The sequence below is a fragment of the Notamacropus eugenii genome, chromosome 6, assembly GCF_028372415.1.
Source record: "Notamacropus eugenii isolate mMacEug1 chromosome 6, mMacEug1.pri_v2, whole genome shotgun sequence".
Lineage (NCBI taxonomy): Eukaryota > Metazoa > Chordata > Mammalia > Diprotodontia > Macropodidae > Notamacropus > Notamacropus eugenii.
This window is the reverse complement of record NC_092877.1, coordinates 321,762,642-321,906,820: the sequence shown is the minus strand read 5'-3', so window position 1 is coordinate 321,906,820 and position 144,179 is coordinate 321,762,642. Positions and strand designations below refer to the sequence as shown.

General features: G+C 37.5%; 1 protein-coding gene across 8 annotated transcripts; it reads right to left on the bottom strand.

The window, feature by feature from the left end:
• Positions 1 to 44,038: 44,038 nt before the first annotated feature.
• Positions 44,039 to 131,730, bottom strand: ACSL3 (acyl-CoA synthetase long chain family member 3). 8 transcript variants are annotated; one of them, XM_072617952.1, is made up of 15 exons: positions 95,911 to 96,401; positions 93,068 to 93,484; positions 77,650 to 77,827; positions 73,316 to 73,425; positions 70,518 to 70,656; positions 67,421 to 67,571; positions 66,787 to 66,910; positions 66,506 to 66,577; positions 62,734 to 62,873; positions 61,523 to 61,695; positions 59,451 to 59,525; positions 54,120 to 54,311; positions 52,047 to 52,161; positions 49,939 to 50,096; positions 44,039 to 47,554 (listed from the first exon to the last, which is right to left on the bottom strand). In XM_072617952.1, the coding sequence occupies exons 2-15, from the start codon at positions 93,443 to 93,445 to the stop codon at positions 47,400 to 47,402; spliced, it is 2,160 nt and encodes a 719-aa protein (XP_072474053.1). In that variant the 5' UTR covers positions 93,446 to 93,484; positions 95,911 to 96,401; the 3' UTR covers positions 44,039 to 47,399. The 8 variants fall into 8 exon arrangements, with proteins under 8 accessions (XP_072474053.1, XP_072474048.1, XP_072474051.1 ...); XM_072617947.1 differs by lacking the exon at positions 95,911 to 96,401 and adding an exon at positions 131,614 to 131,730 and having other exon boundaries at positions 47,225 to 47,557; XM_072617950.1 differs by having other exon boundaries at positions 47,225 to 47,557; positions 96,161 to 96,427.
• Positions 131,731 to 144,179: the final 12,449 nt, after the last annotated feature.

Here is a 144,179-nt window from a genome sequence, read left to right as displayed (position 1 = left end):
AGAGCGTAAATGCCTGGCTAAGATGGTATTTCTCACGGCCTAGACTTCAAATTGCCTGAGGCATTTCTTTCTTTTGAACCAGAATCCTAGTTTCCAGTAGTCTAAAAAGGAAAATCTTCTAAGAGGAGCTGAGTGGATGATGAATAAGTTATAATAAGAAATCTATAATAATAACTGACATTTGTAAAGTGTTTTAAGATGCACAAAGTGACCACATTTGCAAATGAGACCACCTCCATGATCTCCTTTGAGCCTCATGATTAGCCTGGGAGGTAAGTACTGTCATTATCATCATGACTCTTTTGCAGATGTTTAAACTAAGACTCAGGCAGGTTAAATGACTTGCCTATGGCCACTCAACTAGAAAGGAACAAAAGGAGAATTTGATTCCAGTTTTTACTGACCCCAAATCTAGCATGCTTTAGATTACCCTATGATGCTTCTCAGGTGATTTAAATTGTTAAAAGTAGAATTTTGTCAAGCCAATAAAGTCTGGTTCTTTTTAAGAGCCTCAGTGTGATCCATCAGTTAAGAATGCTGTTGATCATGTATGAAGGTCCACTGTATTCTTATTCCTTTTTTAAATCAGAGGTAGCCTTCCTATACCCTCATTATCAATCCTGGCAACCACTTAGGGATAACTCCTCTCCAGATTAGGGTAGGCAACTACTAGCACCAGCTAAAAATGCTAATTATTATTGTTGTGGCTGCTATTATTTCTAAAATAAAACTTAATTAACATCAACATGCTAACTGAAACTGACCTTCTTCTTCTGTAGCTCCCTTGGGCTACTTTCACCATTTCCCCTTACCAACAACTATTTCTGATGTTTGTGCTCTAGGTTACATTCATCAAAGCTTCTCTAGATTTTCATCTCAACTAGAATTCACACAGGAAAAAAAATACTAGACCAGTGGAGAGTGATCATACCACAATCATCCCTCCCTCACTCTCCCAAGGATACTCTGTCTATGCCTAGAAAAAAAGAGGCAGCAATTACTGAACTCCTGACTTTCCCGTCACTAATAATAATAAAATAGGAGTTATGTCACTTTTCACTTTAAGGTTTATAAAAGGTTCTACATATGGTACCCTATTTTATCTATACCCCTACCCTGCCAGTTTAGGTATAATTCAAAGCTGGTCAAGTAGCCTATATTTGCCATAAGAAGTCAACCAACTACTCATCCAACAAAGGCAGAATGCTCATAGATGTGCTGCCCAGCACCATATCTCTTGGTCATGCACCAAGAATGCCTTCTTAATCAACCAGTCCTGTGTCAGGAACACTCACTCCAAGAGAGTTACCAAATCTCGCTCTTTCTAACTTCCCAACATCTCTAGCATCTGATCCCTTCTGCCCATTCACAGCAATGCCACTTTAGTTCAGGTGATAAGACTTCCCTCCTCTAGTATTGCAACTGTCTCCTAATTGTCTTTCCTGGCCTCAAGTCTCTCCCCAATCCAATTCATCCTACACCCCACTGCCACCAAAAAGATTTCTCTATATATGCACATCTGACCTTGTGGCTCTCCTAGTCAATCAATTCTAGTGGCTTCCTGTCAACTCCAGGATAAAATAGAAACTCTTTTGTTCCAGTTTTAAAACCTTGAACAGCCTGGCCCCAATTTATCTTTCCAGCCTCATGGATATTACTCCCTCCCCTTTACTCTGTCTTTCAGCCAAAATGACCTTGTCACTCATAACAGCCCATCTGACTTTGTACCTAAGCCACCCCTTCAAACTTTTGGTGTGATCCTTCCCTACCTCCATTTCATAGAATCCCTCTCTTCTTTTAACATGCAGTTTAGACACCATCTGGGAAAGATGTGAAGCCTTTCCTAATCCCCACAATATTTATGCCTTCCCTTCCAAATGACTTTATATTTAACCTCTTTGTATATTTTTTATGTGTTCATTTTATATTGATCCTCTATATATTTTCACATGTACTGCTGATTCGCTCATCTAAATGTAAATTTCTTAAGAGGAAAAATTGTTTCATTCTTTTGCACTAGTATTCCCAACACTGCACAGTGTACTTTATACATATTCAATACATACTTTTCAAATGAATGATTATGAGAAGGCAGGAAAAGACACATTTGGTGCCATCTCCAGTGCCTGGTTCTCCATACTCCAGGAGATCAAGACAGACATACAGGTAATCTTCCATTCTGCCTGCAGTAGACAGGAAGAGACAATATCATCCCTCTGGTGACCAAGTCTAAGTGCCAGGAATGCCATTAGAAACCAAGCTCTGAATCAAAATGTGCCTTCTATTTAAAAAGTTATAAAGTCTGGCCCTAGGAGCCTGGAGCAGGAGAAAGTCTGTGGGTAGCCCCAGGGTCCTTGTGGTGGGCTTTGGTTCAATCTGGTTCTATATTCCTGCAAACTCTAGTTGGACAGACTTCCAGGGAGGTTCCAATAACTAGGGAGAGAGGGAGAGTGGAAAGGAAAAATAAACAGAGGGAAAAGCCAGCTGCAATGGAGAGGTTGATGCTTTGTCTGAACTTTGTACATGGAGACAGTGCTCTGGCCCTCCTCCTCCTTCTGAGCCCAGGAGGCAGCCCTGTGGTCAATCAAAAATCCAACTCTTTTTTTAATGTGCAGTGGGGATTTTCTGCTGCCTCCTCAACCTGAAAGACTGACAGAAGAAAAATCAATTCTGTTCTCACTTCTTCTCCTGCCTGTTAGCTTCTCCCTTCGTTGACTACTTTGTCTGTCCCACATGTTCACACACTCCTAAAACTTCCTACTTTCTCCTTGGTAACCGCTTGGTGAAATAAAGATTATTGACAGTCCCTGACTTCAAGATAGAGTTACGTTCTTAGCCAGTATGGAAGCAGACAAAGAAACAAGAAACAAAATTAAAACATTGAAATTGGGCAACAAGATGGACCCCTGAACGGTGAACTTGGAATGGGAGGACCCGGGTTTGACTGCTAGTACCCATACAACCTTGGTCTAGTCACTCACAAAATGGTCTCTCCACGTTTTTCATGCCAACCCAATTAGAGAGTAGAAGAGTTGGAAATGGGGTTTTGGGGGGTTGAGGGAACTTCAGTTAAGTGACTTTAACATTGATTAAAACTATATTGTATATTAAAATGCTAATTTTATTAATTAATTAAAATATGCTATATTAAAGCTATAAGATCATAGAATTCACAGCCAGAAGGAATCTTAGAGATTATCTAGTCCATCTATTTCATTGTACACATAAGGAACTCCATGAAGTCCAGTGGGGAACTATCTTGCCTGAGATCCATATGTAGGGAGTAAAAAAACCAGGAGTCCCCCAACTCCAAATCTCTCTACAGGAGTTTCCTTTGTCTCTTGGCTTCTATAGCATCATTTTTTATGTCTGTCTGTCTCAATGTTGTTAGGCTGCCTGAGAATATAAGCTTTTCATTGAAGTCAGAAACTGAGACATTCATTGCTTAGCCTTAATTGGTTGTTGTAGGGTCGTTTCAGCCATGTCTAGTTCTTCATGATCCCATTTGGGGTTTTCTTGGCAGAGATACTGGAGTGGTTTACCATTTCTTTTTCCAGTTCATTTGACAGTGGGGAAACTGAGGCAAACAGGGTGAAGTGACTTGACCAGGGTCACATAGCTAGTTAGTGTCTGAAGCCCAGGTCCTCCTGACTTCACGTCCAGTGTTTTCTATCCACTGTGCCACCTAGCTGCCCTATTATTTTTCCCTTACAATTATTATTTCAGACTTTTGAGTCTGCAAGTTTGGGGTTCTGTTTTGTTTTTTGTTTTCAAAAGGTTCAAAGTGGCTCCCACTGAAAGTGACTAGCCAAAGGTTCACCCAGCTAAGGCAAGGTCAAACTTAGCTTTTCAGAACTCCCAAGCTCCGTACTCTATCCACTATTCCTCCACTAAGTCATAACTGACTGGTGGTGGCCTTAGTGTTCCTCAAGGTTTAGTTTGGTTTCATTTTCTCTTGTTTTCATATTTTTGATAGTTTCCAACAGGGTCAAGAATGGCCATTACTGCATGTCCCTAGGGGGTCCATATCTTATCCCTTATAAATAACAGTTACACACAGAGTCCTTCTACTCTCACACTAGATATTTCAGCCCTCTCTTTGACTCTGCCTAAATTGGTCAGAATGTCAAAGAATAAAGTAGAATATATCAACTAAGATAATGCTGCCACTGAGAAAAACATCATGACAACAGAAAGAACAAGGGCTTTGGACCTGAGTCAAACCTCACCTCTGGTCATTTACTCCTTCGTGATCTTGGGGCAAGTCACCCAACCTCGGCATAAGTCTCCTTCTCTGTAAAATGAGAGTGTTGGGCTAGGTGACTCCATTGTCCCTTCTAGCTCTAAACTATGTACTACCCCAACGACAGAACTTGTAGGAAATGAGGAGAGTGAGATTTATTATTATATCTTGTTGTTAGTTATCTCTATTATATAGATGGAGAAACTGAGACATGGAGAAAGTAAGTGATCTTACCATGGTCAGATGAGGACTCGGAGAAACAATTGAGGCCAGAGTTTGTGTGTCCTGATTTCTAACCTAGTGCTAACCTAGAATGGTTCATGACTGGGCACAGTCATTTAATGACTGGCTGTAATTCTCTTTTGTAGGTTCTGGAAGTTTATAGACCTACTTATAAGTGGAGCTAGAGGCCTTGAGTTCTCCTTTTTATTACTCTGCCTTGAAGGCTCTGATGGTTGCCAGGATGTCTCCTTTTCTATTCAACACATGGTCTGGTTCACATAATCATCTCCTTGAAGCGAATGGCCAGACAGGATCTGTAAGCAACTATGGGGGCTGCTGACAGGGTACAAGGAGAGCAGTGGCAAAGAACTTGCATGAGGGAAGTCTGATCTTCTGCTGAACTGAGATTGTTCCAGGTGTAGAGCATGATGCAAGTGACTGGAGAACTTGGGAGGAAAAATACTATTTCAAGCACTTTGCTGAGAGAGGAGATTAAAGCTGATGTCCTCCTTAAGTGGACCATTCAGATCAATTGGAAACAGGAAAGAAATGTTCCTGAATCTGAAGGATTGTGGGGTTTGTTTTTTTTCATCAGGAGGGAGTTGAGTAGAGTTAAGCCTTGTAGTCCCTAGAAAGAAACAGCGCAATGGGAAAGGACGAGGAGCAAAAGGAGGAAGGTTGTGAATCATACATAAAAGATAAAGGAGTCTAAAGACTGGAACCAAGGGACAGCAGTTCAGAGGAAGTGGTTTTCTTTCATTGAAGGCATTGATTCATAGTGAGGAAGATTCCCATGATACAGAAAAAAGCAATGGGAAGGTGAGGAAACCAGTGCTTGCTTGGGGTTTGGAGGTAGAAGGAAAGGTAGAGAATGAATCTGTAATTCCACTGGTACAGGGAAAGTCTTCTATCCATGAAGATCAGCACCTACCTGTAACTTAGGGTCTTGGTTTCTCCCCCTCCCTCCCCTCTTCCTTCCCATGACAGCATGCAAACTTATATGGGTTCTACACATACATTCTTATTAAACACATTTTCACATTAGTCATGTTGCATTGAAAAATTTAAAAGAATGGGAGAAACCATGAGAAAAACCAAACCAAAACAAAACATAACAAAATGGAAAATAGTCTGCTTCATTCTGAGTTCCAGCTCTGTAGTTCATGGTAGTACTCTCTAAGACTCACATGGATCTAATTTCATTGATCCGGGAGTTCCTTCCAACCAAACAGAATTTGAATCATCCATGACTGCCTATTCTTTGGGATTCTTGTTCATGTTCTCCCAAAGGAAAGGAAAGGAAGGTGGGAAAGAAAAAGTGAAGGAATGAAGGAGTAAAAGAAGGTGAAGGAAGCATTTGCTAAGCTCCTACTATGTGCCCAGCATTCTACTAATTAGAAATATTTTTTCATTTGATGCAATAATCCTGGGAAATAGATGTTGCTATGGTTGAGGAAACTGAGGCAGAGAGTGGTTAAGTGACTTGCCCATGGTTACAACATTAGTAAGTGCCTAAAGCTAAATTTGAACTCCAGTCTTCCTGACTCTAGGCCCAACACTCTAGTCACTGCACTACCTAGCTGCCTGGGTATTCACACATGGAGGATGAGTTCCATTTTGAGCATATCGAGTTTGAGGAATCCAGGTATCTTGGTGGAAATGTGCAGCAGGCAGGTAGAAATTCCAGACTTCGAGCACTAGAGAGAAGTAGAGGATAGAGGTATAACTTTGGAATCAATTACATAGAGATGGTAATACCTCAAATGAGATAACATATGCACATCCCTTTGCAAACCTTAAAGTGTCATATAGATATTAATTAAGATTTAAGGAGGATGATCACTGAAGTCATGGTAGTAGAAGAGATAGCTATGGAAGAGATCATAGAAAGAGAAGATGGATGGCAAAGTCTTGGGTGGTACCCACCTTTAGAGGTCAAGAAAGAAACATGAACCAAGAGATCAAGAGTGATCAGAAAGTCAGGAAAAGTCCAAAGAAAAGTCAAGGAAGGTGAGGACTGGGTCAAGACCATTGGACTGGATATTTAAAGGCTCACAAATGACCTAGGAGAGAATAGTTTCAGTAGAGTCAACCTAAGGAAGTCAAACTGCAGGGGGCTGAGATGGGGGTGGATGGGGGGAGGAAATGGAGGCAGGAAAGAATAGAAAACTTTTTTAGAAGTTTAGCAGAGAAAAAGATGAGATAAATTCGATAATACTTTAGAGAGTAGTAGGGTCAAAGGAAGTTTTGCTGCTGTTTGTTTTTTGAAGATAAGAAAGTTCTGAGTATGTCTGTAGGCAAAGGGAGAAATTGAAGATGAGAGAAAAAGAGGAAATGACCAGTGGAACAAAATCCTGGAGGAAACCAAGGGGCTAAGATTAAGGACACAGTTAGAAGAATGAGCCACAGCAAAAGATAGGATTGCCTCATCTTCCAGGAGCAGAGAAGAGGAAGTAAGCCTAGCCCTCCTGACCTTTCCAGTCTTCTCACACCATAGTCCACAACACCTACTCTTATCCAGGCCTCTTGGTTGTCCCAGGAACAAGACACTCCATCTTTCAGCACCAGCCATCTTCCCTGGCTGTCCACCATGCCTGGAACACTCTCTCTTATCCTTTCCAACCTGACTTCCTTGGCTTCTTTTAAGTCCCAACTAGAATCCCACCTTCTACAGGCAGCCTTCCTCAACCACTCTTAATTCTGGTGCTTTCTCTCTAACTTCATTATTTCCTATTTATCCTATGTGTGACTTACTTTGTATAGACTTGTTTAATGTCTCTCACAATATACTGTGAGCTCCTGAAGGACAGGGATTATCTTTTGCCTCTTTTTGTATCCCCAGAGCTTAGCATGGCGCCTGGCACATAGTAGGCACTTAATAAATATTTATTGATTGATTATAGTTAGATGTTAGGTCATCTCCTAAGAGAAGAGGTTGGAATTAAAATTTTTATATTTGCATATAGACCAATCAATTATTGAACAAGCATTTATTAAGTAGTTATTATTGCATATTGTTAGGAGCTAGGAATGGAAACAGAAAAATGAAATAGTCTTTGCCTTCCAGGAACTTACAATTTACAGACTAGAAGCTCAATTCCATGACATGCCATATGTGTTGTTTCCCCCTTCTTTTCATTATAAGCTTCTTAAGGGGCAGAATGAGGGATGTGCCGGCAAACAATTAACAACTGGCTCCCCCCAAAGTGTATGCATGACACACTTTAAGTTTAATATGCCTTACTAACATTTTCTCCATCACTTCTTTAAATCTAGACAATTAAGAAACCAATGAAACAACAAAGAAAAAGAAAGAAATAGAGTAGTAAGAAAAGGAGGAAGAGAAAGAGGATGGGAATTGGACCTAAGTTTTCATGGATATAGGTAACATCTACATGAGTACATGCCTATGGATGCTGATCATCACCTTCTGTGCAACTTATAGTCAGGTTAAATGACTTGCCTAGGGTCACACAGTCAGTATGACAATATGTCAGAGGTGAGACAAACCCAGGTCTTCCCGGAAAGAATCTGAAAATGGAAAAAAAACTGAATGGGAATAAGAGGGGCTGAGTTAGCTGTCCAGTGCCCGGCACATGGTAGGTGCTTAATAAATGTTTGTTGTTTGATTGTTTCATTGATGGGAATTATGAAGTTATTTTAATAACTGTAAGCTTCTCCCTGAAACAAAAGACCAACCAACTTTTATTAACACTAAATATTCTTCTGGCAGTAGATATGGTCCTGAGTCTTGGAACATGATATTCTCTAAAGAATTGGACTACAGAATCACCCAAAGGGCAATAGAGAGGCAGAGAGTAGGCTTAAGCTATAACACATTACAAACAATGAATTACAAAAGAGAAGAAGGATTAATGATGTCTCAATTAGAGAGGAATCTCAGAGAAAGGGAAGAGAGTGAAAGTGGTTCCTAGTGAAAGAAAACTTAGAAACCTTCTCTTTCAGCTATGTTCAAGAAGAATAAGACCAAGATGTTTTGCCCTCTGGCCTCATTAGCAGAAATAACAAACCTAGGAAAGTCACATCTTTTCAAGACCTGGGGAAGTTACCTAGGTGATGATAGAATAGTCTACTGGTGGCTGCATCCATTTTTCAAAATGCACAGAATGAGAAGTTTTTTCTTAAGAACAACTCAACAGCAAATAGAGGAAATCAAAATCTTCCTTTCTTCCTGGGCTCAGAGACCCCAGCTGTTAACTCAGAAATCAATGACGAGTCAGAGACTTGATAAAGTCTAATGAGTTAAAGGCTTAATGGGGATGGTTAATAGTATTGATACATTCACAGTATGATTTTTAATTTAATTTATGGTAGTGATCGGCTAAGTGACAAACCCAATAAGCTGAGTCTTTGAGTGGATATCTTCATGTGGATCTTTGTGTAATATAGTTTAGCAAAAAAGAAGTAAGGTTTTTTTTTAACCTTTGAGCATCTTCCTGCTAAGATGTGGTATGGTCAACAACCTTCAGACACTGATGAAAGGCCCTGACAAGACCAACCAACCTTCTAGATGAATCCATATTGACATGCTTTCACACAGGATGAATAATAATCATCACTGGGGGACAGGGATCAGGTTTGTGATTTTATTAGTACATGGAATACCCAGGTGAGGAAACTCCCTCCACCAATGCGGATCAGCACCTCCTCTGCAACTGTCATTAGAAAGCTACTCAGAGCACCAAGAAGTGTCACAAGCCAGGAGGTGTCAGAGGAAGGTCTCAGACCCAGGTCTTCTGGATCAAACACTAGTTTTCTACCTATTACACCACACCGATGCTTTATCTTACGTTGTGACTTTCATCTTGGCTTCACGGCAAGCACTCTCTCCCTATCAAAGGCAACTACATGGTACATTGGAGGGAGCGTGCTGGACATGGCATCAGAAAGAACTGGCTCACATTCTGCCACAGACACTTACTGTGTGTCAAACGTATGTCAAATCTGGACAAATCACTTAATAATAAGAGTAAAGGAAGGGGAAAGGAGCTGTCAACTTCCTCATCTTTAAAATATCACCTTTTCCCACAAATCTAAATTATTAGAAAAATATCACTTGCTCATGGGTAGGCCAAGTTAATATAATAAAAATGTCAGTTCTACCTAAATTAATTTACTTATGCAGTGCCATACCAATCAAACTACCAAAAAAATATTTTCTAAAGCTAGGAAAAATAATAACAAAATTCATCTGAAAGAACACAAGGTTCAGAATATCAAGGGAATTAATGAAAAGAAATGCTAGGGAAGGTGGTCTAGCCCTACCAGATCTTAAATTGTATTATAAAGCTGCAATCATCAAAACTATTTGGTAGCGGCTAAGAAATAGAGGGGTAGATCAGTGGAATAGGTTTAGGTACACAAGACACAGCAGTCAACTGACTATAGTAATCTACTATTTGATAAACCCAAACAGCCTAGCTTCTGGAATAAGAACTCACTATTTGACAAAAACTTCTGGGAAAACTGGAAAATAGTACAGCAGAAAATGGATGTGGACCAAAGTCTGACACTGTATCCAAAATAAAGTCCAAATGGGTAGACAATTTAGATAGAAAGGCTGACACTATAAGTAAATTAGGAGAGCAAGGAAAAGTTTATCTGTCAGATTTGTGGAGAATGGAGGAATTTATGACCAAACAAGAGATAGAGAACATCATAAAATGCAAAATAGGTATTATACTCTGAAGGTATTCTTATTCTCTCTATTCTCATGGCTTCTAGAGGAGAAAAAGAGGGGAAGTATCAGTGATACAGCACTAACCATCAACTGGCATAATCCTACGCATACCTTGCGTGTGAATTTTTCTTGATTTTAGTAATAACTGCCATTTATATAGCACCCTAAAGCTTAAAAGCTGTTTTGCTCACAAAAACTCTTTGTGGTGGTCAGAGCATGTTTTATGGTCTCCATTTGGCAAATAAGGAAACAGAGCTCAGAAGAGTTGAATGAGTTGACTATGATCAGAGAAATATGTGGCAGGAATGGGATTTGAATTCAGATCTTCTGCCTCCAAATCCATCATCCCCTATCATACATAACACACTGTCCCTTATCAAGAAGTAATTCTTTGATATTAAATATGCCCAGGAACCTCACTTAAAGATTAAGTGTCTTTGGAACAGAAGACCATAAGCTCATGTTTTCTAGGCAGCATTTTCTCAAAGGATGGATGGTCAGAGGATGAGTAAGGGTCCTTTAGGAGCCAGGATTGGGGAAAGAGGAGAGAAGGTCTAGGGTTGAAGATTATGAAATAATTCAATTCAACAAATATTTGTTAAGCATCTGTTTCATAAAAAGATCTATACTGGGCCCTGGAGTTTTGGGTTTGGTTTTTTTTAATGAGAATTCTTGCCCTCAAGGCACTTATAATCTAGTAGGCAGGGATGAGAAATATGCACAGATAAATAAAAACCAAATTAGAAGATAATAAGCATAAAAGGAGCATAAAGTGTTCTGAGAAAAGACAGAGAAAAATCATTTTCAACACAGGAAACCAATGTTTATTAAGTCATTATTATGGATGTGTTATGTATGTGTTTGAGTCTTGATGACTTCACCAAATGACTGAAGTCTGTATTGATGACCTCTGCTTGAGAAGGTGGACCTAAGGAAATGGGTCTGATTCACTCATTTGTGTATAAAGTCTGCACCATGGTCACATAGGCATTAACTAAACTTAGCTAGATTATAATACAATTTCAAAGACACAAACAGAAGGGACAGAAGGAAGGAAAACTTAGCTAGTCAAATGAGTTCATTACACAGATATCCATAAGAACCCATTACTCTTTAAAAATGGGGGTAGGGAACCCATTACTCTCCGCCTCATTTCTGACTGATACTTATATGTACTTATATCTATTATTTCATTGATAATGGATATTCTTCCCAATAGTGCAGATACACTGGGGCAAGCTTCGCCCATGTTCTCCCATAGGGCATCCACTTTAAAAACAAAATCCAAATACCATTTTTTGGATTCTGTGAATTAGACTTTTCTATTTTCAAATACCAGAGCCTCTTCTTTATCCGACACCCTGGAAAGCCATCATCTCAAGAGTAACCATTGTATATTCTTGCTTCTCACAAGCTATGTTTAATTATTGAATTCCCTTCAGTTGTCAGATCAGAGGATCACTATCTTAAAAGCTGCCTGAAATTCTCAAAAGAAGAAACACAAACTATCAACAATCTCTTGAGAAAGTGTTAAATAGATCACTAATAAACAGAGAAATATAAATTAAAACCACAAACTGATGATTACAAAATTCCATGTCAGCAGTTATGTGAATCATAGATTTAGAGCTAGTAGAGACCTTGGAGACCTCTGAGTCCACCTCTCTCATTTTTCAGATGAAACACCAAAAATCAACTAATTCATTGTTGGCAGAGTTACACGTTGATTCCACTGTTTTAGAAAATAATATGGAATTAGGGTTTATAGGGCTACCCTTGGTCATTGCTCCCCCTGTAAAATTAAGATTCTGCAGGGAAACCAGAAAGCCTAACATGAATGCGCTCCTTAACAGTCTGTGCTTTAAGACTTCAGAAGGAGAAATAGTAGGTCCAGCAACAGTGCCTCCCAAACAGCCTTTGGTTCATCCATCAAAATTTAATTCCAACAAATATTTTGACTGTGACAAAGATTTGTTAAGGATCTACTCTTGTTGTTCTATTGTTTCAGTTGTGTCTGACTCTTTGTGACCCCTTTTGAGGTCTCCCTGGCAAAGATCCTGGAGTGGTTTGCCATTTCCTTCTCCAGCTCATTTTAGAATTAAGGAAATTGAGGCAAACAGGGTTAAGTGACTTGCCCAGGGTTACACAGCTAATATGTGTCTGAAGTCTGATTTGAACTCATCAGAATAAGTCTTCCTAACTCCAGGTTGAACATTCTATCCATCATGGCACCAACTAGCTGTCCCAAAATCTACTAAATGCATCTTATTTCAAGAAAAGGCAAAATGCTACAGTAGAAAATTGACTGGGATCGACACAAAGGACCTGGGTTGGAATCCTAGTTCTCCTGCTTACTACCAGTGTGACCTTGGACAAGTCATTTAGTTTCATTGGGCCTCAGTTTCCTCATCTGTAGAAATGACTGGAATTATCTATGAGGTCCTTCTTATTCCAAATTTTGTTAGGTACTAAAAATATGGTAAAAGAAGAACCAAAAAATGCTCAAGTGCTAACTTTGTCTATGTAGGTTAGTCCTTCAATTGGAACATAAACTTTTATTTGTGCCTGGGAATGAAGGTAAAAATAACCATCTCTGCTTTTATCACTTTAGAAGTGGGTGGATTTGTGTTTTTATCTAATTTTTTAATGTACAAAATGCACTGGAAGACCTAAACTTTTCTAAATCACATTAGAAGGAGTATATCATTTTTGATTGGACCTTTCCCAGTGGGGTGATGTGAGGTCAGGAATATAACTGTCTTGGAAACAGTTCCTGTTTGTAATCAAAATAATATACTTGCCTATGATGCAATTAAGAGAAACGATTGTGTTCTTTACAAAAAGGTACTAGAAAGTTTCTCCTTGAAAATGCTGGTGTGTACTGAGTAATGTTAAACACACATTTCAAGCTCCTGTCAGAGATTAGGTCCATTTAGTGTTTGAGACATTTTCAAGATGGTAAAGATTGTCGATTGTCCCTTCCATTTGTATGTATATCAACTGTCCCAGGTTTACATGGAGTCCGCCAGCATCTCATAACCAGTCCCTAGCTTTACTTTTTGCTTGAGGGACATCTGTAAACAGAGTTAGTCCTCCACCTCGTGGCCAACCTGCACACTGCATCTTTTCCAAAGAGGTAAATAGGAATTTTAGGATATTTAGGATATACCAACCTCCCACCCCTGAAAAAAGCAGCTTTGCCATCTCTCCTCTACTTATCAAATACACCAGATTGTGAACTGAAGTCATGTCCACATTTAGACCATTAAAAGGGTATTATGGGCAAGTCACTTCACTTGTTGAGGCTTGAATTTTTTCTTCAAGTGTGTGGCTCTGCTATGCAAGATCTCCCTTAGCTTGATCATCCTCCATTCTATTAGCATTCTCATCTTGACCATCACAGGAGCTTCTCCTTTCCTAGAAGAAGTGTGCTGAGAAATGTCTAATAACTGCCTCTTGAAAAAAACACAAATGACACCTTTCAAATTTCAGTAGCATATTGAACAAATTCTCCTCTCCATGGGGTCTGGCTGAGAGATTAAGTGTAAGCTGCATTATTAGCATTTTCTCCATCACTTTATAAAGTCTAGGCAATCAACAAAATAATAAATCAAGACCTGGCTGATATCATTGCTGATTTCTGAATATTCACACTGGAAATTTTATAATCAGCCCTCTAGAGCTGATATGGGCAGTCTCCAGCACACCCCTGCTTCTCATTCCCATAATTCAACTGCCCTGACTTCTTACCTTGCCAAAATAGCACTTTGAAGAATTTTCATGATGTTCATTTCAAAATTTTGCAAAATTTACTTAACAGCTGCAGTTAAGAGTTAAGTCTGGACCGTGTAAACAGAATCCAAGAGCATTGGGCATTTGGCTAATCAATCACCCAAAGTCTGTTCCGATTATTCATAACCATTATATCAGAATCAACATCTAAGAATATCACTCATTCTACCCTTGCTTTGACTCCCACTAACTTGGTTAGCCAAGTACCTTTCTTTGCCTTCCCTTCATGTTGCTTCATTTATTTACCTTCCTCTAAGTCATGATTTACATACATAATTGAATTAGAAGAGTACATGCATAGAAAAAAACCGAAGTCTTATTAATCAAGGAATGTGAATCCAGTTCTTTCCAAGGCAGAGACCATTTTTAGGATGAGGGCATTTCTTTCATTAATCTCTTAGTCACATCACACAGACCAGAGAGAGAGCTCCTTCAATATGTAGTGCCTTATAATAGACCACTCGCTTCATGAAACAAAAACTAGACTGTCCATTAATCCATGGCTGGTTTAGAGAGAATTGTAGAACATTAACTGATTCTTAAAAAGTCACATGAGTGTAGAAATATAAAATTGCTTCTCTAGGGTCTCAACAATTCTACTTTTCCAGAGTCCCGGGTCCTGCCCATGACTCTACATATGCGTCCTTACAGTTCCAGAAATGAAACAGTGTGTTGCTCAAATGCCTAAGAGTCTAATACCACAGGATACAGCCAGTCACTGTCCATCCCTCCATTTGCCATCGTTGTCTATCCGTGAGACCAAAGGGGGCAGACGAAACTACAGTATGTCAGAATGACAGGGTTCTAATAAAGAGTTACTACTGATATATGTGCATATATAAGAATAAATTTTTTATTTCTCATTTTTGTTGACTAAAGAAGATTCTTACATCATATAAAAGGAAGGATGTATATATCATGGGAAGAGAATAAAGCTAGTTCACCAAAAATGCAACCTAAGATTGTTCTTTTAGGTCATGTCCCAGATGGCATCAGGCAATTACATTTGCTTTTAATAAAGAAAAATGTCAATGGTGTGCATGTCCATGCATGTATCTACAAGTTTATATACCTATGCATGTGGAAATGCTAAGGGAAAATAGAAGCATCAAAGGATAGAGATGTAAGGAACCTTAGAAATCAGATCGTTCAGCCTCCTTATTTTACAGATAAAGAAACCCACAGAAGTTAAGGGACTTGGCCAAAGTCACACAGTTAGTAAGTGGAAAAGGTACAAATTGGATTGATCCCAGTCTTTTGACTCCTAGTGCCATTCTCTGTCTACCTCCCCATCCTCCAAACTCTCTGAAGAGACTTGCTCAAAGGCACACAGCTTCCCTTTCAATATCTTTTGTGAGTTCAGATCTCCTCACATTCAATCTAAGGCTCTTTTCTAAATCATGCTCCTTTTTCTCTGCTTCTGGAAGCTAAGCCAAGGTCCTTTCTAAAACAGTCATGGTGCGAGGGCTTCTGGAAATTAAATGAGCTTGAGTCAAACCTAAAAGGACATCTGTTTGTCCTTAGCAAATCTTATGAAAACTAGAAAGGACACTGAATATGTTTTCCCCAACACATTTTTAGACAGAAGAGAATGATCATCACTTATGGAATCTCTGTCTCTTAAATGCAGCTGGGAATTGGATACTTGGAAGAGTAAGGAGACACAGGTGGGACTCAAGGCTGGAAGTATAGGAGTCATGTAGTAAAATGGAGATTATAGATAGCTTCACCATGAGCTGAGATTGCTCTTGGTGGGTGAGGAAGCAGAGGAGAGTAAATGACAGGGATAGGGTCTGAAGGTTCTTAGGATTGAAAGATTAGGAGCTGAAGCATCCTTAGACATCTAACCCCCTCACTTGACAGATGGCACCATCACAGACTGTCAGAACTGGAAGAAATACCCTCGGAGGCTATTTAAACCAACCTGGAATTGAAAGAGAACATCTCTCTACCAGTTAGACAGCCAACAAGCAAACATCCTACTTTTGCTTAAAGCCCTCCAGGCAGGGAGACAGTCTATTCTACATTTGGACAGCTTTGAGTGAAGGTTTTCCTTAGATCCATACAAAACTTGCCTCTTTGTAATTGCACCCAATGTTCTTATTTCTTTCCCCAGGGACCAAACAGAACAAGTCTGTTCTTTTTTCCCTGTGACAGCCATTCAGATTCTTGAAAACATCTATCCTCTCTTGGTTTCTTCTTCTCTGGCTTAAAGGTCCCTAGAAACATCTGAGCAAACTGAGGAACAAACAACCTGTAACAATCAACAAATATATAGTTATTGAGGACTGGCTTTGCTTTAGGTACTGTGACTGTGCAAATCCATTCACCAAATATTTAATAAACGCTTATTATGTGCAGTATGTCAAGTAAGACATTTTTCCTACTCTCAGGACATGTATAATCCAACTAGGAGTGCCAGTGTCCAAGGAATAAGGCACAGAATAAATGCCCTAGATGCTCAAGGGAGGCAGAATGCCCTTAGGTTAATGTCATCATGGAAAGCTTTTACTGGGGAGGTGGGATCCGATAGGGCCACGAAGGATGGGAAGTGTTCAGATAAGGGGAGGAGGGAAAGTCAGGGCTTTGCCAGTGGGAAAGGAAAGTCTTAAACCTAGATCTGGACATAAGAATGAGCATAGTGGATTCAGGATTCAATGTCAGGTCATTTGAGATGGAGCTAAAGGTTTCCTATATAGGAGATTAGAAAGGCCAGTGAAGGACTTCAACAATCAAGCTAAGAAACTTGGGTTTTAGTCTTATGGCATCAGGCAAGTAACCCAGCACTAGAAAGCAATATGTTATTTGCTCCAAAAAACATCTCAGTGCCACTTTTGGGGTTCTCAAATGGCACAGGGGGGGAAGTACTGAATTTAGAGTCAAAGAGGTTCAGCTCAAATCCTGACTGCAACTTGTGATCTGTTTGGCTCATCTCTGGGCTTAGGGTTAGGGTTAGGGTAAATGCCTATAAAATGAGGGAATTGAACTCTGAGGTCAGTTTCAGCTCTGAATTTGTAATCCTCTGATCCTAAGCATTGGAAAGATTAATTACTAAGGGATGGACTGGATGTGGGAGAAAGTGAAGTCAGGGAGAGCAATTAAGAAGCTGTTAACAAGAATTCACAGATGAGGTGAGTAAAGGTAGAGGCAATATTGATGAACAGGAGCAAAGAGGCCTTCTGGTGCAAAAAGAAAATTCGAAAAGACTCAGGAATGGGGCCATTTGGAAGTCTTCCTTTTTTTTCTTTTTAACTTTTAAACAAAAACCAAAGCAAAAGAGAGAAAAGCTACGCAAGTACTTCATAAGAGGAGGAAGGAGTAGAGAGGAGGGGCCTGAATCAAGTGGCCAGATCCCCACATGCTCCACTGGGTAGCTGCTCCTTGGAGACCACAAGCCCATGTGCAGCCGTGCTTAGACAGGATATACAGTGAACCCTGCCTCACCAGAACACAGATGAGACTGAAGATCGGACATCGCTCCCAGCACTCCCTGAAATGTTTTTTCTGGCCAAATGGAATCTTAGGGAAAGCCCTCCCACAATATGATTCCCCAAGGGGCCCTGGGAGGGTTGGTCACTGTTGTTCTCAATTCTATCTACCTTAAAGAGATTGATTTTTTTTTTTAAGAAAATTTTGAAAAGTTCAGAAAACTCAACAGCAAAAGTTCAGCCAGCTTCTAGACCCACAGTCTCAAGGTAGTCTTATTTCCACCCCATGCCCTTCAACTTCCTTTCCCCTCCCCCAAAATGCACTTGACAGAGGGGAAGGGAGCCTGGAGAGAACACATGTTCTTTTTTTTTTTTTCCTAAATCCTCTTGTTTCAGGGCCTGGAAAAAAAAAAAAAAAGGTTCAGCTTACATTCTGACCTAATTAAACTAGGTCCCTCTGAGACAGTCGCATGCATCAAGACAGGAAGTCAGTGGAGGTGACATGTCTCAAAGCCATCAAGATTTGTGCTTATTATCCTGGGAAATATACATCAAGTTAATCATCTTAACCCCAGAATGATTTCTTTAAGTGGTTAGTCCTGAGATTCTTCCCCCTCCTTGAGGAGGGGGTGATGGAAGAACCCACAGTTCTCATCTCTGTGGAGCTGATTTTTAGAACGAATCATGTCATCTCCTTTTTTCAGCTGGACCTGATCCTAAGGAACATCCCCCTCCCCCATCCTCACCCCACCCAGTCTGATCCTATCCAACTCCTGGTATGGCCATTGGGAAGATCCTGCCCTTTAATTTTTCAGGATTGTGCTCTATTTTTAGCAGCAACTTCAACAATCAGTGGGATGAGATGGAGCATGGTTCCCTGATGTAGCCCTGAGAAAACGCCATTGCAAAACTGGACTTTTGTTTTAGGGCATATATTTGGTAAGGACAAGTGGGGTGATGAGGGGAAACCTAGATATATTCCAAAAGAGATGAGTAATCACAGTAGGAAAGGATAGGGATAGGCCTGGGCCTATGATTTGATTGGTATAGGGAACTCCCTGGTGAGGAAACTGGAGAGCAATAAGTTGAGTGACTTGCCCAGGGTCCTACAGGCAGTATGTATCAGAGGCAAGATTCAAATCCAGGACTTCCTAATTTCAAGACCAGCTCTCATTACTACTATTTTTATTACTATTAGACATTCTTAGAGTATATTGTGTTATATTCTTTGATAAACCTCAGAGTTCAGTTCCAAAACCTACAAAAATTCTTTTGGAACAAGTAGACATTGCTTCCCCACATGGTAATAAAAGCTAACAAATGTACACCATTGGATTTTTAAGAATGTAGCTGAAAGTAATTTACCACCACATAGTGTTTATGAGGCCCCTAAAATCCAAGAGCAAATTCATCCAGTGAACTCGGAAAACAACTGTCAACAAAGCATCCAATGAGTAACTGAGTCTTGTGGATTTGTTTATACAAGGCAGGGAGTGAGGGAGGAGGGAAGTTGAGGCTGGTAATTCAGGACAAAGTCATTGCCACAAGAATTACAGAAGGGTTATACTTAAGGAGCCCAGACAGACTGACCAGTGCAAGTTATGTAAGGAAAAGGTAGAAATTTAATGCCCCACATTGCTGGAGATTGCTAAAATCTAGCACCTGGCCAAAATCCAGCAAAACCTAGTGGCTATAATTATGTACCAGAAGCTCTTATAGACTGACAAACAACAAAATCCAGTATGACAAACACAAAATTCAAAATATCTTTGGGAACTCAAAATAATAAATTGCACAAGGATGAAGCCTTGTGACAGACTGGACTGTTGCCAATAACCACCTAGATGTGGACTGTGCCCCTCATCCTGGGGTTGTACTGAGAATGCTTTAAGTGAGCTTTCAAAGGATGGGCTCACTACATTATTGAGGCTGTTCTGGCATTTCAGTCTTGTCTGACTCTTTTAGGATTTTCTTGGCAAAGATACTAGACTGGTTTGCCACTTCCTTCTCCATCTCATTTTACAGATGAAGAAACTGAGGCAAACAGAGTTAAGTATCTGCCCTAGGGTCACACAGTTAATAAGTGTCTGAGGAAAGATTTGAACTAAGGTTCTCCTTACTCTAGGCCCTGCTCCACCTAGCTCCCCACACTACACTATGCTTGTATTCAACTATAAAAAGCAGTCATTTGATTCATCTATGCAATAGCCCGCAGAATATTAAGTATAATAGAAAAATAGCAGGACAGAGACTCGTCCCAGAACCATTCCAATCTGAACTCCATCAAAATAGATGAGAACAAAAAGATTTATGACAATAATGGACCAAAAAAAGCATGCCTTCAGGACCATGATATGCACCATAACAAAAATGGACGGGCGTCCTCACCAAATGTCATGAACGTAACATAACATAAGATTCCTCACCCAAAAGCAGTTATGGAAAGGCTCACACATATTCTCACATATTCACTGAGGAGAAAGATGATAGATAGATATTCTTAGAGTGCATGATACAGAGAGTAAAATTTTTAGAACTACAGAAATACTTCTGGAATAAATAGGCATCATTTCACTGAACAAAAGTTGGTAACAAGGACACACCATCCCGTTTGTCAAATGTGAACAAAAATGGTTTCCATCCAGATGGATTTTATGAAATAGCAAAGATCCCAGAAGGGATCCACCTTCATCCACAAGAACTCAGCCATTAATACGTCAAATAAGTTTCAAATGGGCAGCCAGGTGATGCAGTGGATAGATAGAGGGTCAGGCCTAGAGGCAGGAAGACCTATCCTCATAGTTCAAATCCAGCTTCAGACATTCACTAGCTGTGTGACCCTGGGCAAGTCACCTAACCCTGTTTGCCTCCATTTCTTTATCTGTAAAATGAGCTAGAGAAGGAAATGACAAACCACTCCAGTGTCTTTGCCAAGAAAACCCTAAATGGAGTCAGACACAACTGAAATGACTCAACAACAACAAAGTATTAAACAGCTGCATTGTGCAGATTTGTTTGTGGAAAAGGTGGACTTTGCAATAGCAATTCAGTACCAGGTCATCACTACTGGACTCTATGGAATGGTCATCCTTAAGAAGCTCAGACTTAGTGAACTATGGAGATGATGTAAGGGAATGACATAAGCTCTGTAATCAGACTAAAAGAAATTGAGTGCCTACTGAATACATAGAAGACTTTATTTGGCGGCTGGAATATACAACAGAAACTAGTTACCTCTTATGGACTAACAGACAAAAAATCCCCATACCTTGGAGAAAGTCAATAAACTGTACTGGAAATAAATCATTATCACAGATCAAACTGTTGTCTGCATTACCCAGTCATGGCATTGTTCCATAAAAACATGAGAATAATATTGTCAAAACATTTTGCCATATCAAATACTCACAATGCCCAAGTTGGAAGAGTTCACCCTTTCAAAATATAGAGGCCAAGAAGAGGAGACAAAAATCATATATAATACTTTTCTTCAACTACAAAAATTAGCTTTTTACACTCAGCTGTGAAAAGGTTAACAATACATTCAGCTATAAAAAAAAAATAATAGCAGAAAAGCAACTTAACCCAGGATCGTTTCTATCTTAACCCCATGAAAAAAGATGAGAATGAAACTATTTTAGTTATGGTGATGATGGTGGTAATGGTTGTTGTTGTTTTAAGGGGAAGAAAATGTTAGAGCAATTAACACCTACATAATAGCAGTGCTATTATGGAACAGTCAAATGGATTTAGACGAACCAAATACACAGCCCATCCCTCTGAGTCCTTAATCCAAGGAGTTCTGTTTGTCCTCTGTTTCCCAGGTTATGGGAAAGCACCACTTTCAGGGGTAACTGGACTGAGACGCTAATCATTCAAGAATCATGGTAAAAGACAATAGAAACCTACTAGAAGACATTGAGATAGGCCTACAAAACTGGACTAAGCCAACAGGAGAGGGCACCGTCATCTGCTAGAAACTTAGGAGAACTGCAAACTGAAGTACATGGTGAACTCAATGTAGCCATGATCCTATAATGCCATGTGAGCTCTATCCATTTGGGGCTACTAGAGAGAGACATTATACTGGACACCATAAACAAGATTATTGATTGACTTTTGATGTGACCCTAGGGATTACCTTGACTTAAAATGCAGCATTCATTTTTTTTAAAAACAAGTTTTTGTTTCTATTTTCTGGGTTTTTTATATCACCATAGTTATCCCAAGTATCCCTTCTCCTCCCCCTTCCAAAGAGTCATCCCATATAACAAAGAGTATTTTTCAGAGAGGAAAAAAATCAGCATAACAGATCTATACATTGAAAAAGTCTGAAAACATGTGCAATGTGAAACACCTGTGAACTTCTGCTTCCATAAGCGATGTCTTCTCATATCATTTTATTCAAGCCCTGCTTGATCTTTATAATTTAATTACATTTCATTTTGGTTTTTTGCTGCATATTTGTACTTTCTATTTACATTGTTATAATTACTGTGTATATTGTTTCTTTGACTTTACTTACTTCACTCTGTATCAGTTCATATAGTTCCATGCTTACAGTTCATTCTTTACACCTTGTGAATATGTGTTCTTATAAGGGCAGCTGGTGACCACACTCTAGAGTGTCAAATACTAAAGTTTCCAGATGATTTGAGTGAGAGAAAAATGAGCCAGAGATCTGAGTAGAATGTCTCAAAAATATACTCAGCTCCCTCATGTCAGAAAAATTTAACATAAGGGCTACAGGAAGATGAAACCAGTATACAGGAGAAAAAATTATCTTGTCATCAAAAGGGTATATAATTTGCTTTGATATTTTGATATACGTATAGTTTCATTGGTATAGATTTCTCCCTGCTGGAGCAGATCACAAACCTCTCCATACCTTCTCATTGTTCATGATTCTTATCTCTTAGTCTTGCTACATGATCGTCAACCTTCTTTTCTAGCCATACAAGTCCTTAATAATTTTATTTACAGTATTTCATATGCATAGGTCAACATGATAATGTATTATAGTCGGCCTTATTTATAAGTCCACCAAGCATTTTTGCGTTGCTTTTTGAATTATAATTTTGTTTCCTTCCAAAGTACACCATTCCCTTATTTACCCTTTTATAGGACCACTAGGGAAATATTGGTGTTGAAGAAATGGACTTCTGCAAGAGAATCAAATTTGAGAGAATTAAAACCACTGCAAAAATGAATCCAATCAACAATGAGAATAAAAGTAGAAATTTGTTTTCAGATTGTAATTGATCATTATTAGTTTATAGATGTGATGGATAACTACTAATTCTATTGAGAGGGGGAAAAGTATTTAATTGTAGATGGCAATCTGCCTTAGTCCTGCCTGCCTATGCAAACAGCACTTTATTATATCAATTACATCATTCAGAATGAGCAGTGCTCTGTGTACACCATTTTGGGGAAGATTAAAAGGCAGCCCCACCTCTTCCCAACATTTAATGATCTTGTATACATCAGTGAGGGTTGGCAGAATCTAGGACCTAGTGATTCATAGGATGAGATATGTAGCTGCCTCACATTCAGATAGGTTCACATCTATTATATCCACAAAAACAAACCCTTTGCTTCCTGTAAATTTTACAGAAGAGGCAAGACAAGAAACGATTTCAGCTTCTACGTCAATCTCCCACACAAGTTAGTCTTTCTTTGCTTTAGAATTTCTCCTGGTTTTACTCATCATACACTTTATCATAAATACCCTGGCAATTCCTTGAACACAAATCAATCCCTCAAATAATTCAAAATCCACTTAAACATAATGCTTGCCACCCACTTAGAAAACTAAAAGGAAAAACAACAAAAAACCAAAAGTAAATTTTTTTTTTTTAAATTCTAAATGAAGGATCTTCCTGAGCTTCAAAGGGTGTGGAGTATAACTGAGATATACTAATGCTCACATTATCTGTCTTGATGATTTCTTTGTACATTTTAGACTTAATTATATTTAGGCTCCTCCTCATAATCATTCTTGTCACCATCATTTATTGAGAGCCACTATGTGAAGCATTGAGGATATGGAGAAGTGTAAAACATATTCCCTGCTACCAAGAGACTCACAATGTAGTTGAAGAGGCAAGACCTATACACAAACAACAATAACATAAATGAGCTAAGTGCCTAATGAGAGGGTCAAATATTGCCATACCCTAAAGATATGCACATCACATTTATTTGTCCCCCTTTATGTGTTGTCTTCTCCTATTAGAATCCAAGCTCCTTGAGGGTAGGAGCTTTTTTGTCATTGTCTTTGTATCCAATAAGCATTATTAAGCTCCTTCTGTGAACAAGGAATCATTCTTAGTACTTGGGATACCATAACAACACAGAAATATGAGTCACAAACACCTGCCTCCAATAACTGGGTGACTCAGGGTCCTTGAAGGCTATACCAAGGAAGTACATGTTCTGATAAGTACTACCAAGTGGAAAAGCTTCAAGATCTTGCAACAGATAGACAATTGGAGTCTGCCCTCTGGAGGCCAGCCTAGCTAAATTCAGGGAGCCCCATCACCAAAATGGTGGCCACCATGAAATGAACTATTTTGAATATGGCAACTCAGAGAGACTGCCTAATAAGGCATCTTAGCATTGGGATCTCTGAAGGTGGAGGCAGTATCTGCACTATTAAAATCAAGGATCCTAGAAATACTAAAAAAAATACATACTAGTCAAAACCACATTCAATGAATTTTGAACAGTTTAGACTTGGGTTAAATCCAAAAACTTAACATGAAAAAATGTCTTAGTTTATACCTCCTCTATCTCTTCTGTACCTTTTCAATGACTGAACTAAAGAGTAGGTGAAACAGGCTTCTCACCCTCAATAGACTTCTACTCTGCATCCCTCTCTTCTTAATTGTGAGTCTTTGGCCTTCATGACCATTTCATAAGATGTATGGTTAATGTTCATGTCACGCCCAACTCTACTCCTCACTCTCTAGACTTCTCTACCTTCTCCACAGCAGCCTAGCTTGAAATTCATCCCTTATGTCTTGCCCACTCCCCTTTTCAGTTCCTGTTTATGTGTTGTCTTTTCCTATTAGAATATAAGTTTTTTTGTTATTGTCTTTGTATCCAATAAGCATTTATTAAGCTCCTTCTGTGAACAAGGAATCATTCCAACCACCTGGGATACCATAACAACACAGAAAACAATCCTTGACAAACAAGTGAAAGACAGCTTTTTCTATTTGGAGCCTGCAACCCAGTGATCCAAACTTTGAAATTACATAAATCCAGTTAAATCTTAAGGGTGCCCCTCTCTTTGTCCCCACATAGAGCTGCCACTGAGAAATCTGTGAAGCTCAAATGTAGTCACAGGACCTGAGTTCAGATCCCAGCCCTGCTGCTTTCTTGCAACCTAGCCTTAGCAAATTGTTTAACTCTGCTAGGACCTCACTTTGCTCATCTGTAAAATAATTCAGTTAGACTAAATGACCACTAAGATCCTTTCCAGTTCTAAATCTATGATCCTATAGATCATGTTTAGCTTTGAGTTAAAGGGGTCCCCCTGGTGCTATATAAGTAAGTTAGAAATGTGTCCATCAGGCATAGGACAGCCTTTATTCCACCCCACAGAAAAGGCAGAAAACTGAAAAACAATTCATAGTAAGCTAAGTATAGTTGGCATACATCTGTAATATCTGGAACTGGGGTGAAACTGGATTACTTGAGTTTGGGGATTCTGACCTGCATAGGGCTCTAGCTGATTGAGTGGCTGCACCAAGTCCATAGATGGTCACCAAATTACCTAAGGAAGGATTGAAATATGAAGCAGGTTATAGCTTCTGTGCCAAACAGCCTTGGGATCTGGCCCATTAGTGGCCCCTGATATCTGGCACCAACAAGGTAGGAAAATCCTTCCCCAAAAAAAGAACCTCATGCTGCCATTTAAATAATCAATACAATTCTCCTCTCTCTTCAGCAAATCCCATCTTTCCCTAGGGTGCTACAGTTCTCTAGGCTCAAAGTACTCCCTTGTGGTTTAAATTCCTCTCAAAAGAGAAATAAACTTGGGGGATGCTAGTAAGACAACCTTCCCTCAATATTCTGGGGAATCCCTGTTATATACCAAAATTACATACAGACAACAAGCCTTCTTATACTCCTCCAGAGGAAATACACACCTAAAGCTGTTAGGCAACTTGACCTCTATCACTTAAGGGCTTCTCGAAACTCCTACCCTCCATTTAATCAAAAGTCCCAAACAATGGTTTATCACTCTGCTAAATGAGCAAACCAACCCTTTCTCTGGCCAAGTAATATTTGCAGTCATTGCAAATGAAACCAGCCTTAGAAGTACATTGAAGCCTTAGAGTACATTGGTCTCTATATTCAATCATATAGCTATCTAGGGACCTGGGGAGATTGCAGTAACAGGAAATTCCTTCCATGAAGCAGCTACCCTCTTTTCCAGAATGCTTCCTCTCAGACTACTCCGGGGTCTGTAAGGCACACAGTTTCTAAACTCTCCACCAATTAATAATTTTATACAAGGCACAGTCCATCTACAGCTGAGTAGGCTTGAACATTCACTTCTAATATGTCATTATATAATTGTGCAAAGTTTCTCCAGGATCATGTCTGCCTTGGTGCTTGAGCATGTACACACGCACAAAAAAGTAAAGATGGAATATTAACAAAAATAAGAGAAAGCAAAAGAAAAGAGGAGGAAAAACTAAGTTTCTATTCCACAGAAAGGAAAGTCCCCTGGGCTTCTAGGCAGTCAAAAAATCTATTTCCTAATTACCTGTAAGTCCACAGAGACAGCCCAGAAAATGTAACCTGCGGCATAGTATCCCAAACTCCAGGCAAATGCGGATTAGGTCCACATTTAGGGGCTGCCCCCACAAAAACAATATTGACTCCTACTATCCATTCTCAATATTACTTCTGGGAAATCTCTGAATATGGAGGATTAGACATTGATGCTTTATGGATTGGATACTGTTCTATCACATTCACATTTCTGTCCAACTATCACTAGTATGTGGGAGAATCTTCAAAATACCAAAAGTTCAGTTATTTTGCATCCAATTGTCTGCCCCTCACCACCCCACCAACCTGTTTGTTGTAGCTAGGGTATTGCTAATCCCATTTTGCCCCAGATAATGACACAGCCTCAGAATCAGAAGACTGGGGTTCTTGTCTTCCCTCTACCACTTATCACCTATAGGGCTTTGGAGAAATCCTTTGCAGGTCAGCAGAAAATCTTGGGTAAAATGTGTTGAGCCAGATGACTTCTAAAGTCTCTTCTAGTCCTAGTTCTCTATGAACAACTACCCTAGTAACCATCTGAAAACCTGAATACCATGGAAGTCAATTGTCCTTTCAAAGACTTTTTGTTAATTATGTGCCCACTGTAACATGGAACCAGGACAGATGATAAATGGATCCTATATTTAGGGAAATTTGTCCTTGTGTTGTTTCAGGTCCCCTGCACTCCAAACAACCATAGTCTTTTACAAACACTGGGCCTAAACTTGTTGGTGCATTTTATTCATGGATAAAACATGACCATTGACCTTGGTCAAATTTGCCAGTCTGCCCATGGTGGCATTTCACAAGTAGCCATGCCAAGGTGTTTGCATATATCTCTATACACAGACAAAATACTCAGAGTACTGGGGAACATCAGGAGAGAGGGGAGAAGGACTGATAGAGCCTTTCACTCCAAGTCAAAATTGTTAATCCCACCATCTCTATCCACTAGACCAGCAGGGTCATAAATTATAAAAAGAAAATGCTAACTTTCAGACTTTATGTTCTTTGTATGAGAGAACACTGATTCAAGGTAGGTCATCTCACCACTCTTGCCCTCAGTTCTGTGGAATGAGAAAACTGGACTTTATGTAATTTAAGATTTACTCTAACTAAAAAAAAAATAGTATGATTCTAACTTCATTCAAAGTTGAGAGTGAAATTCCCCAATCCCTTGGGTAAAGGAGACATGAAGTCATGCCCCCAGTAACAATGTAGGAGATATTTCTGTAGCACTGTTTTTCATCAGTGAGGGAGCCTAAATGTTCCCAAAGGAGGAAATAGAATTGTGAGTCAATATGAAAGAAAACTCTCCCTATGACAGAGAATGGATAGGAAAATGATAGATCTGTGCAGGGGCAGATAGGTATGAGGCTCCCTTTTCCTTCTGGTGGCCTTAAGACTTCCTAGTTTCTACATTAAGCACTAGAAGGTGAGAAGCTGCTATAAATGGGCTGAGTTTGAGAGTTAGGACCACTACCCTCCAAGAAGGAAACAGCTCTAGAGTTGCTGATCTGTTTACAGGTGAATAACAGTTGATCTGCTGGACTGCAAGGGCTAATCCCATGGACCAAACATTGTCTGCTGATGGTCAAGACCAGAGAAGTAGGGAGGAGCCTAGGAAATGATCAGAGCTCCCCCAATCCACAGCACTCAAGTGATAGTAGAAAGGTGTTGAACAACTGATACTATATGAGTTGCATCATCAGAGAAAGCTCAGTTAAGTTGTCATTTACTATCCATATTAAGCCCACTTGAGCAAGTTTTATTTTCTTCTATTATATGCTAAAATTGAGATTACTTGATAGTGAGCTCAGTAAAGTGGACAAAAGGTATAGAAGCCAATAGCATTAAGACCTCCACTGTGTTATTAAAATCAGAATTCACATTATAGAAGTCCCTTCTATCCACTGGAACATAAGCTTCTTGAAAGCGGGAACTTTTGGGGGACCTTTCTTTGTATTTCCATGCTTACAAGTGTCTACCTGACATACAGTAGGTGCTTGATAAATACTTGTTGACTGGTGACTGTCAAGTATCAGGGATGAGGGCATTGGCTAAAAAGGAACAGGATTTAAGGTATTTTTTACTGCTTCTGCAGTGTACAGACCTATTATACATACACCAAGAAATGTTTCCTGATTCCCTGGGATAAAACGGAGAAGAGAAATTGAGAGAAAGTTATTCCAAGGGAATTACAAATGGTAATTGAACAAAGTAATAGAAGTACTTGATATTTTAAATATTAGTCATAATACCAATAATCATCCTTTAATTCTGAACTTGGAAAGTCACAGCTTAAGAAAAGAGAAAGCTGCTCTTAGCAGCTAGGAGACAAAAAGACCCTGCCATAGCTGCCGTTGAAGGACTAGATGGGTGTTGGCTGTCCTCTAGTGGCAAGAAGAGATATTGCCATTTTCTGAAGGATTTCATAGGGTTGCACATAAGAAACAGGTCAAGCAGAGTGCCTTCTGGTAGTCGACTCTGAAACTACAATGAGACACTAGAAATTCTTAAGCTTTTTTGTGATGTGAACCCATCAGGCAGTTTGATGAGGTCCATGGACACCTTTCTTCTCAGAATAATATCTACAAACACACAAAATAAAATATATAAGATTACAAAAGAAATCAAAGATTAGTGAAAATAAGGATGGATTTTTCCTCTATTCAGATTCATGGATTCTTTCTTATCTATGCATGGACTCCTTGGTTAAGTTAATAGCTCACTGCCAACTTTTATTAAATTGAGAAAAGTTCTAACATTATTATTTTACTGTATATATATATAAATTAATTATCAAAGTAGCCTTTTTCCATATTTCCCCATTGACATTCATAACTGAAAAGATCAGTGATCCCCTCAATTAACATGATCACCTGTCTCTGTAAAAGGAAGGTGGCTGGGAGTCTGGGGAATCTTGGTCCTAAACCAGATGGACAGTATGGAAACCTACCCAGGGTAAGACTTCCTACATCCAACCTCTTTCAAAGCGTCAAGTATTTTCTCATGGTGTCCTGAATGGAGACTTGGGGTCAGAAACTTACAGTACACTTGCTAGAAAGGGCACATATTCAGTGCTAGATCAAAGCAAAATTGTAAAGTAGAAAGCATCTCTCTTTGGTGTGGTTGACCTCCCTCCCTAAAATTACCAAATGGTCCAACGGCAAGGAGACCTTAGAGATCATCTAATTCAATCCCCTTATTTTATAGATGAGAAAATTGAAGCTTAGAAGTAAAGTTTGCCAAAAGTCACACAGATATTAATAGTCAGGATTTTAAATCATTTTCATGCTTTAATTAAATCTTTTGCTCTTTCTGTGAGACTACAATATCCCTTGCTTCTTTACCAAAGTATCCATTCCCAGGTATCCCTCCCTCTAACCTCCCTGAGTGACTAATATACATCTCATTCTTGCCCTCAAGTTGCTGTCAACTTCTCTCTGTTAAGTTATTATTTTATGGTTTAATTTTTATATCCTTCTAAATTAAATCCATAAAGAGAGGCATTATGGATTCAGTGGACAAAGTATTGGATTTTTAGTCAGGAAGACATGAGCTCAAACTCTCCTTCACACACTAGCTATATGACTCCGGACAAGTCACTAAATCTCTCTGCACCTCAGTTTCCCTGAATATAAAATGTATTAGATGACTTCTAAGGTCCCTTCCAGCTATAACCCTATGACCTATATGACCTATGATTCTATGATCCTATGAAAGAGTTTGGTCTTACTGTTCACTCAGGAAAAACAAAGTGGATGAAGAAGGCTTATTGCTTAATTAACAACAGGAAGTTGGATGAACAATCTACAAAGCTCATCCATCAATAAATATATTTTTAAATAAATACTGCAAATTGGCAGCAAGTTGGACTCATCATTAAACAGAACTAAATTGTCCTTAGGAAATTGCAATCATTTTTGGTTTGTTTTGTTTTCATGATCCCAAACTTCTCCCTGAAACAAAGGTCCACCTTTTGATATCTTTCTATGGATGAGAGTAATGGAAGGAATTAACATTAAATATCCCAGAGTAATGGAGAGGCCCGTGGCAGCCCTGAGAAGGCTGCAGAACCTTATAAATGGAATTATGAAGGAAAAGTGAAATAAAGGATAGCATCAAAAATGTAGGCATGAAAAATAGGATAGGAAAATTACTGGGAGAAAATGAGGGATAATGATGGGTAGCTCAGGTGCTTCCTAAGTGCCCTTATGTAATATATGGCTGCCTTGATGTGACTTATCAGGAGGCAAGAATAGATAGCTCTAGCTTCTCCCTGCCCCACCATTCTCTGAGGGAGACATCATAGAGACTGCCAGCAACTCTTATGTTGATTTCTTCCCAGTCTTTTACTTTCTTTAAAAACCTAAGGAGAAGATGACATGGTGAACATCTTCTCTCTTGACAAGAGAGGCTAGAAGATCCTGAATCTCTCTCCTCCATTCTTCTTGCCAATTCTGTCCTGGTCCTCATGCAGGTGTGGGGCATTGATCGCCAATAAAGAGAATGTCCCATATATCAATGGGCTTTGGGCTCAGATTACCTTTACAATATTAGAAGAAATCAAGTAAGGCCCCAAAATCATTGGATAGATCTCCTCTGGCAAACTTATGCAAGGACATAGATAAAAATCACACATGATGGACAAACATGGATAGGTTTCAATCAACATTGAAGGGAATGTCCATTTTGATGGGGTCTCCAATGCATTTCAGTATTTGAATACTGAACATTAAGGCACATAAATCAACTTACCAACGTTCCTGATAACTGACATTGTTAGCTAATAATACTTTCAAGTGCAACCTCCTCCTGTAGGGATTTTCATTTTTAAAATGGATTCTTGAATACTAAAAAGCCTAAAACACAAAAGGAATAAAGTTATGACAGTTCAGTTACAAGAGATAGGGTCAACATTTTGGACCAGGGGAGTCATTTACATAGATCAATCGCTCTTTCTCTCAAAAAAGCATTTAATGAATGCTTTCATAAGTTTCATTTAATGAATTACTATGGGAAACATAAGAAACATTAAGTCATAACCTTTACCCTCAAGGAACTTACAATATAGTTGGCAAGAAGACAACTGCCATAGAAACATCCAAAATCAATTTAACACATGAAGTAATGAAGTGGAATGTTTTATGTTAGCTTTTAAATTCAAAGGGATAGGAAAATCAGTCAAGACCTGAAAGGGAAGATTACATGGATAAAATGGAGATTTAGCAGGTATTATAAGGATGGGTAGGATTTAAATAAGTAGGTAAATGAGGATGAAATCAAAAAAGGTCTCATGTTTGTCCAGCTTCTGCCAACTCAGTACAAGAGAAATAGCATGAACTTTTTCTCACTACCTACTATGATTTGTGGACTTTTATCTCTGCTTCTCACTGTTTGAAATATAGGCCATTTATCTATATTAAACAGTCAATCAAAAAGCACTTATTAAGCATGTCTATGCCAGGAACTAAGGGCAGCTAGATGGTACAGAAGGTAGAGAGCCAGGTCTGGAGTCTGGAAGACCTCAGTTCAAATCTAGCTTCAGATACTTATAGCTGTGTGACCCTGGGGCAATTCACTTAACCCTGTTTGCCTCAGTTTTCTTATTTGTAAAAATGAGCTGGAGAAGGAAATGGCACTCCACTATCTTTGCCAAGAAAACTCCAAAGAGCATCACAAAGAGTCAGGACAATAATGAAGGACAATAATGCTAGGAATTACAATAGGCCCTGGAAAGAAACAAAATAAATGCTCAACATCTCTGCGCTCAAGTAATTTACATTTTCCTAGGGAATAAAAAGGGTGCACAGATAAGTCAATATAAGACAGATACAAAATACAAAAGGCGATTCTGATGATGAGAAGAACCCTAACCACTATGGGAGTCTAGAAAGGAATATTTTGGTAGGTAACTCTTGAAGGAGTATTGGAATAGAAGTCAAAAGGGCAGGTGTAAGGAGAACATTCCAGGTACAACATCGTACAGGACAACCTGTACAAAGGCACAAAGGCAAGTCAGGTAATAGCACACACAGGAATAAAAACTAGACCACATTGATGGAGAAATCACTGGAAAAATAAGCTGATCCAAATTGTAAATGATTTTAAATGACAAAGAAAGAAATCTGTATTTTATCTAGGGGCAACAAAGAACCACAGAAGCTTCTGGAAAAGGGGAGTAATATGGGCAGGTCTGGGTTTTAGGGACATCAATTTGGCAGCTCTGTGGAGGATGGATTAGAAAGGGGAGAGGGAAATTGGTAAAGTGGCTATTTCAGTAGACCAGGAGAGAGGTGTTGAATACCTGAATTAATTGGGGTGGTTATGCTGAAGGTGGGGAGGAGATAGGTATGAGATGTGGTGGCATAGAACACACAAAATGTGGTGAATGGTTGGATATTGAAGAAGAAGGGAAGATGTATGTGAAATGAGAAAAAGTAATATGAGTTGAACCAAGAAAATTATATCCACGATGACATCAACATTGCAAATGGAAGTAACTGCCAAAAAAAATCAAAACTAAATGTTTTGAAAATAACAGTAACCAAGCCTGGCCCCAAAGAGGAGACAGGAGAAGGCATCTCTTTCCCTTCTTTACATGGGCAGGATACTGTGCATATGGAATATTGTATATGATGTATTAGTTAGTTTGGCTAAAATGATTTTCCCTCTTTCCAATTTCCTGTTAAAAAGAATGGTTCTCCCTGAGGGAAAAAGAGAAGAAAGGAATATTAGAAGATGAAATTGATGTAAAAACACAAAGCGTATCATTTTTTTAAAGATATGGAAGTGAATAAAGAGAGAGATTGCAGATGATTCCTAGGCTGCAAACCTGAGTGACTGTAAGAATGATCACACTCTCAGCAGAGAGGAGAAAGCAAAAAGGAAAGGGAGTTTTGCAAGTCTTATTTTCTTCAGGCTAAACAGCTCTTCCCCATCACCATCCTGGCTGCCTTCCTCTGGTCACTCTCTAGCTTATTTTTTTAGTGAATATTTTATTTCTCCCAATTACATGTAAAAACAACTTTTAACATTCTTTTTTTAATCCTTTTGAGTTCCAAATTCTTTCCCTTCCCTTCTACTTACCCTCTCAGTGAGAAGGCAAGCAATTTGATATAGGTTATGTGTAGTCATGCAAAACATTTCCATGGGAGTCATGCTATGAAAGAAAACACAGACAAAAGAACGTAAAGAAAAAGTATACTTTGATCTGCATTCAGACTCCATCAGTTCTTTCTCTGGATATGGATAGCATTTTTAATCATAAATCCTTCAGAATTGTCTTGGATCATTATATTGCTGAGAATAGCTATCTCCAACTTATTAATGTCCTTCTTAAACCATGTTGCCCAGAACTTAATATGATATGCCAGATGAGATCTAATGAAGGCAAAGTACAGTAGGACTATCATCTCCCCACTCCTGGAAGTTGGGTTCTCTTAAAGGAGCATAAGATCCTTTCAGCTCTTGTGGCTTCTACATTACACTGCTGAATCATAACGAGTTTTCAGTTAACTAACAAAACACAGATCTCTTCCAGAACAACCATCATTCTAGCCATACCTCCCTCATCTACTTGGGAAACTGATTTTTTGTACCCAAAAGCAAGAATTTACATGTATGCCTATTGAATTTCATCTTATTAAATTCATCTCAATGTTCTGGACACTTGGATCCAGCTTAGGGGTCATCTATACATCTGATGTCCATCTATGCCTTTATCTAAATTACTTATAAAACTATTAACTAACATAGGACCAAACACATATTCTTGGGCTATTCCCATTAGAAGCTGGAAAGCTCCTGGCACATCAGCATGGGTCCATTAACAAATATTATTTGAGGTACTAGAAGGTGGAAAAAGCAGAAGCACTGAAATATTGACAGCCTTTTCTGAGTTTGGTTATAAAAGGGAGGAGAGATGTGAATGATAGTTTGAGGAGAACATAAAGCTAAATGAAGCTTTACTTTTTTTTTTTTTTAAATAGAGGAGACCTGATGGCATTTATAGGCAGCAAGAGGGGAATTAGTGAATAAGGGGAAGTTGAAAATTTGGGCAAGGGAAAGCTCAAAGAGGTAAGCTTCTGGGCAGGATAGGATCAAAGCCATAAACAAAGGGCTTGGTACTGGATCCTCTGAGAGGAGAGATAAGGAATAAAAATAATAGTGGATGTTATTGTAGTGAGTTGAAACATGGGAATGAGGAGAAGAGGGAACTTGTATCATGCCACCTCAGTCTATAGCACTACATCCTTGTCATTTCTCTACCACCCCATCATATGTCTTTCTGGTTTACAGGTTACCTTACTTTCTTCGTTTGTTCCTACTCCTTGCCATAATCCCAGGTAATTTCACCATCTATGTTGAAGAAAAACTACATACCTGACCACATGGTTCCTCCTTGATTGTGATTATTTTCATCTCTTTTTCACATCATCACACAGCACGACCTGACTATATCCTATAATTTGTCATCATAAGAGACTTTCTGTCTTCAAGAATAAAGCTCGGTGCTTCCTCTTCCAATATCTCTCCCACTCCCGGGTGCTCTTTTATAACACAAAAATGTTTCATTATTCAATCACTCCCATTTCACCAAGTTTATTAACTTGTGAGCTACATCTAATTACAAATTGTGGATTCTGTGAACAATTTTTAAAAATAATATTGCATTCATAACTTTTTCACGTCACCCAGATTTCCCAATATAACCTTCCCCTAACTCTCCTCACTCCCTCCAAAAAAACCCTTATAATAAAGAATTTTTAAAAAGAAAAAAAAACTAATCACCTTTTTTCAACTTTAAAATTATGTATGTTTCCACAATAGTTGCCCCCAATCATTACATCTTGAAAGAATCAGAAGAAGTGCTTTCTTGTAAATCTTTTGGGGCTATGGCAGCCGAGAGAGTATAAAATCAATTATAAGATTTTGTGGAAATGTATAGTAGAAGATTATAAGCAAGATGGTTTCATAAAACAGTGAGATGCTCTGGAAAGAAAAGTTGAATGAAAGCTTGAGAAGAGTCCCAACTAAACAAAATTAGAGTGTACTTAATGAAACTGGGAGCATAACAACAGATAGATGAAAATGGGAACTATCTGGAGCAATGATTAGAACACTACTTACTGTCAAGCATGGTGGAATTACCACATTTAAACTCTAACATGATAAGGCTAGAAAAGGCATTCTAGAACATAAAGATGAGAAAGTAAAGTGAATGGATTAAACCAGAGGTTCCCAAACTCATTGGGCCTACCACTCCCTTTTCAAAAAAAGAAAAAATTACTCAGTGCCCCTCTGGAAATCTTTCTTTAACCTTTTTCTTTTCATGTATTTTTTAAAGATTTGCATCATTTCAAAACTTTTTTTAAATGACATCCGAAATTTAATAATTTGTTGTAAATTTGTGGCCTTTTTTCTGATTTGAAATTTTGATGATTCAATATTACATCATGTAACCACATAGTATGGTATTGTAAACAAGTCATACTCAAAGATATTCCAGACAATGCATGCTGGATTTCCTAACAACTTCCGACACACTGGCATACCAACACTTGCTTATTAAGGCCTGTCATTGGGCTTGACCACTTATTGGCTATACCTTGCATTTTGTGTGTTCATTTGGAAAATAATGTAATTTAAAATAATTTAACTTATACAGCAGATGAAACTTGTATGAATGTTTTTTCAATATTTTCTTCTCTTCTTTCCTTATGCTTCTACTGACCTTTTCTTTTTATTCAACGTGCCCTAACTGCACCTGAGGCTTCAACTACTCCCTTGGATCTTACAGCATCCCTGGAGCTGTATCTCCCATTTGGGGAATCTCTGAATTAAATAAAGTATACCAGGAGGAGGTCCATAATGGAGGTCTCCCAGTGTTATGGGCACTGATGAACTGATTCTCAAAGCATATGAAAGAAGAAAGGAGACCAAAGACTTTAGGGGAGGGGAAAGAAAGGAGAGGGAAAATATAGGATCTTATTATTACCAAAAAAAATTATAATTGACAGAAAAAATATTTACTAACTACCAAACAACTACTCTTGAGATCTGATTGATGAGATTTCATTTTATTTTATCCTGAGTCAAGGCCATCATGCCACTTTTCTGCCATCTCAATGAATTCTAGTCTCTTCCTCACACTAGAATTGAAGGCCCCACCCCTTATTCCATGTTATTGTACTTGTAAGTATCCTCCTCTCTTTCCCAACTATGTGATGCCTTCCTTAAAACATAAGCTCCTTGAGTTTTACAGAGACTGTCTTGCTTAGTACCAGGCACAAAACAAGCACTTGGTTTTTCATTCATTTATGGGCATTTGTCGGCTACAGAAGCAACTGGTGGATAGGGAGAGAATGAAGAGATGAAAATATTGGGATGATAGAGGGAACAATCTCCTGAAGAAGACAGATGGACTAGGATCACTTGTTTAAGTGGAGAGGTTTACCTTGGTAAGGAGAAAGGACACCTCCTTATATCAGACAGGCATGATGGCAGAGAAGTAGTGGCAGAAGTCTGGTGAGATGTGAATAGAAGAGGATAGGAGAAACTCTCAGTAAATGGCTTCCATTTTTTCAGTGAAATGAGGCAAAATTCTCAGCTGAGAGGGTGAGAAGAGGGGAGATACAAGAGGATGGAGGAAAGATGAAAAGGCATGGAAAAATTGCTCTGGTGAGAAAGTGAATCAATTAAGGAGGTATAAAAAGATTGCCTTGCACCAGTGAAGTCCCAGATGAATTTGCATAACATGAAATTGCAGTGATTCTGTGATATTCTAAAGATCCCTTCAGAAGTAAGTGTGAAGAGGGGCAGAGCCAAGATGGCTGAGTAGAAAGATGCATATACTCTAGCGCTTCCCCCACAGCCCACAAATTACCTGTAAAAAATGACTCTCAACAAAAGAGGTCCAAAAAGCCAATAAGGAGAAGGAGGCTTTAAAAAGCAGAATTAGCCAAATGGAAAAGAAGGTTCAAAAGCTCGCTGAACAAAATAGTTCTTTAAAAATAGAGTGGAGCTCAGGGAAGCTAATGACTATACGATAAGCCGAGAAGTTACAAAACAAAACCAAAAGATTAAAAAAATAGATGTGAAACATCTCATTGGAAAAACTGACCTAGAAAATAGATACAGGAGAGACAATTTTAAAATCATGGGACTACCTGGAAACCATGATTAAAAAAAGAGCCTAGACATTATCTTTCATTAAATTATCAAGAAAAACTGCCCTGACATTCTAGAACCAGAGGGCAAAATAAATATTGAAAGAATCCACTGATAATCTCCTGAAAGAGACCTGAAAAGAGAAACTCCTAGGAATATTATGGCCAAATTTCAGAGTTTCCAGGTCAAGGAGAAAATATTGCAAGCACCTAGAAAGAAATAATTCAAATATTGTGGAAATACAGTCAGGATAACACAGGATCTGGCAGCTTTTACATTAAGGAATCGAAGGGCTTGGAATAGGATATTCCAGAAGTCAAAGGAACTGGGATTAAAACCAAGAATCGCCTACCCAGCAAAACTGAGCAAAATACTTCAAGGGAAAAAATGGTCATTCAATGATATAGAAGACTTTCAAGTATTCATGATAAGAAGACCAGAACTGAATAGAAAATTTGTCTTTCAAACACAAGAATCAAGAGAAGCATGAAAAGGTAAATAGGAAAGAGAAATCATAAAGGACTTTCTAAAGATGAACTGTTTACATTCCTACATGGAAAGATAACATTTGTAATTCTTGAGTTGAAACAGAAGAGATGATATCCATAAAAATAAAATTAAATTAAATTAAGGGGAGAGGAAAATATTGGGAGAAAGGGAGAAATGGAATGGAGCAGACTATCACTTATAAAAGAGATAAGAAAAATCTTTTTTCAATGTAGGAGAAAAGGGAGGAGGTGAGAGGGGAAAAGTGAAGCTTACTCTTCATATTTGGCTAAAGGAAGGAATAACACGCTCACTTAATTTGGCATGAAAATCTATCTTACACTACAGGAAAGTAGGAGAGAAGGGGACAAGTAGGGTGAGGGGGATGACAGAAGGGAGGGCAAATGGAAGAAGGGAGTAACTAGAAGTAAACACTTTTGGGAAGGGACAAAGTAAAATGAGAGAATAGAAAATAAAAGGGGGACAGGGTAGGATGGGGGGCAATATAGTATTACACAACATGACTATTATGGAAGTCTTTTGCAAAACAACACACATATAGCCTGTATTGAATTGCTTGCCTTCTCAGTGGGGATGGGTAAAGAGATAGGGAGGGAGAAAAGTTGGAACTCAAAATATTAGAAATGAATGTTGAAAATTGTTATTGTATATAACTGGGAAATAAGAAATACAGGTAATGGGGTATAGAAATTTATCTTGCCCTACAAGAAAAGAGAGAAGATGGGGATAAGGGAAGGGTGGAGTGTGATAGAAGGGAGGGCACATTGAGGGAAGGGGTAATCAGAATGCAAAGTGTTATGGGGTGGGGGGAGGGGAGAGATGGGGAGAAAAATTTTGAGTGGAAATGAATGTCAAAATCTAAAAATAAATTAAACTATAAAATTTAAAAAAAAAAGTAGGCGTGAAGGCAATAGATGGCAAGGGTAAACCAGGGCCAAGAAGTTCAAGAGGACAAGAGACTCAGGAGCAGAAAGTAAAATTGAACTGATTTCCTAAGAGATCAAAAAGGGGAAGGAGAATGCAATCAGTGGAGGAAAGATGGCTTAGAAGAGAACTAAGGGGTCAAGGGATTAGAGTCACAGTGAGGACAAAAAAACAGAATTTGGGGAGTCTAGGAAGGAATCTTGTACTCAGGGGGCAATATTCTATCACATTTTTCTGGAAGTGAGGCACAATGGAAAAGGAGAATCCTTGAACAAAGCTCTACAAGGCAAAACCGCCTAGAGGGGAGGGCAGAGAATGGATACTTCAGGAACTTCTGATTCCCACATGGAATACAGAGATTAGAAAGGGATTAAATAATGACAGGGGTCCTGAGACAGAAAATTTGGGTCTGAAGTAGACAGAGACCAGAGATAAAGAAGGAGAAAGAACTCTTTCCTGAAAAAGGGTACACGTACGTGTACACACACACACACACACACACACACACACACACACACACACAAGCTTTAAAAACTAATGAATAGGACTAGTTGAAGAAAAAAGGAAGGTAAAATTTATTTGGCTGAAAGAAAAAAGAAAACAAATTAAATAACCAGATAAAAGCAGGAAAGACAAAGCAACAAGCAAAACTCCAAAGGAAAAGTAACAAATGGAAGGAAGGGATCAGGAGTGGTGAGAAGAAGACCAGTGAGAACAGAGTCATCTTTTTTAAAATTGAGCTAAAGCAAATGAAGAGACATAGTAATTAATGTTTACAGTGAAAGAATGAAAAAAAATTCATCACTTTTCCAAAAATTTAAAAGCCAACAGATAAACTTAAAATAAGTACAAAGGAGGAAATACTGGCAATTGGAGAAGAAACAAGTTGAAAACAAAAAACCATAGAAACAATAAATAAAGCTAAAAGCTAACTCTTTAAAAATTGATAAACCTTTACTAATCTGATTTAAAAAGGTAGAAAATCAAATTAATATCAAAGCAAAACCCACAACAAAACCAGAAGAAATGAAAGTAATGATATGTATCATAGTTCCATGCTAACAAAACTGAGAACCCAAAACAGGAATATTTGCAAAAATATAAAATACCTAAACTATCAGAAAGCTAGGTAGAGATCTGAAATAACTCACTTTCAGAAAACAAAACCTTTCACCATAAAGGAATTACCCAAGTGGGGAATGGGGAATTTCTGGTATGATAGCCTCACAGGAAGATTCTATCAAACTTTTAAAGAACAATTAGTACCTATACTTCACAAAGTATTCTCAAAAAATTGAGAAAGCACCAGAATCCTTTCATGAGATATAGTCCTAATACCTAAACTAGAGAAAAACAAAACACAGAAAGAAAATCAAAGGCCAATATCGTTAACAAATATTGACTCAAAAGTTTTTAAACAAAATCCTGTCAAGAAGACTAGAGTGATCTATCCAAGAAATCATTCATTATAATCAAGGCCGGATTTATGCCAGGAATGTAAGGATAGTTCAAGATTAGTAAGTGAACATAATTAATCATATCATAAACCAAAACATCCCAGACTACATGATTATCTCAATAGATGCAGAGCCTTCAACAAAATACAGTAACATTTATGCTTAGAAGCCCTACAAAATATGTAGGCATAAAAACTTTTTTTAAATTATAAAAGGTATTTGTCTAAAACTAAAAGTGTTATATACAATAAGAATATGCTAAAGTTTTTTCCAGTAAACACAGGAATGAAGCAAGGATGCCCAGTCTCCCCACTATTACTTGATAAAGTTGTGGAAATGATAGCAAAAGCAGTAAGAGAAATAAACTAAAAGGCATAAAGATAAAGAGGGCAAAAACTATCCCTATTTGCTGATGATATGGTGGAATACTCGGAAAATCCTAGAGAAAAAGTGGAATACTCGGAAAATCCTAGAGAAAAAGTAAAGATTTTAAATGAGGCAATAGTTTAAACAACAGTTACAGGGTACAAAATAAACCCTCAAAAACCAACAGCATTTCTATATAATAGTAAAACACAAGAAGAAACAATAGAAATTAACTAGAAATACAAATTAATTGTTCCAATTAACTATAAAATACATAAACTACCCGAGGAATGACCTACCAAAGCATACAAACTCATGTAAATTCAATTATTTCAAAGTGCTCCTTAAAGAAATAAAGAAAAACTTACGGAGCTGGAGGAATATTCAGTGCTCTTGGCTAGGCTGTGTTAATATAATAAAAATATAAATACTATCAAAGTAAATTTACAATTTAATGTTATACCCATTAAATTACCAAGGGGATATTTTATACAATTTAATAAAATTATAAAATTCATTTGGAAAAGCAACAAAAAGGATATCAAGGGAAATGAATAAATAGGGATAAAGGGAGAACAGCATTTCCAGAACTTTATCATAAAGCAGCAATCATCAAAACCATCTAGTATTGGTTAAGAGAGACAGAGATTAATGGAACAGACTACAAAGGAGAATCACAACCAATGAAACTCAACCCAGTGAATGATGAAATGGGAAAATATAAACTACCTAGGGAAAAACTGATTTGATTTTTGAAAAACCTGCTAGGAAAACTAGAAAGAGGCCCGGTAGGAATTAGCCTTAGACTAACACTTTGTAATATACTCTACGATATATTCTAAATACACACACTTAATTTTATATTTTATACATAGAGATTGGTGATTAAAGCACATGAACAAATAGTTTTCAAAAGAAGAAATGCCAAGTATTCACAAGCACCCAAAAGAATGTTCTAAATCACTAGCAATAAAAGCAATGCATATAAAAACTAACTTTCATCTCATACCCTGAGATTTGGCAAAGATAACAAAAAAATGTTAAGATCAATGTTCAAGTGGTTGTGGAACAACTGGCATGTTAATACATTGTTGGTGGAGCTGTAAAATGGTACAACCATTTTGGAAAATAATTTGTTGGAATTAATGTATATAAAGGGACTAAAAATGTCCATGCCCTATGAACCAGAGACTCCATTACTGGGCCCATGGAAGTCACTAAAAAAAAAGTCTTCACATATACCAAAATATTTACAGTAGCACTCTTAGTGATAGCAAAGAATTAGTAAAAAAAAAAAAAAAAAATTATCTCTATATATGCGCTAAATAGAATACCACTCTGCTGTAAAAAACTATATATGTGAGGAACAGACAAATATGTTAAGTTCTATATAAACTATTAGAATGAAGTGAGCAAAGTCAAGAAAACAGTATACAGAGAAACCTCCAGGTGCTGTTGAGCCATGACCCATTTGGGTTTTCTTGGCCAAGATACTGGAGTAGTCTGCCATTTCGTCCTCCAGTTCATTTTATAGATGAAGAAACTGAGGCAACCAGGGAGAAATGACTTGCCCAGGGTCACACAGCTATTAAGTTTCTGAGGTAGGAGTTGAAGAGTCTTCCGGCCTCCAGGCCCAGAGCTCTGCAGTCCACTGTGTCATCTAGCTGACCATTCTCCAAGTTTTTGTTATATGTGTGACTAAAAACATGCCTCTGCTCAATCAGCGGTAATTAAATAACTCCTACTCCCCCAAATAAACACATACACATTATGTAGAAATTAAGCTCCCTGAGTTAGGAGGGGCACGTCTCAAAAAACATTCCATGAAATAATTATATGGATAAAAATTATATACCTTGACCCCAAGCAACTGAAGCCAGTTAGAGCTTCCCCACACAAAGGTTACCTAAACAAGTTTCAAAGTGTAGGAAAGCAACAGAAAATTGTAGTCTTATGCCATCATGGCCTAAGTCAAGCAGCCTCAGCTTTCACTTTCAAAGCATATAAATCTGGTCATTTGCAAGAGGATATTGAAATAGAAAAGCCCAAAGTATGAGAAAGGTAGACCTTAAAATCATAAAAAGAAAAATGAGTTCATTATTCAACAGAACTGTAATCAACAGTCAATTACAATGTAAAAATGAAAAAGATCATGAATTTTATAAGGATTTTCAGCAACTACTTTTAAAAAGACTAGTAACAATTCAAAAGAAGTTGAACGTAAAGAGAAAACACTGGAATCATGGAGAACTGGATTCAGCATTAAAGAAGGAAAGAGGAAAATGGCCCACTTGTATAAAATTAATGAACAGATGTACTTGAGTGCAGATCACAGCTTATTTTCTTCTATTTCTCTCTTTTTCCTGCCTTTCTTGGGGGGTGTAGTGTGGGGAACATGGCTACTGCAATATTTATTTTGCATGTCTTACATATATTTGTAATGGGTTCTATTTTTCTTCTCTTAATGAGTGGAATTTGGAATTAAAAATGAATTTTTAAAAAGGCAAAATGCAGATCTACACATATTTCAAGACTTTTTTTATTTTGGAGAGTTTTCTTTTACCACATGACTACTATGGAAAATACCAAGCTCTAAGCACTCCACATTGCCTGCTTCAGCTGCCTTCTTGACCACTGGAACAAATTTGTTCTCATCTACCCATTCCACCACAAGTCTTTACATGCTTGGGGTAGATACCCCTAACCCACCCCCAGCAAACTTTTGCATGACTATACGTTTATAAGTTATATCAAACTGCTTGGCTTCTCAATGTAGGGAGGGGTGTGATTGAAAGCTGAGTTTGGAACTCAAAATTTTGAGTCTAACTAATAACCTAAATGGAGCTATCTGGAATATCCTAATACCAATACTCAAAGACAACTGTTGTCCAAAGACAAATACAAACAGTAGCCATCGTCTTCCAAAGACTGACCTCCCCCCCAAGCTTTATTTCATTTGCATATAAAAATATCAAGCTCTAAACAAATGGTTTAAGTGGCACAAATCTCTACTAATATTCCAAATTTGAGTAATGTCATTTCTAATCTCTATAAACAAGACTAAGTGTACAAGACAGTCCAGTTGCCAGCTCTCATTTGAAAACATTCTTACAAAAGTAGTTTTAGACTCTCAACAAAATGAGACAGGGCTCATAAGGAAATAATGGAAGCAGCAGCATTAAAAAAAAGAATTTAAAACATCCTAGAGCTTACATCACAGAATACTTTTAAAATATTAAAGGGAAGATAATTTTCATTCAAAGAGAAGACTATATGAAAAGGGAAGGAACAGTAAACAACAGGAAAAGTTAAGAGCTTCTAAGTAATAATATTCAAAGTATTCTACAGTGCTGAAGATGTATTCTAAAGTGCTAGTCACGAGGAAGTCTTTTTAAGATATACAGAAACACCCAATAAAGTGAAAAATTCGGAGTTTAACTTGAGAAACATATTTTACATTTCTTTATTCTTGAAACTTGTCCAATTACAAATAAATAATCCATACAACATAACCTCTGATATACACTTTTTTCAGGCAGGTAAGAGCAACAACCAAGAATACATTGAAAATGAGTTTACATTAAATAACCAATTACAATATACAACTGGTCATTCAGTTACATTTTCACCATGGTCCAATATGTACACTGTTTAAAAGTGGACCACTTTATATAAAACACAGATGTATACAATTTTCTTACAAGCCCAAGACAATGAACACACATCACAGCTTTAAAAAAAAAAAAAAAGTTGCATCACAGGGTCTCTAAGAGTTCAAATACAAAAATGTTTATAAAGCTTGTGAATTTTGGCAGCAAATACGAAAATGTATAACAAGCTACCCTATTCTTGCTGGCTGGTGCTGGAAAAACTGACAAGCTCCATGGGGATTTTATAGAGGTTATCAAGTCGACATTTCTAAAAGATTAATAGTTAGAGAACTGGCATCATGTAATGCCAAGGATTCAATTTTGCACTGCATCTAGCTTACTGTTTCAGCAAACTATTTTACTAATGGAAGAATGCTTCCTTGGTGGATATATCTTATCTTCTATAAATTGTGGAGATTTATTGCATCAACAAACTTGTGAGAACTTTTCAGACATCTTATTTTCCCAATTAATTTCAGAAATTCTCTATTCTCTTAAGACTAAGTCTTCTAATATCTGCATTGTGATGCAGTTCAACAGATATTTTAATTTTTTCAGAAACAATGCCATAGCTAAGGAAACACATTACTGATTTCTTTCCTTTCATACCTGTCCCGTCACCAAAATAACAGTATCTCTCACAATAAAACATTTTAAAGTTATTTAATTTTCCTAATGACAATGCAAGATTAATTGAAAGATAAACAAAAGTTGTTTTATTAGTCTCAACACTCATTTTACTGTGCTCATAGGTTTTGGTGGACACAACAAATGTTCAACTTCAAAGACATCAACAAATGAGAGACTAGGTAGATAATGAAGTCAGCTAAGTCTCCTTAGCTGCTTCTGGAAAGAAAAACAAAAATACTTTCAATTTAGTTCTGAAATACATGCTAATTTGATGTTCTAATTGGCAAAACTTTTATTAAGCATATCTTTCTTAAGCACATCCCCCTACTAGAAGAAAGTATGTTACAGAATGCAATAGAATCCCAAATTAGTAAACTAGGCCCTCTTGTGGGAATTTTATTCTATGGGGTCAAAAAAAAACCCAAAACAAAACATGGCTTTAAATAGCATGTGAACTACATTGCTTTTTAACAGTTGTTTTTAATTCCATTTGCTGCAAATCTACATTTTCTTACTCTTCTTAATCCTTGTGCCATGTTAAACGTATGCAATAAACTTGGTGATTTAAATATTTCTAATCTCTATTCTCCTAGAATCCAAGACTTTCTACTTCATGTATTTTAAAGTTGATGTAGAAAGGCCCTCTTGTTCCACTTCAAGAGAATTCATCCCTTTCACTCTTTTCTCATTTTAAGAAAAGCAGTTCCTCTAGGCAATTGTTCTAAACTTTATCAAGAAAGTATCTAAGGTAGAGAGAAATAAGCAAATACATGATAATAAGAAGCCAAAAAAGAAATCTCTTTCTCCAAGTGTGATACCTTTGTGATGCAACTGAAGTATTCCAACCAAGCAACAGATCCATTTGGTCTTAGGCCCTTCTCAACATTCCAAAGTCTTACCCAAATTGTATATGGCCAAATATCCAATATTCTTGCCTTTATTTTTATACCTAAAGGGGCTGAGATGCAGTTACTTCCATGAACTGTGCTTTTATGTTAATAGGTACAAAATATTTCATAAAATGTGTTGCTGAAAGCAGTGTGAAGAATTAAAAAAGCATTGATTTGTGCACATTTCAATTTGTGTGATCACCTTTAATGCCATATTCTCTATTTCCTTAGGTAACGTTTTATAAATCCAAAGTATTTCAAAAAGCCTATCTATTAGACAGGCAGCATTTTAGGAATCAGTAAGAGTGTCGAGTGATACAGAAAAACCTGCGAATTAAATCTTGACACTTCTCTCATTATAAGGTTAATAAGAAGAATATCTTCTAAATTATCATGTAACCTTGATGAGAACACCTTTCCAGTCCCAGATGGCCCCATTTATATTTATATATCATATTCACAACCTTCAAGATAAGAACATTTATAATTAATTAGTAAAAAAGTAAAGTTGAAGACTTCTTTACAAGAAGGACTTGGGTCAAATATCCAACCAACATATATAATGTAAAATAAATACAACCTGGTGCAAATTTATATCCAAGAAAATAATCCTAAATTAAGAACAAGAAATAAGCTATTTGGAGTACAGCTAGGAGATATGACAGTTTTCAATGATTCATGTGTAGCAAAACATAGAAACTTGAATGTGTTTAAGGCTGATGTAGACAAAAGATGTTTGGCTTTTTGAACTCTCACCTTTAAAAAATACCTTGTCAAACTTTCAGTTGTTTTCCTTTAACAGTCTCATTGTCTTCCTAGTTTCAACATTTGTATAAAATTGAATAGATTTTGAAGGAAAATCATTAGAGGAGAATTACTAACTGGCATTACACTTGCTATGTTAAGTATCTTCTGAATTAATAAAGAATGACCTGTAGTATTGCTTCATTATATACAGTGCCATGACTAAGTTTCATTATTTCCCATTTTAAAATTAAATATTTAAAGAAGAAACTGTCAGGCACATATTCACAAGGTGTTGATTTCTTAAATCATAAAAAGCCTGGATATATTTATTTCTCTCAAATGCATACAAGACAATAATTACACAACAAATTGGATCTTCTGTTTAACAATGATTTGATTCATAAGCATTTGAAATTTACATAATTTCACATCAATAAGCTTTTTGTTTTTAAATACTGTAAGTAAAAAAGGCCCCCAAAGTAACCATTTCTAATATTTCTTAGTTATCCCTCTATACAACCAAACTTTAAAAAGTTACAAACTGAACATTATACAGGATATATAAATCATTTTTAAAAATCTGAAGTTTTAAAATCATTGCTTCCCCAATATGATTCAGGAAAACCCACAAACTGACAAATATAGTCATAGGTAGTGAAGTAAATTGGGGGTGAAAAAAAAAAAAGAAGAGACAGACACAAGTTTGCTGTCTTAAAATTTTACTAATCCTGTCAGTTAAAGATGGTGATGTCATGAGAAATAACAGTTTAGGTTTAAAATGAGGAATGGTGTTTGTCTCAAAGGCTGAGACATGCAATTCAAGTATTTTCCTATTTGATCTGAGCTCACTGCAGCAAACAGGTGCAAAAAGAAATGATCATTTCCCTCCGTACATTCGCTCAATGTCCTCTTGATAATGTGTTTTAAGTTCTTTGCGTTTTAGCTTGAAGGCATCAGTTACCAGGCCAGTTTCAGGGGTCCATGGATCTGGGCTCAAACGAATTTTTACTGGAATTTCAAACTTTTCCAGACCTGCTGCCATGACATTAAAAAAAAAGTTTCAAAATTCAAAAGCATAAAAAATGCCCATTAATGATATGCACTTACTATTCCCCATTTAAAAATTCATTGTTACTACTGGTAAAACTTAAAAGGAATGGTTTTTTAAGAAAGTCCATTTCTTCTCTCAAGTTACCCAAATATCATGAAAAGTTCTGTTAAGAGATAAATATTATTGTAATGGAACAAATTTAAAAAGGAGAGGGACCTTTCACCCAGAAATAATATTACCCACACACATTCCCTCCCACACACACTCCCAAAAGAAATCAAAAGAAAAAGGGAAAGGACCCCGTAACAGCTACAAGAAAATGTGTACTTTGGGTTATAGCAAAGAATTAGAAATAAAGTGGATATTACTATTAATTGAGAAATGACTGAATAAATGTAAAAGAAATGAACATAATATCTGTCAATAAACAGTAATTAAGCACCTATTGTATCTGCTAGGCACTGTGCTGGGTACTTGGGATACAAAAAAAGATAGCAAACAATTAGGCACATACAAGAAATATACAGGATAAATAGCAGATAATTAACAGAGAGAAAGTACCATACTAGCATTAAAAAGGAGACTGGGAAAAGCTTCCTATAGAAAGTGGGACATAAAATTTAGACTTGAAGGAAGCACGGAAGAGAAGGTATCCAAGCATTCCAAGCACAGGGGACAGCCTGTGAAAATAAACAGAAATTTGGGGGAAGGGGAGCATCTTGTTTACCCAACAAGGTAACCAGTTTCACTGAATCTCAGAGTACATGGGACAGTATGAGGTATGAAATTCTAGAGAGATGATAACTTTGAACTTTCAATAGAGAATTTTATTGTTCATTGTGGAGAAAATAGGGAACCTCTGGGGTTTATTAATAAGGAGGGGTGATCAGTGCTTTAAGATCATTTTGGCAGTTGAGCAGAGATATACTGGAGTGGGGACACCAACCAGGAGACTACTGTAACAGTCCAGGTGTGAGGTTATGAGGATGTACCCTAGAATGGTGGCAGTTTCCAGAAGAGGAGGCCTATGGGAGAGATGCGAAGGTGGTAAAATTGACAAGATGTGGTAGCAGATTGGATTTTGGGGGATGAAAATGAATAGTTAAGGATAACACCTAGATTTTGAGCCTCAGTGACTGGGAAGATGGTGACATACCTCTTCAGGAGTAACAGGGAACTTTGGAAGTGGGTAGGGTTTGGAGAAAAAAAAACAGAGAGGTTAGGACTGTGTAAGTAGATTCAAGAATCATCAGCATAAATGAATACATGGGACAATAAGACCACCAAGTGAAATAGTACAGATGAAGAAGAGGATCCATACCAGAGATCTGGGGGATGTTCACAGTTTACAGCATGACCTGGATGAAGATCCAGCAGGGAAGAACAAGAAAGAGCAATACGTAAGAGGAGAACCAGGAGCACAGAGTCATAAAAACCTAAAGAAAGTACTTAAAAAAGGTGGATGGTGTGCAAAGACCACCGAAGGCTGCAGTGAGATGAATAAGGATGGGGTGTAAGAAAAGGCAATTAAGATATGACAATTAAGAAATCATTAGTAACTTTAGACAGAGCAAGTTTGGTTGAATAATGAGGTCAAAAACCAGAATGCAAAGAGTTAAGAAGAGAGTAAAATGTTACTATGCTATAAGAAATGACCACAGAGAGAGATTTAGAGAAACCTGGAAGTATTTATATGAACGGATGAGGAATAAAGTGAGTAAAACCAGGGAAAAAATTTATACAATGACTATCATGGTCCTCACTTCTTGGAAGAGTTTATGGACTAAAGCTACAGAATGAGACATTCATTTTCAGTCAGTTTTATTTGACTATATTTATTCATGAAAATACAGCATTTGATAGTAATACGCCCCCTCCAACCCAAAAAAAAGATTGCCAATTGAATCACTTAAAAACATATCACAAGAGAATAACAGAAGGTTAGATAGGGACAACACAAAGAAGCAGACCAGTGTTGGAACAGGGTGAATTTGAAATACAGATTTGCTATGCATAATGCAGCTTTCACATTTTCATGTGTAGTCCTTTTTATGTTCTTCTGTGCGGGGAAACACTTGGTTTTGTTGATGCTTATTAAGTTCAAAAGAAAAAGAAAATTTCATGTAAGGGAGAGAGGAAGAAAAAAAACCTTACGTATGTGCTTAATGGGGTCCTGAATAAATCTGGATAATCTGAATTTTAGCTTATAGAAATGGGGAGTCATGGAAGTTGTTCGAACAGGAGAATGACGTAATTCAAGTTTGGAAAAGAATCATATTGTGTAATACTAGAAGAACCACACTGATTTTTCCCATTTCTTATAATAATTTTCCATTAACTCTGTAAAGTTTAACACAGCACTCACCTGAAGAAGCAGCTTCAGAGAGCACTTTCAGCACCTCCTTTTCCATTTCAGGACTGTTACAGATCTCCTCCCAAGTACCTCTAAGTTCTTTTTGTCGAGCCAACTCTGTTAGTTCCTTCTGATTTGGCACAACAAATCCAATGACATAAGAATGATAACTGAAATATACAAAAGACAGGAGGTCATGCATCAATAACAGGGTTTAGATAAAATAGCAGTGAAGAATTAGTAACACCTGGCTAAGAATACTTACTTGATATTTTCAAAGTTCTGCAGCTAAGAAATTCTAAATTATAAACTTCTCTAATTCCTTTGTAAATATGACATTTGAATGTACTGTATCTTCCACTAAACAAAATCATACCTATTCCTTCAATATTTCACATCTCTCACAATGCTTTTTAGAATTCATCGCTGTAGTAATGCAGATGTGGACATTTATGGTTTTGGATAACACCAAAAATATCACAGACACCTTTAATTTGCATAGTGAGTGTTTCATGGTTTTCAAAGTGATTTCACATATTCTTTCTCATTTGGATCGCAAGACAACCCAATATGGTGGGGTAAAACAGACGTTATCATCTTCATTTTATGGACTATGAAACTTTAGTATAGAGAATCAAGAGGTTTATTTATTGTCCTTTGCAGTTTTTCATGACCAATTCTACATTTAATGTTATGCTTTGTGTCCCTTCTTGCACAAGTCATCTCTAGTGATATTCTATAGTTTCTTTATACACACTTTTCATTGATCTTTATGTCAGCCATAATTTTGACTCTACAGAGATCGTGTAGTCCACAACTGAAAAAATTGGTATTTAAAAAATTTTTCTTAAACTTTCTGAAGCACCTTCAAAGTGTCAAAAAAGGAGTGAATAATTTCCCCAAAGCAAAACTGAACTTTCTCTTCCTTCCATTTGATTCTGGGTCTAGTTCACTGTTCATATGAAGGGCCTGACAAAGAGAGATGCACCAACAACTTCAATGGCATGTTAAGAAGGGAGTAAACCATCACTCTGCTGTAAGAAATGACCAAGAGAGATTCAGAAAAACGTGGGAGTACTTATATGAACTGATGAGGAATCGATTCAATTCTATACAATATTCTGGACAGCAGACATAATTCAGCCATTTGATTTGTGTTGTGTAGATTAGACCAATTCCTTTTTTTTTTTTTTTTTAAATCATGAACATCTACAAGAAAATGCTGGAGAAAAGTCTGGGGCTTGATGAAATTAGCCCAATGTCATCCACAAAAAGGAAAATCTGGAAGCCATTGCCATCTGTAGTGAATGTCTTTCATACTCTATTAGGGGCAGCTAGGTGGCACAGTAGATAGAGCACCAGGGCAGGAGTCAGGAGGACCTGAGTTCAAATCTCACCTCAGACACTTGACACTCACTAGCTGTGTGACCTTGGGCAAGTCACTTAACCCCAACTGCCTCATCCTGGGTTATCTCCAGTCATCCTGATGAGTATCTGGTCACTGGATTCAGATGGCTGTGGAGGAGAAGTGCAGCTGGTGACCTGCACAGCCCTCCCTCACTCAAAGCAAAGTCAAGTGCAAGACATGCCATCATTTCTCTGATGGCATGGTCTTCTTCGGCAACAAAGGATGAACACACACATGCTTTATTAAGCAGTAGAGGATTCCTTATGTGAGTATTTGTCTCCTGGTTTTATGTCTTGATATTGATATTGATAATCAGGAGAATATCAAAAAGTTTTTGTTATATTGAGGTAAATCAATAAACCATAAAACAAAACTCAGAAGGTTGAACAAAGTGATAGTTTAGTTGGTAGCTTAGCAGAGCTAACTGGAGTAAAACACTATGAAAGAACTTTAAAGTTTACCTGTCCAAGTTTGGTATTTAAGAATAATCAATTAAAAAAATCATTGATGAAGGGTCTACTTCTATGGTAGGTACTGTGCTAGGCTCACTATATGGATTCAACAGTTTTCTGCATAAAGTTGAAAACTGAACCCATGGAAACTAACGAGAGAGCTCTGAGAAAAGGGATATGGAGAAAAAAGAGAGCCCAAGATAATCATTTGAAATAAAAATGTTAAAAAAGACAAAGTAGCATTAAACTTCTTATCATACCTGTTTGCATATGCACAGATGTTATCTATTAATGGGAGATTCTTTAAAGCAGCCTCAACTTTTCCAAGAGAGACATATTCTCCTGCTTGAAGTTTTACAAGGTCCTTTTTACGATCTGTTATTTCCAAAAAAAAAAAAAAAAAAAGAATTTATTGCCAGATGAAAATTACATATACTTATACAATGAAACTACCAGTATACAGACTCACTGAACATCCTTAAATAGCTAGTTATCAACTAAATTTACAATAGTAAGACTAAGCAAAAAACAAGTATCATGAACTTAGGATATAATGAGCAATACTAAATATATAATTTAAAAAGTGAGGCCAAACAATATCTTTTTAATAAAGAGTATCAAAATCAAGCAACCTCTAATTTTTCTACTTTTGTTGCACAAGTTCAGGAAATAAAGAATGTGAAAAGGTCTCCAGCTGGCATGAAGGCAAAAAACCACTGATCTTTAAAACAACTAAACAAATTGAACATTATAAAATATATGCTTATTACATAAGAGACGATAGCTAGCTATCAGTGCAAATTCAAGCAAAGATCAATAGCTCCAGCATTTCATCTAATAAGGAAACATTTTAACAAAGATAAATAACTATATCATTCAGATGAGTATGCTAGAAATTCATTCAAATAGAGTAACATATTAGCCCAATACATTTTTTAAAAACTGTTAAATATGACCAACTATATTAAATGATGAAGGGTCAAATTAGAATACATGGAGAAATTGCATTTACTAAAATAAATGAAGATGGATAGCCTAATCATTTTTTCCAAATATAAAAGGGGAAGGTCATAAATGGACTCAAATATGATCATTGTGGACCTAGACTTCCTTCCAATTTCCACATTTTTCTTGATGATACTACCATCATCCGGGTCATCTGGGCTCAAAACTTTGAGGTTACCTTTGATTATTCCCTCTCCTCATGCTCCATGTTAAATGATCAATTGCCCAAGCTTATTGATTCCACTTCTATAACATCACTAGTAGTACCCAGTCCCTTTCTCTCCAATAATAGTCATTTATTTCAGGATTTCACATCCTCTCACTTTAGTTTGTTAATGAAATAGTCTTAAGAAGTGGTCTCACTACCTCTTCTCTCTTCCCTTTCCAATCTCTCCTCCATATAGTTGCCAAAACAATTCTCCTAATGCACACTGTTCTTGTGCAAAGAAGATATTCATACTTCATATTTACTGAATTAAACTGACTCATGGCCAAACAGTGGTAAAAATGACCTACAAAAGACCTCTATATCAGTGGTTCTGACACCACAGAGACAGATAAGACATGCAAGAATTCTTCTTTCTAGGTAAATGATAATAGTTGAGCTGCCTCATTTATAGGAACTCTCCCCAAGGACAAAGCAAACATGATTGTTCAGAAATATAAAACCAAAACCTTGTCTAATATCTAGTGAATAGGAAAGGTCACACAAACTAGTGCTGCCTACATAGGCTGAAATAATAATACTAAATAATATAATAATACTAGAAATATTATTGTCATAGCATTTATTGGAAGCCCACAATAAAAAAAGGTATTGAACGTAATAACCACATGAGAAGTAACCATCTTAGTCTGAATATAGGCTTCATTTTGCCCCCAAATTTGGCGTGTATAAAAAGCTGAATGTTAACTTAAAAAATTCAAAGTGTTGAAAAACAATTATCAATACAATCATAAATCACAATCATGGAGTAGTTGTTTTAATTAAAAGATTAAAGACATTTTTACTGTAACTTAAAGAATACAATACTTGTACGGAAAAATTCAGTGTGTATATATGGTAGGGTAATCTATATTCAGATGCAGTCTATAGTCTAATGCATTTTAAGGAAGTGGAACATACATACATACATACATATATATATATCTCAGGCTAAAACGATTAAAATTTATTTCTTATAAACTCTCTAATTTGTGTGACTATACAGGATGACACAAAAAGAAAAGTGCAGTTTTATGCTACATTAGCTTAAAATTAAAATAAGATTTTTGGGACACCATATTAGAAAGGATTTACTTCCAAACATCCACATCAGATAGCTCACCAATAATCTTTAAACATCCATCAGGATCAAATTCTCCAATATCTCCGGTACAGAGCCACCTCTGTCCATGTTCATCTTCAAAGAAATCCGTATTTGTTCTTGCATCATTTTTGTAGTAGCCCATTGTCACATTTGGACCACCAATTAGAATCTCACCTCTTGGATGTGGTTTATCCGTATTAAAGTATCCACCTAATTAATAGAAAGAATATTTTGCATTGTGTGTGAATCTTTTTAAGCACCAAAAGAACAAAACATGCATGTACTTCTACATTTTTCAGTACAAATTAGTTATCTATCTTATCATCCAAAGTAACTTCTAGAAATATATAGCTACATAAATGAAAAAATGCTATGAATATTTTAGAAAAAACTTTACAGCTAGCTTAAGTATACTAATAGATTGGAGAAATATTACTATATTTATAATATATAATATAATATATAATAATATATATATATATTACAGGTATGTGTATAATACTATGTGAAATCTAACATTTCCTAATATTCCTGGGAGAAAGGAAATATTAGACATCTCACATTCATCCTTTTTACTAGCTAATCTCACTGTTTAGTGAGACTGCTAATCTTAATAGTATCGATTTCATCAAACTAGAACATGGTACAGTGTTCTCTCATAAATTGCTCTCATAAAATGTTGTAAAGGACCATTCCTATCTTTACTTTTGTCACACAACAGCAAAGGCATATTTGTAAATTTTATAGCATTAAAATAAAAATTACATTAATAACTGGCATAAATTATGCTAATGATTCTAAGAAAATAGCTTAGAGCACTGAAAGGTTATGAAGATTACTACAGAATTAAGTGTTCTGGTTAAACAAATTTGTCTAAGTAGAATAAATTAATGAAAAAACTTTTATGAAACACCATGTCCCAAGCACTGTCCTAATAATGGGGATGAAATGAGACAGTCTCTGCTATCAAGGATCATGCTTTATCTCGGAGGGAACAAGACATAAGAAAGTTCAATCACAAAGAAGACAGAGGCCCTGAAGTCCTAAAAGTGAGGCAACAAAGCAAATGGCAAAGGCTCAGAGGTCCAAAGGGCATAAACACAGGACAAATGGTGGAACCCAGATAATTGGAAGACACAGAAGTAGAGTAAATGATAAAGCCTAGCAATCCCCCATCTCTCCAGAGGAACTAGCATATGACTCCAATCCCATCCAAGCCATGTGAGAAGTCTTTGTCACTCTTCCCCATCAGCTTGCTCCATGCAAGTAAAGATGACAAAGGTCAAAGGGAAGGCATGAAAGGAAGGTGCCTGCCAAGTGGCACCTACGCGCTGGGATGTGGAGGAATGAAAAGAAGGCAAAGCTTGAAGCATGAAAATGTTTTTCCTAAAAAATTTCAACTTTTAACAATTGTTCAAACTGACTTCTCATCTGTATTATACGGAATGCACTTTGATGGCTCCATGATCTCACTGTGGGATTTGTCTGATGATACAGGTGACAAGTCATTAACACCTTGTCATCCTATGCACTCACTGCTCATTTGCTACCATAAATTCTCCACAAGGAGTCTGCATCCCTTCCAACATGCTGGGAGCTTTTTCAACAATGCATGGATACAAATGGAGGATGTAGGCTGCCTGGTGGTTATTCTGTCCCCAGCCTATCTCCCTGTACAAGCACACCTCTCATGATGCATCCTTTTGTGATGCTTCCTCTGTGTAATTATACTCTGGTAATATGTTGCATTCATGCCTACCATGCCTCTGTTCACTGTTTTTTGTGTGACATGCAATTTTAACTATTTTGAAACTGGTACTCCAAGATGCCATACAGAATCACTGGAAAGATATTACTGTTCTTACTCAGAGGTAATACCGCTCATTCTCCTCTTATTTAGTTCATCACAGTCCATCTTTAGCATTTAAGTCTGGCACTAGTAGAACAATACTGTGGAGAACTCTATCCACATAATTGGATGTTATGTTACAGTTATACACGTAACTGGATGTCATAATCTGGCTAAGAAAATCTGTATCCAGCTGGTTTTACTCTTCTATGGATAGCTATAACACTCCTTGATACAGATCTCACTGGAAAAACTGTACTAAGTTCTAGAGTCTGATGAAACCAATACTAAGTCATCTGAAAAAATGTCTTTGAAGCACTTCATCATTTATAGAATCACTCTTCTACTCTGGATCTGACAATGGCAAATACCCTTAGAAAGCATTCACCTCTTTATTCCATGCTTTGTTTGATGTTAACACCCAGAAAACTAAATACAGTGATCCTTTCCAAAGAATCCTGTAAGATTTTAACATATGAACAGAACACACCTTTGTCAGAAGGGAGCCTCTAGAACAATTATTTTGATCATCCAAATCAAATGCTACTGGAATATTCTAAATTTAACACATTTTAGTCAATTGTATAACTACAGATGTGATTTGCTCTAGAATATAATTTATGAAAGCCTATGAGGTCTATTCTCCTACTTTCAAATTGAGGATGTTAGAATTTATGGAGATGGTAAAGTAGAAATACAGTCAGTAGCTACTGACATCCTCTCAATTATCTCTTTTGATGAAAATAAGGCCATTATTCCTTCCAAATGTTTGGTAGCCTTCTCGCCCAACTACGTTGAGAACTATAACCTCCAATGCTCTTAGTCCTGTCACCTTCAGTGCGATTTTCTCCACACACAATGGTTCAGAGTCCAGCTACTCTTCCCATCTTTATTTTTTACCATTATCTGTGATGTTAAGAGTACAAATAAGATGATTCCATTGTTGTTGATGAGGAATATATTTTATTAAAAGAATTTTTTTTATCTCTGAGGCCCTCCTTAAAGTACAATCCTTAATGCTCTCAGAAGGATCTTATTAAGGTATTCTAGAAATAAAGAATGCCACCCAAAATTAGAGAGAACATTACAGATTTCTTTTGGCTTGACTATATTTACTAAAAGGAATGGCTTTTTTTTTTATTTCAATAGAGGACTGGGGGGAGGGGTGTGTGTCAATTTTCTTTAATTAAAAGGAAATACTCTTTGAAAATAATGTACTGTTTTTTCCTTGAACTGTTTCTTACTTAGTTTTATGAAGTGATGCTACTAATAATCTTCCATTCTCCTTCATAACCTTTTACAAACATGTTCAAAACCTAAAGCAGTACAGCTCTAGGCTGCCATTTCTTTCCTTGTGACATTAAAATCAGGTATTTACTTACTAGGCTCATTTGATTTCCAAGCTGTGACAGCTGATTCCTACTGCTTGGTGTCAACTGCTCTTAACAAACAAAGTCACTTCAATTGCATGTCCTAGCATTTTTCCATCATATCTCTGTTAGATTCTCTTCGGCTAAATTTCTTGCCAGCTTACTGTCCAAGCGCAAAATATCAATGTCTTAAGGAGCATTTTTTCATCTGTTCTTCCTTTAGTTGAATCTTCCTAATGTGTTATCTCCCCAAATTAGAATGTGAATGGCTTAAAGCAAAGAATGTCATGGTTTGTATGGATTCCTGGAGGTTAGCAGTGCTTGGCACCAGTAAGAGCTTCATAAATGCTTTTTTTTCCCATTCCTTCATTTTAATGAAAATTCAAATATAAAGAAATGATCTGGAAATTATTATTATTATCTATAACCAACTGTTTCCTGACTTACAAAGAATGTAATCACCTTAAATTTTTGTGGTGTCATTTGTTGTTCATCTTCAGTGCTTTAACTTTCCTATTTAAGTATTAACAATATATAGCACAAGACTTTTGTACAGTATAAAACAAACAATTATTACTGGCCTCTCTTTTTCTTACTCCAAAACCATGTTTTCCAACACAGTTTTCATTCTCCTGCTTCATACTCAATTTTTCACACAAGTCCCCAAGTATTAAAATATTATGTTGATACAATCTGGAGGCTTTAATCAAGTTCTTAATAGAATTCTTTACCTCCCTGAACTCAGCAACAGATGCTGGAGCACAGCTTGTAATAATCTTCCTGGTGATCTCTTTGCAACTGTTCATCATGAACACTGGAATGTGAGACAATCAACTGTCCCAAGAAATGGACTTTCTGTTGCCATTAATGCACAATAAAATCAATTTGACCAACTTCTTTTGCCTGACCAAAGAGAACTTAGGATCTATCCTTCCATTCAACTGCAAATTACTTTTATCTACCAATTACAATCATGGTGGAAATGTCAAGATTTATAGAATTCATTTCATTCAGTAGTCAACAGTACACTGGTCAAGAGACAAGCTTCTTACATGTACAATACCAACTTTCAACATTTAAAGACAGTCTAAAAACTGTGTGATGTCCAGTATGCTCTGGCCCTTTCTTCTTTCCCTGACATTACCATGACAGATGTAAAAAAGGGTCACTAGGTCTCTATCAGGACTAAGGGCCATTTTATATTTTTCCTTGTTCCATGAAGTTGCCATAGTCAAAAAATCACCAAATGGCCTATACTCGTGGAATTGCTAGGAGGAAAACATTATCTAAACTTAAAATCACTCTACTAATGAGAAGGTTTAAAAAATTCTGCCTCCTATGAGAAACTTCATTTTTAAATGGAGCAATAAAATGAATCAGTTTAAAAATCAGTTGCATTTTAAACTGTTCCTTGCTTATAACTTATGAACTCTGAGAATAAATGAATATTAAATATTTTTCTAATCTGACTGAATAACAAATCAACACATTTCAGAAATTACTTATTATATGCATCATGTGCATATGGCAATGTTTTAGGCACTGAGAGATAATTTATTACTCTAACAACCAAATAGCTTTAGAACATTTACTAAGAAAAAAGAACACTGAAGAAATTACTTCTACCAGATCATACAGGATTTTACTTTTTAGTAGAACTAAATGTGATTATTATTGGAATTTATATTTGAGCAGCAAAAACTAGATACTTACACGGTATCATGCACTCATGGATCAATAATTTTCTGTCAATATACTGAACTGATTATAAAACATATCTATAAATCATATACCAATATTCTAAAAATTCACCTGTTCTTTGCTGACAGAGACTAATGAGGTTATGAATATTTTATCTATTCTTATTCTCTTAATTTCTAACTTGTTTTGGTATAATTTAACTATGCTGTTTGTAATCAAATAATAAATGAAAAAGTAAAAATTTCAAAAACAAAAGCTCTTTAAAAACAATAAAATTAACTGAGATCATTATACCTTGACAAAACATCATTGCTATACAGGAAAAAAAAAATAAGTACACATTAAGAGATTTGTTTTCATTATAAAATTCAATTCAAATTTAAAAGTCCAATCATATATTAATATACCATTATACAAAACTTTTGTTACCTTCTTCCCAGTTCTTTAATTTGATTTCACAGCAAATTAATGGTGCTCCAACTCTGCCTGTATTATAGTCCCAAACTAGATTAAAAAGAAAAAAGTTAAATCTGAGAAAAGGAAAGACCATATGCATTTTTCTGCATCATCAAAAAACAGGTGATTCCCTACATACAGCTTTTCTAAGAGAACTTTTAAAGAGACTATCATCATTTTATACAGCTTCTTATTTTTCCCCCTCATCTATTTGGATCCTGTTTATGTGACCTGCCAGTATATTCACTACTATGTTCTGTCAATAGGTTGGACTTCTTTCGGAAATATCAAAATTTTTTTGGTGGTATCTGTAAACTGCTATGTCCAAAGTAATTAATACAACTTTACAGTTTCTGGCATAGGTTAAGTTGTAAGAAGTGGTCTTTCTTTCTCTCATACAGGGTGTCCCAAAAGTGTTGGTACAGTTTCAAGCTAACAATGTTTAAAGGTTCCAAAGGAAATTTTAAAAAGTTATTTTAAGTTATCGATGCTTAAAAAAGAACTGAGAATTTTTGTGGGACACCCTGTATAGCTGTAATTTGACATTTTTTACTTTCAATATGGACCACAACTTCAGTTCAAATTTTGCATTTAGTAACTAACTAAGTTCTTGGGAAGAAAGATAAAAATCCTCATTTTATGGACATGATCCACAACTTTTCAGACTAAAATAGTACATATGTATATGTCTGGAGACATGATAGGAACTGGACCTGTAATTTAATTGGTACAAGGAACACCTGAAAGAAGAAATTCCCACTACAAACACAGGCTGATGCCTCTTCTGCAACTTCAGCAAGTCTCAGAGATGTGGATGCGTGAGAGTGAGAGAGTATGTGTGCACACGTGTGCGCATAACACAGTCATACAGATACACAAACACATCATCTATATGACACTATATGCACAAAGTGCTAGCCCTGGAATCACGAGGACCCAAGTTCATATTCAACCTCAGACACTAGCTGTGTGACCCTGGGTAAGTCACTGTCTTTCTACTTCAGTTTCCTCATCTGTAAAATGAGGATATTATTAGTGTAGTTTCCCAGGGTTATTGTGAAGACCAGATGAGAGAATAATCACAAAGTGGCTAGCACAGTGTCTACCCGGCACATAGTAAACATTATGTATATGGGACATACATATAGTATTTATATCTGTTATATATACATATATATATGCCAATCATTTTAACATATTTTTGAACCTCCAGAAAAATAATTTTAAAATTACTTTTATTTCCTATGGAGCCCTCACATGTGTATATAGTTAGGACAACTGAACCATCTAGGATCATGAACATACTTTGCTCTGCAATCTCATATTTCATTCAACTGACAAAGGCTCAAAAATATATACTGACTACAATATGGAGAAATTAGCACATCTGACACGTTGCTCATCACACTTACAAAACACTGCCAAGATAAAAACAAAATGAGTTAAAAGTATAAAAAGAAACGAAAGTAATTTTAAAATTATTTTATGGAGTTAAAAAAGACAAGTTCAAAAATTAACAATTTATTTAATTCTGTTAAAGTTTTCAATCAATATGAAATTTATCTTAATTCAATCTTTTAAAATTTAATTGTAGTTTGAATCCTGTATTCTTTTGGAGGTTACTACCTGTTAATTTATATTTATAGTCTTCAATAGCTTAATATAGCACCTAAATCACAATATAACAAACTGGATTTTTTTCTTGAAGCATATTTAAACATGTTGAGAATAAAAAAAAAAATTTACAGTTAAGATCTGTCTGTTTCAAAAATCATTTCAAAATGTCAGCATTTTCTTAAACTACATAATTTTACTCAATAAGTTCATTGGGATGCATTAGTGGATGAAAAATTTCAAGTTGCTGCATTAATTCATTTTGGTAATACCTAGAGTTACTTGTCCTTTCCCTCAATTACTCCTAAAATTTGCTTCACGTTTGGTTCAAAATAAATTAAAACAACTCTGAGCCACTTTTTTCCTCATTTGGAGAAAAATCTACACATATCATCAAATGGATGAGTATTACATTTCAGGCTAACACTGACCTTCAGTGATTGTTCCAGCCCCAGCTGATTCTGTGAGTCCATAGCCCTGACCAACAGGACAGCAGAAACAGATGTTCATAAATCGCTGAGTTGTTGCAGAAAGGGGAGCGCCACCACATAGCAGAAGGCGGATATTTCCACCTAACAAGCTTCGTACTTTCTGGAAAACAAATCTAGAAATCACAGAGTCAGAGCTTTAGTCATGAAAGGTATTGTACCCTCATCCCCACTTCTCCCCACATTCACAATCAGTTCAAGTAGTAGAATTGGGTCTAGAGCCCAGATCAGTTCCCTTTCAGGGTTATAAATGACATAAAGACTACATGGTCTTAATTGCCTTTAAACAAAGAAATGTTTCTCAAGTAAAGTATGGAAACCAAGTTTTTAGGTATTATTTTTAACACACTAATCACAGGTCTGGACTTTGCTCTCCCCTCAACAACAACAACAACAAAATCAAAAATACCTTAAATCATTTAAAAGTATTTCTAACCTATAAGAAACCAATCCATCAACAACTGTGTGGTGAGCACTGTGTCAGGTGCTGGGGGAGTCAAAGAAAAACAACAAATTCCCAATACCATCCTCAAGAAGTTCACATTTTAAAGGAGACCAATGTACAAAGAGAAACATACCAACAGCACCAAATAAGCATAAGGTAAGAGGGGGGCAAGGGGAATCAGAAAATCCCTCATGTAGGGACTGGCTGGCCTATCAGCTGAGCTACGAAGGAACAAGGGAGTCTAAGGGGTACAGCTGAAGAGGCAATTCATCCCAGGCGTATCCGCACAGTTTGTACCAAGGTAAGCAGAGATGGCATGTTTACAAATTATAATGTAAATCCATAAAAACTGTATTATAATGTGAATAACAATTTTTTTATAAACAATTTTTCATTAACTATTGCTTTCCATTTAAAAGAAATATCTGAATTGGGTTTTTTGACTTATGTTTGTTAGAATAAATTGAAAGCAACAGGTATTAGAGCTGAAATTGGCAGAAACTAAACCTGTTGGAAAATATGGATAATACCATACCATTAACAAAACTTTGACAAACTGAAGAAAAACCACTGCCAATTTCACTGTTCTTGTAAAATCAGGTGATTTGCTTTAATGACTTTAAAAGAATGATGTGACTTCATGTCCCCATCTGAACTCAGTAGTTACTAAAAGTTACTAACTGAAGAGCAAAGGTGGAAATTGAGCTACCTGTCACAAAGTGGGGTGCAATAGCCTTTTGAAAGCTGTTCCATTTTGTAATTATATGCCAAAATGAATAGATTGCGTTGAAAACTGCTCATTTCGTTCACTTTGTTCATGACATTTTTGTAGATCCGATCCATGATTTCCTAATATAAAAAGAAATATATTTAATACCAGAACTTTAACACAGCAATGTCCCTAACAATGTGATATTAACATTTATAATATTAAGACAGTTAACAGAATTAATGGATAAAAAAACCACCAAGTGAGACTACTGCTTACCCTAGGATTTTAGGCTTTCCACAACCTGGTTCCAATCTATCTTTTTCACATTATCCCCACTGCACAAATTCTGTTACCAGCAACACCACATCATTCCCATACTCAACAATTTCTAGTCACACTCTCTTACCTCTAGGATAAAATATCAACTAGTCTATTTGGCTTAGAATATCACAGCCCTAACCTACCTTTCCAATCTCATTATAAATTATATTATAAATTAGCTCCCTTCCCAAACGCTTTCAGTCTGACCAACCTGGCCTCCTAGTGATTTTTCCCTAACAATACTTGCTCTTTCACCTCTGTGCCCTTTGTTCCAATTGTCCAATGCTGGGCTTTATCTTCCCTCCCTCTCGCACCACATCTTTTCGATAGCCTTCTAAAGCTTGACTTTCCCAGTACAAATCATTCTCCCTCCTCAAACATTTCTGGAGGCTTTGTCTGGGCACTCATTCACCCATCACTCTTTCTGCCCTGTATTATACATAACTGTGTACATAGTGGTTGTCGTCCCCCCAACTCCTTGAGGGCAAGGGCTGTTTTTTCATGTCTGTATCCTCAGTGCCCAATCAAATTAACAAAATACTTGCTATTCATTTTTCTAGTCATAATGTGTTATTACTTATTATTTATTGTTGTCATTATGTGTTGGGGAAGGATTCAAATACAAACACATTAATGAAAACAACTCTTGCCCTGGTGGAGCTTCCACTCTGGGAAGGAAGCGAATCTACTTTATAAGTAAATGCAAAAGAGACAAAAACAAACAGAAGGTAACTGAGGGGGATACAGAAGACATCAACAACTGAGGGGTAGGATCAGAAGAAGCTGGGGTTGTCCAACAGTAGAAGCACCTGAGATGCTTTTTAAAGGAAATTAGTGATTTTAAGACAACAAGGCAGAAACCCATTGTGGGACTGGGGACAACCTGTGGAAAGCCACCAAGGTGAGGGATCAAGAGTCACATGTGAGGAACAGCCAGAAAGTCAGTTTGGCTGAACCATGGGGGACTGAGGGAAGCTAAAGTATAAAAAGATTTGGAAAGATAGGTTGAAAAGAAACTGCCAAGGACTTTAAATACCAAATAGAAGAGTCTATATTTTATTCTGAAGGGGAAAGGAAACCCCTGAGGTTCACTGAGCAAGGGAGTACCATGGTCTGACTTATGCTTTCAGAAAATCACTTTACCAACAATGTGGAAGAAGGATTAGGGTGAGAACAGACCTGAGACAGGGGAATAGTTAGCAAATTTCTTGCAACAGTAGAGGTAAAATGTGAAAAGGGTCTAAATTGGGGTTGTAGTAGATATGATAGATGTCATGAAATGAGAACTGACAAGACTGAGACTGAGAAGTGAAGAAGGATTCTTAGGTTGTAAAAGTGGGTGCCTGGAAGGATATTGGTGTTCTTATCAATAACAGATTCCAAAAAAGTGATATATTTGCAGGGCTGGGGGAAGGGGGGCAGGGAGACAGGTTTGAAATAATGAGCTCATAATCAATGTTCACTGAATTACCCAAATCTGAACATGCGTATCAGGCAAGCTTTGCAGAAGGTGAGCATTCTAGAGTTATGAGAATTTTTCTTCTACTTATAAACTTGTTTGATGGTGGTTCACTTTGGGGGCAAAGGGAAAGGCATAATCAGTCAACCAGCATTTATTAAAAAATTACTAAAAAACACAGTCCCTGCATGCAAGGACCTGAGAGCCTAACTGGGGAGATGGCATGTGAACAGCCATGGTCAAACCAGATATGCAAAGGATAAACTGTAGATAAACTCAAAGAGAAGTTAGCAGAATTAAGGAGGATCACAAAAGCTTCCAGTAGAAAACAGAATCTTAGCCATGACTTGACAAAAGTCAGGAGGTAGAGATGAGGAGGGAGAGCAGTCCAAGCATGGGGAACATCCAGACAAAAACGTCCCAAGTCAAGAGATGACTTATTGATGTCTTGTTGGCAGACCAGCAAGGAGACCAGTGTCACTGGACTGAAGAGTATATGGAAAAGAATGAGGTTTAAGAAGACGACAAAGGTAAGATGGAGCCAAGTTATAAAGGGCTTTAACAGACAAATAGAGAAGTGTATATTTGATCCTGGAAATTAACAGATAATCATTGGAACTTACTGAATGGTGCAGAGCAAGGGGGAAGATGACATCATTAGGTTTGGATAGAAGATTTGAGACATGGAAACAGATGGAATAGGTTCAATTTTTAATATATGCTAACACTAGGGGGATTATCTCCTCCATTCAACCAATGAGAGGTGATTTAGGGGTGGGCCACTACTACGTATAAGGTCAGAACCCAAAGGTTAGTCTACGTAGAAAGGACCTTAAGAGAGGAGAGCACCATGGGGGAAGCTGAGTTCAAGAAAAACCTCACAATCTTGCCACAAGATCAAAAAGTAGAAGAATTTAACCTCTTGGTTAGTTGTAAAGTATGGAAACTCTTCTACTACAGAGAACCCTCCACCCTATCTCCCATTAATTTTCCCCTCTCTGACCATCAAGCTCTGTGGAACACCTACCCTCTGCAACTGCCTGCCAAACACGGTCTATAATTAGTAAAGAAACACAAGGAACAAATAAATTCTTTGGGTACTAGAGATAACTCCTTGGGATCCTACTTCCCTGGGATCCTACAGTCATCCCTAACAATCTTTTCCATTCTCTGGGATGCAAGGGGAAGAAGAAAAAATTGATGGGTTTGTAATGAGATGGATTGTACTGAGATTTCTCTATCTCTAAGGAACCTGAGGGAAAATGCAGAGACTGGTTCAGAAGACACAAACAGGAGATACCTCCTTGCTGTGGTACCAGCTGCACTCACATGGGCCCTTTTCTAGCCTGTGTGTATGTGTCAAGGGAGGTTCAGTGGGTGTCAGTACCATCACTTGTACAATGCCAATGAGAGCACTAAGATGGGAGCCAAGAGTTTTCCTTCCTTTTCCCTTCATGATTATGATCATTTCTATCTTTCCATATCATGCTAAGCTACTAGATAAAATTTCAGAGAAACAAACAGATAAATTCAGCAAATAAATTAAGTAGAGGAATTATTATAATTATACATATAACTATTATAGTGTTATATATTAATGTGCCAGTATATTATATGTAATACAGATATTATGATTACAGATATAATTATTATAATAATAGATTAATCATTAAGGAGAGGAACTGTAATGGCACGAAGAAATGGAAAGCAAGACTAAGTTTGGATTAATAAGATTAAAATGATAAAGAGGCATCAGGCAATGACTAAAGTACCTACATATGAGCTATTTAATATATCAGCAACAAAATATATACCAACTACATTACAAGTGACAACTTTGTAACATAAAATAAGCAGTGACTATGGGAATATACTCAAGTACATAAGAGCAAAAAAAAAAAAAAAAAACAAAGGAATTAGGGAAAAGCCCAAACCGATTCATCTAGTGCACGATTATGTGTATTGAAAGAGCACACACAGCATTCTTACCGGAACAGCTGCCATTAGTGTTGGTCTCAACATGGATGTATCTCCTTTGCTTCCTCTTTTAATTTTTGTTGACTAAAAATGAAAACAAAAAATCATGCTCTACACTTAAGAACTTAAAACTTCAACATATAGCACATTATAAATATGTACACATTTTTCATACCTCATTCTAAAGAAAACTTCTCAAAAGGCACAACTGAAAACAAATTATCGATTCTTACTCTCAAAAAGTATTAAAATTAACAACCTATCTTCTATGATTTGAGTTTAGTTAAGAATACCTGATCTGCTAAAGTTTGTGGTGATGAATAACCAATGCGGCATCCATGAGAAAGACAGACAAGCTCAGCACTTAATTCGAGAACATGGGCAAGAGGCAAATATCCAATATAAACATCTTCTTCTCTAAAAAGGAAAATGAGAGTTCAGATAAGTAGTTTACTGGCACTGAGAAAGTAAAAGTGAATTAGGGATTCTAAAAGCTACATAAAAGATCAATCTCTGTTCACATGACAGGCACATCCTAAAAATCAAGTAAAATCTCTAAAATTTCATTAGTATACTAAAACTGTCTTGACTCTTCCTTTTATCTAGGTATTGTCATAATTTGTTCACTTAATAGTTTAATAAGTGAGCTATTTTTTAAAAAGATCACAGAAAATAGCATTGCTATTTTTTAAAATTTTCAATTATAGTAAAAAAATTTTTAAACAAATTTAAAATTTTATGTAAATACCCAGATAACGATCTCTGATATCCAGTAAAAGGCAGTAGAAATAGCAGGTCTAACATTTCATTTCTATGCTACTTTTCAAATGGTACTATTTATCGGATCTTAAACTTTGAAGAAATAAGGTAACTATTTCCCTAGTCAAATCCAAATGAACTGGCTGTCTACTGATCCTTAGGACATACCCCAGGCCTGGAATCCTTTCAGCCATCCCAGTTATACCAGCAATAATATTCAAATGAGAGATCATAACGCCCTTTGGAAGTCCTGTAGATCCACTTGTATACATGATTACAGCAATATCTGAGGGTGTAGGCCTGCTCTCAGGTGTATTTACTGCATTAAAAAAAAAAATACAATGTGGAAGAAAACATAAAAATCTAAGAAACTGAGCTCTATCATCATATCACATCAACATTGGTGAAATATTCAATTCTTCTGACATTGTTTAGTTGGTGTGACAATAAAGAATCCTTTACTAATTCTAATGTACCCATATACATATTCTATGTCCTAGTTGTTTAAATGTGCCAGGCACTGTACTAAGTGCTTTACAGACATTGTCTGATTTGGTCTTCACAACAATCCTGGGACATAGGAGCTATTATTATCTCCATGTTACAGCTGAGGAAACTAAGGCAGAAAGAGTTAGTGACTCACCCAGGATCACACAGCTAGCACGTGTCTGAGGAACATTTGAACTCTGGTCTTCTTGCTATCAGGTCTGGCACTCAGTATCTACTCACTACCTAACTGACCCAACTGTAAAAAAAGCTTTGTTTATAGAATCTAATGTTTTGAATACGGCCAAAGAAATGTTTTAGTAATTTGATTATAGCCAAACTCTCTAGAACATAGGACATATATCATTTTCTAGTATCACAATAAGAACTAGAAGGTGTAAAAAATATTCTGTATTAAGAATAGAGTTGTGCTATATATGTACTGAAGTTTTTTAATCGAAGTTTTTTTTCTAAAACCATCAAGTAGAAATTCTTCTTTCAACTGTTCTTAATACTGGTACCTCAAAAAACTTACAGTACCTAGATATAACCCACAACCCAAAACCTCCAAAATTGTTTACCAAAATAAAATGGACAAAATATCTGGAAGCTAAGAATCGCAATGTGTATAAAGATAGACACATCTCTCGTATCCCTGGAGTCTGAAGTAGGTTACTTAATAATTCACTACTGAGAAGGAAGCTATCAGTTAAATTTCACTTCTATAATCTAGAAAAATGATTTCTTATAAATAACTTATTTTTACAAAATCCTATTACAATCAAATAATTGGGTTGTCCTCTGAATTTATTATAGATTTTGACCATGCTTATATGTTGTCTACAACTTAATGCTCTGCAAAATACATTCAGGATGCAATCCTGGATGGCCTAAGGTGAAAATAAAAAGAGAACTGGGTTGAAGGTAAGAAGAAATGAACATTAAAAAAGGGTGAGTAAAAGTAAGCACTTAACAGAGAGGAAATAAAAGGGGATCACTGAGCCGAGAGCCAGATAAGATGGGTGATCAAACAGTAGGAAGACCAGCAGCAAGGAGGGAGAGAAGCATCAGGATGACGAATGCAGTCCACACAAAGACAGATGAGACAGAGAGGTGTGGTGGGGAAAGATGGAGTGAAGAACATGGTAATGGGGGAAGGGATTCAGAGGCAGAAAAAAGAAACAATAGGAGACAAAAAGAGGTGGTAAATGGGAAAAGGGTTCAAAGGCAGAAGAGACAGGCAAGGAAAGGAAAAGACAGGAGGCAAGAACTGGGGGGAGAGGGTAGAGTGAGGCAGAGAGGTGTAATGTGGACATGTAGGGGAACAAGGAGCAGATGCCATAAAGGAAGAGAGCTAAACATGAAGAGGCCAAGTGGATTGGCATGTGGACAAATGGTAGAAGTGACAAATGGTAAGGGGCAAAGGAGGTAAGAAAAAAGGAAAAGATGAAGTCAGAAGCCTCCACCCTCATGTCAATGATGCCTGGCAGGTAGATAATAAAATAAGATCTGAGTCAGAGGAGCAGAAAATTTTAGCAAAGGAGAGATACACGCTCCAAGAACATATAAATTAATGTCTATGTTTAGGGAAGAAAAGCCCTCATTTGTAATCCTGACACATTACGCATCTATCCTACCCACCAAAAAGATGGTTCAATCTACCATCTACATGACCTGAAAAGAGGCAACCAAAAATTCCTTTCAAAAGGTACTGTGAAGAATATGAAATGAGGAGAGGCCTGCATTTCTATATCAACATTAAGAGATCAAAGTTAAAAATACAATTTGTTTAAAGATGGAAAAAAGGACCATACAAATCGACTAAGTAAAACCTGCTGAATTGTAGTTCTCAATAGGGCTTCAAATATGTAGCCCTTATTGTAGGGACTTTAAAAAAAAAAAAAAAAGAATCAACGAAATAAGCAGAAGACAAAATCAGAAAAATTGCCTGCACTTAGAAGTACTGCTTGGGCTAATCCTTAATTCACACATTTAGAAAAGACATTTTTTAAATGATGTACAGTTAACTCCCACTTCTGTACATATCAATTTAGGCATCTTCAACAAGTAGTCCAGGAACTTCTCTATCTCAAAGCTCCTAGTTTCATTTTCCCAGGTTTTATTTAGTCAGTTTACTACTGTAGGTAGTCATATTATTGAAAGGGATACAACACTTGACTTACGCTGGCCATCTCCTACTCCAAACATGTTGAATTTTATTTGTATAAAAATGTTTTCATATTCAAGAAGTCTTCCAAAAGAATCACCATTATAAATAGGGGTTAAGTTCTCAGGCCAACCTTCGTAAGTGTATTTAACACATCACTGTAATAAGTTCCAGTTCAACTACATCTAGTCACTATTTATTACATAGATGAAAAAAAGCAACCACTTGAGGATGCCAGGAACCTAAATCTTCCTCTCTCGCAAGCTTTGGTGGACAAAACTATATAATGCAAATAATCCAGGCCACAAATAATGTTCAATAATTTTTGGATATACATTTGTATCTAAACATTATTAACACAGATAAATTTCATGATAGAGTTTAACCATAAAATTCATGTTACTGAACATTTAGGAAAATCAATAAAGAAAAAAATGGAATAAAGAATAATTTTTTTTGAAAAGATAATTTTGAATCAAAACTGCTTTTAAAACAGAATAACTGTTTAATAAAAGTGATGTCCAAAAGGAACATTCATGAGCATACTATACTAATAGGGTTCTGTACTGACCAGAGATACAGTTGAAGAGAAATGAGTAACACAGAGCATACCTGAGTTTGACTTGGCTCCCAAAGCCTGTACTGCTGCCATTGTATGAACGATGACACCCTTGGGAAACTCGGACCAAGCTGTTGGCTTACCATCCACAGTTATGATGTGGCGCAGCTGAGGAACTAGAGACACAATATCCTATAGAAATAGGGAAGGTTAAAAATAATAATCATTACTTCATGGAATGTTCTACATTGAAAGGCCTAAGAGCGACTCAGGTTTACATGTGTTGACATACGGCATATGTTCTCACCTAATCCTCAAAACCACTCTGAGGGAGGTGCTGCTATCTCCATTTTACAGATGATAAAACTGAGCTTAACAGCCTAAGTCCAGACCAGCTACATCAACTGATACAATTTTTAAATTTAATTTTACTATTCTGCTATAATTTCTCCTATACGTGTAAGTGCACTTTGAAAATAATTATAAGCAGACATGACAATTTTGCTTTTAAATAGAAGTTTTCTTCCTATAATCTTGATTTTCTTTATCATGCTATGCATAAAAAAATACTCTGTCAAACTGACAGATTGGTACTTTGATTTGTGTGTAAATTCTATTCTTTTTAGCTAATCAAACAACCAGCATTTACTAAATCCCTACAAAATAAGCTCTAGGGATGAAAAACAGACATGAAACACTCACCTCCATATGGAACTTAACATTCTACTGGGGGAAAATAATAACTATACATTATGAATACACGAACCACATACAAAGGAAATACAAGGCAATTTTAAGGAGAGGTTCTTACTAGAAGATTAGGTAACAATGAAAGGTCATGAAAGAGGTGGGCCTTCATCTGAATCCTGAAGGATAACAGTACCTCTAAGATTACAAGGAGGGAGAGGGAGAGAATCTATGCTAATCAAGAGAAAAGGGAGGTAGAATGCTGTGATGGAACAACAGCAAAGCCAGTTTGGCTGGACCAAGAACTGCCTGACAGGTAACAATGTGTAATAAAACCAGGAGAATAGGTTGGAGCCAGGCTGTGATGGACTTTAAACGACAGAGAATTTTCATTTGATCCTAAAGTTAACAAGGTATTGCTGAAGTTTACTGAGTAAGGAATGACAGGGTATTTTAATAATCACTTTGCAAACTGTATGGAGAACAGACTGAAGAAGGGAAAGTCCTAAAGAAAAGAAACCAATTAAATTAAGAAGTGATTACAATAGTCCAGATAACCTTAACCTGAATGACGATAAGAAATGTCTGTACCTTCAACAGAAACAGATAAGTCTGGAAATAGGAAGAGTTTAGGGGAAAAGCAATGAATTCTGGTTGGATATATCTAGTCTGAAATGCCAACATGACATTCAGTTCAACATGAACAATATGGAATTGGCCATTCAGAACTAAAGTTCAGGTGAGATGAGAGCTGGATATAGAAAATGGAACATTATGATGACTGAATCCACAGGACATTAAGTGATCTGCTCAGTGTAAAACAGTTAATAAGTGTTTAAGACAGAATTCCTAGGACCACAGAATCATTGATTTAGATAAAGGGACCTCAGAGAGAATCAGCAAGCCTAACCCCATCTAAGACATTCTTGAGAGGAAGGGAATGTAAAATAAATCCAATGCTCCTTTATCATTTGAACCTATGTTCTCTTAATGTGCAGCCTACAGATTTAGAGGAAAAAAGTCACTTCCAAACCCTGGTACCACTTGTAGTCCCTAAGGGACTTTAGGGACCCCATTCACATCTATTTTCATTTCAAAGCCTAGATGTTTATTACAGTCTGATGACCAATCAATCAATGAGCACTTACCAAGTGCTTACTGTGGGCCAAGTACCATGCTAAGTTAATAGAGATACAAAAGACAGACAAAAATACTCTAATGGAGGAGAGTCACAATGTGCAAAAAACTAGACACAGGAGACATGAGGCAAACTGAGAGGAGAGGTGTTAGTCCCTCTGCAGAAGGTGGATCTGAACTGAGTTTTGAAAGGAGGAAGGAGGAAGATGTAAAGAAGAACATTCCAGAAAAGGGCAAATGAAAAGTAAGGAGGCCAGTGTCCCTAGAATATAGAGCATGTAGAGATGGGTAGAGTGTGAGAAGGCTGGAAAAGTAGGTAAGGGTCAGTTTAAATGTCAAACAGAAAATTTTATATTTGATTCTGAAGGAAAGAGGAAGCCAGGAGAACTGAGTTGGGGGATAACATGGCCCTGCAGGGAAGTTCACTTAGGCAGCTGCAGAGAAGCTTTATGGGAGCAGGGAGACTTGAGGAAGGAAGACCCTCAGAAGGCTACTCTGATAGTCCAAGAATGAAAAATGCTAAGGCATAAGGCAATGGGGTAAGTGCAAATATGGAACATATGTGGAACAAAGATGTGGAAGCCATCAGGATGAGGGGTGAGAGTGAGGAGTCACAGATGATACCTAGGTTTTGAGCCTGGGTGACTATGAGTATGATGGTTTTCTAAGTAGTAATAGCAAAGTTTGAAAAGGGAGAAGTTTCTTGGAGGAAGATAATTCATTCTGAATTGGACATGTTAAGTCTAAGATGTTCAGGAGGTGACGTGAGACTGGAGCTTAAGGAAATTAGGATTTGAATACATTGATCTGGAAATCATCTGCAAAAAATGATAATTTTCTGATGAGATCACCCAGAGGAACAGCACAGACAGAAAAAAAAGGAAATCAAGTATTACTGGGTATGACCTGGATGACCTTGCTCATCTAGCAAGGGATAAGCAGAACATATTAATCACGTATTTATCTTAAATTTCCCTACAAATATTTAGTATGTTAGATATAATTACAAAAAAGCTGGGTTTCCTACCTTCAATTTTGTTTGCAAAAGTTCTTTACTCGTAATGATGTTGGTTACCTCTGTTTCATTTAATCCATGAACAATTGCTGGACCTCCTAGAGTAGCATATAGTGTAACAACTACAAGGAAGAAAAAAGAAAAACTAAAACATAATGTAAATATTTAAGTATTTCAGTACACTCATTAATTGAAAGTAACAAGAACCAGCTTCTGATAGACAATCGGAATCATTAGGACCTATCTATCAATCAAAAAGCACTCATTATGCACCTACTAAGCCAGGCACTATTCCAACGGCTGAGGACATAAACATTTTAAATCAATTTGTAAAAAAACAAAAATACAACCTATTTCCATTTTAAAAATTTTAATTTTATGTTCCCCCCAAAAATTATACTCACCACATACTTTTTCCCACTCCCAATCACAAGATTTTCAATTTTCAACATACAACTTGCTTTTCTTTCTTAGATGTCTTACCTGGGATTATCTATTATTAACAAATACAACCAATTTTTAAACTATATCCCCTTATATTGGTAAATACCGCATGATATTAAATGCTATGAGAGAAGAATAATTGAAAGCCCCTGTCCACAAAGACCTCACAAAGCTGGTTTTGGGAAAATGAAGCATAAACATACTTGAAGTATGTAAGGATCCAAGAAAATAAGTGATCAAGCACCAAAATAAGTGGTAATGAACACAAGAAAAGATTACTGTATGTGACAGTAGTCAAAAACGAGTCATTAAAAGTGGCAGGACTGAAGGTAGCCTTTTCATTACCCAGTCCTTGAGGAAGCCATGATCCATACCTCCACTTCCTTTCATCTCACTAGCTTCTAAATGCTCTGCATCCCAATCTCATTCAAATAAAACTGCTATCACTATGGTCTGCTGCTCTGTGTGTTCAAAGAGGACCAAAATGATACCATTAAGTCAGAGTCAAGGTACAACATATCAGATACAAATAGCCCATATGAGCATTTGGAGTGGACATCTCTCCCTATTGGCACATCTTACATTCCTTTTGAGATACTACAATTCTATTTTGTTCTACAAGCAAAGAGATTCTCCTTGATGCAGACACATCATGCTGGGTGGTCCCATCCCAGTGTTTCACAATCAGTTCCAAAGCTCTTATGGGAGACCTTGAGAGTATCCTTGTTCAGCTTCTTCTGACCTCTGTGTGAACACTAGTCTTGAGTTCTCCATAAAAATCTTTTAGGCAAATGTATAGTTAGCATTCCAACATCATGGCCAGGCTATCAGCTGTCCTTTCTGCTGCAGGGGAGTTTGAATGCTTGGCAGCTCAGTTCAAGAAAGGACTTCAGTATGTGGTACCATATTTTGCCAGGTGATCTTCAGAATAATCTTCCTAAGATAATTCAAATGGAAGCGATTCAGTTTCCTGGAATGGTGCTGGTAAACTGTCCAGATTTCACAGGCATACAACAATGAGGTTAGCAAAATGGTTCTGTAGACTTTCAGTTTGGTAGGAGTCTAGTACCTCCTGTCCTACACCTTTCCTTCAGAGGCTCCCAAACACTGAGCTAGCTCTGGCAATGCACACATTAACCCCCATCATCTATGGGTACATCTCCAGAAAGCATACTGCTAAGGAAAGTGAACTTATTCACAGCATTCAAAATTTTTCTATTTGTTGTAACTGATGGTTCCAGGTATGGATGGTGGGATGCTGGCTGGTAGAAAACATCTTTTCTTAGTGTTGACTGTCAGGTCAAAATTAGTACAAAGAAGAGAGAATCGATTCATACTCTGTTGCATCCCCATTTCAGAGGCTGCATTGAGTATAGAATCATTAGCAAACAAAAAACTCATGCACCAATTCTACCTCCACTTTAGTCCTAGCTCATAGCCCTCTCAAGTTAAATAATTTACCAACAGTGTAGCAGCTGACCTTGATGCCATTTTCATCCTCACTGAAGGCATCTGACAATACTGATCAAAATATCAAGCTTTAAAAAAAGCATGGGAGCAAGTACACAGCCCTGCTTCACTCCACTGGTGACTGGGAAGCTTTGGAAGCAGGAGAGCTTTGTCCATTATCCAGAACCTCAATCAAGTATGCTGTTGTGGAACTAGCATACAATACTAATGAACTTCTCTGGGCAATCAAACTTTGCCATGATCTTCAACAAGCCCTCACAATCAACAGTATCACAGTGACCAAGGATCTCAATTACTAAAATCTAACAACCATTTCTCAGTCCTTATCATTTGACTTCTCTTTGGCCTTTGACACAGCTGATCACCCTTCTTTTCCTTGATGATATCTACTATCTGGGTTTTCATAAAGCTGCTCTCTCCTGGGTTCTTCTCATTCTTTTTTGCTGGATTTTCATCCAGGTCATGCTCAGAAACAGCTGGAATTGTTCTACAAGTCTGTCCTCGGTCCTGTTCTCTCCTACTTATACAGTATCTCACTTGGTAATCTCCTTTGACTCCATGGGCTCAATTGTCATCTCTATGCAGATGATTCTCAGATCTTTTACTCAGTACAAACCTCTCTCTTGAACTCCAGGCTCACATCACCAGCTGCTCTGGGATAACTCAAACTCGATGTCACACAGAACTCTCAAATTCAACATGTCCAATCCAGAACTCATTAGCTTGTTTCCCAAGCCATCTACCAAAGTTCCCTAGTAGATTCAAGGGCACCAACATAGCCCCAGTAGGTTGTTACTGCAATAAGAGCAGCTGTTATGAATATATTTTATATATATTTATATGTATATATGGTATAATATATGTATAATATGTATATATACATATATAAGGTATAATGTATGATAGACTCACATAGTAAGCACTCTTCCCTCAAATCCAAACCAGTACAACATTTATTCTGCACACTAGGACAATACAAAACATCATTACAGAAATACGAAGTTCAACAAAATAATAGAAATATTTACCTACATTACCAGACATAGAGTGCCAACACCTGGATTCACATTCATAGCAAGAGGGGCCCCTTAATAACGGCTACCCAGAGTCTCATCCAGGAACTCAAAGTCTCAGGCAACGCATCCTTCCCATGAGCAAGCCACAAGGCAATATCAATCTCCCAGAATATATCTACACTTTTGACTAATAGGCTCAGCACCAGAAGGTGTGAAAGCCTACATGACCCAGAACCTAATTGGATCTGCATCAGGGCTCTAAGTGACTCAGCATAGGATGTGTTATAGCTGTGAACTGGGTCAAAGTTCAAAGGGGTAAGACATCCATGACTGATAAGGCAAAATACCTGGTTCTAAAGGACACAGGATTGATTCCATAAATTCCTAGAAGGGTGGCCAGAACTTCAAGGAAGAGCAATTAGCCATATATGCTCTTACCTTTGCAGTCCCTGTTCCAAGCAAAAAAGGAAAATACATGCAGTCACAAAGGCCTATAAATGTACAGGAAAGATCTTTATACCTTATTAATCCTACACCCAGTTACCCAGCTAGCAGCCTCAGTGTCAGTCCTGATTTCTCACTTACACTTAGGCCACAGATCCAAATAGTCAGCAATCTTTGTTATTTCCTCTAACAAAGCTACCAAAGGTCCCTGTCTCTCTACTCACATAGCTGCCACCCTAATGCATGCCCACACCTTAAGCCTTCTTACTGATCTTCTTGTCTTAAATCTTTCTCCATTCCAGTCCATCCTCCACTCATCTGCCAAAGCGACTGGTCCGTAACAAAATGACTACTTATGCCATTAAGTCATTCTTGAATATTCTCTTATCTTGCTCCTAACCGCCAAATTAACAAAATCCACACAAATAATGACCTTCCACTAGAAGGCTACCAGAAAGAAAAAGGTAATATTCTTACATAAAGGCTAGTGAAGTCAAGATGGTTATTTGGCAATGTAGTAGCCTAAAGCAACGCTTGAAGTTTAGGTCACTTCTGGTGGGCTTTATTCTTTACTGTTCCCTTTTCTACTCTCCCACTTTTCTCATCTCCATTCTATACTTCCATTATCAAGGGAATGGAGGGTAATAATGTTTAAAGAAAAAATAATGATGGCCACAAAAATTTAAAAATTGATTTGAACACTGCACATCATATATAAACTGCTTCTAATAGTACCTCTCCAATTATTCTTCCAATAATATCAGAAAAATGGTTTGTTGGGAGGCTATTTGGAAGAGGAAGGGAATCATATTCAAACTGTAATAAAAAAACTGGGGTAGCCATTGAGTAGAAAGCATACCAATTTATTAAAAGGAAGTAGGTCAATAACTTCTTCTACAATCCCATACCAAGATAATATGCTTTAAGAAATTTTTAAAACTAAATTAATAATTAAAAAAAAAACTTACGTACGTTGAAAATTATACATAAAACAAGCTTGTGCAGCAATCATCCATTCTGCTCTGGTTTCACAGAAGATGGCAATGTTAGTTTTTGGCTTCTGTCCCAATACCCGCAAACCATTTCCAAAGTTAAAGGCTCGAATATAAACTTCTTCATAAGACATCCAATTGTAATCTCCAAGAATAACCTAGTGAGAAAATAAGTATAAATACATTATAATGTGACTAAAGTATTTGCTTTCAGATTTAAACTAGAGCAAATTATGTAAAAATGCAAAAACTGACCAGTAGCATTTACTTCCAATTCATTCAACATGCTTACATGCTCTAAGACAAATCTGGAAAAATAAATTTTGAGTAAAAAAAAAAAACCTTTCAAGTTTAGTTACTGATCTTATGACCAGACTTAATTATGAAGCTATCTCTTGATGAGATTTTACCCTCATCTTCCATTACATTCCTAATCAACATCTTTTATAGTTAATTCATTTCTGTACTTCCCTTTGGTTTTCCAAGTGTTAGTATCAAATATCAAAGGTACTGAAATTAGACTTTTTCCTGCTGTATGCTTAAATTACTGTTAACAACATTAGTATTAAATGCTATGGTATTACTAAGCACTAAAAACTTACTAAAAACTCAACCCTTCTTGTGCTCTGGAAAACATTCAAGGCTTTTCAGTACCATGTGAACAAACTGTTTGTTTTAGCTTTAGATTTACAGGAAAAGCAAACCTCTACAAAAGCCAAGCTATGGATTTAAATTATTTCCAGGATCCTTAAACTACCAATGCTTCCAGCAAATACACTCCTTCCCACACAGCACTCAGTCTTGGGGCTCCAAAATGACACAAGTACAGAGAGACGTGGGTTCTAGTGCCAGTTTTACCCCTGTCGTGAAACTACAGACTAAAATCACCTGAAACTTGGATGAGTCGCAAGGTTTCCCCGCCAAGGACAAAACAGAAAAGTAAATGTACAGGCCTTACATAAAGAAGACTAAACACTAAGAACATCTAAGAGGAATTCCTTCAGAGTGCCTCTTCATTTTCAATTACTTCTCAGCCTTTCCATTCACTTTATCCCCATTTCCTCATGTTTCAGAGACTAAAGAAGGCTTAGTCCTTTAAAACTAATTCTTCTACTTGTGTCCATTATTCATTTTCCTCCTGTCTCCTCTAAATCATGATATAGTAATCACGCACCCTCACTCCCATACATCTTCAATCACTCCCTTCTCCCCACATTGGCCCTTTTTCATATGAACTACAAGGTACACTTTTAGATGCAGGGGACACAAATACAAAACTAAAAACAATCCCTAACCTCAAGGAGCTTACAATTCTTTATGGAAACAACGGTTAAACAGAAGTATACACTCCAATTATTTAAGGTGCTGCTGAATGGAGTTGGAAAAACTACAGACTAGTTTATTACAAAATTATGCTATCTAATCTTAATTGGGTTTTCAATGCACCAGGTAATTCTACTATTATTTTCATCTAAGTGATTCCCTATCCAACCTTCCCTTCTTCTCCTTCAGTAGTGTCCCATACTATCTTCTCCCCTTACTTTCTCAGTCCAAGAGTTTTAACTCATATTTCAATAAAAATACTCCTGATCCCATCTACATATCTTGTCTAGCAGATTTCCCCCACCATTATTCAACATCCTCTTTTACTCATCAATTTCTCCTTATCCACTGGTTCCTTCCCAGATATCTACAAACATAATCATGTCCTTCCCATCCTTAAAAAAAAAAAAATCCTTACTACATCCTGCCATGTCCACTACGAGCTACCAGCCCTTCTCACCAAATGCTACTCACAAGACAGGCAAACCAGGCTGGCTTGAAGAAGCAAGGCATCCTGAGGGAGAGATAAGAAGTAGTGTGCACCAAGGAGGTCAAGCCACCACCACTCAGACCATCCTCATACCATGACACAGACAGTCCAGGACCCTGAAGTCAAGAATATAGCAATGCTTCGCCCAGCGTCAAATGGCTCATTATCAGACACTGATATAATTTTATCAGTGCAAATTCCATTAAGAAAGAGGCATTACCACCAATGTACACGCAAATATAAGTATAGGTATGTGCATGTTATGTTTTTATTCTATGATCTAAATAGCCTAGCCTGTATGAATTCATCAGTATAGATATTTGCTCTCAAGATTAAATTCTTTTACAACTGATGACTGGTTAAAGCATAATAATGGTATCAAATGACAATTTCAAAGAAAACCATGCTTTCAATAGCACTATGAATAAATGTCACAAATTACTAATAATTTTAAAAACATAAATTAAATCAACTCTTAAGTTCCACCTTATACCAATCACACTGGCAAAGTTGACCAAAAAAAAGAAAATGACAAATACTGGAGGGACTATGGGAAAACAATATACTCACTTTATATACAAGATGAATAGGTTCTGTCGAGGAAAGAATACCTAAAACAATAAGATCACAGACCCTTTTGGACTGCCAGGATGAAAAATAGGTATATAAGAGAGGTAGAAATACCATTCAGGATTTATCGAAAAGCAGAGCCAAGATGATGGCATAAAGGCTCCTGCCTTTATTTCAAAATCCCCTAGAAACAACTTTAAAATAATACCTCAAATGGAGCTGCAGAACCAAAAAAAAACACACAAAAAAAGATTGCGGTGAAATAATTATCCATCCCAAGACAACTGAAGATGATGGCAGGAAAGGTATGATTCATGTGGGTGGTGGTCAGGCTGTATTTTGGCAAGCCAGTAATAGGCCTTGGAAGAAGTTACATCACTGGTAGCAGCACATCCCAAAACTCTTATGGAGTTGGCCAACTGGTCAGAAGAAGATTACAAAGGAACCCTTTGCAGGCAGGATACACATCCCTTTTGCACCATTCATCCACAGTTCTGGGTCACAGTTCCATGTTGAAGAAGAATGCTAGTGCACTAGTTGTGGCCAAAAGTGAACAGGGTCCTGCTCACAGTCCCAAGGTGGACAAAGTGCTTGTGGTTGCTCACAAGGATGCAAGGACCCTAGTCTTAGTTCCAAGGTACTTGTGACTGTAGAAAAACAGGTAGCACAGTCACATTTCCAGGGACATAAGGAGCAACAGCACTTGCTGCCACAGGGGGAAGCAGGAACCCTGCTCACAGACCAGGCCAGAAGGGCAGTAACCACACTTTTCCTTAGTTCATTCACCTTGAAGAATCAAAAGCTCATGGACCCTGAGAACTAACTCTGCAAACATGGCACAAAAAACCTGAAACATGACACAGTGTCCCCTCCACCCCAGTTGCAGAGCCCAACTTTAACCTAAAGTTAAAAGTAAAGACATGGGCTAGAAAAATGGACAAATAACAAAATTTTCCTGACAACAGAAAGTTACTAAAGTGACAGGGTAGATTAAGAAATAAGTTGATAAAGAAACAAGACGATAAAGAAGTCAAAACAGCTACATGAAAAGCCTCAAAGAAAAATGTGAATTGACTATAAATCCAAAAAGTAATTGCTGGGAGAGACTGAAAAGGATTTTCAAAATCAAATACGAGAGGTAGGGGAAAAACTGGGAAAAGAGAGTGATGCTAGAAAATTATGAGAAGAGCTTTAATAGCTAGATAAAAGAGGCACAAAAAAAATACCAAAGAAAATAAGACCTTAAAAAACCTAATTGGTCAAAGTGTTTAAAAAGCGGGGGAAGGGGGACACATGAGAATCCACTGAAGAGAACTTAAAAAACAGAACTGGTCAAATGTAAAAAAGCTATAAAAATTCATTGAAGAAACTAACCTCTTAAAAATTAGAATTGGGCAAGTGGAAGCTAATGACCCCATGAGACATCGAGAAATAAAAAAAAAGTCAAAAAAATTAAAAATGGAAGAATACATGAAATATTCCCCTGGGAAAAAAAAGCTGACCTAAAAAATAGATGGAGGAGAGATCATTTAAGCATTACTGAACTATCTAAAAGCCATGAGCAAATAAAAAAAAACAACCTACACATAATTTCAAGAAACTGTAATGGAAAACTGCCCTAATATTTTAGAACCATAGGGTCAAATGGAATTTAAAAGAATCTACCTATCACCTCCAAAAAGAGATTTCAAAATGAAAACTCTGAAGAATATCATAATCAAATTCCAGAGCTCCCAGGTCAAGGAGAAAATATTGCAACAGCAGAAAGAAACAATTCAAATATCATGAGGCCACATCAGGATGACACAAGATTTAACAACTTCTACATAAAAGAACTGGAGGGCTTTAAATTTGATTATTTCGGAAGGCAAAGGTACAACCAAGAATAACCTACCTAGCAAAATGGAGTATAATTGTTAAGGAGAAAAAGAGGATATTTAATGAAATAAAGGAATTCCAAGTATTCCTGATAGGGAAATAAAGAGCTGAATAGAAGACCTGACTACTCTCAAATACAAGACCCAGGAGAAGAATAAAAAAGTAAAACATGAAAGAGAAAACATAAGGAATTCAATAAGGTTAAACTATTCACATTCCTATAAGGGGGGGATGCTATGTATAATTCCTAAGAAATTCACTGCTATTAAAGTAGTTAACATAGAAAGAGGACATACGTGTGAGCTATACCGGGATGATTTCTAAAAAATAAAATGTGGGGCAAGAAAGAAAGAGGTAGAAGGAGGAAAACTGTCTCATAAAAGAGGTACAGAAGGAAGAGCTTTTATAGTGGAAGGGAAAATAGGGAGGGAGGGAGGTTTGGCAATCAAACATCTGAACCTTACTCTCACTGGAATTGGCTCAAAGAGCATTATATACTCAACTGGAAGGAAAGAAACCCATCTTATCCTACAGGAAAGTAGGAGAGGAAGGGGAAAAAAGGGGGGTGGAGCTGATAGAAGGGAAGGCAGTTTGGGAGACGCAATGGTTAGAATAAAAGGACTTTTGAGGAACAGGTTAGAAAAAGAAAAGGATAAACAGAGTGGGAGGGATAAGTAATAATTATAACTGTGAAGGGGATGAATTCATCCCATAAAACAAGATGCGAAAATAGATTAAAAACCAGAATTCAACGATATGATGTTTACACAAGAAACACACTTGAAACAGAGACACACTCAAGCAGATAGCAGAATGGATTAGAAACCTGAATCCAACCATATGTTGTTTACAAAGAGCATATTTGAAATTAAGAGACACACAGAATTAAAATAAGGCACTAGAGTGGAATCTATTATGATTCAGCTGAAGTTAAAAAGGCAGGGGTAGCCACCATAATCTCTGACAAAGCAAAAGCAAACAGATCTAACTTAAAAAATAAGCAGATAAACTACATTATGCTAAATGTTACCATACACAATGAAGCAATATCAATACTAAATATATATGCACCAAATGGTATAGCACCCAAATTTAAGTTAAATGAGTTACAGGAGGAAATAGTAAAACTATACTAGTGAAGAACCTCAACTTTTTCCTCTCAGAACTAGATAAATCTAACTAAAAGATAAACAAGAAAGTTAAGGAGAGGAATAGAATTTTAGAAAAGTTAAATATGGTAAATCTCTGGAGAAAACTGAATGAGAGCAGAACGAAATATATCTTTTTTTCAGCTGTACATGGCACCTTCACAAAAATGGACCACGTCATAGGGGAAGAAAACCTCAAAACCAAGTGCAGTAAAGCAGACACATTAAATATACCCTTTTCAGATCACAATGAAATAAAAATAATATTCATTAAAGGGCCAAGGAAAGAAAGACTAAAAAATAATTAGCAACTAAATAATCTAATCCTAAAGAATGAGTGGGTCAAAGAACAAATCATAGAAATATTCATTAATTTCATTAAAAAGAATGGCAACAATAAGATAATAGCAAAATTTATCAGATGCAGCCAAAGCAGTACATAGCATCTCTCCATGCTTACATCATTGAAATGGAGAAAGAGCAGATCAGTGAACTGAGAATGCAACTAAAAAAGCTAGAAAAAGAACAAATTAAAAAATCCTGAATTAAATACCAAATTAGAAATCTTGAATATTAACGATGAATAAAACTGAAAGTAAGAAAACTACTGAACTAATAAATAAAACTAGGAGCTAATTTTATGAAAAAAATAAAATAAAACAGACAAACCATTGGTTAATTTGATTAAAAAACAAAAAAAAAATTATTTTTGGTGAAATTGGCCACCAAATGAAGATAAAATTAAAGGACTAATTAGGAGCTATTTTGCCAAAATATATGTCAATAAATCTAACAATCGAAGTGAAATAGATAAATATTGACAAAAATGTCAACTACCCAGATTAACAGACACCAAACACAATACTTAATTAACCCTATCTTAGGAAAAGAAATGGAAGAAGTTGTCAATGAACTCTCTAAGAAAAGCCCCAAGACCATATGATTCACAAGTGAATTCTACCAAGTACTTAAAGAAAAATTAATTCAAATACTATATAAACTATTTGGAAAAAAACAGCCAAAGGAGTCCTATCAAAGTCCTTTTGTGACATAACTATGGTGCTGATACTTAAATTAGAAAGAGCCAAAACAAAGAAAGAAAACTATAGACCAATTTTTCCCTAATGCACAATGATGCAAAAATTTTAAATAAAATACTAGCAAGGAGATTTAACAATATTACACAAAGATCACACACTATATGACCAGGTGGGATTTATACTAGGAACACAGAGCTGATTTAATTTTAGGAAAACTATCAGCATAATGGACATAATGGACCAGCATATCAATAACAAAAACAATTTTTAAAATATGATAACCTCAATAGCTATAGAAAAAAGCTTCTGACAAAACCTAACACTCATTCCCATTCAAAACCCTAAGAAGCTGGGGGCAGAGCCAAGATGGCGGAGTAGAAAAATGCATCTACTCTAGCTCTTCCCTCACAGCCCATAAAATATGGGTAAAAAATGACTCTAAACAAATTCTAAAGCAGCAGAAGCCATAAAACAACAGAGTAAAAGAGATTTCCAGCCCAAGGCAGCCTGGAAGGCCAACAGAAAAGGTCCATCGCATACGGCTTTGGAACACAGTCCAGCCTTGGCCAAGTGGCACCGGGCAGGAACAGGACTGGAGCAGGCATTGGAGCTGGAATCCCTGGCAGCAGTTGCAGTTCCCAGATCTCTCAACCCACACATGCCAAAGACAGTTTCAAAGGTCAGTGAGAAAGCTTTTTCACCTGGGTGAGAAGGGAGCAGGATCCTCCCCTAGCCCCAGCCTCAGGCAGTGGTATCAGGAGCACCAGCAGCCTCCATTTTTGGAGCCCTCAGCATAAAGACACTGGGGGAATTGAGCCGCTAATCTGGATCTCAGCCCTGCGTGGTGGACCTGGGGTGAGGAAGAGTGATGGCGTGGTAGAGTTGGTGGAGGCTCTGGAAAAGGAATTCTACTTGCAGATCCTGGGCAGAAAAACTTTGGTAGCTCCCAGACCAGAGTGTACACCAGGAGAGGAGTAAACTCCTTTCCCTTGATTGTACCACCGTAGAGAAACTGAGAACTTACAGGTCTTCAGAGTATACCCTCCTCTTGACAAAGGACTCAAAAGTCAAGTAACTGGCTGAGAAAATGCCCAAAAAAGGGGAAAAAAATAATACTACGGAAAGTTACTTTCTTGGTGAACAGGTATTTTCTTCCATCCTTTCTGATAAGGAAGAACAAAGCATACCATCAGAGGAAGACCTAAAAGTCAAGGCTTCTGCATCCAAAACTTCCAAAATAAATCTGTAATAGTCTCAAGCCATGGCAGAGCTCAAAAAGGATTTTGAAAATCAAGTAAGAGAGGTGGAGGAAAAATTAGGAAGAGAAATGAGATGCAAGAAAATCATGAAAAGCACATCAACAGCTTGCTAAAGGAGACCAAAAAAATGCTGAAGAAAATAACACCTTGAAAAATAGACTAGCTCAAATGGCAAAAGACGCCCAAAAAGCCAATGAGGAGAAGAATGCCTTAAAAAGCAGAATTAGCCAAATGGAAAAAGAGGTTTAAAAGCTCACTAAAGAAAATAGTTGTTTAAAAATTAGAATGGAGCAGATAGAAGCTTTATGAGAAACCAAGAAATTACAAAACAAAACCAAAAGAATGGAAAAATAGAAGACAATGTAAAATATTTCATTGGAAAAACAACTGACCTAGAAAACAGATCCAGGACAGACAATTTAAAAATTATGGGACTACCTGAAAGCCATGATCAAAAAAAGAGCCTAGACATCATCTTTCATGAAATTACTAAGGAAAATTGTCCTGATATTCTAGAACCAGAGGGTAAAATAAATATTGAAATAATCCACCAATCACCTCCTGAAAGAGATCCAAAAAGAAAAACTCCTAGGAATATTGTAGCCAAATTCCAGAGTTCCCAGGTCAAGGAGAAAATATTGCAAGCAGCCAGAAAGAAACAATTTGAATATTGTGGAAATACGATCAGGATAACACAAGATCTAGCAGCTTCTACATTAAGGGATCAAAGGACTTGCAATATGATATTCCAGAAGTCAAAGGAGCTAGGATTAAAACCAAGAATCACCTACTCAGCAAAACTGAGTATAATACTTCAGGGGAAAAAAATGGTCATTCAATGAAATGGACAGGGGAGGGGAGGGGAGGGAAGGGGAGAAGGGGAGGGGAGGAGAGAGGAGACACTTTTCACACAAATGAAGTCAGATCTAAACAAATGGAAAAGTATTCATTGCTCATGGTAGGCCAATGCAACAATAAAAATGACAATTCTACCTAACATAATTTACTTATACAGTTCCATACCAATCAATTTAGAGTTAGGAAAAATAATAACAAAATTCATCTAAAGAAACAAAAGGTCCAGAATATCAAATTAGGGAATCAACTTGAAAAATGTGAAGGAAGGTAGACCAGACCTCAAACTATATTACAAAATAGTAAATATCAAAACAATCTGGCACTGGCTAAGAAATATAGTGGTGAATCATTTAAACAGATTAGGTACAAAAGACACGAGTAAATAAATGATCACAGCAATCTAGTGGCTGATAACAAAAACTGATGGGCAAACTAGTTTGGCAGAAACTCGGCATAAATTTACACTTCATACAGAATACCAAACAAGGTCAAAATGGGTACATGATTTTTAGATATAAAGGGTGATATCATAAGGAAATCAGAGGAACATGGAATACTTTACCTGTCAGACTGATGGATAAAAGAAGAATTTATGACCAATACAAAGAACATAGTACATTACAGGATGTAAAATGTATAATTCTGATTACATTAAATTAAAATTTGTGTGAATTAAATTTACACAAATAAAACCAATGTAGCCAAGATTGAAAGGAAAACAGGAAGGGGAAGTGAGGGCAGGTTTACAAGAAGTTCTCTGATAAAGGCCTCTTTTCTCAAATATATGGGGAACTGAAGCATATTTATAAGAATATGAGTCATTCTCCTACTGATAAATGTACTGATAAATAAAGGATAGGAACGGGGAGTTTTTAAAAAAAGAAATCAAAACTATCAATAGCAGTACAAAAAAATCTCTAAACTATTATTGATTAGAGAAATACAAATTAAAACAACTCTGAGGTGACACTTCACACATCTATCAAACTGGCTAATATGACAAAAAGGAAAATAAATGTTGGAAGAGATATGAAAAAATTGGGATACAAAAGCACTGCTGGAGTTGCTGCTAACTGATCCAAATATTCTGAAGAGCAATTTAGAACTATGCCCAAAGAGCTATAAAAATGGGCATACCCTCTGACCCTGCAATACCCCTACTAGGTCTACATTCTAAAAAGAACAAAGGAAAAAGGAAAAGGACCTATACATACAAAAATAATTATAGCGGCTCTTTTAGTGGTGGCAAAGAATTGGAAATTGAGAAGCTGTCCCTCAATTGGGGAAAGACTGAACAAGTTGTAGTATTTAATTGTACAAGAATACTACAGTGCTATAAGAAATGACAAACAGAATAGTTTCAGAAAAACCTGGGAAGACTTCTATGAATAGATATAAAGGCAAGTGAGCAGAACTAGGAGAACATTATAGAAGCAATACTTTCAATGCCTTAGCTATTTTCAGCAATACAATGATCCAAGCCAATTCCAAAGGACTTTTGAAGAAAAATGCTGTATCTACCTTCAGAGTAAATACAGATCAAAGCATCCTTTTTTTTACTTTATTTTTATTGGGATTTTGAACTGTTTTGTTGAGTTGGTTTTTTTTTTTTTTTTTGCAACAGCTAATATGGAATTTTTTTGCATGACTAAATATGCAAAACTATAGCAAATTGCTTGTCTTCTCAAGAAGTGGGGGAAGAAAAGAAAGAGAATTTAAAACTCAAAATTTTAAAAACCAATGTTAAAAATTTTTTTAACATGTAATTGAGGGAAAAAAAGTTTAAATAAAAAAAAATATTGCTCAGTTATCAGCATCTCATTTAGATGTTTATTCCAAGAAACAAAATCAATTTTTGACAAGATCCCCACTAAGACTTGGAAAGATCAATTAAAACCCAAAGGAACATCTATAAAAAGATAAACAATTGAAAATTTGGACCTAAATGGCTTAGAACTCACTTTCATCAATCTTAGCAAGATTAAGTAGATTAAATATTGTTTTACATGTAATTGGGAAAAAACAAAGTATTAAAAATTTTTTAAAATTAAGTAAACTCTAATTTACAGTCAAAACAAGGCATGTTTATTGAAACCTGAAGAATTTGTTACTGAAATTTGGTTTTAAGCAAGGGACTTGAAATGTTACATAAAAGGAAAATCTGAATACAGATGATATGTCAAGGTAAAAAACATGGTGATGCAGAACCTTATTAGCTGTCACAGATGACAGTAACAGAGGCTAATTCTGGGATTCTGTGATAAGATTATATTCCAAATTTATTTCACAAATGGGAACTGAAATAACCACAGATTATATATCAGAAAGTTTTAAAAAGATACAGTAGGTTGGTCCTAAATGATACAAATCCTGATTGAGAGAATAGATACTTGGTTTTAAGAAGATAATTACTATATCAATAGAGAGACAGCTTGGGTTGGCATAGTGGGTATTGAGGAGATCTGGATTAAAGTCCTACCCTCTGACAACTAATAGCTGTGTGATCAATTCTCTAACATTGTAAGTAACAAATTGACAATATGCATTGGTGGAAAAAATATTCATAATACAAGTTCCCCAAACAGCTAAACCACATTCTAGACTCTTTCCACCAAAAAAAATTACTGAAACTGCTAGAAGAAATATCATCAAATATATCAGTAAAACCAACAAAAATTATTTGGCTTTGGAACAGAAACTACATCAGATGTGTAAGGAGACGACAAAAAAAGAAAAAGCAACACTTCTGTGCAGATATCTTCTACTTCGATTTAAAAACAGGCATTACTAAACATTTATATGACCAGGAATATTCTGAAGCAGCTCTGACAGACCAGTGTAGTAGCTCAGAGCTGGAATTGCAACAATAAGGCCCTCACAGACCATACCACATTTAACAAAAAATGAGTTTACTTAACAATAGCATTTTTAAAAAGATACAGCTTCAGGAAGATACAGCCTGTTTCCACGAAAAAAAAAATGCATCTGTTTGAAAGCATTTGTTGAAATAGAAGGCTCTGTTGATTCACAGTAGAGTGGAACATCCATCCCATCAAGTCTGAGGGACACCAACTCCTTCTGGGCTGGGCTTTTTATAACCTGGGAGGCCAGGAAATCTCATCAAAGCCACAAACTCTAGTTCCCAGAAATAAATCATGTCCAGGTGGATGTCTTCCCTGCCTTTTAGGCAGGAGTCCCAAAAGAACTTGCTCCAACCACAAGGAGATTGAAGTTCCACCAAATTACCATTTCAACACTTTTAGTTGGGAACAAATCAAAGCCAACTTAACTCAGAGCAGTCAAATTTCTGTAAAATATTTTAATAAGTCATGATTCATATTCTGAATAAAGCATAGTCTAGCAACAGGCATACCACCTAAGTAACTATTGAGTTCTGTAATTAAACCAAATTCTAGATAATATCCTTTTCAACTTATTAATTTACCCAAAAGACAGCAATTGAGTTACTCCTGAATAACCAGTTTAATTAACCTGTTGTTTTTCTTTTTCTAAAAAGCAAAAATATATCATTGGACTACTCCCCATGGGTTTAAAAAAAAGTCTTCAATGGCTGTTCCCAAATCATCTGACTTGCATTAGGTGATAAATGGGAATAACAGAATGTGAAAAGTAGTTCTGAGCACTGTTTCCTTTTAAAAAAACTAACTGAAATAAAGTAATTTTACTGTTTATTAAAAATAAAAACCCAAGAATAAGGGTAAATTCCACTTTCTTCTCATTGATCAAAATTTCAATGAATATTATTAAATATCCAAGTTTCTATAAATATAAGAAGTCCTAAGCAAAGTTTTATATGTCACAAATATTGATTTTACAACGGGTTGACATTGGTGAAAGTAATTTTTATATTCTAAAATCTCTGGTAAAGTCCTTTAGACAAGGAAAGATGGTATTGCCAGAAAAGAGTTGTGTTTTTCACATTCCAATTTTCCCTATTAATGGTCTAGCCATTTCCTAGTCTTCTCAATGGATAACATTTCTAGATTCTTATTATGTTACAATATTGAGGATAAATTGTTAAGGAGATAAAAATCTCTGGCTCCAAAATTCTGAAATTCCTTTGGAACTGATAAAAGTAAGGAACAGCTACAGTCAGTTTAGAATTTCTAGAGTCTAGAAGTGCTATTTTGTGCCTACTATTGCTGTATGAATTAGGAGGAACTTGAACTTCCCTACCACAAACACCTTATACTTTTCCCCTTGTGAAACCACTGTAAGACAGACTAACAGAAAATATGGAAAGGGTAGTTTTTAGGAAGCATGATGAGATACAAAGTGACTTAAGAATCTTTGAATTCAAATATCCAAGGCTTTCTCAAAATTTAGCCCACATCAGAATCTCATGTATTTTAGATATCTTCATAAAGTAAGTAACAAAAACAGCAGAGAGAAAGCCAGCCTCAGAGTCAGAAGATCTGGGTTCCATTTCTGCCCTTGGCACACACTCACTAGTGACCCTGAGCAAGTCATTTAATAATCCCAGTGTTCTAGGCAAAGACGTCAGAGAAATGACTGAACTAAATTTGTAAAGGGAGTTCCCCTATCTCTAAAATTAGTAAAGAAAGCAGAAGTAATAACTAGTGCTGTCAAGTCCAGCTCATATAAATATTCTATACGACATATATTATATATATTTACATATAACATATAAATATATATTTCATATACATATATATACATACACATATTGTATATGTGTATGTATATAGTCCAGATCTGTTCCTTAAAACAGTATTCTGGAAAGTTCAAAAACAGAAAGAAAATATGTATCATCACGAACATATAGAAAACAGCCTATCCACTTTCCCCTCAAACTAACTCCCACTTCTAACTTCCTTATTTCTGGAAATAGCACTACCATTCATCCAATCATGATGCTAAAAATTTTATTATCTTTAACTTCCACATTCAAAATGTTAATAAGTCCTACTGTTTCTACCTCTACATCTCAAAAATCTAAGTCTCTTCCTCTTTCCTCAAACACAAGCCAAGAACCTAAACTCTCCATCCTCACACTGCTCCAATCCCTTTCTCCTAAATCTCCCGACACTAATCCATCTTCACAAGTCATATGCACAAATCTGATCACATCACTCTTCTACCTAAAACTCTTCAGACCTGACTGACTACCCAATAAAATAAAGTTCAGGTTCCGTAGCAAGCCACTTAGGTGACCTCCATTAGCTGGTATCTCCCTTTTCAGACCTTTCTCATACTTATTTCTTCCATATGGAAAACAATTCTGCCAAAGTGGACTATTATGGTTTCAGCCATCTTTCCACCTTTTGAAATACTGATCTTTGGATATCATTTCAATATCATTTCCTTCAATGACACCAAAAATCAGAAATGATCTTTCCTTCTAGTAACACTTTGTATTTCTCTTAAACTATTATCTTACATTCTATACCACAGTTATAGTATGGAATTATATATCTGTATATTTCATGTTCCCCAATGTATTTACAAATTAACTTTCTAGTCTTAGGAATGTAACTGCTGACCACATAACATCATAATTAACTGGCCCCATGAAGGTCAAGCACACAAAATCTTAGCAAATGCCTTTTTCAGTATTCAATTTCTTCCAGTATAGGGTAGGGGTCCTAAGAACTGTCTACTAACTTTAGCCACATATCAAAATTATCCAGCTCCGTAATAGTGCTTTCGTAACACTTCTATATTTATCTCACAAGGTAATACTAGGAAACTGTACTAGAGATCTCTGTGCTGCCTAATGGGTGTTTTCTGTAATAAGCATTTGGTAATAACTATTTAAGCATTAAAGAAATACCCTTATAAGAAAGTCTTTTTTGGTGCGTAAAATCTACCATATAGTTCAAATTTACTGCAGTGCTTTCTTTTATAATAACAAATGAGGGAGCGAACATTTTAAAACACCTTTTCATCACCTGGATAATGTAGAAATGGATAGTGAAGACAGAAATAAAAGCTTACTTCCCTCTGCCCTCTGATCACTGTAACAGCTCTTTATCATCTTTTGCAGTTTATAGTAGTAAAAATATCAGGCTATCAGAAATCCACGACAGTTCAACATTCACACTAATCAGATCCATCCATCAATCAATTAATAAATGTTTATTAAGTGCCTAAGCACAGAGGATACAAAAAGGGGCAAGATAATTCCTGCCTTCAAGTAGCTTACAATCTAATAAGGGAAACAAAAAGCAAACAAATATATACAAAACAAGCTATACACAGAATGGGAAATCATTAACAGAGGAAAGATATTGGAATTAAAAGGGACAGAGGAATGCTTTCTATAGGAGGTAGAATTTTAATTGGGACTTAAAGGACACCAAAGAGATCAACAGGTCTCGTGCAGGAAGAAAAGTATTCTAAACTAGTGCCTAGAGTCAAGAGTCTAAAGTTTGGGTGAACAGAGAGAATGCCAGTCATTAGATAGAAAAATGTTTTGAAGAATAAGGTGTAAGAAGACTGAAAAGGTAGGAGGAGTTATGATAGCTTCTGAACTATTTGAAACCGGAGGCAACAGGAAGGAAATACTTCAAATGCTGGAGTAATTTGGGAAATTTAAGGTCTATGAGGCCATCCTCCTGAGGCCAGGAGGTATAGTATATTATCTCTCCCACTGCCTGTTAGCCTTAGATGTTTGAAGACCCTTATATCTACGGGTACTTCGAAGATGACTAAGGAATGGGCATAAAAAAACTAGTCATTTCTCTACTTTTGAAATTTTCAAAACTTGGAGAAGTAAAAGTTCTCAGTCCCTCACTGCTACCAACCCATTTGATTTGTAGACTCTTATCAGAAACAAAGCCCTGCTTACCTTTTTAAAAATTTTTCCATTTGGTTGCACTTCGTCTTCCTCAATTAGTACTTCACGTGTTCCCAGAAGCCTTTTGTCTTTAAATTTGTTCTCTGCATACTTAAAAACTTTATCAAGTGTGTCACATCCAGGGTACAGCACAGAAGCTAAACCGTGCAGGCTGTTGACAGAGCGGTAGGCTGCATTAGGCTGTCTGTTTACAGGCCTTGCTTTAAGTTGATTGGATCTGGCTTGTCTTGATCCACATATGAGGTAAAATGGAATGTATGTTAAAATTGTGTAGATCAAAATGACAAAGTTTATGAAACATAAAAGAACAGGATTGATGTTCTGTTTTAGCTTCATTGCAGCTGTTGCTGAAGCTCCTGGGGTACTCATAACTGCTCACAAGTTGGAATAATGGACTTCAGAAAGAATCTAAAGAAAAAGAAAAAATAAGAAAGGTTACTTTAAAGGTTAGATTTTTAAAATATATTTTTAATAATTACTCAGCATCAATGAGGTAATTCATAGTATATTTTTATACAGTTAGACAAACATACCAAGTCTTTATTCCTATGTTACCCTCTCCTCCCCCTTCCACTTTAAGAGTAGGCACTGGCATCAAATCAGTTGCTGAGTGAATTATCATACAAAAGTTTACTAATCTTGAGTACAAAATCCTCAACTGAAGTACTCATTTTCCCTTACCAACATCAAACAAAACAGAAAGCTGTAAAAGAAAAGGGTCCAAACAAGAGCACAGCTTTCAAATTCTGGGTCCCCATTATCCAGTAGCAAGAGCGGTACAAAAAGCTAGCTTTTGACTTTGTTAATTCCTTGCTAATAGCTGTGAATTAGCAGGTACACTTTGATTTTGTAAGTAAGAAAACACAGGCAAGTGATTACCATTTAATAACAAAGCTATTCAGCAACCAAAACCTGGGAAACTTACAAGAGGGAGTTGTTTTGAGAGGTAAAGCTGAAAGACACTGTTTTGAATATTTTAATAACAATACAAATTTTCTTTCTATCCCAGGCCTGAAGACTTCAGGGAACATATCTTTTTACAAGAACTTAACATGCCACATCTAGACTATATTGTATTACACTGTTCATACATAAATGATGTCACTTAACATAGAATTTCTATTTCAAACAGAATACCAGCAAAATTAGCTAATATTTTTCTGTTAACCTTTACTTTACAATATTTTTTTAAATAGAAGATAAAAGTACTAGATGGTCCCTGCCCTCAAGAAACTTAGTATTTAACTGAGAAAAGACAGAACAAATTTTAAAATTAAACTATTCAAGAGTTTTACAATTATAGAAGACTAAATCATCACGTGATGTTTCTAAGTAATACATAATTAACTGACAATGATGGGTAAGAAGAGCTATAAATTCAGATGAAAAATTGTGGCTGGTTCATAGAAAGAAGACTTCATGGAATGAGGGGGAGAGGAGTGGAGCCTTCACTGCTGGAGGTATACATAAAAGAAAGCCAACCAACTAGTTTCAGTAGAACACAGATTTTGTGTTCAAGAACAGGCTGAGACGGGACAGGACAGGTAGAAAGGGGACAAAATGCAAGAAGAATAGGGATTTTGGCCATCATCTCGTAGGGAGTGAGAAGTTGTAACTTGATCTGTTCATTTTAAAGAAAGAACCAGAAGACAGCAGTACCTGGGAAGTTTCATCTTCTGCAGGAAGGCTTAGGAAAAGAGAAATAAGTGACTTTACTATTTGTCTGGTTCCTGAATCCAAAGCATACTTGTCAAGCCCCTCCCTAGAGTACAATGTTTCCTTTTCTTCTTCCCTTATAAAACAATACCATACCACAGACCTAAAGGGAGCCTATGAAGAAAGGGGAAGAAAAAAAGAGAACCTCAAAAGTATTTGAAAGCACTACCAAATGGGAGGAAGAGTGCAGAGTGGATTGCTTTTGGGAAACCGTACATTACTTTTGGTAGCACCAAGATTTTCCTTGAAATATATTTCCCTCTTTTTTAACATCAGTATTTTTTCAGTGAAGCTGTAAAGTTTCAAATCACAAAACACGATTTCTGAGCAATCAAAATTACATCACCCAGAAGGCATGGAAGAGATGTATGGGGGACATAAATTGATCACAGTAAATTACAGATGAGAAAGGGCGTGTGGGGCGGGGGTTAAAGCTCGTAATCAGATATACTTCCAACCTTAAAAAAGAAACGGGCTGCTTCTGTATTGAACAAGAGGGCAATAAAAGATGGGCGCAAGGGCGCTGGGGGACTCCAACGTGGAGGTGTAGCACAGACGAGACAGGGTGCCTTAGTTGCAACTGACCCCTTCGCAGGGAATGCAGACATCTTTGTGATACTGTCGTTGAGATATCTCTTTTCACCCTCTGGGTAGAGTTCCGAAGTTCCTGTAGTTACTTCGAACACCAAAACTAAAAGCTGGTTCGGGCCGGAGCGTGAGCACCAGCAGTTGTCCCGGGTCCCACGCCGTGACTGGGCACACGCTGCTGCTTACGGAGCACGAACGTCTCCGGGAAGAGGGGGGCAGGGCCGGCCCGGGCGCTCCTCGGGACCCCACGTCCAACGTTCCTTCTACCTCACTGCACAGAGCGGCCTTCCACAAATAGTCAGTATGACGGGAACAATTTAAAGGGGCGTGAGCCTCTTAAAACCTACAGCTATCCTTAGTAAACTTATGAACCGCTCTCTGTGATCCAATTCTTTAAAAAGTTTTGCGATGGTCCCTTATCAAAAGCCTAACGGGGAAAATTTATTTGTGGAAATAGTTTTATGCAGGATGATAAGGCACACTATCAACTCGCGTAACTAAATCATCAGGTGCTAGAAAAGATCAGATACCTCCTTGTGAGTAATCCTCAGTTTTTCAATCAGCGTATTATCACAACGGTAACAACCCCACTAACTGGGGGCTCTTCATTCTTCCCAGACATCGCTTCACTTCCAAACAAGTAAAAAGAAAAAAGGAGCAAACACACAAGTAAGAAACCGGGGCAGGGAGGAAACTTCTCCTTCGTCCAAGCCGTTACGCTAACTCGCGGGCACGTCCGCTAACCTCGGCCGCATTCAGGCGCACGGCGCACCAACTCACACGGCCCAGCCTGACCAAAGCCATCGCGTCCAGGGCTCCGGAGAACCGGCGGTGACGACCGAGGGGCCCCGCGCCCGCCCCGCGCATCACACATGAGACCCGACGCTGGGAGCGGGCTCTCCCGGTGCGGAGGGGCGGGCGCGCTCTCCTTCCCCCGCCATCCCTGAAGGAGGCAGGCGGGAGCTCGGCCGACGGGGAAGGGGGGAGAGGGAAGAACGGGGGAGGGAGGAGAGAGGGCGGTGTGGGACCGGAGCAGCAGAGCTCAACAAAGCAGGCGGCCCCGCCCCGCCAGCTTCAATGACGTAGGGCGGAGCGAGCAGGGGGCTGGGGAAAGGCTCCCCCCCTCCCCCCCCCCCCCCCCCCCCCGCCGCCAAACAGGAGGAGAGGGCGGGGCACGCGAGGGGGCGTGGCGGCCCACAGATCTTCCAGGCAGGTCCGTTTCACCTTCCCCTCCCTCCCTACCGACTTACAAATTCCACGTGACAAAGTTAAATCAATTACGTTTGGCTGGGAAGCACGTGGCACAGGCTGTAACAAACCAATCGGTACCGATCTCACAGGGAAGGAAATTCAGAAAGCCCAGTTCGAGGACGAGAGAGGAGCTTCGCATCGTACTCTGTCAGACTGCAGTAGTTAATTAGTGATCCCCAAATCTCTGGCCAGGCTCCAAATGCTGAGACCAGTGTGAGGGATTTTATGGTGTTTTGGTCCGCCCGCCTGGGGCAAGGCGAGGGCACTTTCCCCCAGGACTTCTGAGGCCTGAGGCTCTTTGTAGCTGTAGCTCAAACTGAACCAGGGCGTAGAGCTGGAACGGAGGTCAGAACTAAGCCCCAGGAAAGTCAAGCGATGTAGGTAAGGTCATTGAGTCCTAGGACTCCGCAACGTGTTGGGTTTTTTTCCCCACTATACCCACAAGAACCTCTTCACTGGCACTCTTCTCCATAAAAATGAATTGTTACCCGCCCTTTTGAAATTCAAAAAAAAAAAAACCTGAAACAGTATTCAAGCCATATTCTGACAGAAAACGAAAGAGAAAAAAAGGGGGAAAATATTTATTTTCAAGGACTTGGCCTGTCAACCTGAAACGGAAAATAAAGTCCTAACTGTGATTTGTATCTTGTAAAGATTTATTTTTGAGACAATTCTTTTAGCTCAATCAGAGCATGTTTTTCAGAATTAAAGGAATAATAAAAATTCACAGATTTGGTCAGGTAGAACTGACATAAAACATTTAATTAATTAGCTGATTTAATTCTCCTCTGCCCAACCTTCCTATCTTACAAAATTAATACGTTTACCTCTTCAAATATCTATAGGTTATATCTATATGCAAATTATTTTTAAGCTTCTCAAATCTGTACTAATTCCTCTTTTGAAAGGGAACTTTAGTAGGGTTTCTTTATAAGAATAAGTAAAATAGGCTCACTATCAAATCAAGAAAACTCAAATTTAGTTTTCTCATGAGTTTATATAAAAGATAAATTTAATGGTGGCTGGATCTCACAGTGGATAAAGTGCTGGGCCTGAAATCAGGCTTCCTGAGTTCAAAGACAGGCTCAGAAACTTAGACCCTGTCACTTGACCCTGTTTACCTCAAATTCCTTATGTGTAAAATGAGCTGAAAAACGGAAAACTTCCAAATGGGGTCATGAAGAATTGGAAAAGAGTGAACAACAAATTTAGTGATTTTGAAAACAGCACTATGTTTTTCTTTGGAAAAACAATAGTCCCTTTGCCTAGAAAGGACAACTAGCTACAAATCCATTATACAAGTTAATATGCAAAAACATAAACAGAGGTATTCACTGGAAAATACAGGTGAAATAAAAACCAAAAGGTACCAGCAAAAACTTACTTTAAGACAAATAACCAGAACTATAAAAATGAGCATACCATTTGACCCAGCTTCTAGGGCTGTAGCTCAGAGAGATCCTAAAAATGGGAAAAGAACCCAATATGTACAAAAATATTTATAGCAGCTCTTTTTGTGGTGGCCAAGAACTAGAAATTGAGGAGATGCCCATCAATTGAGAAATGGCTGAACAAGTTGTGGTATATGAATGTAATGGAATATTACTGTGCTATAAGAAATGATGAACAGGCTGCCTTCAAAAAAATCTCAAAAGACGTATATGAACTGATGCTGAGTGAAATGAGCAGAAACATGAGAACACTGTACATAGTAACAGTCACACTGTACAATGATTGACTTAGATAGGCTTAGCTCTTCTCAGCAATGCAAGGACCTAAAACAACTCCAAAAGATCCATGATGGAAAATGCCATCCACATCCAGAGAAAGAACTATGGAGTCTGAATGCAGAATGAAGCAGACTTTTTGCTCTTTTTTTGTTTTGTTTTTCCTCATGGTTTCTACCATTCCTTCTAATTCTTTTATACAACATGACTGATGGGAAAATATGTTTAATAAGAAGGTACATGGAGGGCCTATATCAGAATGTATGCCATCTTGGGGAGGAGAAAGAGGAGGGAGATGGAGAAAATATATGGAAGTGAATGTTGAAAACTAAAAATAAATTTATTTTAAAAATAAAAGAAATATAACCAGAAAAATATGGAAGTGCTGACAACTGACTAGGACAAAGTTATGGTGTAGATAGATTCACATGACCTCTAAGTGCCTGACATTGTGCTAAACACTTTACAAAAAAATGATCTCATTTATGCCTCACAGCAACCCTATAAGGTAGGTTCTATCTCTATCCCCATTTTCCAGATGAAGAAATAGAGGCAAACAAAAGTTGAATGACTTGCCTGAGGTAACAAAGCTAGTATCTGAGGCCAGACAGCATAAGTGTATCAGGATAGTAAATCTAAAATTAAAGATACTAAAGAGTGAATTGTGTGAGGATGGTAAAATAAGGCAGGAAACTACTTGGCTCTCCCAAATAACTGAAAATAATGCCTTAAATTTTAGCGCAGCAGAATCAATTAAAAGTTAATTAAAGCAGTCATCCAGCCCAAGACAACATGGGAGGATCCTTAGGAAAGGAAGATCTGACCTTTCAGGATGGTGGAATTGAAGTGAAGTGAAGCTGACTGAATTGCAGCTACTTCTTGCCAAGTCAACAAACAGCAAACCCTGAGGGCAGCTATATAAGCCAAGAGCCTTAACTTCTATAGACAATGGGGTGAAGGGGGGGGGGGGGGGGGGGAGGCCGTAATTGCTCAGGGAAGACTGCAGGAGCCCTCTGATGGTGCTGGACAGTAGGCCCAGAAATGCTGACCAGACCCTGTCCTAGGCTGTGATTGCAGTCACGGAGGGGTAAGCACACATCCACTGTGTGTGATCCCAGGGGTAGAGGCCCTACTACTTGTGGTCACTCACAAAAGAGTAGAATCCCCAGTTCAGTTCAAGGGCAGAGGGGTGAGCTGATACTTGCAGCCACTATAAGGACCAAGAGTGTGATGGTAGCAGTGCTGGGGGCCCTGGTCACAGTTGAGGAGTGGAGATCACTTACACAGACCAAGGTACGAACCAGAAGTACAAGGTACAATGACAACACCTAGCCTTGAATCATAGAACACTGGAAGGATTAAGAGGTCAGAACCCAAACAGAGCCCGGAAAACAACAGCACAAAAAAAATTTAGCCTGAAACTTTATCCCGACACCCCAGGAGCAGAGTCTGACTCTTAAGATGAAGTTAACAGAAATGAAATGGGCTGTTAAAGAAGAAATGGGCTGTTAAAAAAAGAATGAGTGAAAAACAGAAAGAATCTGACCATAGATAGCAACTATGGTAATAGAGAAGCTCTGGGTTCAAACTTGGGAGAAGACAAAATAGCTTCTTGTAAAGCTTCAAAGAAAAAATGTAAATGGTCACAAGCCCAAGAGTTGTTGGAAGAGTCTGAAAAGTGCTTTAAATCATCAAATAAAAGAAGCTGAAGAAAAACTAGAAAAATAAATGAGTAATGCCAAAAAAAGCAAGAAAATTATAAAAAGAAAGTCAGCCAATTGGGAAAAATGATCTTAAAATGTACTGAATACCCCTTAAAACTTGGGGTTATTGGGCAAGAATTGGGCAAGGGGAAGCTAATGATTTTATAAGATATCAAGAAATTTTTTTAAAAAATCAAAAGAACAAAAAAATATAAGAAAATGCAAAACATGTCATTAGAAGAACAACCAAGCTGGAAAACAGACAGAGAAGAAACAATATAATAATTGTTGGACTACCTGAAAGTTATGATCAAAAGCTGTGTAGACACTATACTTAAAGAAATTACTGAGGAATATCGCCCTAAAGTTTTAAAACTAAAGGGTAAAATAGAAATTGAAAAAAAATCCACAGATCACTACAATTTAAAAGAGATCTCAAAATGGAAACTCACAGGAATTATAGCTGAGTTTCAAAGTTCCAGGGTCAAGGGGAAAACGTTACAAAAACAAGTAGGAAGAAACAATTTAAATAATGTGGAGCTACAGTCAGGATAACACAAGATTTAGCAGCTTCTGAATTAAAAGACCAAAAGGTATACAACAGAATATTCCAAAGGGCAATATTCTGCAACCCAGAATAACCTACCCAAAAAAGCATGTAATCTTTCAAGTTTAAAAAAAAAAAGTTTAAATATTTAATGAACTAAAGGACTTTCAGATAATCGTGAGAAAAACATCAGAACGGAACAGAAAATCTGACTTACAAGAATCAGGAAAAACATAAGAAGGTAAACATGAAAGACTAATTGTAAGGAATTTGTTTACTTCTTATATGGTAAAGTTCTATTTAAACTCTTAAGAATATTGCTATTGCTAAGGGTAGTTTGAAAGAATATAAACAGACTGAAGACTTGGGGTAGAGTTGATTATAATGGAACAATCCTAAAAAATGAAATTGGATAGGGTGAGGTAAAATGAAGCAAATTTTCTCACATAAAAGAGACATGAATGGAAGAACTGTTACAGTGGAAGGGATGACAGGGTGGAGGGCAGTTAATGTGGAAACTTTCTTCTCAATCAGAACTGAGTTAAAGAAGGGATAACATACATTTACTAGGATATATGTTTTCTTAACTTACAGAGAAATAGGAGGGCAAGGGGATAGCATAAGGGAAAGACTTTTAGAAGAGTAACATGGAGATTAAGGAGGCAGTGGTCAGAAGTCAATTAGATTTCTGAGGAGGGACAGGGTAAATAGAGAGTGAGAACGAAAGATAATGAGAAAAAATAATAATTATACCTTTGAATGTAAAGGACAGCTAGGTGGCACAGTGGATAGAGCACCAGCCCTGGAGTCAGGAGGACCTGAGTTGAACACCAGCCTCAGACACTTGACATTTAACAAGTTAGCTGTATGATAATGGGCAAGTCACTTAACCCCAAATGCCTCAAAAAAAAAAAAAAAAATTCTTTAAATGTGAATGGGATGAACTCACCCATAAAATGAAAATGGATACCAGAATGATTCAAAACTCAAAAGCTGACAATGTGTTGTTTGCAAGAAACACATTTTAAAATGAGACACACGTAAAGTTTAAAAAAAAAAAAAAAAGGGCCGGAGTAGAATTTATCATGCTTCAGCTGATTTAAAAAAAGTGAGAAGGGTAGACATCATGATCTCTGGTAAAATTAAAGGTAAAATAGATTTAATTAAGAGATAATTAGGGAAAAACAACATACTAAAAGGTACATTACATGACGAAGTAATATCAACACTATGGAACAAACACTAAAGCATTCTTATTTTTAAAGGAAAAAGTAAATGAATTACAGATGAAAATAGATAGCAAAACTAAAATAGTGGAGGATTTCAAGCTTCCCCTCAGAACTAGATAAATCCATACCAACTAATAAGAAGTCAAGGAGATTAATATAATCTTAGATAAGTAAGATAAGATGGACCATCTGGATAGAACCAAATGAGAACAGAAAGGGAATATATCTTTTTCTCAGCAGAATATGGCACCTTTACACAAACTGACCACATATTAGGCCATAAAAACTTTATGGTTAAATGCAGAAAAGCAGAAATATTAAATATACACTTTTCAAATCATAAAATTATATTTAACAAACAACAACGGAAACAGATTTAAAATTAACATAACCTGCCCAGATTATCAGAGGAGGAAATAGAGTATCTAAGTAAACCTATTTTGGAAAAAAGAAGTTGAACAAGCCATAAGTGAGCTTCCTAAGAAAAAAGCATCAGAACTAGATGGGTTTACAAGTGACTTCTACCAAACATTTAAAAAACAATTAATTCCAATATTAAATAAATTGTTCAGAATAATAGGCAAAGAAGAGATCCTACTAAACTCCTCTTATGAAATAAACATGGCACTGATACCTAAACCAGGAGAAGGTAAAACAGAGAAAGGAAAATTATAGACCAATTTCACTAATGAATATCAATGCAAAAATTCTACCTAAAATACTACTTAGAGATTATAACAATATACCACAAAGATTCTACATTGAAATCTGACAAAAGGAAAGGATGAAATCAATTCAAGAGGAGAAAAACAGAAACCTAACAGGCACAATCTTAGAGGAAAATGGATTAAACAATCCAATAAAAGAGGGAGCAATAGTTTTTAAAAAGATGCTGCAAATAACTACATTTAAAAAACAAAGACATACAGAATGAAAATGGGAGAAGGCTGGAATAAAATTGACTATGTATAGACAAAACAAAAATCTTCAATAGTGAGAAATAAAAGGAGAAATATTAAATGAAATATGTGTATAAAACGGCACATAGCACCTAAATTCATAAAAGTAAAATTTAACTACAGTACAAAAAGGCTATAAAAAATATAGAAGGCTTTATACTCCTCTTAGAACTGAATAAATCTAACTGAAAGCTAATAAGCAAGACAGCTGAAATTAAGATTAGAAAAATGATGACATCTACATGATTAAAGAATACACATTTCTCAATATCACATGGTACCTTTACAAAAGCAGACATGTTATTAGTACACATGGAACTTGTAAATAAAAGTAAAAAGACAGCATTATTAAACATCTCTCACAAACCACAGAACAGGAATACATGAATATAAGCAAAAGACACAGACCAGGGAGTCTTAATATTGACATCCTAAGTTATGAGGTTATAGAACAAATCATAGAAACTAATTACATGAAAAAGAATAACAATGATAAAAATTTAAGGAGAATGCACCTAAAGCAATTTTATCTTTAAAAACACATTTTAACAAAACAGAAAAACAAGATGATTGATGCACTGAGCATAATTTTTTTTAAACTTTAGAATTAACAAATTAACCAAGTCAAATACACAGAAATGGAAAAATATTGAAAATTCCTTAAGTAAATATAAGGGGGAAAAATTGTAAAAATGACCAACAATAAAAGTAAAATTAGCAAAATAAAAACATAGTAAATTGCCAACTGAACAGAAATAAAAATGATTAAAAAATACTATGCACTATTATATCACCAGGAAAACAAATAATTTAAAGGAAAATATATCTCAAACTACCCAATCTCACAAAAATTTAAAAAACTAAAAATGAACTACCAAAGAGGAATAAACCTCTGAGTCCACATATAAATTTTTAGGTAATTTCTAGAAAATATTTAAAAGTGCAATTAAGATTTATATTATTAGGCTTCACTTCATATGTATAATGAGTATTATATTTCTTGTCTTCAATGAGTGAGGGAGGGAGTAGAGATGAGAGAATTTGGAACTGAAAATAAAATTGAATTTTAAAAAAAGATGCTACACAAATTATTCCCAAAAATTCAGAAAGAAAGCACCCTACCAAATGCCTATTAGACAAGTATGGTCATAATAACTGAAGCAAAAAGTTATAAAGCAGAGAAAGATGCTATAGACCTAATATCACTAATACTATATACTAACACTAATACTAAAAAATAAACATTTTAAATAAATTTAAATAAATTCACTATTACTGGGGGGAGGAGCCAAGATGGCGGAGTAGAAAGACACACATATGCTAGCTCCAAACCCACAGCCCATAAAATACCTATAAAGAAGAACTGCCAACAAATTCGAGAGCAGCAGAAGCCACACAACAACAGAGCAGAGGAGATTTCTGTTCCAGAGAGACCTGAAAAACTGACCCGAAAGGTTCCTCGCGCAATGAACCCGGAGCAGAGCCCAGCCCTGGCTTGGCCACGCAGCACCAAGAGGAGCAGATCCCAGCAGGCTTCAGGGAGAGAATCTCCAGCAGCCACACAGGTCCCTCCACCCACAGGCAGCAAAGGTCAGTGAGAGGGGCTTTTCAGTTCGGGGAGAGGGGAGTGGGGTGCCCCCATAACTCAGGCTCCCTCGGGAAGCAGCAGAGGAGGCAGCAGCAAACGGGGCTCCCAGAGCAGGCAGGAGCTCGGATCCATTGTTGAAGGTCTCTGCATAAACCCCCTGAGGGAACTAAGCCACCTGAAGTGACCCTGCCCCGACCTGAGCACCTGAACTTAATCTCACAATGAATAGCAGCCCAGCCCCACCAAAGCCCTGGGGCTGGGAAGCAACATTTGAATCTCAGACCCCAAGCGTTGGTTGGGTGGAGGCTGGGTGGATCTGGAGGCCAGGTGGGTGTGGAGAGGACACTCAGAAGTCAAGTAAGTGGCTGGGAAAATGCCCAGAAAAGGGAAAAAAAATAAGACCATAGAAAAGGCTACTTTCTTGGTGAACATAAATCTCCTCCCTTCCTTTCTGATGAGGAAGAACAATGCTTACCATCAGGGAAAGACGTAGAAGTCAAGGCTTCTGTATCCCAAACATCCAGAATAAATATTCAATGGGCTCAGGCCATGGAAGAGCTCAAAAAGGATTTTGAAAATCAAGTTAGAGAGGCGGAGGAAAAACTGGGAAGAGAAATGAGAGAGATGCAAGAAAAGCATGAAAAGCAGGTCAACAGCTTGCTAAAGGAGACCCAAAAACATGCTGAAGAAAATAACACCTTGAAAAATAGGCTAACTCAATTGGCAAAAGAGGGTCAAAAAGACAATGAGGAGAAGAATGCTTTCAAAAGCAGAATTAGCCAAATGGAAAAGAAGGTTCAAAAGCTCACTGAAGAAAACAATTCTTTCAAAATTAGAATGGAACAGATGGAGGCTAATGACTTTATGAGAAACCAAGAAATCACAAAACAAAACCAAAAGAATGAAAAAATGGAAGATAATGTGAAATATCTCATTGGAAAAACAATTTGACCTGGAAAATAGATGCAGGTGAGACAATTTAAAAATTATGGGACTACCTGAAAGTCATGATCAAAAAAAGAGCCTAGACATCATCTTTCATGAAATTATCAAGGAAAACTGCCCTGATATTCTAGAATCAGAGGGCAAAATAAATATTCAAGGAATCCACAGAACACCGCCTGAAAGAGATCCAAAAAGAGAAACTCCTAGGAACATTGTGGCCAAAGTCCAGAGTTCCCAGGTCAAGGAGAAAATATTGCAAGCAGCTAGAAAGAAACAATTGAAGTATTGTGGAAATAAATTCACTATTACTGAGTTGAATTTATACCAAAGATAGAACATTGAGAAAAACAGTCAACATAATTAATCATAATAAAAACTTAAAACCACATAGTGTTAATAGATGCATAAAAAACACGTGACAAAATGCAACACTCATTTGATTTAAAAAAAAACCCTAAAGAATATCAGCATATAGGGGCTTTTTAAAATACAAAAAATTATCTATGGAAAAGAAAATTGACATTATTCAACAATGAAAAAAACGAAGTTTTCCCTCTAAATACAGGGGGTAAAATAGAATCCTTCTCTCACCACTATTAAAGACATTAACAATAAACTGTTCCATCTGCAGAGAATATGAGGGTATTGTTTGAAAACTAGAGAAATCGGGGAGTTTTCTAAGTGGGATAATTAACGGATTTTGCAAATTAAGAAGATACTGAAGCCACAAGAGGTGTATGCACATCTATAAAAACTGCAAGAAAATTATAGAGAAATCCTCATCAAAATAATAACAAAAAGCATAAAATATTTCTTAGTCAACATAACTGGACATGTAAGACATATAATTACAAAGCACTCTTTACAGAAATTATGATAATTTCTGGAGCGATGTCACTATTCTTGCATCAGTCTTGCTAATATCCATCTAATTAATATACCAATTTAGTGTGATACCAATCAAACTACCAAGGGATTACTAAAAAAGAGCTAAATAAAGTAATGAAATTTCTATTAAGAAAAAGTAAATGTTTTAAGTAAAAATGAAGGTGAAATAGCATCTTTGCTATCAAATACTTGTTTTAAGTAAAAATGAAGGTGAAATAGCATCTTTGGGTTTTAAATTCCATTTTAAAGTAATAAACCAGCAAAACTTTTGGGTACTGGTTAAAAAACAGAAAATTCAATAGTAAAACAAACTAATTAAGTAAGAATAAGAAATAACCAAACCCAAGAATACTGAGTACTTATGGAAGATTCTTTATTTGACCAGCAAAGCATAATTTTAGACCAGCATTCTATCTACATATCATAAGTTCCAAATAGAAATTCAAAATAAATACATAAGGTTGCATCATTTTAAAAGCTGCAACTTTGGCTGACAGAGAATTCCTAATGAAATGTAAGAGAGCAAGATAAAAGGCAATTCTGTATTCCAAAAAGATTATAAAAATGGGAAAGGGTCCCACATGTACAAAAATATTTATAGCAGCTCTCTCTTTGTGGTGGCCAAAAACTGGAAATCAAAGGGATGCCCGTCAACTGGGCAATGGCTGAACAAGTTGTGGTATATGAATGTAATGGGATACTACTGTGCTATAAGAAATGATGAACAAGAAGACTTCAGAAAGACTTATATGAACTGATGCTGAGTGAAAGGAGCAAAAGAACCAGGAGAACTTTGTACACACCAACAACCACAATGTGTGAGGAATTTTTCTGATATACTTAGCCTTTCACAGCAATGCAAGGACCTAAAAAATTTCCAATAGACTTCTAAGGCAAAATGCCTTCCACATCCAGAGAAAGAACTATGGAACTGGAACACAGAATGAAGAAGACCATTTTCTCCTGTTTCTTGATTTTGTTGTGTTTTATGGTTTCTCCCATTCATTCTAATTCTTTTATGTAACATGACTAAGGTGAAAATGTATTTAATAGGAATGTGTATACAGAACCTATATAAGATTGCATGCTGTCTCAGGGAGGAAGTGAGGAGGGAGGGGGGAGGAGTGGTAGGGAAGGGAAAAAAATATAAGATATATGGAAGCAATTGTACAAAACTGAAAACAAATAAAATAATTTAAAATAAAAAAAGATAAAAGGCAATTTTGATTATATTAAGTTGAAAATGTATTTCATAAAAATCAATATAGCTAGAATAAAGGAAAACTGTTGGTCATTAAAAAAAAATCTTCACATTAAACATCTCCAACAAAAAGTCTGATATCTACGATGAATGTGTGTTAATTTCCCGTAAGAGCAAAAGCTGCATTCCCAAATAAGTAGTCAAAGAGGATAAACATAATTCTCCAAAACTGAACTGCATTTTATTAACAGCCATATGGAAGAGGGCTCCAAGTCACTAAGAGGAGAAATGCATATCACAACAGCTCTAAAATTTCTTCTCACACCCAGCAAACTAAGAAAGATGACAAAAGACAAAAATAGTGAATGTTGGAGAAATCACAAGAGGTAACACAATTTTTGGAGTTGTGAATTGGTCCTATCATTGTGAAAAATGATTTGGAACTACGTGATTCCACTGCTACTCATTTGGCTCAAGGAGGGTAAAATACACACATACATACACATATATGAAAGTATTCAAAGATGCACTATTTGTGACAACAAAGAACAAAAAAACAAAATAGGGGAACAGCAATGGAATATTACTGCACCATAAGAAAAGACAACTAAAAGCAATTCAGAGAAACATGGGAAGATCAATTTGAACTGATGAAAAGTAAACAGAACCACATAAACATGAATATAACAATGTAAACAAAAAATAAAATGAAATTAACTTATAAAATTCTAATCACTAAGCTTAACCCTTGACAATCAAAGACTCTGAGAGCTGGAAGGAACCTTTGGAGCTACCTAATGCAATTGCTTAAAAAATAAGCAAGTGCATCTCCTTTCCTTTCCTTGGAGAAGTAGAAGTCAATGTCATAGTTGGTTTTAACTATTTTTTCCCTTTTTTATAAGAAGGCTTGAATCAAAGAGGGAGCAGTACATTTCAGTGTGACTGATATAAAAACAAAAGGCATCAATAAAACTTTTTTAAAAACTCAGTTATTAAGGAATTCAGAATCTAGTTAGGATAGGAGAAAAGTAAGAGTTGGATTTAGGAAAAGCATAGATAAAAAAAAGTAACCTCTGATTAAGGAAGATATCACATATACAAAGTGAGGTCTACCAAAGTTATAAAAATATGAGAAAGAAAATATTTCATTTTCTTTTCTTTTGGGGAAGATTTGAGTGTCAAGGAAGGCTTCATAAAAAAAGGCTGAGCCTTAAAGGAAAAAAGGTCTTTCCAACGAGTAAAAATCAAACAAACAGGAGGATCTATTGTAGGTATGGTGGACAACATAAGCTAAGGTAGAAGAAATAGGAGAGGGCAAGAAAACAGAGGACACAACCATAATCTAGACTGGCTACAACAGAAAGGGGAATAACATGAGGTAATGATGAAAAGGTAAAGTTGGAGAGGGCCATGGACACCTACATTCAGAGTTCATACTTTATATTAAACAATCAGGGCACATAACAGAGCTAAAAAGGGCTTTAGAAATCCATCTAATCAAACTCTTCTTATTTGACACAAGAAAATGAGTCCCAGGGAGAAGGGATTTGTCCAAGATCACACAGCTGGTTATAAGAAACACAATCTCTGGGCTTCTAGTCATCTTGTCTACCCAGAAAGATTATAAATATCTCAAGGGCTGATTTATCAGTTTATAAGCCATTTCCAGGATTGCTAGATACCTGTTTTCAGGAATGTGCTGTATGTGTGTGTGTGTGTGTGTGTGTGTGTGTGTGTGTGTGTCTAGCTATCTAGGGTTCCTGGAAATAAGGGTTATAAAACATACATATGCATACACACACAAACATATAAGCAAGATGCTAATTCTATTTGAAGGAGACAAAAGGTAACTGAGGTGTGACTATGCAATACAGCACAATCAGTGGCAGATTTAGGGAAAAGAATCCAGATCCTCTCACTCCTAATCCAGCTTTCTTTCCCCAAATTACCTGAGTAGGATTAAAAGGCTTAGCATTTTAAAAAAGCCATAAGTCCAAGTTCAAAAAGTATCTTTATGCTACAGTTCTGCAGAGAAATGAATCAAAAGGAAAAGTTACTGCTGCCCCTAGAGGGTAGTAGTGATTTTAAAATGCACCACAGGTCCTGGAGAATCAAGTGAAAAAATTACTTAAAAAAATAAATGTAACAAAGTTGCAGGATATAAAAATAAACCCACCTAAATCATTGGCATTTCTATATATTACTAACAAAGCCCAAAAGCAAGAAATAAAGAAATTACATTTAAAGGTACTGCAGACATTATAAAATATTTGGGAGTCTACCTAATCCAGGAACTATATGAACACAATTACAAAACACTTTTCACACAAATGGTCATCTAAATAATTGGAAAAAATATCACTTGCTCGTGGGTAGGCTGAGCTAACATAATAAAAGTGACAATTCTACCTAAATTAATTTACTTAATTAGTGCCATACCAATCAAACTACCAAAAAATTATATAGCAAAAAAAAAAAAAAATACAAAAGGTCCAGAATATCAAAGAAATTAACGAAAAGAAATGCAAAGGAAGAGTCTAGCAGTACCAGATCTTAAATTGTATTATAAAACAGTAATCATCACAACTACTTGGTACTGGCTAAGAAACAGAGTGATGGATCAGTGGAATAGGTTAGGCACAATAGTCAGTGACTACAGTAATCTACTATTTGATAAATCCAAAGATTCCAATTTCTGAGATAAGAACACTATATAATAAAAACTGCTAAGAAAACTAGAAAATAGTACAGCAGACACTAGGCGTAGACTAACATCTTATATCCTATACCAAGATAAAGTCAAAATAGGTACATAAGTTAAATATAAAGACTGATGCTCTGTCAGATTTATGGAGAAGGGAAGAATTTATGGCCAAATAAGAGATAGAGAACATTATGAAATGCAAATCAGATGATTATGATTACATTAAATTGAAAAGGTTTTGCACAAACAAAGCCAATGCAACCGAGAGGAAGCAGAAAGCTGGGAAACAATTTTTACTGCCACTGTCTCTGATAAAGGCCTCATTCCTAAAATATATAGAGCACTAAGTCAAATTTATAAAAATACAAGTCATTCCCCAGTAGATAAATGGTCAAAGGATAAGAACAGATAGTTTTTAGATAAAGAAATAAAGCTATCTATAGTCATGTGAAAAAATGCTCCAAATCACTATTGATTAGATTAATGCAAATCAAAACAATTCTTGCCATACTACAACACACCTATCGGACTAACATGACAAAACAGGAAAGTGATAAGTGTTGGAGAAGATGGGAAAATTAGAACACTAACGCATTGTTGGTGGATTTGGAACTATGCCCAAAGGGCTATAAAATTTTGTACATACTCTTTGATCCAGAAATACCACTTCTAGGTCTGTATCCCAAAGAGATCATAAAAATGGGAAAAGGATCTACAGGGTACAAAAATATTTATAACAGCTCTTTTTTGTGGTGGAAACTGAGAGGATACCCTCTGATTGGGGAATAGTTAAACAAGTTGTGGTATGTAAATGTAATTGTACTATTGTACAATTTATTGTACTATAAAGAAATGATGAACATGTAGACTTCAGAAAAATCTGCAAAGACTTATATGAACTGATGCTGAGTGAAGTGAGCAGAACCAGAACATTGTACACAGTAATAGCCACATTGGAAGATGGAAAGTCTAACTTTCATAGACTTGGCAATGCAAGGATCTAATACAACTCCAGAAGATTCAAGGTGGAAAATACTGTCCACATTCAGAAAAAAAAATTATATTCTAAATGTAGATCGAAGTACACTATTTGCTCTCTTATTTTTGTTGTTTTGTTTTGTTTTGTTTTTCTTCTTTCTTGAGGTTCCTCACATTGGTCCTGACACTTCTTTACAACATGACTAACGTGAAAATATGAATGTATATATATGAATTTTTAATATATATGAATGTTTAATATATATGAATGTTTAATATGAATGTATATATAGCCTATATCAGATTGCATGCTGTCATGGAGGGGGGGAGGGAAAAAAGGGGGAGAAAATTTAAAACTCAAAAGCTTATGGAAGTGAATGTTGAAAACTAAAACTAAATAAATTAATTTAAAGCAAAAAAAGAATATGGTATAAAAAAAGCTTCTGGAAGTGAATGCAGGAAACTACAAATAAATAAAGAAATTTAAATAAATAGATAGATAAATGAGAAAGTGAATAAATAAATGAAATGCACCAAAGGAAAAAGTCAGGCCTCCACCTTATAGCTATACCAACTAGCCAACAGCCTCTTGTATACTAAGCCCAAAAGAATCTCTTACTGGAAACCCTAGTCCTTTCCTATACAGTGGCATATCTTACTGTAGATTATGCATCTGGGCTAACCTTAGGCTTCCTTTAATCAATCTTAATCTAACTTTATATTTAATCACGTGGACAAAGAGGCTTCATATTAATGGGAAAAGAGGCCTGGGGAGGCTGCCCCTATATGGACAATCAATCAGACCTCTGTTCATCATAATTAACGAGAACCCAGAATTCTCTGCCTCCTTTCCCATCAAACACCTCTCTCCTAAACGGGAGAAAAATCAAATCAGTATCACTGAGTATCTGCCAAAGCACAAAATACAGGAGGCCTCTCTTCCAAAACACATACATACTGCTAAAAAGGCCTTCCCTCTTAAATTACCTTCAGTCTACTCCTTATTTATCTTGTATATACCTAATTATTTGCAATTTCTCCATGAGAATGTGAAGTGCCTTTCTTTGTATCCCTAGCTCTTGGCATAGAGCCAGTCACATCACATAGTTAAGTACTTCATAAATGTTTTGTAGACTTAGTGGCAACTACTAGATTCCTCAACCTCATCTGCCTCAGCTACATCCTTCCCTCCAGCTTTGATTCTTCTTTCATGACCTCTGGAATCCTTATTCTAATGGTAACAACTTTCCACTCGTGTTAAGCCTTCTTTAGATTATGCTGTCTTCTTGCACTGTCACAAACCTGGTATCTCCCTCATCCTACTACCCCCAGATGATTCCTGGCCACTCTTTCCAGTAACTGGCTACATAATTTCTCATGCCTCCAAGCAATACTCTGGACCATAAAAAGGACTAGATACATTTCTTCCTCTTTACTGCCACTTCTAGACCTTCCAAAACCATCACTTAACAAGCAGATTTTGTTTCCTGTTATATACCAGCCACCAGGTCATTCTCCCTCCTTTTTCAAGGACTCTAACATCTGGTTCTGATGAGGTTTAGGAGTGCTGGGGACCCCAAGATCCATATACGCTGGGTCCTGCTCAAATGAATTCGACTCAAACCTTTTTAAAATCAAAGAAAGACAAAGTTTATTAAAGATTCACCACCTTGGGCTGGCTCTTAAGGAGCCTAAAAATTTGTAAAACTTGTATTCACAAGTGGGCCTGATAGAATCTCAGCTGGACAGAGTCTGAGCTGGCCTGAATCTGAGTGCCTTCATGGAGGCAAGATGGACCTTAAATACAGAAAAGACTGTAGGAGGGATCTGGGGGTGATCTGGTAGTCCAGGGTGATGGGAGGAGGGGGGGTTTAGGGAGAATCTTGAGAAGTCCAAGGAGGGGGTGACTGGTCAAGTGTTGGAAACAGCTGGAGGCAATCAGGAGATATCAGACAGTGGAGGGCCTGGGCCAGAAGCAGGTGTAGTCAGGTAGTCTGGGGTCCCAGGGAAGGTCTCCATGGATCAAACCCAGGGAGGATCCTGATGGGAGTGGCTGGTAATAGGATCAAAGGGAGGAATATCAAAAGAAAGCTAAATAGAAAATAGGGAGTATCTGGCCTGGGAGAAATGGAAGGGGAATCCAAGGAGGCCCTCCCTCCCCCTCCATTCCAAGGGAAAAAGGTTTTGGCTTGGGCTTGTACCTCATCAGTTCCTGGGCTTCTCCACTCCAACCCCTGCCCCTCATACTTGAGGACTTCAACATACATACTGATGTCCCCTTAGTTATACTGACCACTTATTTTAGAACCTCAGCTCCTATAATCTGTACCTTCTATCCAACTCGCACACAGGGGGATGATCATAATTTCTTCATCTTCCATCTCTCTCATCTGCCTTCTAAACCAATTCTTCATATCACAATATCAAGTTACTCCATGTCTTTCCCGGGCAACGCCCCTGGGAATGCTTCATTTTCCTCCCTCAAACCCTTCTGATGTTTTAAATCCCAACAATGAGTTATCTCTGTCACCTACCTATCTTCTACATTCCTATGCACAAGCTATGTGAAGTCACACAAATATGGTACTGGTTTGACTACAGATGTATTTTAACCTACTCTCAAATGGGCTCCTTTTCAGAGGCATCAATCCTTCCTTTATTGACTCAACACACCCACAAAGGTTGTTCCAAACTTCACCATTGTATGAGCCACCTACGTCTCTGCCTCTCCAAACCCTTTCGGCATTAACAGATGACCTTTATTTATACTTTTCCAATTGGATTACATCCATTACAACCATCAACCCCTCTTAGCCTCTGGCACCTAGAGAGATCATTTAAAAATTATGTGACTACCTGAAAGCCATGATCAAAAAAAGAGCGATATCACGTTTCAAAAAATTATCAAGGAAAACTGTCCTTATATCCTAGAACCAGAGGGTAAAATAGAAATTGAAGGAATCTAGCAATCACCTCCAGAAAGAGATCCCTAAAACTCCCAAGAATATTATAGCCAAATTCAGAGTTCAAATATCATGTGGCCAGTCAGGATCACATAAGATTTAGCAGCTTCCATGTTAAAAAAGTGGAGGGCTTGGAATATATTCCAGAAGGTAAAAAGTTAGGATTGCAACTAAGAATAACCCAAGTAGAAAACTGAGTGTAATTGTTCAGGGGCAAAAAACAGGATATTTAATTAGAGGACTTCCAAGCATTCCTGATGCAAAGTCCGGAGCTGAACAGAAAATGTAACATTTAAACACAAGACTCAAAAGATCTAAAAAGTTAATCATATGTGAGAAAATATAAGGGACTCAATGAAGTTAAACTGTTTACATTCTGATATAGGAAGATGATACATATAACTTGTAAGAACTTTATCATTATTAGGGCAAGTAGAAGGAGTCTGCATGGATAGAGGGCACAGATATAAGTCAAATATGTTGAGATGATCTAAAAAAAAATAAAATGTAGGAGTGAGAATGAGGGATCCACTGGGAGAAAAGGGAAGGGAGAGGTAGGATGGGGAAAATATTGTCACATATAAGAGTTTTTATAGTGGAAAGAGAAATGGAATGGTGGTGGGCCATGCTTGAACTTCTCATCAGAATTCATTCAAAGAGGGAAGAATATATATACATATACACATACACTCAACTGAGTACAGAAATTTATCTTACCCAGCAGAGAAATAGGAGGAAAGGGGGATAAGAGATATGGGGAGGTAGGGAAGAAATAGGAGATGATAAAAGGGAGGGTGGATTAAGTGAAGAGGTCAGAAGCAAAACAGACATTTTGAGGAAGGACAGGGTAAAGAGAGAGAGAACAATAAACAAAAAAAAATAGGATGGAAAGAAATACATAGTAATCGTTAACTGTGAATGTGAATGAGATGAGCTAACTCATAAAGAGAAACAGATAGAAAAATATATCAGAAACCATAATCCAATAATACACTGTGTACAAGAAACATACCTGAAAATGACATGCAGAGTTAAAGTAAAGGATTGAGGTAAAATCTGTTGTTTCATCTGAAGTAAAAAAGGCAGGTGTAGCAATCATGATCTCAGACAAATCAAAAGCAAAAAAAAATAAGACCTAGAAATAATCAGGGTAACTACATTTTGCTAAAAAGCTACATAGACAATGAAGTAATATAAAATATTCTTATAGCAAGTTTCTCTGATAAAGGTCTCATTTCTCAAATATATAGAGAACTACATCAAATTTATAAAAATAAGATCCATTCCCCAAATAACCAAATGCCTTTTTAGAAAGGCAGTTTTCAGAAGAAAAAAAATCAAAGCTATCTACAGTCATATGAAAAAGTGCTCTAAGTCATTATATTGATTAAAGAAAGGCAAATTAAAACAACTCTGAGGTACCACCTCACACCAATCAACAAATGCTGAAGGGGATGAGAGAAAATAGGCACATTAATGAACTACCAGTAGAGTAATGAACCAGTCCAATCATTCTGGAGAACAAACTAGAACTGTGCCCAAAGGTCATTAAGCTAATACCCAATAACTAGGTATTAGGAGACCCTGCTTTCCAGAGCTAAGGCCCAGCAAGCAAGCTGTGCCCTGAGCTTGACATAACAATCCTTAGCGCTCACTCTCTGGATGATCTGGGCTCCAGCAAAATCCCAGAATTGTTTCACACCAGCATCGGCTGGTCTCTGAGCTTGGACAAGTACCTGCGGTACCCATGTTCAGTCAGAAGTCCTGCTATGAATCAAACTTGTCACATTGTTCCAGTTACCTCTCACTGCCTGAGCTACAGCTCACTGCACAGCCACTAGTATAAGTATTGAGATCTCCCCACAGTGCTCTGGATCCCACCCACTAAAAGCTGGACTCCTGTGCATGTGTCCTTACCTGCAAGTCATTTTCCTCACTTTGAAATTAAACTTCTGTTTGATTCTTAACTCTCCTGTGCCTAGCCTACTTTGTTTTGCTCTGTCACCCTTGGAGACTATTTCTAGTCCAGCCGACAACCACTACTCGGTCTATTCCCCAAAGCTATCAGAGAAAAAGGAAAAGTTTCTAAATATACAAAAATATTTACAATAGCTCTTTGTGTTGGCAAAGAATTGGAAATTATGGGATGTTCTTCAATTGGGGAATGGCTAAACAAGTTGTAGCATAGGGTTGTGATGGAGTACCACTGTGCTGTGGAAAATAACTAGGGGAGTGGTTTCAGAAAAAAATAAGTGAAGACCTATATGAACTGATATAAAGTAAAAGGAGAAGAACTGGGAGATCACTGTGCACAGTAATAGCAGTGTTGTAATAATGATCAACTGTAAAAGATCTGGCTGCTATTATCAATACAGTGATCCAAAACAATTCCAAAGGACTCGTGAAAAACTGCTATCCACCTGTATCTAGACAACAAACTGATGAATTCCAAGTGCAAGCCGAAGTATAATTTTCTCTTTTATTGCAATATGGTTCATACAGAACTGTTTTCCATGATTTCACATGTATGATTGATACATTGTTTGCCTTCTCATTGGGTCAAGGAAGGATGGAAAGAAGAGGAGAATCTGGAACTCAACATTTTAAAGGAATGTTAAAACTAAATTAGAAATTTTTAAAAAGAGAGGCATAGCTCCCCCCAAAAAAGGACATGATACCATTTCAAGGAGCTGTGTCCTGGTCAGACTACATCTGAAGTGTAGTTTTTTGACACCACAGATTAGAAAGGCCATTGTTAAACTGAAGAGTCAGAGGAAGAAAATTAGAATGATGAAGGGCTTTGAAGTTCATGCCATGAGGATCAGTAGAAGGAACTAGAGATTATCATCTTAGAGAAGATTCAGGAAAGGCTGTCTTCCAAGAACTGAAATGGATACCGTGTAGAAGTGGGGATCAGACTTGTTCTGTTTAGCCAGAGAGAGCAGAATCACAAGGAATGGGTCAAAGTTGCAAAGAGGAAAATTTAGGCTAGATACCAGAAGAAACTTCCAAACAATGTGAATCTCTGAAGGTAGAATGGCTACCTCAAGAGACTGTGAGTTCTCATATTGGGAGATTGTAACAGTAATTTAAATGGGAAGATCTTTCCATTCATTAATAGGCCCATGTGATCTGCTTAAATCACATGGATGCCTAAGTCACACGAGGTGGGAGGAGCATGCTAAACAGCAGAACAAGAAGGGTAGAGAAAAGCTGAGAGTAAGTCAGTCAGGTTAGTCAGAGCTGGGAAAGACACTGGCAAGCAGACAGCTAGGCTGGTGTTTGTGGGAAGGGGGGAAGGGCGGAAAGGGGAAGATGCTTGGAAATGCCTTTGCTTCCTGCAGTGCTAAAGTGTATCGATTTTTTGGTTATTGTGACTCATTTGGCTTTCTGATGTCTGAATAAATGTTTTTCTTCTGCCTTCTATATGGAAAGTCTGTTGTATTTTGCGACTGAGAACTACTCTGGCATATTCAGTCACCACCAGTGCTGTGAATATTGCCTTGGTGATACAGGGATCCTCTAACAAGGAGTGTAATAACAACTTATCAGATAAGTTGCAGTGAAGATACTTTTTCTGGTATGGGTTGAAGTAGATGGTCACTGAGGTTCCTAACAACTCTGAAAACCAATGATTCAATAATTCTGAGTTTCAGGTTTGTACCTTCAGACCTAACAAAAAGGAAGCATTTAGGTTTCAGGTTTTTAGACTTTCCCTTTGATAACCTGTTATTAGATTTTCTTCTCCATTAAAAGTTCTGACCCTAACTACCTTTTACCTATGGCTATATGACACATCAAAAGTTCAATTAATCCAGAGTAATGACCTTAACTAATTTAAGGAGTGTTATAATATTTATTATTTGTAGCTGATGTTCTTTTAAAAGTTATTTGGTTCTTCTGACAAGAAAGGAAAATGAGTGGTTTCAGTGAAATCTAAGATTTTTTGCTCCCAGTGTCTGGCAAAAAGCACTATTTTTATCCCTCTTTTTTTCCCTGATATTATCAAGCTATCATTCAGCCAATGGAGATCCAGGAATCTACTACCAAAATCATTCATTCCATTTCCTATAGATAGGCTGGGTTCTCAGAAACTTTGGCTCATCCTCAAAAGAAGCAACAGAATTTCTCAGCACCTACTTCAAGGAACAGCACCCACACCAAGCAGTCCCACTCAGCCTGAGGGTATAAGCAGCTCTGCTTAACCAAATGCCAAACATTTCCATTCCCTATTATAATGTATCATTTCTCTTTTACAAAGATTTATTTTAAACTTTTATAATTCAGATTTTGACTGCTCAGGAACAGGATCTTCCTATAATAAGATTTTAGTCCAAGAGAAATGTCCTAGTGACAACATTTTCCCTGAGTTTTTACAGAACCAGCTAACAATGTTAGATCAAGTACATGGTTGTTTGCACTTTTGTACATGCATTTATCATTTATAATTTACTATTACTGTTTATCATATCATCCTATTAAACCTTAACCTAAAATCTTTTAATTTGGGGGGAAATATTTTGATAAATATTTCAATATAACTGATTTTCTTTGTGATCCTATGTATTTCATTTTATCCATTTAAAAACCTTATAATGAAATGAGATCTACACACCTCACAAGAAATCCATGATACAAAAAAAAAAAAAACATTAAGGAGCATGGTATCAAATTCTAAGCCCATGAGAACAAGGCTTTGTCTTAGCTGACCTTTAAATTTCATGTACCAAGAAAGTAATTCTTGCTAAAGTATTCATTCAATAAATGTTTATAAATCATCCATGAATCAAATTATATTAAGATTCATTTATTAAGGGTCTACAATATTACTTCTGGGAAGGTAGGTGGTAGTGGAGACAGTGCTGTACCTGAAATGAGTTCAAATTCAGCCTCAGGTAATAGCTGGATGACCCCTGGCAAGTAACTTAACCCTCTTTGCCTCAGTTTCCTCATCTATAAAATGAGTTGGAGAAGAAATGGCAAACCACTCCAGCACCTTTACCAAGAAAACACCAAATGGGCATCACAAAGAGTTGGTCATGACTGAAACAACTGAACAACAACACTCTATTACTTGGTACTATTCTAGATTCTAGCAAAAAGTAAAACAGCTCCTGTATTCAAAAACTTACATTCTATGAAGGGAGACAATGTGCGCATACACACATATGCACACAGGAAACGTATACAAGGCATTTGCAGATAGATGAAACAAGAAAGGATTCACTACTAAAGTAGCATCTAGAATGAACTTTGCAGGAAATGAAAGAGTCTAAGAGGCAGAAGTGAGGAGAAGGCAAGTACATTTCAGGCATAGGGAAGAGCAGCCAAAACAGAAACATGGAGATGGGAGCAGGAGTAGTGACGTGTGAAGATGTGTCAGGACCAAAGACAGTAAAGGAAAAGGCATGTGACACATACCGCGTCTATTCATTAGATGATCTGTAATGGCTACAAAGGTTAAGTTGGGGCCAGACTTACCTTCTCCAGCAGGATCAGGCCTACTTGTGGTCAGACCTATGCTTTAGGCCTGAGTATTGCTTTGGTAGCTGTGGGGAGATTGGATAGTAAAGGAGAGACTTCACAGAATCTGAGAGCAGGAAGGGAGGTAAGTAGCTATCCAGTTCAGCCCATACACAACAGGAATTCCACTGTAACCACCAGGTTCTTCCTGATGTATCACAGATCCAAGGTCCTTTCCCATCTTTATTGCCCTCCGCTGGATACTCGCCAGTTTATCAATGTTTTTCTTAAATCATGGCACCCAGACCTGAACATTTTAGTACAGATGAGACCTAATTAGGGTAGAGTGGGAATGTCATTTCTTTATTCCTGGAAGCCATATCCCTCTAAATGTCACCTAGGATTGCATTAGCTCATCCCAGTAATGACTCATAGTAAACTTGCGGTCACTAAAACTACCAAATCCTTTTCAGAATAACTGCATTCTAATTATGTTTTCCCCATCTTATACTTATGGAGTTGATTTCTTTTTTTGTACTCAAGTGAAAGACAAAAGTAAGTCCAATACTCTAGAGCTCATCAAGTTTCTTTTGGATCCTGACTTCTCATCAGTAGTTAACTATGACTCCCAGGGATCACCTGCAAATTTGATGAGTATGCCATCTATGCCCAAAAAATCAAGCACAAACTCCTGGAATACTCTATAAAAGACCTATCACTATGTGTACTGTGAACCATCCACAACAATTCTGTTGAAGTCAGTCATCCAACCATTTCTCTATTCACCTACCAGTATCATCTAACTCCACCTTCTCCACAAGAACAGTATTAGATACTTTTATCAAATCCTTTGCTAAATTCTACCTAAGCCACATATCTACAGTATCCTCCCCTCATCTACAAATTTACTGATACTATCAAAAAAAAAAAAAAAAGGAAATGAAGTTAATGTGGCATGACATATTCTTGACAAAGCCTTTGTAAACACCATTTTCCTACCTACATGTTCTCTTTATTTTTAAAATCCAAGTTAACTTTCCCGATCTATATTGGCAGGCGTTATTCTCTTCCATATTTTTAAAAATCAAGAACAATGTTTGCCCTTCCCTAATCTTGTGGCATCTCTCTAATTTTCTATTTTTCAAACATCAATTGATAAGAGACTCAGCAATCACATCTACAAGTTCTTTCAGGACCCTGAATATAGTTCACCTGAGCCAGTTGACTTGAATTCATACTAGTTTTGGATATCAACTTCAAAAGTCATTTTTGCTCTATCATTTTGACCTCCTTTGAAGAGAGAACAGAAAACACTAAGTAACTCATCTTTTCTCACTGCTGTCAGTTATTGTGTCCTTTTATAGCTAAAAACAAACAAAAACTTCATGTTGTTCTTTGCTTCTCCCACCAACCTTACCTCATTCTGAGCATTCCCGACACAATTTTTACAAGACCATGACATGCTACTTATTTATATTCTATTACTGATCTTCCTTTTATATCTGCACATTTCTTCTTAAAATCTAAGTTCCTTGGTGAGTTCCCTGTACACCCACATGTCTCTTCAGACAAATTCCATTTTTCCTCCTCATAAGAATCCTCTTTATACCTTCAGAATTTCATCCTTAAGCATCTGCTGAGGTGACTTTTCCTGAAATACTTTAGCCTACAGTATCTTACCTATATTTCCTCAGAACTCTGTGAACTATACTTTCTCCAAATCTTAAGTTCATGTCACAGTATACCTGGATTTACTCTCTTCTATCACAAACCTTCAAGGTGAAGTAACCAGTTTCTCCCTTTAGGAAGAATCAGATCCAGAAAACAATTTCCTCTTCTTGATTCCACCACCTCCTGAAAAATAAAATCATCACCAGGGCAAATAAAGAAGCGTTAGCTAGTACTTTTCATGATAGCAAAGAACTGAAAACAAAGTAGATACCCACTGATTGCGGAATGGCTAAACAAATTGTAGTACATGAATGTATTGAAAAATGACTGTGCTATAAGAAATGACAAATGAGGAATACAGAGAAGCATGAAAAGATTAACATGAACTGATACAAACTGAAGTAAGCAGAGGAAAGAAAACAAAATACAGAATTATTACAACACTACATGTAAAAGAACAACCATGAAACAGTCAAAATTAAATGCAGCAAAGACACAAAGAGCAAGTTTGGCCCCAAAGAAGAGACATGAAGAAGGAGGGGTCTACAAGGATGGCACATTCCATGTACTGTCCAATTATTTCCTCCAGAATAATGGGTGGTTTTCTTGATTTTTCTTTCACTTCTTCTTTTAAAAAATTATTATGAAGGATTTCCAGGAGGAAGAAGTGGGAAGGAGTGGATACAGAAGGAAATTTAGATGATATAAAAGCAAAATATATCAATTTAATTAAAATAAAAAGAAATGATAAGCTGCTGTTTTAGCAGAGAAACTAATTAGAAGACCACTGCACAATTCAACAGATCAGGTGAGCAGTAATCAGGAATTGAATGAGGGTAGTCATGTGAGTGGAGATGTAGGAACAACAGATGCAGAGAGAACAGACAACACTTGGCAACTACTAGATGCTAAGCACTTTTTACAAATATCTCATAATGGACCACAAGAATAGAATAAGACACATACTTCAGTCCTGCCTAAAGTATTAATTCAATTTCTAGAAAAATATTTGTTTGATAAGAGAGGCTAGGGGAGGATTACATTGTACATGTTGGTAAAAGACGTTTTTTTAAAAAAAGAGTATTATTGAAACCTTTTTTGGTAACAGATTGTTGTTCATGGGGAGAGGCATCAGTGTGATTTCATCCATTTAGAGAACTCCTAATGTAGAAACTCCCTCCACAGGCACAGAATATCAATTCACTTGCACTTTGAGTTGCCTGGGGAGACTGAGAAATTATTTTTCTACGGTCAGAGAGCTAGCATGTGTTAAAGTTAGGACTTACACTCAGGTTTTACCAACCCTGGGGAGGGCCTTAAGTCCACTCCACTATGCCAAGCTACACCTCAGTGGGTAGTCACAATGTAAAAACGTGACTACACACTGAGAACGATGATAAAATAGGCAGGTAGAATTACAAAGGAATGAGAATAAATATTAAGAGCAAAAAAGTATGCAAACTGAGGAGAAGAAAGGATGGAGATATATAAAACCTGTAAGAGTCAAGAAATACAAGAGATGCACTACTATCAAGAAATCAGCTGAGGAAAACAAACACAAGTTGGGGGGGGGGCATTGATGTACTGATTGTTTTTGCTCAATTTTTCTTCTCTTTTTTTTTTTTTGAAAAACTATTTTTTTTAAAAGGATGACTCTGAGAGGAATAAAGAAGAAAAACACAGGGGGAAATATAGGTGATATAAATTTTTAAAGATACAGGAAAATGTTAAGCAATGACATGCCCAAAACCAATTAAAATAATTAAATGAAGCTTCCCTGAAATAGTATAGTCATATAAGTACCCTGAACCAAAACCAAAAAAAATACACACACAAAAAGCATCAGGGGATAAAAAGATTAGAGGAAAACTGAGATTAGCATAGTACCATAAGACTGAAACAACAGATTGAGATATCCCTTACTTTTGTACAGGAATAAAAGGATATTTGTCATTAAAATCAGCATCAGCTAGAATATATGCAATCTATCAACAACTATCTGGCAGAAAATGCTCTAAATAACAAGAAGAAATAAAAATTTAAAAAACTGAAGGTTCCAATTCATACCCCTCAGATTAGCAAAAGTGAGAAAAGGGACAAAGATAACTGTCAGAACAACTTTGGGAGAACTGCATACTAATGCCTCGTTGGTGGAGTTCTGAATTGGTCCAATGGTTCTGTAAACTTATTTGAAAACAGACCAAAAAAGCAACCAAACTGTACATATTCTTTTGCCCTATCTAAGCACCATTACTGGGCCTATACCCTGAAGAAGGTTAATGTCAGAGGAAAAGGACCCCCACATATGTACAGGAATATTTGTAACATCACTTTCTGTTGTAAGAAGCACCTGGAAAAAAGTGGATGACCATCAAGTAGGGAATAGCTGAACATATGATAACATGAATGTAAAGGAATATTTCCGTAAGAAATGACAAAATGAACAGATTCTGAGAAACCTAGGAATACTTGTATGAACTGATACAGAATGAAGTGATCAAAATCAAAATAACAATTTATCAATGACTACAATAAGGTAAAGGCAAACAACTCTAAAAGTTACAAACCCTGATGAATGCAATAGCCAACCATCATTCCAAAAGACTGATATCAAAGTATGTCTTCCACTTCCTGGCAGAGAAAAGATGGGCTAGAAGTACAGGATGAAAGATACAATTTCAGACATAACCAATAACGAATTTGTTTCATTTGCCTACATATTATTTCAAGGGAGGGTAGATTTTATGTGGGAGTGGGGCAAGTGCAGTTGTTGAGGTAGGGTAGTAGCAATAGTAATTTTTTTTTTTTTTTTAAAGGAAGAAAAACGTTATCAGTGAAACAAAAATACACAAAAGAGGAGAAGAAGTTTAGAACGGGATACCAACAAGAAAGGCAATGTTGATACTATTTTGTTAAATTTAAAATACAAATTTTTTAAAGAATCTGTACATAAAAGATTCAGAGACTAATATGCAATCTCATTTTGCTCTTTTTTGCAGAAATATTTATGTTTATTGATAATTTAAGTTCACAATAAAAAATAAATTTTTTTCATCAATATCAGTTCTATTAAGCTATTGAGCACTAAGTAATCTCCTTACCCCCCAAAAATTATGAAATTTACTTTATTATATTAACAGGATTTTATTTACTCCAATTCAATAGAACTGAAAGACAAGGCCCATCCAACCAAAATACTGATTTCCCAGGAAAGATGTGAATTACTGACTTTTAAAAGGGAGGCGAGTGGTTTCCATCCACAAGAAAACCAGTACAATCCATTTCCAGCAAGGAATATGGAAAAGGAAATGAGTTAAAAAAAAAAAAAGGCAGGAGCAAAGATATTCGAAAGTGTTTCTCTTCCTGAGAAGAGGAAGTGTAGTTTCTTTATTTTGCTGAAAAATGCACACATAAATAGAAAAAATACCTGTCAAAGTGAAACAAAAATAACTTTGTTCTGTGAGCATGGATAGCCAAGCATTAATCATGCTCCTCCTCTGACTACATAAACTCATTCAAATAGCCTTAGCACCTTAATAGAATTCATTTCCCCTTCAGTCATATACAATTCCTATGACCAACGCTGAGAAACCTAATTTCATAAAAGATTTATCTGTGAAACCAAGATTTCAGAAATAAATGTGCAAGGTTCCTACCCTAATTACCCAAATAATCTGAAAACTGATTTTATTTCTTTATTGCTAAGATAGGAGGTACCAAATGACTCACACCACCCAAGGGGCCATATTAAGGAACTTCAAGGCTCTTACTCATCAGATAACAGTGCTATGCAAGTGCACAGGGAATGCTAATAAAGCTCCCACTATCTTTAGAGGCATCTCAGTTGACAAGCAGGACAGGAAAGAAATCTAGTTAAACCCCTATAGTCAACAAGTCAACGAAAAGACAGGAAAAGAAAGGTGTTGGTTTACCATTGGTCCCTGAATTGCCACCTTGCTAAACTACCTTATTTTTTATCAGAAATCATATTGTTTACTATACCTAATATGTTTGCAAGACTTAATCATTGTTAAACAAGTAGTGAACAAAAGCTCAAGATGTATTACATGAAAATTTCAATTTTCATGACGTGTGTATCAGTATATTAATTTTATATGAATATTAATAATATAACAAATGCATGGTAAAATGTTAATTAAAAACTATATATTAAGTATCAATTTGAATTCAAAACAATATGTTACTGAAGGTTTCCAGTAATATACCATTTTTAAAGTTGATGGAACCTAATTTTAAAGACCTGTTAAGATATTCTGGTGCATGTGATCTTCTTAAGCAAGTTTTCACACTAAAACTACCAGTGCAGCCTACAAATCAATTAACAAGTACTTATTAAAGGCATTTGCAAAGCAGATACTCATCTTCCTGAGATCAAATCCAGCCTCAGACACTTACTAGACTAGCTGGGTGATCATGGACAAGTCACCTAACCCTGTTTGCCTCAGTTTCCTTTCCTCATCTGTGTAAAATGAGCTGGAGAAGGAAATGGCAAACCATTCCAGTATCTCTGTTAAGAAAACCCCAATTCCCCAATTGATAAATGGTCAAAGAATATGAACAGGCAATTTTCAGAAGAAGAAATTAAAGATATCTATAATCATATGAAAAAATGCTCTAAATCACTATTGATTAGAGAGATGCAAATCAAAACAACTCTGAGGTACCACATCACACCTATAAGATTGGCAAACATGACAGAACAAGAAAATGATAAATGCTGGAGAGGATGTGGGAGAGTTGGAACACTAATTCATTGTTGGTGGAGCTGCGAGCGCATCCAACCATTCTGGAGAGCAATTTGGAACTATGCCCAAAGGGCTACAAAAATGTGCATACCCTTTGACCCAGCAATATCGCTACTAGGACTGTATCCCCAAGAGATCATAAAAATGGGAAAGGGTCCCACATGTACAAAAATATTTATAGCAGCACTCTTTGTAGTTGCCAAAAACTGGAAGTCAAGGGGATGTCCATCAATTGGGGAATGGCTGAATAAATTATGGTATATGAATGTAATGGAGTACTATTGTGCCATAAGAAATGATGAACAAGAAGACTTCAGAGACGCCTGGAAGGACTTATATGACCTGATGGTGAGTGAAAGGAGCAGAACCAGGAGAACTTTGTACACAGCAACGACCACAGTGTGTGAGAGTTTTTTCTGGTAGACTTGGAATTTTGTAATAACGCAAGAACTTCTTAAAAAAAAAAATCCCAATGGTGGTTTTCTAAGGCAAAATGCCTTCCACACTCAGAGAAAGAAATATGGAAGTCATTCGCAGAATGTAGCAGATCATGTTTGTGTATGTGTATGTTTTTGTGTATCATGTTTTGATTTGTTATATGATTTCTTCCATTTATTTTAGTCCTACTACATAGCATGACTATAGTGAAAATGTACTCAATAGGAAAGTATATGTAGAACCTATACAGAATTGTATGCAGTCGTGGGGAGGGAGGGGGGTTGTAGGGGGTAGATGTGGGGGGGATAAAATCTCAATTGTATGGCAGTGATTGTTAAACATTAAAAAAGAAAAAAGAAAAAAAAAGAAAAAAAAAAAAAGAAAACCCCAAAATGGGGTCACCAAAGAGTCACACACGACTGAAAAATGACTGAACATTTATTAAGCTCCTACTATATAGTCAGTCGCTGTGCTGGTAAGATGAGTACAAAAATGAAAACAATAGCTGCTCTCAAGGACCTTACATCTTAACGGGGAAGACAAACTCAAACATATGCAGCATAAACGTAAAATGAATAAATACCAATGTACACAAAGTAGTTAAGACAAGTTAGAGAGAAAGGATATTAGCAGAACAAGAAAGGTTTCATGCAGAAGACAGCACTCTAAAAGAAAAAGTAAAGAATGAGGTGGAAATGAAGAAAGGAGTGCAGTAGGACCTGAACTAAAGTGGTAGCTGTGAGAGTTGGAGAGAAGTGGTCTGATAGGGGATGATGTGAAAGCAGAAATAACAAGATTTGGTGATTGATAGCACATGTGGAAAAAGGGATAGTGAGAAGTTTAAGATAATGCTTGAGATTAAGATCCTAGGAGACTAGAAAATAGAAGTGTGGAAGAGGGGATAGTTTGGAGGAAAAGAAGATAATTTCAATTTTGGACATAGTAATTTGATATGTCTCCAGGATATCAAGGTGAAATGTCCAACAGGCAACTGGTAATGAGGAAATGAATCTCTGGGAAGATTCACTTGCTTCCAACGACTCTAGAGGAGAGAGTGAGGCTGACACTTCTGTCTCACTTAAATCCAATTTACAAGCAAGTCAAGACTTCATTCTCATGACGTCATTGGTCCTTGTCAAGAATGAATGATGAACAACAGCAATGAACAAGGAGCACTTAGAATGAGGAAGACCTGAGTTCAAATACTGCCCCAGGTAGTCTTGTATGTGACTAATCTGTGACCTAGTCATGCTCTGTGCCTCAGTTTCCTCACTTATAAAATGGAGATGATGACAATATCACAACTAAGTTTTGATAATCAACTAAGTTTTAACATATATAAAATGCTTTGCAAACCTTGAAGTACTGTAACTGCGAATTATTGTTGTAATTATCATCACTCACCATCATTATTATTAAATACATCTGAGAGTCACTGGAATAGAGATAACTAAACCCATGAGAGCTGATGAGGTCACCCAGAGAGAATGTAATACGAGTATGAATCAAGTCTAGGACACAGGACCCACATTTAAGTAGCCAGACCTGGACAAAAAAACAGTAAAAGATAGTGAGGAGAAATTCAACAAACAGGGAAAAGGAGCAGGAGAGTACAGACATACCTCAGAGGTATATTGCAGGTTAAGTTCCAGACCACTGCAAGAAAGCATACATGCAAAGGGGCTGGCCTTGGCAAAAAGAAGGGCCACCTCTGTCAGAAACAAAGATAACTACATTTAGAAGAACAGCAAATGGAGTCATGCAGAATGGGAAATATTATAAAGAAGCATTATTTAAAGACAAATCTAAAAGGTTATTTTAAAATCAAATCCTTTTAGGAATTTATAACATGTCTGATAACCGAAAGGGGATTTAAGAATTTGTTTTCTTGTGAAATTAAATTTCAAGATAAATCATATTATTAAAAGGCTAGAATGTCTCCAGACTAGGTAAACGAAGGTCAATGGTCAAGTAAACTAAAGGAAGTAGCTAAAATCAGGACCTTAGCACATAGATGCTACCAGCACTCAGCTTATCTTGAAGATCAAGTGAGCATCCAGCACAGTGCCTGGCACAGAATGAGCGCTACACAAATGTTAGCCATTATTATTTTTATCTTAGAAACCAAAGATGAACTTGTCTGATCAATGCGATAATAATGGTAAAAAGCACTTATAACAGCGCCAGACCCAGAGTGGCTATTTATTCTGAAAACCAATCTTATTCATTCCATGGTAAATGGCCTGCAAGGATGCTAGAGATGAAAGGTGAAAGAAGAGGGAATTAACTGCTGACCCCAAAGTTTTGGTTCCCATGACCAAGTTTTGTCTAAATCTGTGAAGATCTGGCTTTGAGAAGCATCCAAAGTGATGCAATTGTGCATGGGTCCAGTGTTAGTATCTGAGCACAAACAGTACTTGACTTCCATATCCACATTATAACAGAAAAGTCTGACCAGAGTCCACTACTCTTTTAGCTCTGGGACCTGCAATCTGGAGGAATAAAGCCTCTAAAAATGTTCAATGTTCTCAGAATTTTGATCTCTTCACTCCACATGTTTCAGACTCATGATTTGTGTTTTCTAATAAGACTTTCCTTTGAAGAAAAATCTAGTCACAAAACTGGAAAACACCTTAAAATTACCTGATTCAACCCTTTCATTTAATGGATTAATAAGATCATGGATTTAGAAGTGGAACGGCCCTTAGATCTTCTGGTCCAACTCACCAAACTTAAACCTGGAATGATTAAATGATTTGAGTACAGTCAAGCACCCTGTTAAAGACAAAGAGAAGTCAGCTCTTTCAAATGCAAGCAAGTTTAATCCACACCACACCGATGACATCAAGATTTTTTTTTTTAAATGAGAGAAATTGGCGAGACCTAAATCTAAAAAGAAAATTCATTGGGGTGACTAGGGAACTAATGAAGCAATTGAAAAAGGTACCTGCATGACAAGGAAGAAAACCAACATAACAATGTGCTAAATAACTACATCCCCATGACACAGTGCTTCCTTAATGAATTCTCCAAATGTGTCTTAAGAACTAATTCATCCTCACATATAAACCCTTAAGAGCTAATTCAAGACACATCCACAGGACAAGGCTTTTTAAACTTCATGAAGGAGTTATGTTTCAAACTACAGCTCTCCTAAGTCATAGAATTCAGGGTAAAAATGGCCAAACACCACTTTGAAGATCTGCCACCCCCATGCATTTTCACTAGATCTATTTTTTTTCTAGGGTTCGTGCAATGTGAAGGTTTTTATGTCCAAGTCAAAGACGTGCAGCATGGTATAGGGAGGGAATATAGCAGTAAACTTGGATGTCAGAAAGACCCAGGTCAAAATCCAGCTTCAGACCCTTACCTGCTCAGATTACATAACATCTGTGCCTCAATCTTCTCAGCGGTAAAGTAAGGGTACTACTGGACTCGATGGCCTCTAAATTATAATTCTTCTAATTATAAGTCTGTACTAGGGTGGGGAGCAAGGGCTGGCTTTAGAAATGATTGGGCTCTGCAGCTTACTAGATTTGTGACCTTAGGTTAAGTTATTTGCACATAGGAAGTGCTTTATTGAAAGGAACTGAACTGTCCAAGGCCATACAGATACTAAGTGGCAAAGTCTTGGGGCAACTCACTTCTCAAAAGCTGGACTTTATTACCTGGAAGATCCCATTCTAGCTCTAAATCCTGATTAAGTCTCCAACATGCACTAAGGTAAAAATAAGTGTAACTAATTCTCAAATGACTGCCTGGATCAGAATAAGCTCTCAAAAGGATGTCTGTAACTTCCCAAGCAAAAAAACTATAGCACATTCTTTGTATTGTCCAAACAGCAAAGGCAATTTGGATTGGTGGAGTAGGCCCCGTAACCCAATTTCGTCCACCTTGCATGCCCAGAGATTTCCCTGACCCTCCAGCACAAAAACTGCCAAAACGCAACAATAAAGTAGTCTAATTTCAGGTGCATTTAGCTTGGCCCTGGTATGGGTTCAGACTCAATCCCGTTCCCACCCCCAGTTTATGCCTCAATTTCTATCACACACAGACTTGGAGACAAAACTCCCACTCCCACCTCCAATCCAGACCAGCCAGAAGCTTTGCCTTTCCCTCTCCCACCCCCAGGCTGAGCCAGATCCAGCAGCAGCAAAGCTCTTAACAACACACACACACCCAATGCAGACCAGACTTCTCCCCTTCACACCTTCATCCTGAACAGGATCCAGCAGCAGAATGCTCTAAAAGGCCCCCCACCCTCCATGCGCCCAGGCCAGGTTTTCCTTCTTCCGCCCCCACTAAGCCAGATCCAGGAGAAGCAGCAAAGCTCTTAAACTTGCCCCCTTCCCAAGCAGACCTCGTTCCCCCCCTCCCACTCCCACGTTAAGTCGTTAAGCAGCGGCAGCAATGCTCTTAGAGCCCCTACCCCTCAGACCAGGCTCTTCTACCACCCCAGTGCAGATCCAGGCTCCCAAGCAGCACCAGACTCTCCCCCTCTAAGCAATGCTCAGAGCCCCCCAGCCCGGATCTCCCCCACACACCCCCCCCATGCTAAGGCTGATGCAGCAGCAGCAATGCTCAGGGCCCCCCAGCCCGGATCTCCCCCACACCCCCCCCCCCATGCTAAGGCTGATGCAGCAGCAGCAATGCTCAGGGCCCCCCAGCCCGGATCTCCCCCACACCCCCCCATGCCAAGTCAGATGCAGCAGCAGCAATGCTCAGGGCCCCCCAGCCCGGATCTCCCCCACACTCCCCCCATGCTAAGGCTGATGCAGCAGCAATGCTCAGACCCCTCCCCCAGGCTCTGCTCCCCTCGCCCCCACGCTGTCAGGTCCGGCAGCGAGGCTCCCAGAGCCCCGCCCCCTCCCCCCCCCATCATTCCGGAGGGTTGGAGCGCGGCATTGCCGCAGCCTCCGGCTACTCCCTCCCTCCCGCTCCGGGTCCCCCGCCCAAGCCAGGGCCGCCCAGGGGCTGAAGCCGGGCCGGGGCGCGCGGGTCCGGGGGCGCGCACGCCTCACGCCCGTCCCCCTCCCCCTCAATCTCCCCCCCGGCGCGGCCCCGTGCGCGCCCCCGAGGGCCCTCGGCGGCGGGGGAGGCTGGGGGCGGGGCCCGCGTGCCGGCCAACGCTCCCCGGCCCCTGCCCGGCCGCCGGCTCGCCCTAACCCGAAGGAAAAACAATGGGCCTGCGGGGCGTGCGTCGCTCACTCACCCAGCGCCGGCGCCACCGCCTGCGAACGCCCGCTCTCCACGCCGCGCCTCGGCTCCCCGTCCGCCTCCGCGCCGAGCCGGCCAGAGGCCTGGAAGCATTCAACCCCACCCCCTTGCTCGCCCGCTGGCTCCGGGCTCAGGACCCGCGGCCGCACTTCCGAGGCGGAGCGAGGCCCTCCTCCTCCTCCTCGTCCCTCCCTCCTGGGCCACCCAGCGTCCCAACCGCCCCTAGCCCGTGGCCACCGATGCGGCCGCCACTCTCGGGAGCTGGGAAGCCAGTGTCTGTTAAGTCCCGAACCGTCCGGGACACGCACCTCCCAGCGGCTCGTTTGCATATTCAGGAGCCGCCGTCGCCCATTGGCCCGCCGGTGGTGGCGCGTGAGAGGATGAGCCTATGGAATTCCGGCCGGGAAGAGTAAAGCGAGCGGAGGACAGAGGGAGGAGCGAGGTTACTACAGGTCATTTGGGCCCGGGCTCCAGAGTCGCCCGGCCGCAGGCTTCTCCCGCTGCGGCTGGGCGTGCGCTGGAGGGGAGGTCCCCGGGGCGGTACGCCCGAGTCTGGGTTCCAGCCTGCTGCGGGGGAGGGAGAGAAGAGATTTCCTCCAAATAATCGAAAGTGCATTATTCTTGTCGCCCGATACAGGATCTGCAGAAGTCACCTGGGTTTTCGCTTCTTCCTTTTTAATAGCATTAATTGACACGTTTTAGCAGAAATCCTTCTTTTCGGACCGAAGAGCTTTAGCCACGCCAGATAATAAGGCAGTCTACCTGGAACTGAGCTCTTGACCTCAGGCAGCTGGGGAAAACCCTTCTCCCCGTCCATCCCCCACCCCCCTTAGTGCCATGTGCAGAAAAAGTGGGAGTCCTTTTGACCAGAGCTTGAAATCAAACTCTTGTTTTATGCCCTGTTTGACTTATAAGCCTGTGTTTTCCTGTGCTTAAAAAATGTATTCGTGTCAATTACTCCAAACAGTGGAGGAAAATGTCATTAACAAAATGCGTATTCCCTGGGAAATGGCCACTGAGCGCTGCAAGCTTCTGGCGAGCACTTCCCCGTCTGAACGTGTCCTCGAGTGAGAAAGGGGGTGTCTGCCAGTCAGGAAGCACCCCCAAGATCTGCAGCTTCTCAGGGACGGTGCAGACCTGCTTTGGGAGAAAGCCTCCCCACCTGCGAGTCCCCTGTGCATGCCCATGATGTCATAGACCTACTCTCTGGTCAGTTTCCCGTAGCAGCTTCCCTGGGTCACCGTGGCCAGTAGAACAGGTATATAGGTAGTGGAACGGTCCCAAGGTAGGAAGGTAAAGCAGGTGTTCCACTTCAAGATGGAAACCTTTTTTTCCTCCAGTGCAGAGAAGCCAGCAGCTTCTAACTTAAAGACGAGTCAAAGAGCTGGGAGATCAGCTCGGATGGAAATCTTCTTTGAGTAGGTGAAAGGTGATTTTCATTAGCTAGCCTCCAGCTAAAGCAGGGGCTTACTTCCCCGGAGAATCTCTAGAGCCAGAATGGGGTGGAGTGAGGTTCGCAACAAAGACATCCTACTCCCCTTGGGCCTGCCGCCAGTTTATCCACCTGGAGGAACGGATACTTTACCTGAGCAACCTGTTCTTCCACTGGAGTTCCATAGAAATGCTGCTGCTCATTAAATCGTTTGAAATGTTGTTATTTGATACACCCTGAAGATCGTTGGGTTCTAGAGTTGATCAGAAAGTACCTCTTAGAATTTTGTTTTTGTGGGCTGGTGGGGGCTCCCCGCCCTCAAAACTAAGGAACCCACTTTCGAAGTGAAAGACTTAGAAAAACCATAACTTAAGCTTGAACCCTGCCTAATAAGACTCATCTATATCCACTTGACTTTTTACATACCTGTATTTATAGAAAAAACTGGAGGAAATGTTCAAGATTCCTTATTAAATTTCAGTTTTTATTTGTATATGTGAATTTCATGTATACATGTATACTGAAGGTATGTGAACTGGGTAAATGGTGCTACATTTTATGTTACACTTATTCTCAAAAATAATTTTGGATGAATGTTTACACTATGGAATGCTTTCAATATCTGAGTGCTCGTTCTCTTTGCCCTTTTAGTACTCCTGTTTTAAGAGAAATATCAGGTTTTCATTTTATTTCATAGGTTGATTGTGCATATACAGGTATTCATGAGAGATGAGATTTGGGGATATTTATTCTCTAATTAAGACTTTTGTCTTTTGTACAAATCAAATCTTCAGTAAGTCCCCGTCAGAGCCAGAATTTAGGAGCATGAAAGATAGGAGACAAGGGTTCTAAGGAGGTATGCTCTTTAATTTTATATATAGAAAATTATGTTAGTAATTTATTTTACATGCGTATATTCTTAATAATGGAAAATTCCATTCTCCAAAGCACACAGGTATTTCTTTTGTAGCAAGTTCAAAAACAGCTAAAAGTCTCTGGTGAGTGATAATAACTAGCATTTGTATAGCACTTTAAGGTTTGAAAAAGCTTTACATGCAATATCTTGTTTGATAAAGGTAGGTACGTTCACTAGCCCCATTTTACAGAAGAGACACCTAAGCAAGCCTAAGACAGACTGAATGACTTGCCTGGTATGTCTCAGGCAGCAGTTCCTGACTCCAGATCCTGACTCCAGCCATGCCACCTAGCTTACCTTATCCATGGAGCTTACTTTACTACCACAAGGGAGTCATTTTCAAACCTTACCTAGACCTTGTCCTGGCACCAGTCTCCACTAGCTACCCCCTAAAAAATGCCACACTCTTTAGCAGCTGTCTCTCAACTACCCCTATCATTTCCCAGCTTGGGACTTTGTTCACAATGCCTGGAATGTCTCTCTTCCTGTCCACCCAGGCTCTGCATGTTAAAATTCCATCTATCCTTCAAAACCTCTAGATTCCTCTTCCATTAAGCTTTCCCCAATCCCCAAGCCAATAGTGATGTTCATAGTACTTTGCTTGTACTTTTATGAATTAACCATTTTCTAAACTTATATTATGCCTATTTGTATATGTTTTGGTGTTGTAGAAAGTGTAGAAACCAATCATGTTGTCTATAAAATCAAAGATACTGGAATGTTCTTATCTCTTGAAATTGCCAGTTAATTGGCCTAGCAATTCCCATAATCACCAATTTATATTTAATCACTAAATCATAATAAGAAACTTCAAGAGATCATTTGGTTCAGACCTGACACCACTCAGTAAATGGTAATAAATTTACCAATTTTGTAATAAATACCAAATTGGTAATAAAATTACCAGTCCTCATCTTTATAAAGACTTCCTTGATGACAGGTCTGTCTCTCAACCTGTCTTGGAACTATGATCTAGAGTGTTTAAATGTTCCCCACATCTTACCCAATTTTCCAAAATTTAACTTAATTTCCTCTTGCTATACTATCTGCGATTATGAAGAACAGTCAGTTGATCAGAATCCTCTTTTTAAGAGTCCTTCATATGTATAGAAGTGACTAAGTCACCATTTTACCCTCCTCTTTTCTAGTCTAAAAAAAACTTTTTCTCTTTTAAGCTCTCCCCAAGGTCCCATTGCCTATCCTTTTAATCATTTTTATTGTTTCTCTTACGAGCCCTCATTTGAAGCTACCTCATTTGAAAACTAAAATAGTCTTTTTCAGATCTTGTCCTACTTGACTCTTCTACAGTCAAGCTGGCCTACTGGGCATTCCATATCTTAGCTTCCTACCTTCATACACCCTGTATTCCTCACCTACCCTTAGTATCCTTTCAAGCATCAGCTTACGGGTGACCTCCTAAATCCCTGTTCACCCCCCCCCCCTCACTATTAGAGCTCTCTCTATACTTCAGGTTACCTTGTAATTATTTATCTGCATATATATCATATCCACCTTGTATCAGCCAACCGATTAAAAAGTGTTTATTAAGATTGTTGTGCCCCAGGCACTATTCTAAGAATTTGGGCTCCTCTAAGAGGGCTGGATTTGGTTTGGCCTTGCCTTTGGATCCTCGGCATCTAAAACTGTTTTCTACCTAATAGTTGATCAATAAATGCTCACGGATTTAAGTTGATTTAAATGACCAATACAAATGTAAATGAAAGAACTACTTGCCCAGTGTTATATATCATACCCTGTTATTATATACTAATATAATACTAGCTTTAAAATAGTATTAGAACATTAATTCATGTTCATTTTTTTTTTCACTAAAACTCAATTCTTTTCAGTCATTCAGTTATTTAAGTTAGAATCAGGCCTAGTTCATTATCACATTGATGACCTAGTAACATCCTGATCTCTCAATTCATCAACCTCCTCAGCTTCTATGATCTCTATTTCTAGTCAACAATGAATTGTTTCTTGGTCATTGAGGACCTAAGCAAAGTTTGAAGAGGGTCACCATCAAGCTGGCCACAGAGTGATTAGTTTTTTGGTCACAGCAATGGATCGTTTCTCTAGCAGTTCTTATGGAAAGATGGCAAGATGTGGGATCAATAATAGAAAAATCAGGTAGGTTCTGGTTTGGTTGAATGGTACCAAGTCAGTCAACAAGCATTTATTCAGCTGCTGCTGTATGCCATTTATTAAATACCTACTATGTACCAGGTACTGTACTAGGTACTAGGGAAACAAAGACTAAAAAATAATAATAATAATAATAATAATAATAATTCTTGCTCTCAGCAAGCTTACATTCTATCAGAGGGAATACTCAAAGTGTAATCACTAATAATTTGATGTCAACTTGGAAATCTACAGGTGAGAAGTAGAGTGCTCCAGGGATCTATGGTTGATCCCCATTTGTGCTAGTTCAGTCCTTTCAGTTGTGTCTGTTTGACTCTCCATGACCCCATTGGGGTTTTATTAGCAAAGATCCTGGAGTGGTTTGCCATTTCCTTCTCCAGCTTGTTTTACAGATGAGGAAACTGAGGCAAACAGGCCAGACAGCTAATAAGTGTCTGAGGCCAGATTGAAACTCAAGAAGATGAGTCTTCCTGGTTCCCAGCCTAATGTTCTATCCACTATACAACTACAACAATATGGATGCCCTTGCTTGTCAAATTTGCCAATAGTACAAAGCTTGAAAAGGTCCAAAACCAAGTTGGACCAGCTTCCAGTTTTCCAGTTGTTAAATTTTATTATACCTTGGAATTAGGCAAATGCTATAAAGCATGACTTGAATTATTATTTTATTGATTATCTAGGCTTAAGAAGAGAAAATGTTCATTAAAAAAATTAAACTTAAAAGCTTTTTATGCATTCATTTTTTTTTCAAAGATTTGGTTGTTAAATATTCACCAGCATATCCTCTGGATAGCTAACATATTGAATAACAGTTAAGCGTCAAAATGATTTTGACTGGGTAGAAGATTGTCCAAATTTTTAAAAGATGAAATTTTACAGGAATGAGTGTAAAATCTTTTACCTGGGTAACAAGAAAAATCAGCTCTACAAGTGTAAGTTGGGGAAGGTGTAGCTAAATAAGCAGTTCATCTGAAAAAGATCAGAGGGCCCAAGTGAACAGAAAACTGAATATACGTCAACAGTGTGTATGGCAGGCAAGAAAGCTGGGGCAATCCTAGGCTGTAGTCAGTGAGCCACAGTGCCCAGGGCAAGAGAGATGCTAAGCCTTCTGTACATGCTGCCCCCATCAAGCCACATCTGAAGCATTATGTTCAGTTCTGGTTGTCACATTTTAGGAAGGGCCCCAGTAAACTGGAAAGCATCTTGAAGATGGCAAGTAGGAGGGAAAAGATAATACCACGAGGACCACTTTTAAGAAGTAGGGCTGCTGAGTGGAGGAGATTTGGTAGGGATGTGGTGCCCTTTAAATATCTGAAGTGCCGTCCTGCAGAGGTGGTATTGGGGTCCTTCTGCTTGATGTTGGAAGGTGCAACAGAAGCAACACGTCATATTCTGTTTTGTCCTATTGCCATGTCCATTGAATCTTCCCTCCCTGGTTGTGATCTTCAGGGAAGGGACGATATCATTTCTAATCTTTGGTCTTTCCACATCAAACGCAGTCCCTTGTATATCAAAGACATTAAATGAATGTTCAATGGATAAATAAGTTATTTCTACAAAAATAATGTAGAATATATTACAAAAATGTTTTCCATTGTTATTCAGTCAGTTCAGATTCTTCATGACCCCATTTAAGGTTTTCTTGGCAAAGGCACTGGGGTGATTTGTCATTTCCTTCTCCAGCTCATTTTGAAGATGAGGAAACTGAGACAAATAGAGTTAAATGACTTGCCTAGCATCACACAACTAGTAAGTGGTCTTACTGAGATCACATCTGAATTTTGGTCTTCCTGACTCCAGGCTTAACACCATCTACTGAGTCATCTAGCCCATAACTAACAACAAAAATGCCAGAGTACCAATTTTTATACAAAAGTATGATTTTAAATTTTTTTTGGCATTAGAGAGCTTAGTTGGCACTGATCAGCTCCAGTGGGTTGAATCATCATCTCTATGCAGATTGAGTAACAAATATGCATATAGGCATGTGCATGTGCATGTGTGTTCATGAGCATGTGTGTGTGCATATGTACAGTTCCAGTCTCTACTGAGCTTCAGTCTTTCATTTCCAATTGTCTGTTGGAGATTTCCAACTAAAAATCCCAGAAGCATTTTAAAATTCATCATGTCCAAAACTGAACTCATGATCTTCCCCCCTCCCCCTCAGACCTTCTGCTCTTCTAAACTTTCCTGTTGAAGGCACCACCAGTCTCCTAGATTCTCCACCTTTGTGTTATCCTCAACCTCTCACTTTCCCTCACTCCATGCATCCGATCAGTTGCCAGATCTTGTCATTTTTGCCTCCATGACATTTCTCATCTCTGACTTCTCTCTACTCACATAGCTACCTCCTAAGTTCATGCCTCATCACCTCTCTCCCATGTCATTCTAACAATCTCCCAATTAGTCTCGATGCCTCAAGTCTCTCATCACTCCAGTCTGCCCCACACTCCACTGCCTTGCTTCAATGCAGATCCCTTATTCAACTTAGTTCCTGTTTCCTGTTACCTCTAGAGTGAAATTAGGGCAGCTAGGTGGTACAGTGGATAGAGCACCAGTGCAGGAGTCAGGAGGACCTGAGTTCAAATATCATCTCAGATACTTGACACTCACTAGGTGTGTGACCTTGGGCAAATCACTTAACCCCAATTGGCTCATCCTAGGTCATCTCCAGTCATCCTGATGAATATCTGGCCACTGGATTCAGATGGCTCTGGTGGAGAAGTGAGGCTGGTGACCTGCACAGCCCACCCTCACTCAAAGCAAAGTCAAGTGCAAGTCATGTCATTATTTCTCTGATGGCATGGTCTTCTTCAGCAATAAAGGATGAAGAGCAACACAGAAGGAAATGGAAACTCTGGTGTTTAGCTATTAAAGCTCACAATGTGACCCAAAGCCATATGTCCAGCTTCACCAGGTGTTACTCCTCTTCCTTCCCTTCTGCAATCCAGCCAAACTGACTTCTCTTTGTTTCTCACCACTTCATCTCCAGTCTTGGTGCCATGACCCTGCCTCACTAATCTGGAATTCATTTCCTTCTTACCCCAGCCTCATAGGGTCCTTCTCTTCTTTAAGACTCAGTTTTAGGCATCCTCTACATGAAGCCTTTCCTGCCCCTTTCCTCCCATTCCCTAAATGCTAGTGCCCTCCTTCCTAAACTACTTTGTCCTCAACTAATTTGTATATATTTGTACTTATTTGTTTTATATTTATGCTTCTTTCTTCTTCCACTTTTTATCCCTTTAAAATATTATTTGTTATATGGGATGGCTCTTGGGGAAGGGAGGAGGAATTCTGACCATGTGGAAAACAAAAGATGTCAATAACATTTTGATTTGATACTGGTTATCAACAAAAATGTAAAAGAATTATGTTTTCTTTTCCTTTTAATAAATATTACATATCTTGTATTTACATATTTGTTTATATTCCATTAGAATGTGAGCTTTCTTGACAGCTGGTCCATGTTTGTGTCTTTCCCCAGCACTTAAAATGACACATAGCTAGTGCTTAATAAATGTTTGTTAACCAACTGAATGTGGATTTTATATGTGTTTCTTGTCTCCCCTATTAGAATGTCAGCTTCTTGTAAGGACTGTTTCATTTTTTTTTCACTTTATCCCCAGTGCTTAGTATAGTGCCTGCTATATAGTAGGCACTTAATAGTTGTTTGTCCTTAATTCTGGAAGAGGACCATGACATCAGGTAGATGATGCCATGACTTGCAAGTGAATTGGATTTAAGTGAGGGAGGGCTGTGCAAGATCACCAATTTAACTGTATCCAGTGGCAAGATATAGATCAGAATGAATGGAGATGGTCCTGGATGCAGTGGGAGACTTCAGCCTTAGCCTAAGCTAAATTCTTTCCCAAGTCTCATTTTGACTGAGGCAAAAGCCATCCAGTAATTAAGGCTAGTTAAGAAATGAGTGAAGGGATGATCCTTTGTACCCACTTAAATAAATCAATCTAGGAGGGGAAAACCCCTAGGGTTCCTGGGCAAAACAGAAAGAATTACTATTTATATTCACTCAGAGCCATGGGAGGTGAGGGGTAGAGTTGGGGGACAACAGTGACTGCTAAGTGGTGCTTCCCTGGAACCTATTGTTGGCCAGTCAATGAGAGTCAAGTGAACTGAGTTTAAGGCTTGTTCTTAAGAAAAAAATCTAGCCAGTAAGCCCCAAGATATCTTGCTAGGTTTCAGCCATCAAAATTTACTTTGGGCAGAGCACCTGCAGGTAAGGGCATGGTACCCCATGTGGAGAGAGAAGAAAGAGGGAAGGCAAGAAAAGGGAAGGGAAGGAAAGGGAAGGGAAGGGAAGGGAAGGGAAGGGAAGGGAAGGGAAGGGAAGGGAAGGGAAGGGAAGGGAAGGGAAGGGAAGGGAAGGAACTGTGCTGAAAAGCAATGAGGCCTCCAAGACACTTTCAGTTGAGTAGAGATTTTCACTCCAACATCAAATTATAATATTGTGTTTTTGAAGTTTGCTAAGCATTTTACATGTATTATCTTATTTAATCCTAATACAACTCTTCAAGGCAGTTACTATTATTATCCCTGTTTTAAAAAGCAGGAGACCCAGGCAGCTAGGTGATGCAGTGGATAGAGCACTGGCCTCGAAGTCACGAAGACCTGAGTTCAAATCCGACCTCAGACACTGACTAGCTGTGTGTCCCTGGGCAAGTCACTTAACCCTGATTGCCTCAAAAAAAAAACAAAACCCAACCCTGAGAAAACTTAGGTTGGGAAAGGGTCAGTGAGGTGCCCAAGATCACGAGTGTCTGAGACTGGGTTTGAATTCAGGTCTTTCTCTCCAAGTCTCTCACCCTATCCTCTGTACCACCAGTTGCCTCAACCACTATAAACTAATGTAATTATTTTTATTTTTTAGTTTACTTGCTTTCATATAAAGGCACACCATTTTTGTAGAAGTAATCCAATAAATCAATCCATTCACCAAACATTCATTAAATGTCTGTTATAGATTTTCTGCCACTTTTCTCACCATGGGCTATCAATTGCCTTTGCTTCTATCAAGTGTGCTTGCCTCTAGCATTATCCCACCTCTTCCCATTTTCTAATTCTTCTAATCTGCTGCCATTTGGTAAAACAGATAAGAAAACTGGTTAGTAATGCATCTAAAACCAGAATGCATTGTGAATGAGGGTCTCACAGATCTCTGCTAAGTGAAGTAAAGGGGCTGTGGACATCTCTTGGGGAACTCAGAGACTTTCTCTTGCTATCCCTCTGTCTTTCTTTTTGCTTGCTCATTTCTTAATCATTTACTGTGTTCTATGTAGCTGAATCTGCCATAGAAGTGACAGTGGATAAGTGAAGTGTTACTCTACCATACTTCATGATATCACAATAAGCCATCTCCTTAGCAACTTAAAAACCTTCTGTCCATTTACCCCCTATTCGTTTATTGAGCACCCTTTCTTTCACATTGTATTCCAGGGTCAATAATTCTAACAAATGCTGAATATTCAGCACCTTCCCTCTTTCTCTTTACTTTGAGTAATTAATGGGCAATATTCAAGGGATGTGTAGCAAGGAGGAAGAAAAAGCAAGAGGAATACCTGAGAAGGGAAAGCAGCAGAAGGAACCTCAGGGAACTAATGAAAAGAAACAGTAGGGAAGGTGGCCTAGCCTGACTAGATCTCAAATTATATTATAAAACAGCAATCATCAAAACCACTTGGTACTGGCTAAGAAATAGAAGGGTAAACCAGTGAAATAGATTAGGTACTCAAGACACAGTAGTTAATGAATATAGCAATCTACTGTTTGATAAACCCAAGGACCCCTGGATAACAGTGTGGCAGAAACTAGGCATAGACCAATGCCTGACACCATACTCAAGAATAAAGTCCAAATGGGTACATGATCTAGGTATAAACACTTACACTATAAACAAATTAGGGGAGCAAGGAATAGTATGTTTGTCAGATTTATGGAGAAATTTTTGACAAAACAAGAGTTAGAGAATATTACGAAGTGCAAAATGGAAAATTTTGATTACATTAAGTTGAAAAGATTTTGCACAAACAAACCCAATGCAATCAAGATTAGGAAGGAAGCAGAAAACTGGGAAAGAATTTTTGCAACTAGTGTCTGTGATAAAGACCTCATTTCTAAAATATATAGAGAACTGAGTCAAATGTACAAGAATACAAGTCATTCCCCAGCTGATAAATGATCAAAGGATATGAACAGGCAGTTTTCAGACGAAGAAATTAAAGCTATCTATAGTCATATGAAAAAGTACTCTAAATCACTATTGATTAGAGAGATGCAAATCCAAACAACTCTGAGGGACCACATCACACCTATCAGATTGGCTAACATGACAAAATAGGAAGATGATAAATGTTGGAGAAGATGTGGGAGAGTTGGAACACTAATTCATTGCTGGTGGAGCTGTGAGCTGATCCAACCATTCTGGAGAGCAATTTGGAACTATACCCAAAGGGCTACAAAAATGTGCATACCCTTTGGCCCAGTAATATCGTTTCTAGGACTGTATCCCCAAGGGATCATAAAAATGGGAAAGGGTCCCACATGTACAAAAATATTTATAGCAGTTCTCTTTGTGGTGGACAAAAACTGGAAATCAAAGGGACACCCATCAGTTGAGGTTGTGGTATGTGAATGTAATGGAATACTATTGTGCTATAAGAAATGATGAACAAGAAGACTTCAGAGAGACCTGGAAGGACTTATATGAACTGATGTTGAGTGAAAAGAGCAGAACCAGGAGGACTTTGTACACAGCAACAATCAGAGTGTGCGAGGAATTTTTCTGGTAGACTTAGTCCTTCACAGTAATGCAAGGACCTAAAAAATTCCCAGTGGACTTTTGAGGCAAAACACCTTCCACATCCAGAGAAACACCTATGGAATTGGATAGCAGAATGAAGCAGATCATTTTCTCTTGTGTTATGTTTCGTTTTGTTTTATGGTTTCTCTCGTTCATTTTAATTTTTCTATGCAACATGACTAAGGTGAAAATGTATTTAATAGGAATGTATGTGTAGAACCTTTATAAGATTGCAGGCAGTCTTGGGGAGGGAGTGGAAAAGGAGGAGGGAGAGGGAGGGGAAAAAATCTAAGATATATGGAAGTGATTGTAGAAAACCAAAAACAAAATAATTTTAAAAGAAAGAAGAAACCCCAGAAAAAGAATAGGACTATGGCTAAAAAAGAAATTGGCCTATTTGTGCAGGAGAGCAGATGCTTTCAAGAAATGTAAGTTATTCTTCTCTTGCTTGAGTACCCAGTGAATCAGCTGAACTCCTCTGGAGATAGAATGCCATGAGGAAACTGTAGCAAAAATATCCCACCCACCTCACTTTGATCTTCAAGGAGCAGTGGGACAAACACAAGCCAGAAGAAGGAAGGAAGGAAAGAAGGAAGGAAGGAAGAAAGGCTGGCTTTACCACATGGGACCTGCTATTTGGGAATACAAGTGACTGGAGGTAGACATACATCTTTAAGACTAATAAATACATTTTCAAAGTATTGATCAGTTTTGATGATTTCTTTCCTCTTCTTTTTTTTTTCTCTTTAAAATATTGTTTGTTATATGGGATAGTTCTTGCGGAGGGAGGAGGGAGAAGGATACTGGGTAAAATTTTGGTAATACTAAAAAAGATATCAATAAAATTTTATTTTAAAACAATAATTTGTTTTCCTTTCCTCCTTTCAGCAAAACTTTCTTCTGTAATATTGTGACCTGTGTGTTTCAGTCAAGGGTACCTCCATCCCTCTCATCATCCAGGATCCAAACCTTAACACCCCTCTCTCTGCAAATGCAATCATTTACCAAATCTTGTCAATCTTACCTCTGTGATGTCCCCTTGAGTTTCCTTATGCAGCCATTATCCTAGCTCATCATCTCTTTCCTGGACTATTGCAATAGCCTCTTACTGGGTTTTCCTGGTCTCAAGTCTCTCATTTACAATCCATTCCCAAGTCAGCTGCCAAACTGATATTCCTAAAGACAGGTCTGACCATGCCATTCTCTTGTTCAAAAAGCACCAGTGGCTCTCAGTTATGACTAGATTCC

Excerpts from the sequence above, each read along its gene's own strand:
- ACSL3 (XM_072617947.1), bottom strand. The coding sequence starts at position 93,445 with ATGAGTACCCCAGGAGCTTCAGCAACAGCTGCAATGAAGCTAAAACAG. Across the intron at positions 66,911-67,420 it reads GAAAGGATTCCAGGCCTGGG|AGAAGAAGATGTTTATATTG; the intron begins GTATGTCCTAAG and ends TTTCCTTTTTAG. Across the intron at positions 66,578-66,786 it reads CACAAACTTTAGCAGATCAG|TCAACAAAAATTAAAAGAGG; the intron begins GTATTCTTAACT and ends TTTCATTTTTAG.